General features: G+C 40.0%; 10 protein-coding genes and 1 long non-coding RNA gene across 22 annotated transcripts; 5 read left to right on the plus strand and 6 right to left on the minus strand.

Moving 5' to 3' along the window:
- Window positions 1-12,207: 12,207 nt before the first annotated feature.
- On the minus strand, window positions 12,208-26,127 carry ap1m1 (adaptor related protein complex 1 subunit mu 1). Of its 2 annotated transcripts, XM_058644251.1 has the most exons (12): window positions 25,932-26,127; window positions 24,777-24,933; window positions 24,589-24,656; window positions 24,375-24,505; window positions 22,858-23,005; window positions 22,243-22,369; window positions 21,942-22,084; window positions 20,467-20,538; window positions 19,997-20,155; window positions 18,634-18,759; window positions 13,363-13,438; window positions 12,208-12,975 (listed from the first exon to the last, which is right to left on the minus strand). In XM_058644251.1, the coding sequence occupies exons 1-12, from the start codon at window positions 25,971-25,973 to the stop codon at window positions 12,953-12,955; spliced, it is 1,272 nt and encodes a 423-aa protein (XP_058500234.1). In that variant the 5' UTR covers window positions 25,974-26,127; the 3' UTR covers window positions 12,208-12,952. The 2 variants fall into 2 exon arrangements, with proteins under 2 accessions (XP_058500234.1, XP_058500243.1); XM_058644260.1 differs by lacking the exons at window positions 24,777-24,933; window positions 25,932-26,127 and having other exon boundaries at window positions 24,375-24,504; window positions 24,587-24,656.
- A 4,888-nt stretch (window positions 26,128-31,015) lies between these two features.
- Window positions 31,016-42,585, plus strand: LOC131466497 (tropomyosin alpha-1 chain-like). Of its 4 annotated transcripts, none has more exons than XM_058639769.1 (9): window positions 31,016-31,349; window positions 34,399-34,524; window positions 38,724-38,857; window positions 39,877-39,994; window positions 40,085-40,155; window positions 40,259-40,334; window positions 41,452-41,514; window positions 41,588-41,657; window positions 41,818-42,020. In XM_058639769.1, the coding sequence occupies exons 1-9, from the start codon at window positions 31,236-31,238 to the stop codon at window positions 41,898-41,900; spliced, it is 855 nt and encodes a 284-aa protein (XP_058495752.1). In that variant the 5' UTR covers window positions 31,016-31,235; the 3' UTR covers window positions 41,901-42,020. The 4 variants fall into 4 exon arrangements, with proteins under 4 accessions (XP_058495752.1, XP_058495744.1, XP_058495771.1 ...); XM_058639761.1 differs by lacking the exon at window positions 41,818-42,020 and adding an exon at window positions 42,264-42,585 and having other exon boundaries at window positions 31,018-31,349; XM_058639788.1 differs by lacking the exons at window positions 31,016-31,349; window positions 34,399-34,524 and adding an exon at window positions 37,543-37,899.
- Window positions 42,586-45,337: 2,752 nt separating this feature from the next.
- LOC131475401 (uncharacterized) lies at window positions 45,338-50,571 on the minus strand. Its single transcript, XR_009242503.1, has 3 exons — window positions 46,756-50,571; window positions 46,344-46,675; window positions 45,338-46,252 (listed from the first exon to the last, which is right to left on the minus strand). It is a non-coding gene; the product is annotated as an uncharacterized LOC131475401 (long non-coding RNA).
- Window positions 50,572-53,571: 3,000 nt separating this feature from the next.
- LOC131461895 (ras-related protein Rab-8A-like) lies at window positions 53,572-59,031 on the plus strand. Its single transcript, XM_058632936.1, has 8 exons — window positions 53,572-53,749; window positions 54,299-54,359; window positions 54,690-54,750; window positions 55,219-55,296; window positions 55,398-55,487; window positions 55,610-55,675; window positions 56,070-56,120; window positions 56,234-59,031. Exons 1-8 carry the CDS (start codon window positions 53,626-53,628, stop codon window positions 56,321-56,323), a joined length of 621 nt encoding a protein of 206 aa, XP_058488919.1. The 5' UTR covers window positions 53,572-53,625; the 3' UTR covers window positions 56,324-59,031.
- Window positions 59,032-59,519: 488 nt separating this feature from the next.
- On the minus strand, window positions 59,520-62,444 carry cib3 (calcium and integrin binding family member 3). 2 transcript variants are annotated; one of them, XM_058632937.1, is made up of 6 exons: window positions 62,394-62,444; window positions 61,585-61,619; window positions 61,179-61,290; window positions 59,981-60,128; window positions 59,698-59,893; window positions 59,520-59,541 (listed from the first exon to the last, which is right to left on the minus strand). In XM_058632937.1, the coding sequence occupies exons 1-6, from the start codon at window positions 62,442-62,444 to the stop codon at window positions 59,520-59,522; spliced, it is 564 nt and encodes a 187-aa protein (XP_058488920.1). The 2 variants fall into 2 exon arrangements, with proteins under 2 accessions (XP_058488920.1, XP_058488921.1); XM_058632938.1 differs by lacking the exons at window positions 61,179-61,290; window positions 61,585-61,619.
- Window positions 62,445-64,556: 2,112 nt separating this feature from the next.
- LOC131461879 (excitatory amino acid transporter 1-like) lies at window positions 64,557-71,165 on the plus strand. The gene is made up of 10 exons (XM_058632935.1): window positions 64,557-64,833; window positions 65,204-65,341; window positions 65,994-66,201; window positions 66,290-66,332; window positions 66,407-66,464; window positions 66,552-66,738; window positions 68,212-68,445; window positions 68,523-68,717; window positions 69,615-69,749; window positions 70,110-71,165. The coding sequence occupies exons 1-10, from the start codon at window positions 64,653-64,655 to the stop codon at window positions 70,243-70,245; spliced, it is 1,515 nt and encodes a 504-aa protein (XP_058488918.1). The 5' UTR covers window positions 64,557-64,652; the 3' UTR covers window positions 70,246-71,165.
- Window positions 71,166-71,507: 342 nt separating this feature from the next.
- admp (anti-dorsalizing morphogenic protein) lies at window positions 71,508-74,583 on the minus strand. The gene is made up of 5 exons (XM_058639152.1): window positions 73,694-74,583; window positions 73,441-73,577; window positions 73,217-73,339; window positions 72,945-73,134; window positions 71,508-72,158 (listed from the first exon to the last, which is right to left on the minus strand). The coding sequence occupies exons 1-5, from the start codon at window positions 73,983-73,985 to the stop codon at window positions 71,734-71,736; spliced, it is 1,167 nt and encodes a 388-aa protein (XP_058495135.1). The 5' UTR covers window positions 73,986-74,583; the 3' UTR covers window positions 71,508-71,733.
- Window positions 74,584-75,528: 945 nt separating this feature from the next.
- On the minus strand, window positions 75,529-80,490 carry pnhd (pinhead). 4 transcript variants are annotated; one of them, XM_058638632.1, is made up of 7 exons: window positions 80,157-80,490; window positions 79,490-79,585; window positions 79,219-79,358; window positions 78,353-78,629; window positions 77,487-77,674; window positions 76,571-76,629; window positions 75,529-75,837 (listed from the first exon to the last, which is right to left on the minus strand). In XM_058638632.1, exons 1-7 carry the CDS (start codon window positions 80,206-80,208, stop codon window positions 75,687-75,689), a joined length of 963 nt encoding a protein of 320 aa, XP_058494615.1. In that variant the 5' UTR covers window positions 80,209-80,490; the 3' UTR covers window positions 75,529-75,686. The 4 variants fall into 4 exon arrangements, with proteins under 4 accessions (XP_058494615.1, XP_058494621.1, XP_058494638.1 ...); XM_058638638.1 differs by having other exon boundaries at window positions 77,493-77,674; window positions 80,157-80,489; XM_058638655.1 differs by having other exon boundaries at window positions 75,749-75,837; window positions 76,567-76,629; window positions 77,493-77,674.
- Window positions 80,491-83,853: 3,363 nt separating this feature from the next.
- LOC131465987 (serine/threonine-protein kinase NIM1) lies at window positions 83,854-87,389 on the plus strand. Its single transcript, XM_058639014.1, has 4 exons — window positions 83,854-84,355; window positions 84,437-84,676; window positions 85,213-85,481; window positions 86,104-87,389. The coding sequence occupies exons 1-4, from the start codon at window positions 84,292-84,294 to the stop codon at window positions 86,857-86,859; spliced, it is 1,329 nt and encodes a 442-aa protein (XP_058494997.1). The 5' UTR covers window positions 83,854-84,291; the 3' UTR covers window positions 86,860-87,389.
- Window positions 87,390-92,710: 5,321 nt separating this feature from the next.
- ccl25a (chemokine (C-C motif) ligand 25a) lies at window positions 92,711-95,707 on the minus strand. The gene is made up of 5 exons (XM_058637568.1): window positions 95,620-95,707; window positions 94,609-94,694; window positions 93,812-93,929; window positions 93,534-93,639; window positions 92,711-93,301 (listed from the first exon to the last, which is right to left on the minus strand). The coding sequence occupies exons 2-5, from the start codon at window positions 94,670-94,672 to the stop codon at window positions 93,281-93,283; spliced, it is 309 nt and encodes a 102-aa protein (XP_058493551.1). The 5' UTR covers window positions 94,673-94,694; window positions 95,620-95,707; the 3' UTR covers window positions 92,711-93,280.
- A 9,842-nt stretch (window positions 95,708-105,549) lies between these two features.
- ranbp3b (RAN binding protein 3b) lies at window positions 105,550-120,300 on the plus strand. Of its 4 annotated transcripts, none has more exons than XM_058636220.1 (17): window positions 105,550-105,677; window positions 107,516-107,571; window positions 108,246-108,282; window positions 108,363-108,440; window positions 108,547-108,618; window positions 109,842-109,907; window positions 110,059-110,151; window positions 110,351-110,460; window positions 110,767-110,883; window positions 111,017-111,108; window positions 111,208-111,283; window positions 111,365-111,461; window positions 112,219-112,343; window positions 112,443-112,563; window positions 112,960-113,102; window positions 118,169-118,358; window positions 119,050-120,300. In XM_058636220.1, the coding sequence occupies exons 1-17, from the start codon at window positions 105,656-105,658 to the stop codon at window positions 119,091-119,093; spliced, it is 1,539 nt and encodes a 512-aa protein (XP_058492203.1). In that variant the 5' UTR covers window positions 105,550-105,655; the 3' UTR covers window positions 119,094-120,300. The 4 variants fall into 4 exon arrangements, with proteins under 4 accessions (XP_058492203.1, XP_058492213.1, XP_058492221.1 ...); XM_058636238.1 differs by lacking the exon at window positions 105,550-105,677 and adding an exon at window positions 105,752-105,967; XM_058636230.1 differs by lacking the exon at window positions 110,059-110,151.
- Window positions 120,301-124,623: the final 4,323 nt, after the last annotated feature.

The following is a 124,623-nucleotide window of genomic DNA, read 5'->3' on the forward strand; positions in this document are numbered from 1 at the left end:
TGCATGTGTTCCTTGACCCTGACCATAATGGACAATTTTTACCCGCCGGAAGAAAATTACAGCCCCTCAGGAATGTTTCTGTTATTATTTTTCCTTCCTCCTATAAAATAGAAGAGGACATTTCAACTTGTAAGCCATTATAAAAGCGTCGCACCAAACAATCCGCTGTGGGAAATGGTCTTTTTGTTGCCGTCCATGTGGGAGGATAACAGATGATTAAGCGAGAGTGGGGATGAGCTTATGTGGATGTTCCTCTAAATTAAACACGAACAATCAACACATTTGACTGATTTCCTCGTCTGTCAGCCTCCCACTACTCACGACAGAGCACGTATTCACTGCCAGGGTTGAAGTGTATTTGTCACTCAGCTGCTGTCAGCTGCAGAGGGAGTGGACAGTGCACATTGTGAGTCAAGAATGCATAAACTGTTTTCATTCTTGAGCAACACATGTATGAAAACGTTCCCACACGAGCTTCTAACAATATAACATAAAAAGTCTCCTGTGAGAGCAGAGCAATTTAAATCATCCTCAAAATATATCTCCTGGAGGATTCCTCCAAACCAACCTGTGCACGCTGGTAAAAAGAAACAACTCAAAGTGACTCACGAAAGTCTACTCCATATAAACTGAAATTGCTTGATATATTTGGCTCAAGTCATTTGGGTAAATTTAATGGGGTCTGTAAGAAGTTAAATAGAATTACCACATGGGTCAACACTAAAAGTGATGCTGGTTTGGCTGCAGCGGCTCCAGCATCTGTTTAAAAGCTATGAGCCTGACACAAATGGAGAACTCTGGCTCGGCCTCAGACTCCTCTGGAAAGCACAGTCCACTCCACACTGCACTCAAACAGGTGGCTGAGCTGAGCTGCTTCATCCCCAGTGCAGTGAAACTCCTCATTAGGATTTAGGTCAAGATATTCTGTTGAAGTGTGAGACACAAACAGGATTGTGTTTTTTTTTTGTTTTGAAGTTTGGAGATAAAGATCACTGAGATTAACACAGCTTGAATTCAGGGAGTGGTAGTGTCAAGGTAGCGAGGTAACGTCAGTGATCATATCTGCTGTGGAGGATCAAAGCTGAAGAGCTCCGGGCCTAGAGGGACCTCGCTTCTCACCTCGCTTCACCTGTTCTGTCAGGTGTTTAGAAGGTAAAGGCATATTTAAGCTGAAGAGGGAAAGCAAGAAGGCGACAGACAAACACTCCCCTTCGACCTTTCATACATTTGAAACAGTGTTATGGTAATGAACGGTGTCATGCACGCAGATCCAGATCCACCACCTCTGTTCAGTGAATTGCTCTTTAAAAACAACCCTCGTTGCCTGTGTGGTATCTCTGCACATGCCATGAATTTTAAAACCATTTATAGATCCTGATTCCCCACTTCCACTTTCAAACACACACCTGAAAGGACGTACCTGTGGTTTAGGTTACGACCACTAAACACAAACCTACACTTTAGTCAAAGCTCTTTTGCAAAGGACAACATTTTAGCGTGGTTTCTCACCGTATACAGTCACGTTATTGTCTAAGATACATGAGCTGCAAGCAACTGAGAACAGATCTGCACACTCCTACTACTGTATATGATTATATGATTATAGACTATCAAATAACATATGAGTCAAGAGAGTTGCTCTGCATTTCCACTTGTGCGTTCAACTGTAGTTCCATTCATATAGGAGGGTTTGCATCTATGTATCCTATATGTACAAGAGTGATGGGTCGTACCACGGTTATTTTCTTCTTCATTGTCTCTTCCTCGATCTAGGCAGGAGCAACTCGACTAGAAAGATCTCTACGACATGCAGCGTGTGCGTCTGCATACACGTGAACATGAACAGATGAAGGAATTGATTTCACCAACAAAGTGTTGAAACGCAACCCTGGCCACTTTGTTTGGCACTGCCGAAAGCCGGCGATCGTGAGCCTAATCACAACCGTTTCTGTGAACAAATCGAACTGATTCAGTTTCACCGAAAACAACTGCTTTGCCGTTTGTGTGTTTGTGTCGCAAATAAAACAACGTCCGTGCTATGATGACCCCGCCCACGTTGAGGAGGTACTTTGAAGTAATGGAAAACAGCGAGCCTGATACCAAACAGAGAAAAGTCGAGAACTAGAACTGTATCAAGGAAAAGAGCCGTAAGTCACCTTGGGGAAAAATAAACTTCATTTACATGGAAGTCTATATGAAGATAATCCTACAAGTAGGTCCAGGGACGCGAGCATTTCCTCCCACTGTCCAAAAACATGCAGAGGTTAATTGAACATAAGTGTGAAGGTGAGAGTGAATGGTTGTTTGTCTCTGTGTAGGTTTCCAGTTGTAAAAGTCAGTCTAGCACTAGTCATAGTGCAGATCTCTTCAAAGCAGGACTCCGGGAATGTTTAATGGAAAAGCCATAACTGCTTCATCCACCCTTCCACCAACTGAGGACAAACAAAAGTGTCTAAAATCCCATCAGTGTTTAAGTCCGGCAGAGAGTTAGGACCACTCAGGAAACTATTCTAGAGACGACACACACACACACACACATCTGTGGCCGCTGTCCGTGGGGCTTTCCAAGCAAGAACACATTTCAGGCGTCCATGTTCACAGATATGACAATGATGGATCTTTTGAAAACCAGACACGGGTGATAATGTCCGCTGTGATTAATGACCAGCCCCAGTTTTTAGATTTCTGACTTGATATTTATACAATTTTGAGATAAGCAGACCACATTATTTACAAGTGAGAAATTCAATCTCAAATAACCGAAGATAACCGGATAATAAAGTCAAATGGACAAACTCCCCTTTGCTCTATTAATGATCGCTCACGTTAAAGTCATTTTGAAAGTGACGTAGTATTTCCCGTGTTGATGACAGGAGACTTTGGTGTGCTTAATAACACCAGACAATCGCCAGGTTTAAAATGCACACACAATTATTTCCTCTCTCTTTATTAGACAATATAAAGCTGGTCAGGCTGCCAGATCCCTGGTGTATTCTTAGTCAAACAGTCATTTGAAATGAATGTTACAAAGGAAGCACTTCCTATTATGACACATTAAACTAGAATAGTTGTGAAAAAATCTGCTGTAATGGCAGCAAGGGAAACATTATGTTGCAAGTGTTTCCGGTTCACACACGCGGAGCCACAGCCTTTGATTTAGACTTGTCATTTACACCTCGAGCGCCTGATGATCTCCTGTGGGCATGAGAGTAAATTGCCCCGCTGTAGATGAGGAGATAGTGATCACAGCATAGCAGCTTTAATGTGCTAACAGATGTCAGCCAAAGGTTGTCACAGAGAGCGCTAAGTGTTCAAAAGTCAAATTACCTGAGTCCAAAAGGTCAATTAAAGAGGTTCTGTGAGGTAACTCAGCTTCAGACATTGATAAACAAATAACCTGTCTTATATAAAGTACCTAAAAGTATCTTTACCTAGTTAGTGTTTGTTCTTTGTTATGTATATACATATATATGTATATATATATATATATATACATGTACATATAATGAATACATTATACAGTTAAGCACTCTCTTTCTTCCACACCTCACATTTCTAAATTCTACATTAAAGCATAAAAAAAAGAAGGCGTGTGATAGAAGTGGGAAGTGTTTGACACACTTTAAATTTAACGTCAACTCATCGTTACTTTGTTAAATACTCTACCAGTAACATTTCTGTGATGTTTTGCATTTCCATGGCGTTATTAAACACATACCACTTGCACCATTTACTGTTCAAAGTCTTGCCCACTCCTGTTTTGTCTTTCACACAAAATGTGCCTGTCATGCTGATGCATGAGGAAACACCAACAGAGTAACCACCGTCTGGATATCATGCACACTCATACCAAGCTTTATGGCAAAAAGAAGATTGAGGTTTAACGTTCTAACTTACAAATACCTATTGAAAGTCATTTCTTAATATTAAGTTCATTTAAAAGTTGTATTTCTTCCTGTAGCTCACTCGTATGAGTAAGAACATTTTTTTCTCTGCATTAAAACATTCAAACTAATTGACGTTCTATGTACAAATTGTTGTTGTTTTTTCTCTCCATTGTGAAATGCTGTCACAACCTGTGGAAGGCCATTCATCAGCGGCAGTGATGAGACGCTAATCTCAGTAATTGCTCTGAGGTGGGTGAAGGGTTGCATCCGTGTCTGCAACCTCACACGACATTTACAGGTTCATCGGCTGTGGAGGCCGCAGGTTAAGGCCACGCCTCCGAATATACAGGAGTTACCACATTACACTGAGCTATGAGGACATGCTGTGTTTGCTCAAACACTGAGGAAAGAGCATCAGGGTAATCCTATTATTTATGGCTCAGATTAACAATAAGTGCCACTGTCGGTGTGTACGTTTATTTTGGGCGAGCAGATGGTTGTAATTTACATCTGAAGATTGTTAGTTTTTCAATCTCAAAGCTGCAGCGTGTTTGAATTCTTCAACTTTCTGTGTCTTGTGCAGAAGCACGTCGTATGCTGACCACGTGTGCAACCACCCGACCCCAGATCATAAATGGGGGGGGAGTTTAAAAGCTCTCCGGAGAGACCCCATCATTGTGCCACTGAAATATATACCCATCAAAAAACCTATTTCTGCTCTGAGCCTCTTGATGTGGTCGACTTTCTATTTTTGCCTCACCCTTGAATTTCAACTGAAATAATATTGTATATCCCGACCCTACTCCAGTTGCAAATTATATGAGGGGAATCATCTGCTGATAGGATGAATCAGAGCAGGGTAACCAGCACAAAGTCAAGCACAAGTCACAGTGATGTGTCCTCAAACCCCTGTCCCAACGATGCATCCCAAAGGTTTATTTTTACTCCGTTGTGAATGGTTATGGCAGCAAACCGCCATATGGCTGTAAGATTGAGTGGTCTTGGTGGAAAATGGGGACGGAAATTACAGAGTGAGAGAGCTGGTGTCACACAGGCCTTTCATTCCTCTTCTTCTCCATGAGCTGATTGAGTAAATACACAAGGTCTCTCTGGGACTGGGAAACAGTGACTGGTTCGGGTTTGTGAGGATACTGGTCGCACCTGGAGACGGAGGCAGCGTCCTGTCCTCGTGTTATACTCACTTTAGTGTCACATTGTTTCATTAAAGGAACACAGCGGAGGAAGACACACCCGTGGACCCCAAACCTGAAGTGACATAGTGCCAATACACACGACGCAGACCTGCTCTGACAGAGGCGACATTCACACCGCTGTAATCTCATGTACCATGAAAATAATCTGGGAGACGGGGTTGGAAGGTTGAAATCCAACACATTAACGGTGTCAGACCTGCTTATAAACGTATGTACTATAACAACAGAGTTTTGGCGTCTGGGACGCTCCGTGAAACCCCGACGAGGAGTTTCTAGCATGTTAGAATTTTTTTCTTCTTTCCTGTCTAGTCTGACATCTACGACGTGCTCCTGGAAGAGAGATGCTGCTGCTGCTGCTGCTGCTGCTGCTGCTGCTGCTGCTGCTGCTGCTGCTGCTGCTGCTGCTCACTTCCCTCTGAAGGGCAGACAGTCCATACTGTCCTCTTTGTGACACCAACGAACAGGTCCACAATTTTTCTTTCTCTATTTTCTACTTTTCTGTGTCTGAGCATCACCAACAGCTGTTCTGTAGCCATCAGTAATGTGAAGGTGTCACTGGCAGGAGCACAAATGTCCCTCCATGTAAAGTCTGGTTTGGAGAAGGACTTTTGGAGCGGAATCGTATTAAAAACTTGAAAAGTAAAACTCTACTTGAAGTGGTGATAGATTTGAAGGCAAATCCTCTTTAACTCCACTGTCTTTTCATGTCTCCTCCGTGAAATCCTCTTGGTTTGGAAAAAGCAGCGCTGACTTTTCCGACACGGGCTGAATGCTAACGTCTCCTTTTGAAAACGTGACCTAATATTATTTATGCGCTAAAACACGTATTAGCCGTTACGTTTCCACACCTGTGAGCGACTGAGCTTTTTTTCCAGTGGATCACACACAGCACAGCTGGAGAAATGTGCCAGTGTTTGGATAAGCAGCAGTCGGAGCTGCTTGTGCCCGAACTGTCAGTGAGCATCAGGTTTCTGGGCCTTTGGGTGATTTAAAGTTTGATGTTGACCATGTTGTACACGGCCTGATAGTCTTGAAGAGTTTGTGGCGGCGCGGGGCACGCTGTACATCATAAATGTGTTTACTTTGCTGCTGTCTATCCACAGAGCTTTTCAAAGAGCGAGTATAAACAGCAGCCCAGGCAAATTTAAAATGAGACGCGACGTTGAATCCAAAACCATGTAACCTCAGCGAGCAGCCCTGTCCACAAACGTGAGCTCATTGATTTGACTGTAATTACTGGGACTCTTTGCATTCAGCCATTGTCAACTGTTAATCTGAGCGGAGTTGCCGTAAGAAGGACAATGAAGCCCCGCTGCTAAACATCCAGTGAGTGACACTGATGTCAAACACATGTTTCCCCCCACAGCCCAACAGAAATAGACAAGCCTATTTAGAGGACTGGTTTGCATGCAGGCTCCAAGGACTGATGTTTGCAATCTGGGAGCCACAGCGGGTTTTTACATGATCAGTAATTCAAAAAGTGGTCGGCTAAAGAATTCCTCCTGTGCCTCTTTGTTTTGCTGTTGCCATGCACTTGTGCTAAAATATCGTTTTGATGCAACTGGCCGACATTAAGACAGCAGAAACTATGTCGGACGCCGTCCAAGGCCTCTCCGATGTCCAGAGGAGAGGAAAACACAAATGTTTTCAGTAGCGAGGAGTGAAAGCGAAAGGCGTTCTGGTCCACAATCAAAGTGAATTAGTGGGTTCTGATGAATGTGTCCATGTTTATTACAGCGGGTCCCGTCCAGATAACATCCAGATGGAACTTCTGTGGACTTGTAGCTGGTGAAAATAGTCATTTGACGGTTGGTGAACGGAGCTTTGTCCACTTTGGCACCGCTAAAGGTCTGTAATTGTCATTACCCAGAGTGCAAGGTGTCTTTGTGCTGCCAGTGCACTTGCCTTTCTTTCTCCCAAAATAAAGCAAGGACATACGGTGACTGAAAGCTTCTACAGGCCTTTGAACTTACATCTAACAGCCAGGTGTCCTGTGCTCTCTCAAAGAGGACAGACAAGGATTTTACCTTCTATTGTGCTGCAAGAAAAGACTTCTCAATTTCCAGTCGGCCTCGAGCAACATTTATTTTGAGGGTTTTGTTGAAAGAGAGAAAAGAGACTCGGGTCTTTAAAAGGCCGACGCGACATGAGCACATGAGCGGTTTCTTCCCGTGTTTTATGTGCGTGATAAAGGAGGACATCGTCTTTAACAGGACGACTTCCGTCTCATACAAACCAGTCACACGTGGAGTATGTTTGTTTTACTGGGGTTTTGCTTTCCAAGAATAGCAGCGTCACTGACCTCTGTGAAAGGAAATCATTGTTCATTCTGCTCTGAAGGCTTTGGAGATTTGTCATCGCACATACTGCACCTCCACGTTTCCACATTGTCCTGGAGCAGCGCAGGGCATGTTGTCTCAGTGTTACTCCACAGCCTGGATGAAAAAACAAATGTGTAAATATTGAGATTTCAAGAACCTCTGGGTGCATATTTAGAAAGCCATAACTCTTGTCTTTGCTTTCAGAGTTTAGAGGACGACAAACCTGCAAACGGACGGAACAAACACAGCCCTGCTGAATGCAGTCAATGCCTTTTTTTGTTTCAGATGCCATGAAAGTATTCAGGGCAGTTCTCCAGCAGCAGACGGTGTTATATACGGACTTCCTGTCATTGTCAGGGAACAATTCCTGAATAACACGTAAGGACGGTTGTCTGACTGACTGACACTGAACTGTTCACTGTGTCTGGAAAACAGTCAAATCAAATGTTCTGTATATAGCACACCACTCCCAAAGTCATGGGCAATGACGGTACTGCAGGTACAAGGCCATTCATTCATTCATTCATTCATCGTCTACCACTCACATAACATGAGGGTTACCAATCCAAGCTGCCATGGGGCGTTTTAAATGTCCGATGGATTTGAATAAATACGTATAAGACATAAAATAAAAGCGATTGTGTGTTATTTTTCTTTTATCTGAGCAGGTGTTGTAGCCGCTCTGTCGCTCCAGAACAGAGAATCATGTTTTCTTTCCCTATAGTTCAGAAATAAAGTGAAGATTAGGAATCTGAATTTTTCTATCCACACGTTCACATGAAAAAAATAATACACACACACGGCGTATTGGAATTATTAATCCTAGTCTCAGAGTCGTAATTCACATTATCTCAAGGCAACTTTGCAGAGTAAGGCAGAGACTTTACATTTTTATAGAGACAAATCCAACAGTTCACACAACGAGCAAGCACTTGGCATCAGAGGAGAGGACCAGACTCAGAGGAGGAGACAGGACATATAACTCAAAGACAACTAATTGATAATCAACTAAGAATGTTCCATACTCATAATCCATCCCTGTCAGAAGTACATCATCAAATAATAAGATGCTGACACAATCTACAGAGAAGTAGTTAAATGATGGTTAATAACACTCGTCACTATTGTATAGAGTTAATGTTACAACCTGTCGAGCTCGACATTTACTCTACTGGCAGTTAGTTACTTACATGTCGCTTATCAGTCGTAAACTGATAATCTGGTCATCAAAATAAACTCTAAATGAGCGACATTTGATGTGCTACCTAATCAAACGATGCTCCTCATTATAGGTCTTTAACAATAAGCTGAAGTTAAAGTGTAAATGTTGTTTTTTTGCAGAGGTAAAAGCGTTTTAGTGGCTAAAAACCTTGAACACGTGAAAGTGAATGTGCTGGAATGACGGCACACAGTGGTGCTCGTGTGCTCGTGTGCTCGTGTGCCTGCACAGGGAAACAGAACCAGCAAATATACGGAGAGGAAACAATAAAGTATTTTCTCTCTTGGTTTTAAAGCCCTGAAGTATCTGTGGACCTCCCTCTCTAGGCTGCTGTCAGATATATCAGGGGAAAGTGGGGCCACCCACTCTGCTGTGGAGGTCGTACCCACAGGTCATTACAGTGAAATAACATGGTGTGTGTGCGTTATGAGGGGTTGCAGTATGCGTGCACTACTGTCCACGCCGACCTCTCGCACTTTGATCAGCGCTGCTGACGACGAGCAGAAAACACTTGAACGACTTGTTTAGCCTGACGTGCACTTTGACCAACTGATACAAGGAAAGTGACGTAACGCGAGGCCTGCGATGAGGCAGTGCGACCTACTGTCACGTACTGCACTGCCGTGTCCTCACCGCGCTATCACAGTTGGATGTGTGGGCTGGAGACACTCCCAGAGAGATTACAACAGCGTCTCAAGGCCAGCACGTTGTTCAACACTCAGCTATATGCACTTTAAACTAATATTGTTCTAAAGTCTACACAGGAGGATGGAAATTAGCCTCCACTTGAGGAATACCCTGCTGTAAAGCCAGGCCCGGGACCACACACTGAGCTCCTGGTGTTTTTACTATTTCAGTTCTGTCTGTGGGAGGAAGTCCTTCTCGTTCTGTGGCTTCACCTACAGTCGAGCACCTTTTCTCCACAGAACTGCCTCAAAAGTGACTCATGTGCTATTTGTATTTCACAAGCGAGGGTGACAGGCTTCACACGGACGCTGACGGGGCACTGTGCATGCCTTAGAGGGGAACGACCTGTCTTGACGTCACGCTCTGATCAGAGTCCTAATGTGACGCCTGAGGATTTCCCTCGGTTGCTAGGCGCCGGGGTTCCGTTTGTAGATCAACACGGGATTCCTCAGGGTGCACCTGTGTTTGAAGTCGACGCTGCCACGCTGTCATACCGCCTTACCTGTTGCTTCATGACTGCTGTTAAAGTAACCATAGTTATTTTCCATTGCCAATAACAACCACCATATCTGCTGTAAAATCAGTGACAAACACTTCAGGGTTGGCATGGCAACCAAACAATCACTCGAGGGGAAAGGTGAAGTTTGTCTACTTTTCACCTGTAGGCATGAGAAGGTACATTTTCTTTGATCAAAGTTGTGTAACCATGTCGTTAAAGCACAGATCAGTGGCTTGCATTAATTTCCCTGATGTTTCTGCGATGCTTTGACTGATAAAACAGTCATTATAATCATAATTCATGACATTATGCAGTGTTTGTATTTTACTAACATGTCATTTTCAAAGCCACAAAGTATTCTTATCTGATGATGCTTTACTGACACTTTAGGTACGTTTGGCAGATAATATACAGTATAGTTTGATTATAGTTCTGATTCTCATAATATCATTGCAACAGCTGCTGACTTTGGTTGGTTTGGGCTTTTGTTTTTCACACAAAAGACACAAACACGGGCTTTACATTCCCCTTTTTTATGCCCCACTGCCACTTGCGTGTGTTCTAACCAGAGCTGTGCTGTGGGAATTTTATGATTTGGAACTGGAGAGGCTTAAATTATTAGGTTAGTAACAGTCATAATACTGTACATATGAATAGACAAGCCTATAAAAATGTCCTCCATCCAAAACCAGAGCCTCAAGTGAACCCACACAGTTAAACCGGCAGATGTGGATGAGATAAAGTGTAATCTGGTCTGAGCCATTACTAGTCTCATACCTATCATTCAGATCACTGCTGGATACGACGTGTCTTCACATGCTAAATAAGGATGTTGAAGAATAAGCGACGTTACACAGAAAATACAACTGCTCTGCATTACTTTTTTTTTTATTTTTTTTTGCAGCTTGCAGATTTCAGTGTACAATCACCTGATTGAGCGAATTTCAGCTTTTCATTATCCCGGAATGAGCCTTTATATTCGGATCAGGAGGCGTGGCCTTGACCCGATTTGACATGTGCAAAGTGCAACTACTTCCTGTCAAAACATGAAAACATGAAAAATGAATGTCAGGATTAGGGATTTTAAATAAAATAGTAGTTAGTAGTTAATTCTTATAAAAGAAATGCACATTTTCACGTTCATAGTAATTCTTACAAAATAAAATGCATGTATTTATATTTCATTTTGTTTTAGTAGTTATTCTTAGAAAATAATAAATATATACAGTATAAAACATTTTTTTTTATATATCTTTCGTTTTATAAACTGTTATAATACATTAGCGATAACAGGAAGTCGTCACACAGAGGTGTGGAGGTCATTTTTTTTTTAACTGCCTTGTTATTACAACAGTGGACAAATGTAACATTGGTTCTTCATCACTCTTGGAAACAAAGGATGTTTTTTGTTCCATGACTTCTGATTGTAGAAGAGTTGGAATGTTGTATTTCTATCCTGGTTTTATGTTCCTTTCAAAAGTGATGATTTAATGAGTCGTCCGCTTTTATTTGGCTGATTGTTTTTATGAGCCGTCCTTTGATCGGTTTTTGTTGCAGAGCACACACCTGATTTGTCGAGGCTTGATTGGATACTGCAGAGAAAACGGCAGTTGGGAACTTGGCAGGTGACGTGATTTCTGGAACATGACAGGAATGAAAACAAGCCCTGCTCTGCTCTTCTTTAAAAGAGGAAACATTGACACTAAGCTCCTGAATATCGCCATCTGCATTCATACACTTGAAAACATGCGCGCGGCTGCCATGAGGAGTTCCTCTCTCACAGGACACTCACTGAGCCACAGAAGAGTTTGAAGCCCAGTGAAGTGAATTCTCTCGTTTGTGACGTTGAACACAACTCACACCTGCTGTGTAACAATCACAAGGAAAACGTGCGTTTACCTGAATAATGTGTACAAGTAGAAATGTTGCTCTAGCACCTGCTTCGACTGACAGACTGAAGGGATGACCTCACGCAGGACCACTGCACTCTGCCTTGGCGCGAACAATGACCCGTCTGTGTTCGTCCACCCTACATTTCTCTGTGACCGCTGACCACAGCTTGAGTCACATCCTTCCCAGCTCTCCTGCATGTTTACAGAGTGCTGGCTTTCAGCTGCCCATGATATCACAGGCCCGCTGGTATTAAGAGTCGCACTGTGTGAAAATACCTCCAGGATGGGATGGAAAGAACCATCCAGGGTACGTTACGACCAAAAGCCTGATACAGGAAACCCCCCCTCACCCCCAGTGTGTGTGTGTCTCTGTGGAGCTTTCCACAGTGTTCAGCGTTCCCTCACTGGTCTGCTCAGGCAGGTGCCTGTGGATGACACTGTTACTGCAGTGACATCATAAAAGAAAATGCACAAGCAGACTACGGAACAGTTTTCTCTAAATAGACATTTTAATGATTTCAAACAGTGTGGTTACAGACGGGGAAAAGGGGAAACAGGTGTTGGGCTTGGAAAAGGGGGCCATTATGTTTGCTGTGCAATTTGACGTCACAGCATTTACTTTTCTTTTCTTTTTTTTTAGCACAGCTTAATGTCAACAGAGTCAAACTGATGAAGAAAAGCACAACGAGCCGAGCCTGAAGGCGTCGCTCTGACATGTTCCAATGGCGCGGAGGTGACGATACAAAACACAGGAACTTTACTCCTGAACTAATAACACTGAATCAAAGTTCATTAATATGTAACAAATATATACAGATAATCAACAGAAATGTGGCAGAACAAAGGCTTGTAAAAACATACTGACTCAGTGTGTGGCGCTGATAACCGTAACTTTGAGAACTGTAACATTTGCTTACAAGCCATTTGACCTACTGTGATAGATTGTGTACAACTCTGCACTGTATTGGTTGGATGTAAACATTACTCCTTGCTCACATGAGGAGCCACACAGTAGTAAAACATCAGTACTTTCTCTGTAACGCTGCCTTTCCAAAGGCTCCACCTCATATTTGCATTGATCAGAAATAAAACAAATGGAACAAAAAAAAATAATAACAACTAGATAGTGACCGTTCTCTGGTCTCATGAGTGACACCTGCCATTGATATCGCATTAGCAGTTCAGACTCCGCCCCTCTGATTTCCACCTGCCTGTTGCCGGCTGAAGCGCAGCCTACTGGGTCCGGAGCTGGTAATCTGAGGAGGAAATGGACAAGCCTTAATCAAATGGACAAAGTAAAGAGGGAATCAGAGAGAAATCGAGTGCGATCGAGGCAGCTGACGCTTTCCAAGCAGAATGAATGGAACACAAAGGAAATGAGATGAGGATGTTTAGCAATTAGTGGCAACATTAGTGAAAAGAACAACATGCGCAACCTTGGTAATCACAACATGAAGCGCAGCCAAAGTAAGTTCACTTTCTCACATTTTGCAGGACGTTGCCACATGGCTTCATGTACTAGTGTGTCCGCTTTACATAGTACAGAGTTAGTTCCCACCGCATTGCACCACATTGCCTAACTGTTGCCTAATACATGCACATATGGGCAATCAGCACAAGAAATCAGTGAACTCTTCACCTACCTCCATTTTGGGTGATGTAACGCACCCACGGCAAGGCCTGATACCCACTCTTTTCAATGATCTTCAGGTATCGAACCTGTCAACAGGAAACAAAGCCAAACAAATCAACTGTTGCGAACATTATGGACAGATGGTGTGTGGATAGTGTGTAATAAAGCAGCACTTCTTCAGGTCGGTATAAAGGGAAGCCAAAGAAAAACGATTTCCACATCCATTGCGATGTTTTACTGAGCAAACAACACCATGCCAATCAAGTTACTTCTCATGGACTTTAAAGGATAGTAAAGTAGTAGTAGTATTAGTACACACAGTGTCTTAGTGTCTTTTGTGCATTTGAATTGTGAAACTGCAGTTATAATTTACATTTGATGTTTCACACATTACATTAGGGCCATAACAATTTATCAATTACTAATCCATTACTAATTAATCACCATTTTAAATGAATTTAAACGTGCTCTCTGATTGTTCAGCCTCTAGAAAGTGAATATTTTCCAGTTTCTTTGCTTCACATAACACAGAAGTCATTCAAACTAAATCCTTTTGGTTTGTGGACAAAACAAAACATTTGAGAACGTCGTCAACACCACTGTGTTTCTCAAACCTGGAAATGATGAGATTCTAAATGTCTAATTTTGTCTGCAAAGTAAAAGTTTGAATTTCTAAAGATTTCTTTTTCAAATGGAGCAAAGAAACCAGAAAACATTCACATTTAAGAAGTTAAAAAAACACTCTACGTAGTTATATATAGAGAACATAATAGTTGATGATTCATTTAGTGATCGATTAATAATCGATCAATCAAATAATGGTTGCAGCCCTGCTCTGAAAACCTTTGAGGTCTATGGGGTCACCACTGGAATGAAGTGTAATCAAAGGGAAGAGGAACAGGTGACAAACCCCCAGATGTCAAGTACTTCATCACCAAACAATTTTACATTGAATTGTCCTTAACTTTTCAGTTGTAGTAAGAGTAGTAGTGTTTATGAGGAAGCAGTAGTATCAGTCACATCGAGAAGGAGGAAGCAGTGGCAGATTCGAGATACACACCGAGTTCATTTACATAACAGTATGTTTCGAGGCCTTCGAAGCAAAAAAAAAAATGCACATCAGCATAAATCAAGACAACTTTCACAAGCCATTAACTGATATTTCACCAGAGCTGTTACCACAGAGCTGAATGTCGAGAAGAGATGATAAAAATACCCCTCCGTCCTGACCAGCACTGAACACGATTGCACATGGTTCTTCCCCACGCAAGCGAGCAACACGAAGAACAAAATGTCCATGAGGAGGAAGAGATTAGAAGGATATGGTTTACAGTGAAGGATTTCTAGCTTAACTTGACCAAAAAACCTTAAGACCATGTTCAGACCTGGTATTGAGAGCCATAGTGACTGATATGAACAAATGAGGACAGTTCAGGTGTGGACACAGCCAACACGTCCCGACTGCATCCTTACATCCTGTCACAATAAAACACATTGGGAGGTGGTTTGAAAACACGTGTGGTCACGTTCTTGACCAAGGCCCATCCTCAGGGACATCCTCTGCCCGTCCCGCAGCACAGGGACCATACATTGATTTTTTTCGATATTTCATCTTTATTGTGACACGAGACAACATATGGTCTTAGAGAGTACGTCAGTCACGTTTTTTCTTGTTGGTAAATAAATGAAAAAGCGTGGACTCGACAGAGTGAGCAGTGTCATGTTTGCCGTTTTATGGACATGGATAATGACGGAACTTTTGAATCTGACATTAACTGTTTATTTTACATGCGTTAAAAACAACCAGTAAGTAACCACAGTGACAAAGGTAATAGCATCTGTGTGGTCATCCGGGACACAGACAGTCTGGATCTGTACGGGGCCTGAGACCTTTCTTGTCTCTATGATGTCACTGCAATCTTGATCAGTGTGTATCTGAAGCACTTTGACACACAGTCTTATCTGTCTTAATGACATGACCCCCCCCCCCCCAGTCTAGCGGTGTTGCCATGCAACGTCTCCATCCTGCTGCTTCCCAGCTGAAAGCAGGGACAGACAGGGCAGGAATGTGTGGGTCGAATGGCTGCGGGCCCTTGGTAAGGCCTCGGCACCGGCCGCCTTGTTATTACCTTCCACTACACAGTGAGGTCAGTGGCCACCAGACACATGACGACAAATACATAGACGTGGGATCACCGAGTCTGCCGGCGCAGCATTTCTCCCTGAAGCCAGGAGCCAAACATGCAGTCGGCCTGACCGTGGGTACACAGTCAGCAAAAAGGCATCAAAAGCCGTCCTCTGCAAAATATCATTATGGCTTGTAAGACGAGAAGAGGAGAGGAGAATGTTTGTTGTATCTTGTTTTGAAAGTATAGACTACATGTGTGGTCTAGATTTATCAGGCTTTTGGTAGAAGCTATGACCTAAAAGCATCTACCAGCTTGTTTGGGTTCCTTCGACATCACCTAAAGAGAGGAGGCTTGGAAATGTAACTATAGCTCTGCTCTTACTGCCACTTGGACCAAAGTGCTGGGTTCCTCCATTTCTAGTTAAATTTACAAGGTGCAGTTACGTGCATCATGCACACTTCACATGTGCGCTCCCCTACACTTAGTGGTGGAGTTAAGAGGGACTTTCTCATGCTTTGATATTTACATGCATCTAATTAAACTTCACAGTCTCTTCTCACACATAGAGAGTAGTGTTACTAGCATTAGGGTCTGAAACCAAGTCTGCTGTTAGTCTGTAATAAGGCTTGACACAAGAGTTTGATGGGAATATGGTTCTTAATAGGTTGTGTTTGTGATGGTGGGACTGCACCACAGTGTGACTGCTGAGAAAAGGTTTTTTTTTGGGGGGGGGAGCAATCTTTCACTTTTTGACTGACAGTCTTGGGAACGTGTGCGATTAAAACATCATGTGTACAGCAAGACATGTAGCATGTGAAAAACAGGGTTATTATGAGTTCTATGACTTTTGAAGTTACTGTCACTGAAATTTGCTGCCACTCAAAAGAGCTTGTGTGATCATTTAAATGAACTGATACTGGTAATAGATTCATCTTTAAGAATCTCACAATTGGCTTAAATTCCGATTCCTTGGGTCACATTAAAAATGAACTCAAAATACAAGATCTTTTTTTTTGATTCAGAATAGATGTAGTACACAGAGCTGTTTGTTTGAGGGTCTACTCTGCTGTCGTGTGCCAGCAAAAGTTCTGTCGTCATGAAATCAGAGTCAGGTGTTTGCAGGATTTGGGAGCTTTGCTATTTGGAAAAAGGCAACGTAAACACAAGCAAATCCAAAAAAATAAATTACAATTATTTAAGCTAAACTAGAACATGTATCCTGGGTATAACTTGAAAAAGGTATCGTTCAAAAGGAAACAGGCTATGCAAATCAAACTAAGATTTGAATCGTTTTAGTCTCTTACTGCTAATGATTCAAAAGATTAGGGTGGTAGACGACTCACTGCTCTCGCTGTGAATATGTTGTGCAAAAAGTCTGTCATCAAGTGTGATTGTGTTTGTGTGCACAAATCAGCAAATGTAAACCAAAACAAGCAAGTCTAATCTGGAACCACACACAAACTATGGGATTTTATTTAGTTTTAAACATGGATCAATTACATCTATTAAATGTCACCACATATTTTGAGAAATTCTACTCAGAAAAGAAGTGGAGGAACATTCAAATACCAGGTGTAAACCGACATATAGAGCTGTCCATTTGTGATCACCTGAGGTAGATGTTAAGATCAGGGCTCAACATGGCCCATCAATTGTTGCACCGTGCTTATAATTAATCAATTCATGACAAAAAAAAAAAAAATCTAAAAGGAAGGAACAAAAATGACAATTTCCTCCAGCTGCCAAATTATCGAAGAAAATGACAACTGTTCCATGGACACGATCACGCTAATGACAACATTTCAATTAAATTGACTTGTTTCCCTCTCTGAGTGGGTTGCAAAATGTCCACACAACTTAATAATGTGTTACTGACTATCACAGGAAATGTGGAAAAGCTGGAAACTATGATCTCTTCGCTCTTGTAATGAGAGTCAGACAGAAACCAGGCCTTAACGTTCATTGTTAGCAAGAATGTCAGGTTTGTGTCAGTTGTAAATGAATCATCTTAAATGTTGATCTCAGATGTCTATATACATACTCAACACTCGTATAACTTCAAATAGCGCTCCCTTTTTTCCAATTCGTTTTAATGGTGTGTTGCAGTATAAAGAAATGTGAGCCTTCATTTTCATGTCTTTTAAAGAAACTGTCCTCTTGTCGTTTACATGGAGCAGTGGCACCCATGGTGCAAAACAGTTCAAGCTCAATATTTTACTCGTCATTTTAAAAGCACCTGATCTCTGAAAGTAAAGCAACTGATATAAAATGAGGTCTGGTTGAAAAAACGATCTTTTCTTTTGATGTTAAATAAGGTCGAGTTGATAGAAAACAGGCGAAAAAATTGTTGAAAAACACTTTCTTTAAACCAATATTGTGACATATTGAAATGTTGTTCGTCAAGCTGACTTGGGAAAAAAAATGTTGTGTGTAGTGCTACACATATGACCGCAGAACAACTGTGATTATACAGTATTGTGCTGCACATTTGTGGTCAGCCAAAAGTTTTCATCCAAACATGAAGGAAAAACATCAGCTTCTCTTTCAGCTTCATGGGAATCACAATCAAAATCCAGAGAATCTACTTATCTGTGACCAAGAATGACATTTTCTATCACTGTCATTAACGCAAAGGGAAAACGGATGATGACTAGTTGCTTTTTGGTTTGTTCAACAGCAGAGAAAAAAACCAAAAACAATTGACTCTCAGTCCAAGAGAAAGAGTGTAAGAGAGCTTTACTGCCCTCTCTGGCCAACTGAGGAGACGAGTATGAATTGTTTGAATTCCTGCTCTGGGGAGAGTGGACGTATGCGAGACTTAGCCACATGCCATAAACTCTAAATCCATGATGACAAGGAAACAACTGAGAACCACAACAAACTCAAACTATGTGAACGATAAGCAAACAACAGGTGTAAAGAAGCTGTGAAACATGGATTCCTGATGGCTTAATCGACAGGAATGATAAACCAGGTTTGTCCTGCGTTAAAAAGATTTGTCAATGATAAAACACATTTTCTTGTATCTCTGTACTTGGAATTCTATTTCAAACTATTTCAGTTCTACGTATGCTGGGGAAACCAGTTCTAACATCTTACTCTGAATTATTTTCTCACCATTGTCTGACAAAGGTCATGTATGCTGGACGTACCTGGATGCCCGAGGTGGTGAAGTACGGGATTTCAAACTTGACACTGATTGGTGGCTTCCCCTCCTTGTCTTCAGCTTCTACACTTGGCAGACCAAAGTGGGCTCGCATCAAATACTCTTTCCCACCCTGTGAAGAGTCATAAGAGGAACACCTTAATATGAAACCCGACTTCAAAATATTAAATTCTTTAAGCTGATAAGTCATGTCTTTCTCACTGTTGTCTTCTTCCTGTGTACTGGTGTTCTGGGTCAAGTCTGACTGAATGTATCCATGGCATGCAGTAATACTTTGACTCCCAAACACATTATCTAGGTGTGATAGTTGGAAATTTCACTTTGAGAAATTTAATTTAGCGCAATTTCAGTACGGTGAGAATGAACGGATGTTCATCTCTATGTGTTGGCCCAGCAATGGACTGGTGACCTGTCCATGGTGTACCCTGCCTTGTGCAATATGTCAACTGGGACTGGCTTCAGCAGCCCCCACGACCCTCATGTGGAGAATAAAGCAGTAGACAATGAATCGATCAATAAATCAATCAATCAATTTCAGTTTGACGAAAATGTTTGCATGTAAGTCGGACTTGCACAATATCCAGAAGTCAATTAATAAGTCGTAAATGGACCTCTTCATTCAAGAGGCTTATTGGCCCCTTTACACCTGGCATTAAAATGCATTTTCTGTGATCAGACAGCAATCTGACAGCACTTCACCACGTATAATTACACCTGGTATTAACATGCGTCTCCAGTGTCCACATCAAGATCCAATTGCTATCCGATCACAGTCAATCCCCCCCCTTACGTCGCCTCCCCCTCTGAGCACTGCCATATCGACAACAACAACAACGTACCAACGTTGCGCTATTGTATGGACTCCTCTTTGCAGGGGGGAAGAAGTCGTCCCTGACAAGTGGAAAACTGACAAAAGCAGATGAGTCACCTCTTCTTACAAGTGTTCACGTGCAATCCGATTGCAAGCCAATCACAGAAAACCCATTTTATACCCAGGTGTAAAGGGGGCCATTCAATTCTGAATATTTGTGGTGAAACCCAGAATCTAACCTCTGTAAAATGTGGGGAGTGTTTACACAATTCATTCTTTTTTTTCCAGACGTCATGTAAACATTCATTGAAAAGAGCTATTTATAATGTTTTTCCTAACACCTGTGCCTTTTCTACTAACACGCCACAATGAACACTCAAAAAGGCCCATACGTTTTCTTGCAGCTGTGCATGTTTTTGTGGTTTCGGCAAGTTTTTTTATCAATAAATAACAACCACAGAATTTCTGAGTCAAGTGAAGAAACTTTAACCCAGAAACCAAGTGTATACGATGCTCATGAGTCATGCTTTCTGCTCACAGGGAAGGACTTGATGGACCAGACGATCTCGCTGTTCTCGGGGACCCATTTGACGCTGCCCACTGTGGTCTTGAATTTGGGTGAGTCAGCATCCGTTGGCACAGGAATGTGGATCTCCACGTTGTTGGCTGTGGAACGCCTTTTAAACTGACTCTTGGCCTGCCAATGAGAAACAAGAAGGGCAAGTTTTTACACCCTGTCCCGCCTCAAAAGCGTTTCTAACAATGTCATAATTACTATTTGAAATAAGTATTATTTAATCCAGGGTTAGACACATGCAACAATAAAACATACAATACCATTACGGTACACTGTACGGTGACAGTGAACACACCCACCTGTCTCACAGCCCAGTCACATGGAGCTCGACTTTTATTATTGTGACTTTTCAGATAAAACAAAACCTCATCTGACGCTGCAACAAATGACAAATCAACCAGTTAAAAAAAAAAAAGATTACAGTCACCAACCTTGATCATGTACTCGATCCGACTGTGGGAGTGCTTCTCAATGACCGATTCAATCCAGATCAAGGGCTTCACCTAACACATAAACAACATGCTTATATTACTAATAAATGCACTTCAAACTGCTTCTCTTACCAAATGTGGCATTTAAAATAGCATGTGACTCAGTCGCCACCATGTGGATGATTTGTGTTACTACACCAATAACCACTGAGAAGTTAAAGGATAAGACATCAGTTTTGACAACTGCCAACAAAAACAATAGTATGTCCAGTAATCAGAGTTTCATTATGTGCTCATTAAGTGTTGTTGAGAAAAACTAGGAAAAATCCCAGATTGTGACACATTGAGTAATTGTGCAACATTTTTCAGACATATACAGTGTGTGATGTGACCAACAAATGGCCAATAATGACAATGATGTCTGGGAGTTTAGCCACAAACTGAGATATTTTGTTTGACGTCAATAACAGCTTCATCTTCTGTTACACTACTTCTTTCTTCTCCTCCTACCTCATAGCCCTACTGGAAAAACCCTATTGTGAAACATTTACCAAAAATGCTCGCCTATAGACCGTCACATTACTGATCATATATGATTTTCATTTCCTTTCATGAATATGTTTATGGTATATGAAATGTTTGGGGATTAGCTGATGAGGAATCTAAGTATCTTTCAGAAATAGATTCCATCAATACAATTTTTTTCTAGGCTAGGACTTTTGTAAATCAATATTTAACCTGGTGTTCCTTAAAACATGTTGTAAACATTGTCCAGAAGAAAACACATATATCCAGAAATTACAGTTTGTAGTAAACATCAGCTCGAATCCAGTAGGAGTCCGGCTGTCAGGAATATCTGTTTCCTGACAGTGTTTCTGACGGGCTGCTTTAGAAATGATTTACAACACAACATGGCTATGAGCTGCAATTAAGGACCATGTACTACAGTATATGGTCTAGATTCACCTTCTTTTACCAGAGCTATTTGAAACACTGTCCAACAGAGGACTATTGCTGATGAATAATAAATTCAGAAAAGTAATTTTGGCAAGGTGGTCAGGGTGTGGGCAGTGCCTGATAACGTCAGTGAGATACGTAGAATGACGTTGTACCAGTGCGATGGTAACTAACACGACACAACCGACAACAATGGCTGGCTGCTGTTTGCTGGCATCTTCTTTTTCTTCTTTGTGGTAGAGTTCTATTTAAAATTGCCACGACCATTGGATATTTACACCGGTCTCAAGGGAGTTACTTTTTTCTGTTGCCTAATCAGCTGACTGTTGTGAGAGGAACCGTTCTAGCTCCAGCCTGACCATATCATATCATTGGTACCATTGCTAATGGAAACGCAAAAAAATACATACTGTCCCAAACGGAACTTTTCCATTCAATGGAAACGCGGCTTTATGTTATGCAGATACATCTTATTCATTTAGCCTGAGGAGAATGAGGTGGTCCTGTCACTGACTTACATGAGTGTTGAGGCGGTACGACATGAGCTCAAACTCGCCATCGGGAGGAATGAAGGAGATGGTGCGGTCGTTCTCAAAGCGAGACAGGCGGACACACTGGTGAAACTTGACATCCTCCAGCTCGACTGATTTACTCTTTCCTCCTTCGTGAAAACATTAAACAATTTTAAAAAAAGAGAAAAATACAGAAGGAATGTACAAGCAACAAATGACTGGGGATAAATAGGGTCTGGAGTAAATTGCACAAGTGAATTGGCCAGCCTAAATCATCAACAAAACTACATCAAATGTGGGAACTCACGTCCTGTGTTTTCAAACAGAACCTTGTCATTAAGGCCCAGGCGCAACTCGGGCATTCCAGACAGGAAGACGCGCATCTTAATTGATCCAACGATCTCGCTGCGTAAAACATTACCATTGGCACTGACCTGAAAAACAGCAATTGACATAGTCAGTTAGTGACTGAGGAATTATTAACCTTCCATTAACATACATTTTAAGTTATTCATCCACATGTGAACTTCTCTTAATACATTACAGTTCACACATCTCCACATGAGTCTCCAGGGATCAAACAACACACAAAATATAAATTCAATGCATGTGGGTAAAAGATGATGTTGAATCCATAAAACTGAAGCCAGTCAGAGGTCTGATGCGTAAGCAATCCTTCACTCTGGCTCAGGACAAATTTGTGTTAACCCCAAAAAATAATATCAAAATATGTGTCCTGGACCACTTCTGTTTTTTTGTCAGAAGTGTCCTAAGACTAAAGGCCAATAAGAAGAACCAATTCAATTAATCAGGACAAAAAAAAATCACTAATATTGTGACACACCCACATAAAGGAAGTACACAAATACCATGACTGACATTCCTTAAGCAACACAGTGCTTCTAAAACAAGGAGTTCCTACCAGGAGGTTGACTGACTCAATGACGTCCAGGAAAACCTCATTCTTCCTGTACTTGATGCCCTCTGACCTCCAGGAGACAGCATTGGTCACGGTTGCAGGGGGTCGTGGGGCACCGGTGTCTAGCTTGTGCCCCTCCTGGGTTATATATCTGCGACAAAAATGTAAACACTGAGGCAAAACTGGAAAAAAAGGGAAATCAACTGTCTGTGGTGGTTCCCAGAAAGCATCGAAAGAAGAACAGAGACTGTCATAGTTATCGTACTCCTGTAGTCACAGGACAGTGATGGGAAATCCAGAGTTTGCTTGCCATGTCAACCACAGTCCTTAAAGTTACATTTACAGTTCAGTGAGGACAGTAAGCTTCTCATGACTTGAATGTATGGAAATAACAGTGACACAAAGCAAGAACAAACTGAATATAAGGCTGCAAAAATAAACTGATAATTCCAGTGATAGACTTAAATAATCACCAAGTACTTTAATAATCCAGTTTTTCAAATATATGTTCGATGAATTCAACCTAAAATAAAATGTGTATATTTGGGTATTCCCATGTATAATTATTGTTAATTAAGTCTTCGTTTGACTGTGCGTGACTGGGGCTGTGCAACTATAATTATACATGGGAATATAAGTGAACAACCATATAAAAAACAATACATTTAAGGATTTTTGACTTTAACTTGGCAGTTTTTTTATTACAATGGAACAAAATACTAATCCTAATCCAAAGTTTACTTAATAATCGCAGCAATCAGTGGGAAAAGCTGCTTCCAGAGTCGCTGTATACCAGAGAGTTGCAGCGGTTTGTAATGATGACTCCATCCTCTTTTCAGTGAATTTCAGCATCTTCCATCTAGTTGGAGATTTAAATTCCCGAGGTCTAATGGTGCTTTTCCACTATACAGTTCCAGCACGACTCAGCTCGGCACGGCTCAACTCCACTCGGTTTGGTATCCTTTTCCATTACTATAGTACCTCCACAATACTCACAAGTGACTAGTAAAGCAGTTATTTTCGGTGTGCTGAATCATTAGAATCAGTTAATTAAAAAGATTAGTTCACTACTTCCTGCATGACCAGAGGACAGACTCCATCTGACACAGTCACTGAACTGAAATACGGTGGAAGGGGTTGTGATGCGGTTTGCAGTCGCTGGCTTTCGGCAGTGCGGTAACTAAATACACCAGACTCTTCTGTTAAATATTGAATAATTTAGAAATCTCCTTGCTTAATGTTGGAGCTTGACGCATGTTTTCAGGATTTTTAAGTCATTTTAACTGGTCTAGTTTTCGCTTTGATTCTTGTGTCGTACTGTATGTATGGAAAAGCAAATAAATGCGAGTGACGCCGTGTCGTGTGAGTCGTGGTGGAACTGTGTAGTGGAAAAGCACCATAAGACTTGCACTTTCTTTATTACCTTACTAACTTATCTCATCTTATCTATTGGATAACCCTAACCTGCCTAGGTAATTTACAGGTAATTGTAGTGAGGCTGTGGCTGAGAGGGAACTCACTCTTGCAGAATCTTGCTGTCCGTGGTCTGTGGATAACCAAAGTCCATCAGCTCGTCCATCAGCTCATAAATGATGACAAAGTTATCTCTAATGCTCTCCTCCTCCAACTCTTTGAAATATTCTGAAAAAACCTGAGCACAAATGATGATGTATAAGCTCATATGTCAGTCTCTGTCAATGTACAGACCAGACCCAGTAAAGCATTAAATCTTACCTGAACAATTTTGTACAAGAAGGAAAAGACCAGCGAGACACTCGCATTTTTCTTGGATGTTGCAACCACTGATGTTTAGTGTGTTAAGAATTTACACAATATGAGTTTAAAGTCACAAAAACCTGTACAAATAAATAAATATATACACCAGGTGTTAAGAGGTTGCCTGCAGTTACAAGAAAGGATACAGTAGAGGTTATTGTGTTTGATCCACATGAAACGGACTCCCCCATGGGCCAGGATTGGGGAGAGTGTCCCCTCCTCCTCTTTGTCCATCAAAAGGGTCATGAAGTGTTCAATCTCTGACATATCCACATCTCCTCTGTAATTTCGGCACACCAGCACCTAAGAAGGAAGAAAAAGTATATATGAAGCTTACATTCTCAAAGTTACTCCATGTTAGCAACAGCTGTAGCGCTTTTGGAAGGACTGAAAGCCAGGCCCTGCACCAGAATACAGATTTAACCTGAAACTCAACTCGGAGTTGACTAGTTCTGAAATGAGAAAACCAACTCAACTCTTAGTAAATTCTAAGTATGCTCACTCTTGAGATAAGGACATCTGAACTAACTGAATACAAGCCATTATCAGTAATCAGACTAAGAATCAGAAATACTTTATTTATCTCCACGGGAAAATTACTTTCGTTACAGCTACTCAAACCAAGAACAGAAAATAACAGAAATTCACAGCAGCTTATACTAATATATTAATTAAGATAAAATTAACTTAAAACATATGGACCATGTATTGCATATAAGGATTTTAAGCTACATTAATTTATTTTTTTTGCCTTTTCATTCACTGTAGTGATGAGCACTCAGAAGGACACAATCTCTAAAGCAATAACTACATGTATGACCCAACAGTGTCCATGTGATCCATGTGAATTGATTATTGATAGACAGGTGTCTGATAAGTCCAAAGCATCACAAACATGTTTTGTTGTGTAATAACAGTTATAATGCATCATACATGTTCATCTTCATGTCCTGCGTGCAGCTATGTCTCCCACATTTACATTATAAGTGAAAAAATAAGTGAAAAGTGGAGAATTTAATCGAGGGTTTTGGTATTATCTCTACATTTCCTGGTGCTAGCTGCTGACATCGCCTGTCCCTCAGCGGCCTTATGTTTTTTTCCACGTCAACCTATTATACGAAACGTTTCCTTTAGTTTGGATTAGATGTACATGTTTAATCTTAAATCCACATTTTCAATCACAGCGCATCAAACCGCACTGATACGTTAGCTGCGCTGCCACATCATAATCTGTCAATGAGGAATGTGTTCGCTAGGCTAGCGTTAGCTTAGCAACGTAGTAGCCTGTCCCGTTATCTTACCTTTCCTTTTAAGTCCAAAACATAAACAGCACTCGCAGACATCTTGAACTAATTTCTACGAGCTTAGTTCAGCTCGTGTTTAATACTGCACAGTTTTATGATACGTAATGAATTCTGAAAACAGATTTTAATTCATAATACTGAATGGAGCAAAGCGACTCTTCCCGTTTTGCTGCACCGACCCGTCCTCAGACGAGCGCCCTCTAGGACGAGGAGGAATAAGTGCAGGAGAAATGCACACAATTATTCAGGAAATGCTTTTTTTCATGTGTTGCATTTTGGTGCAGACCAGAAGCAGCAAAATGGTATTACTGCCATCCTAAGGTCATTTGTAGACCTCCGTTTTAGTGTTGAATCAATTTAAATTAAAAAGAAATTACAGTCCAGTGCAATGAAGAATGAATAAATGACTGTTTTTTTGATGTGCTGAGTGGACTGTAACTTCAGATTCTGATCGCTCTGCTTTCATGAGGTTTCTTTCTGTGTGATAATTATTACTATTATTAATTCATCTAAACAATTATCACAGTTTCACAGTATCACTCTACACACATTCACCCACCAGCCAGAATTGAATTCTGGCACTAGTTTCAGCTGTAGCACACACATTTCCCTATATCCTGTACAAAGGCTTTCTATTCTATTATATTCTAAGTATGAGGGCTCTTTACAGGTTACTTAATATCTTCCACACCAAAGACAAAAACAAACACAATTTAAAATATAACTGTATCCTGTTGCTCTAAAACAGTGGTCTCAAAGTTGCGGCCCGGGGACCACATGTGGCCCTCCAATCGATTTCATGTGGCAATATCAAGTTGTAACGAGTCATTTCTATATGTTTTTAATTTTAAATTAATAGATTCATTTTGCATCATAAATATGTTCCTTTTTATTGTTGCATATTAAAACAAGCACTTATATTTTGAAATTATCCAATCCAATCCAACTTTATTTGTAAAGCACTTTAAAACAAACCCAGTGCTGTACAGAATGATGGTAAGACAGAAGAAATAAAAGACAGAAAAGCTCACACGAGGCAATAGAGTACATATAAAAAAGTAATTAATATGGCATATTGATATGTAATTTTGAGCTCATAACGTCAACCACAACTGTTGCTTTTCCCAAAAAAGTTGGGCTTTCTTTTTACTTGACTGGCCCCCGACTGACCAGACGAGACAGTCAGTGGCCCACAGGTCATTTGAGTTTGAGACCCCTGCTCTAAAATGTCTCAAGGCTTCGAGGAATCAAGAGAAACATCGCCCACTACACTAAATGCACACAGACTATGCACCAAGAACTATGTGGATGTGGTGCTGGCAGAGTTTTAACCACTTAGTGTTTGCTAAAAAAACAACTCCTCACATCCTCACTTATCTGCCTAGAACCAGCAACACATCATACATTTCTTTTGTGTTGTTCAACAATGGAAATTGATATAATGTCTCTCTTATGAATGCTGACATGGCCCTAAATGCAGTCACTCAATTTTTGTTCTATAATTGTGACACTGTTCTAGTTCCAAGTCTTGAAATTAAATGAGACGTAACGTAACCTGTAATGCAGCTGATCTGTTTATAACTGCTGATGTACAAATGTTAGCCAAACACAGAATCAACTCCAGAAAAGTAAGTAGATGTAATGCTGATTCATATATCTAAAAATATACCCTACTCAAGAGTCAGCGTATTATGTTAAATCTGCTGGAGAGTCATTATTGACTTGTTAGTCAGTAACATTTCACCTGCTGGGTCGAGTAACCCCATTAAGACACAGTGATGGGGATGTGAAGTGATGAAGGATATGATACGGTGGTTCATTTTGATCAAAATCAAATGTATTTTACAGTGGCGGCCATCTTTGTGCTCTATCTTCATAAACGCTTCCCCCGTTTGGTGTGAACTGCCTTTCAGCGCCGTACTCATGTGAGACAACTGTCTGCTCCAAGTAACAGATCTCCGATCCCTTGGCTCGTAAGATGGAGCGTAGACATTGTTCCAAGTGGACAGAGTTAAATATAACAGACTGCCATACACTTCAGTTCACTCTGCTCAGCATTTGTGTGTCGCTGGGGATCACTGGGTGTTGTCACATGGCTCATGGACGTGTTGTTACAAAAGTCGGAAGAGGGCCGTCGTGTTTATTTTGGATGAGGGTTTTGGGGTTTGTGTCAGTAAGCAGTGACGCACTGTAAACATGCAGGTGTTACATATTTGATGAATCAGATGTGTATCCGTGTTGCAAAGGTATTTTGTATTTGTTTATTTATTTCCAACATGACGATATCTATTTCTTTAATAAGTTTAAATCTTTTTTAAAAAACTCAACAATAATAGTGTCATCCCTGATATATTTACTCCCTTTCATCATGCAAATACAGTATAACCTCTATCTTCTTAAAGTGTATACTTGTATATTAACATTGGCAGTACATTATTATGTCATTGATTATTGCACTGCATGGATGATTTAGTAAAACCGAAAGTGTCCACATATCTCTTGCATGACATCGAGCACTTATTGTGAGTTTGCTAAAACTGTTGTAATTTGTAGTGTTGGCGGTAGCATTCATATACACTCTAATCTGCTGCTCCACTATTCCCATGGTTTTGTGATTTATACTTAGCAGGACTTTGACTCTGCTCCCAAGGCGATCCTGTGGCTTTCGGGGGAGTTTTTACCATACAAGGAGACGAAGAGTTTAGCTCAGTTTCCTGTGGGAGGGTTCTGATTTCTCTCCCTTACCTCCTCTCCCTTTCACTCTGTTCTTCCTCTCTGGCGCTGCTCCAAACATCCCTCCTGCTCCCTGCACAGCTCACTGTGACTTGCCATCCAACCTGAGCAAGTCATCACTTAGAGCAACAGTCCAAATTAATTGATTACCTTAAATTAGAAAAGTACTCTTATCTAAGCAGCAGCAGTATAATCAGCCATCACCATGGCAGACCAAATATGACAGGCAGGCAGTCGCTGCTCTTATCACTGCAGGCCATTATATAGTATAAGCTTGTGTTACCCTCAGGTTTGTAAAACTATGAAACTGCCAACACTTTCATCAAGTTGTGCCAAAAAGCTCCGGTTTCAATCTTTTATTGAAAAGAACATACAGTACATTGTACAAATGAGGGATAAATAAAAAACTTTCTTTTTTGTTTTTTTTCACATAATACTATTATTCTTACCTCACAGTGAATCCTTTAGTTGTGTTTATCTGGAGCAAATACTATTTATTTTCAAAATTTGGAGATGCATGAAAGTCAAATTTGCTGCAATATCTGCAAAATTCTGATTGCCCTCTGTGCCAAGAAAGTACAGCTAAGGCAATGTCTGTATAAGAGATGACAACAACTATAACTATAACTATAACTATAACTATAACCCTAGTCACAATGCGCAATCACTCATTTTCTAGTGCTCTATCTTTCACGTGAGTCATAGGGGAGCTGACGCCAGTCCCTGTAGATATTGGGCGAAGTCGCCAGTCCATCGCAGGGCAAATGTACAGAGAAGAACAACCTGGTTCTATCTACTGTATACGTTTTTTTAAAGGTCACTGCAAGTGTCATCGTTCCTTGACTTTTCCCCATAGTCTTTATTTTTAACTGGAGCAGCTGGCACAGCAGAGCTGAAAGAAAAAAGACAGGTCCATCAGTGTTGATTCCCCCCCACACACACACACATGCTTTCTGTAAATGCCATAAGGTTTCTTGAATTACATTATGTGTCTGCTTTTGTAATTATAAGGAAGACAGCTCGTAATAATATAAAAATATTTACAGATTTTTACTACTATTGGAGCACACACGCTCCTCACACACACAAATATCTGAGTAAAACTCATTGAGATTAAAAGTCGAGCTGAAATGAAGATTTTTTCATGATTAAAACAAGATTTCCGATTGTTTAAGCTTCTTAAATGTGAGTATTTTCTTCATTTCTTTGCTCTGGATAACAAAGAAATCATTAAAAGTGAATCATTTTGGTTTGTGGACAAAACAAGACATTTGAGAACGTCGTCATTTCTGGGTTTGACAAACACCGATCAACATTTTTTAAGGTTTTCTGATATTTTATGGACCAAGCAATTAATGGATTAATCGAGAAAATAATCATCAAATTAAATGATTATGAAAATAATCATTTAAAAGTCTCTTTTGTTGGATCTGTGCCCTGACTTCTATGTACTGCTGCCTGTCTTGGCCAGGAAACTCTTGCAAAAGAGATTTTTAATCATTCTCGGTAAAATTCATCATTTTAAAATAAAGAGCTCTGTGCACATGTGCTTCACATTCTCAATCATTTCAATGTGTCATCAGTATTAGTGTAAGCAGCCTGTTAATACCACCAATGAGGCACATTCCAAATATCTCATGGGTGCATGTTTATACTCCACCACAGCAGGTTGGATAATCTTACTCAACAAAGTGTTTTTTTCTCACAAGTTACAGAAAACAGGTCTAAATAAAGGTCTGTCAGACCAATAGCAATTAAGAGGATCTTAATTGCAGTAGATCCATAGTTTATGTCTGTGCAGCTCAGCTGTAAAGCTCTGGCTGTCTGGTGTAGATCACATGCAGACGGCTCTTTCCCCCCAAATTTTCTTTGGCTGGATATTTTTCCATACAGCCTCTTTTCATTCCGTGGTAGAATGAAAACTATGTGCTTTCTAACCAACTCTGGTATTAACATCAATTTGAACATTCCTAAGTAAGTACATAGGCATATAGTTAAGCAGACCACAGGGTAGAAAAAATAATCTAAAGTTAAGTGGTATTACTAATGTGAACAATGTCCTTTGATGTCTGGGCTCCAGATTCTTCTCCTGCTTCTTATCTGATATTCACCGTCTGTTCTGTTCAAAACAGAAAGGCCATGATCCAAATAAGGACACAGTCTGGATATTGCCAAAATATAAACATCTCCCTCATGCTGTTCCTCCAAGAGCTTTTGAGGGGTGAATTTCAGGGAGGGGGGGGGGCACAAAAAGTAGCCGTGGTGGGGAGTGGCAGAACGGGTGGGAAAGGGCTGTCACTGGGGATTGGGGCTGTCTCCAAACCACCAGTCAAGTTTAAATCACAAGTTCTACTGACTCTCAGTTTGCATCCTCCTGTGCTCACTCTCTCTGAGCTCCCCCTCTGTCTCCCTCCTCCTCTCCTCATCTGCCCATTGCTCTCCCTGTCAACCTTGCGAGGTCTCTTGTGAGGACTTTGCCTCAGACTGTCTGTAACGGCTTCACACCTGAAGAGATAAAAACTTTTTGGTTCCCGCTGAAGACACTGAGACCCAACCGTCACTGTCACCATGGAGGCCATCAAGAAGAAGATGCAGATGCTGAAGTTGGACAAGGAGAATGCCATCGACAGGGCAGAACAGGCGGAGTCTGACAAAAAGACAGCGGAGGATAAATGCAAGCAGGTGAGATGCGTGGAGGACTGAAAAAGCAAATATTGTCCTCTCGTATAGCTTTAAAACAAAAAAATCTACCAATATTACTGCATATTTACTTTCACACATAAATATATTGTATTGATAACATACTTATTTAACACCAAAGCAACACTGAAGCAGTGGCAGAATTAGAATAAATGCATATACTGGAGATACATACTCTGCTATATTGACTATACAAAATCAATCAAAAATCAAGCAGTTCCATAAATTGATCTTTGACTATAAATAACAAGAAACACTTGCATTGTGCATTTATAGCATGATAATACTTTTGTAAGAGGTGCAATTTGTAATGTTGTGGTAATTATAGTAATTTTCCACCGTTTTATTAATATTAATAATAATAATAATAATAATAATAATAATAATAATAATAATGATGTTTGGTAATAATGAGATAATCTTACAATAATACCATGGCATTAATATATTGCTTTTATTTAAAAAAGGTGTGTTAATCAAAATTGATTCTGAAGTTGAAAGTCATTCTCCATTGTGTCTCACATACATTGTTACTACCATAAGTTTACTTGTTGATTACTACTGAAATAACGTGGTATTACTATCTGACTTTTAATAAAAGCACATATACTATAAATTAACCTTTTGTGTCATACCATGACACAGCAGCAATGGTTTCAGTGTGACACCAAAGGACTCTATATTTTGTGGTTATTAGTTTAAAGGTTGTAATTTTCTAATATAAATAGATTAATGGCTGGCATAAGAATGAAAAATAGAATGACAAACACTTCTACTGAACTGTGGAGCGCAGAAAACAATGTTAAGCATTTCCTGAGGCATCAGATGCTGAATTACAGAGAGCAGCTGAGACTAAACCCAGGGGTCTTGTCTTGAAGTGAGCTGCAGGAGAAACACAAATATAAAGTGACGACTGCTGGACACTAAAAGATGTCAAACTTTGCTGCTGCAGGAATCAGAATGTATGCAGAACAGCGGCTGCTCTGTGCTTATTTGAATCAAAGTCTGCACAATATTAAAAGAAAACTCACAAATTCCAAATATCTGCAGAACCACTTTTGGCTCAACGTTGCTGGAGCCTCAAATTACTTCATTTTGGGGGGCTGACTTAATGATAGTGCACATGTATCACTTGCTACAAGCAAAGTCGAATCTGGAAAAGTAATAGGCTATTTGAGGTTGGTAAAAAGAGAGGCAATTATTGGACTGTGAATGGTATTGTGTCGTCATCACGGCAGTGTGAGAGGAATGCTAGACAGCAGGGAGTTGGAGAGGCTTGGACACAGTCAAGATCTACATTAAAGTAAGTGGAAAGACTCCTTTCTTGGCTGGGAAATGCAATAATCATCTCCGCAGAGAGCACATGAATGACAGTTGTCACTGACACCGCACATCAGCCCACAGCTTGTCTTCCATGTCAAGGGACGGACAGCCTGAAATCCAAGAAGATTATGTAGAGCACTTTGTTTAGATAGAAGCAGAGCTGAGAGACGCTTTCTTTGCTATTCTTGGTGCAACGAGATGAGGCTGACGAAAGGCCCTGAAAATACACAAAACTGAACTCTCAACATCGGGCCACATGGCGGAATAGTGGCTAGAACACTGTTGTGTCATAGCAAGAAGGTCACCGGTTCAAATCTTGGTTCGACTGAGGGCCTGTCTGTATGGAGTATGGAGCCCTGCGTTGGACCCCGCCTTATGCCCCTCCCACATGGCCTGGTAGACAATGAGTCTTCACCTGAACAAAATGTCCTTCCAGCAACACATGGCTTTTTGCTGACTCTTAAAGGTCCAGCGTGTAGGAATTAGTGACATCTAATGGTGACACAGCAGAGTGCAACAAATGAAGGACTCCTCCACTCACCCCTCCCTTTCCCAAATGCATCAGGGATCTACGGTGGCCTTCACATACCAAATATAAACGCTCTTTCACAGTGCTCTCCACTCATATAGGGGTGGAGCCACACTTCCTTGTTTGCATAGTAATCTTCCAATTCAAAATGCAAAACACACATCCACTTGTGCTCCTGCAGAACAGTTTTTTTCATACACCTTCCAATTTATGACTAGAACATTTAATATCTACCAATAAACACTGGAACTTAAACCACCTTTACAATTCATGGCTTACGTTGAATCTAGTTTCTGCTGAACAAATTGCCCAAATTCATTCTTACAGTATATTACTAAAAATAAGAGCAACTTTGAGCCAAGCTAGCCACTGACCCACTTTTACCTACTAGATAGACACATTATCTGTCCTCTACGTTCATTGCATCAACATTTTAAATAGTTCAATCTCTTTAATTTTGACCAATAAGGTAATAAGTGAGGTAAGAATTAGGTCATGGTGATTAATGTAAACATTTTACCTCGGAGCAAAGATTCATCATTGATTAGTAAAAGCAAAATTAATCAAAACAAACCTGTTAAATTGCTCCAATGAATACCCAAAATAGATGATTATGCATATTATATTATATTATTAACTATAGGGGTTATTAATTCTACTGTGGAACGCTATGGTGTTGGCGGGCTCTCATCTGTACCACTTTATACCCCAGTCACATATTTTTCTTCTTTATCCACTTTTTGTTTCCTGTTTATGCCTTTTTCTTTTTGCACCATTTGCCCCTCCTCCATATCTGTACATAGTCTGATTTTGAAGCAACCACATTTGTGTTTTATGTAAATACATTAATAGGTGGGTGTGCTCCTTGTCTGTATGGTATGTGTATAAATGAAATGAAAAAAAAAATATATAATTACCTGCTAACCATGAACATTTTAGTGGTGACACTGTTGGTTCATATTAGCATTTAGCTCAAAGCACCATTGTGGGTAAACATTGAGTCAAAGATCCTTGACCATGGCTGTTAGCTCCTGTTTAAATAGAAATCATTTCCAGTCACCTATAATGTTAACTGATGAGCATCTGTCTGGAAACGATCAAGAATAAGAGCCAAAACCTGATAATATATCTTATTAATTCAATACATGATTTAATTCAGTCTCTGTTACTGTGTTACAGTTGGAGGATGATCTGGTGGCTCTGCAGAAGAAACTGAAGGGAACAGAGGATGAGCTGGACAAGTTCTCAGAGGCCCTGAAGGAAGCTCAGGAGAGCCTGGAGCTGTCGGAGAAGAAGGCCGGAGATGTGAGTTTAACAGGAGGACACCATCTGAAATACATTATGCACATTACAGTGGAACACCACATTCTCATAAAGTATCTATGTCCACTTTTTTTTGACTGAAGTAAATATTGTTCCATGACTGAGAACAGGATTCAGGTCTTCCTTATCAACATTGAAGAATGAGTGAATTCAGTACTTAGTAAGAGTGTTGTTCTCACTGCTCACTCCTGCAGAAAAGGCATGTCTGGACTCACCTTAATAGTTTAGCAGCCCTCAGAGGGATGACACACTGCAGCAAAGTGATTAAACTACTCACATTCAGACGTTCATTTTAAGATTTTTCTTTTAATCAAAGAAACTTGTCACTTGTCAGAAAGAGTAAAGCCTTTAGGCATTTTCCTACTTTCACACTGGGGCACGGTGTACTGTAGAATCACCTGCTGGAAGCAAACCAACCTTAAAACAGTCATAAAATAACTAGTCTCCTAACTATCTCCTTACCCAGGTACTGTTGCGACTCACTATATGTGAGTTATTGGTGACTATCTCAAATCAGCAACCCAACTACTTCTCAAGCACAGACAAAACTTGGCCAGCCTGTGGCCGAGCAGGAATGCCAGGAATGCCGCTTAAGCAAACAGAGAACCTTATACTGCAGTGTCTAATGAAATCAATGCTCTGCCCTCCACCCACCTTTTTTTTGAAGGTGGGGGGATGTATTACAACCTCCTCTGTCTGGACTCAATGGTTACAAACGTTCACCTTTAAAGATGAACTCATTCATCTATTGTTTTTTTTGTCGCTTTTCGCTTTTCTCTTCAACAGAACACAAATGGTTCAGGGGAGAGAGGGAGAAAGAGATAGAGAGAGAGAGAGAGAAAGGAGACAGGCAGTCTGGACTAGTCATTTCACCCTCAAGTCACCCATGTCAGTTATGACTAATATTAATGTTATGACACTAGAAATCATTTAAATCTTAAAACAGTTTTTCCAGCTGTGGTTGCCCTTTCATTTCTTTTTTATGTTTTGTGTAATTTTAAGGAAGATGCATTAGGCTAACAAACCCATGTTTGAGCATTTAACTATTATCATGATGATTATGGGTTGTTTTGCTGATTATCTTTATTGATTTATTGTTTTGTCTATTCATGTTGGGAATGGTGACAAACGATTACACTTACAGCCCTGGTCCCACATCTTCAGATATTCACTTTTCTAGCACAGGACAGAGAAAGCTAAAGGAATGGAACCAGTACATATTTGGCATTTTGCTTTGAACAATAATTAAAAAGATAATGTCACAATTATATTTTTTTTAGCATTTTTGAATAAGTTCATGAACTCATAGCGCTCATGTTTTAGTTAAATATCTAAAATCACAATAAATAAGTGCATCCACACAGTGAAGGTTGGGTGATTAAAGGCCAGGTAAACAAAATTAGACAATGTAATGTTTCTATGTGATGCTGATACATAGAAATGAAAGATAAGGGCATGCAGAGAAACCTTGGCGAGAAGGAGTAGGTGGAGAGGTTTAAGGGAGCGACACTGCTCTCCAAAGGCTGCAGGCCATTTCTGCCATTTCTGCAAAACAAGTCAATTTACATCCCCAAGCAACTGCACATCAACAACCCCAGCTGAACTATCACAGTGCCCACCTTTACTGCTACTTGGACCTTTTGTTATCTGCGTCTACTTCATAACTGACCTCATAATCTTTCACTCACAATCAATCAATCAATCACACTCTTTTCCTTTTTCTTCTCTTTTCATGTTCACGTCACACATTCATAACCGTGATTCAGGGGCATCTGAACCTGGCAGATGATTCAAGCACAGCACGTTTCCCTTCTTCTGCAATCAGAGCACAAAAATGCAGCCTGCGTGGGCAACACCTTACATTTGCCATATAAGGACGTGCTTAGTTGTCCTCAGAGTGTTAGCATGTTCTCACAATGAGGGGCTTGGAGCAAAAATGTGTTCTCAAAACCTGCTAAACACACAAACACAGGTCTGTACAGAAATGATGTTTAGGACACTGCACTTACAATGGACTCCCATTTACTTGGGTATGTTATCACTTAACTTAAAAACCTTTACCTGACCATAAAGTCAGGGAAGGCCTTAAAGAGGTAACGAATATGAGACTTCAGACTGACTGGCATTAATTTCCTGGAGATTTACTCTAATCTTACCCATATCTACGATTGGCCTAACCCGAACCTTAACCTGACCATCAAACATGTCTTGACCTTAAAATGGAATTATTTCTATTATGGGGACTTGCTTTCTGCCCCCATAAGGAATACACCACCCCATAATGTGAGGTTTAGGTCCCCACAACATGAGTAATACCTGGAACACACACTTTCACTTCCTTCATTGCAAGGAGACTCATCACATTATACATTCAAACCCTTACCCTGATTCTAACCTTAACCCTAAAACCAGGTCTTATTTTGGATAGCATATTTTACAGCTATCTTAGTGAGGACACTCATATAATCTTTAAACACCTTCCCCTTAATACATCATTCCAACACTAAACCTAAAACCAGGTATTAACCGAACAGAACACGACCAACCAAAATGTCCTCACTTTCCCAAAATGTCCTCACTTCCTGTGTTAAAATATATTTGTGGTCCACACAAATGTACACAGTATGAACACACACACACACGTTTGCACAGGTATTCATCTTAGGACATTGCACTGACTTTTGATTCATTATGGCAGCCTAAACACAAGATTATCCATAACCACAACTAGTTAGTGCCTCCATCACAACATACATCTTAATCCTGACTTTGAGGTTCTGCCTCATTTGGACCAGGTTTTGTTATCCATGACGATTACTGGTCTTGACAAGCCACATTGTTTTCGCCGGAAAAAAGTCCTGAGGAGGTAATAAAAACGAATACACACACATCTATTGTGGAGGAACAGAGCAGTCCCTTCCCCTCCTAAATCCTGTGTGATGTCATCTGGGACAGACTTCTTCTCATGATTGGAGGATCTCACCATAAATTTCCTGAAAACTTCATCCCCCTCTCACTCCCCAGCTCTGCACGTCCCTGATTTCCTGCCCGAGAGAAAGAGAGAGAAAGGGAGGGAGAGAGAGAGAGAGAAGAAAAAAGGAAGCACTTTTCCTCCCTCAACTTTGCAACTTTGACGCCAAACAGTCTTTTTAAAGGATAACAGCATATCGGCGCGGGCTGCGTCCCCTTCTTTGGCCTCCTTGCTTTTGCTTCAGAGGGGAAACAACAGAAGTAACCGAGATCATGGATGGAGTGAGGAAGAAAATACAGTCGCTCCACGACCAAGTGAATAAGGCGGAGGAGCGCGCGGCGACTTTACAAAATGATCTGGACGTTGAACGACAGCAGCGCGAAAACGTGAGATGACTCATTTATTTATTCAGCCCGAGCTGCTTGTTTGCCTTGTTACTTTGTGACAGGCTCTAATGTAAAGTAGTAATATTGACTCAGTCCCTGTCACTGTTTCACGGCAGGTATGTACGCGAGAGAAAACCTCGCACAACTTCATCAACAGAACCAATTGAAACGTTCCACATTCCTCCGCGTGTCCTAAATGGAATAAGGCTCATTTTTATCTGATATTGTGTCGTTTGTGTGGTTTTAAAGGCTCGTGTACAGTGTGGCAACATAGTGAGGACACTTCCTTCTCAGGTTATTGTTCGGCTGTGTTATTTCACTTCAACACGCCCTACATCGACTACAGCACCTGGGGAAAAAAGAAGAACAAGCTGCGAGCGCGCTCATTATCTGTGTATGCATGGTTATGGATTTGTCCCAGTCTTCTTAGCAGACACAGGAAATGGGTTTTGCAATATACACTTATCTATCTATCTATGCAATACAAAGGTTAAGTATGCAAAGTCACTTTGATATATAACATGTAAGTGCTAGTATAAGTTTGTGAAATATTTGTTGTTTTCTATCCTAGGAAATCCTATTGACACTGACTGATTTGAAACTTTTTGGGGCACATTTTCATTATGAAAATATGTCAGTGACCTACATTAGCAGGTTGCACTGAAAACCAACCCAAATGAATGCTTTTACATTATGTGTGCAGCTCCCTCACCTCTGACAGCCTCCCCTGGTGTATGCATGGCTCTTAGCTAACCTTTGACCTGTAACCTGTCCCTCTCTCTGTGTCTCCCCCTCTTCTCCTGTCCTCTGGTGTGTTGCTGCAGGCTGAGGGCGAGGTGGCAGCTTTGAACCGCAGGATCCAGCTGGTGGAGGAGGAGCTGGACCGCGCCCAGGAGAGACTGGCCACGGCCCTGCAGAAACTAGAGGAGGCCGAGAAGTCTGCTGATGAGAGCGAAAGGTGACAGTCCACACAGGACCAGTCATTATGTCTGCAACAGGACATCAAGTTCAATGTTTTGACCACTTTTGAAAACTATTTTAATAACAGTTGGCCTGTGACTATTATACCAAAATTCCATCTGTTTTAATGTGATAAAAACAGTGGAATAATCTCATTGAGTGTGTTTATACATATACATATATATATATATATATATATATATATATACATATACATATACATATATATGTATATATACATATATATATCCATATATATGTATATATACATATATGTATATATGTGTGTGTGTGTGTATATATATATATATATATATATATATATATATATATATATATATATATACACACACATATACATATATACATATATATGTATATGTGTGTGTATATATATCACATTGAAAATCATCATTACTGTTTTTTTTATTTTTTATTTTTTTTATGTCTTTACCCAATTAAATAGATTCAAGCTGTAGACAGAAGGTCATTTAGATATAACGGACTGTGGGAGTACTATCGATTAATCATTTTGATCCGCTATGAAACTCTCAGCAGGAACTCGTGTAGGCTGTTGTTAACCACAGCTGTGGGCACGGAGACTAAAGTCAACACATTTTGACATAAATGATTCATCGTAGTGTAATTGCAACATGGGAAGTCATTGGGTGCTACAGTCAGAAACGTGTTATCATCAACATCTATATATATATATATATATATATATATATAGATATAGGCATATAAAATAGACCTAGTGGTTATGAACATTTGAAATGTATAGCTTATGTCAAAAAGCAACCTAAGACAACGCAAACCTTCACAAAGCAATTAAACACATGCTGTTTATTTGACTGTGGAGGGCAGCGTTGCACCTCTCGGTGTGCAGAAGCTGTTTCTTTAGGACTGAAACAAGATGATTTACCACAGAACGTGTTTGTTTTTAAATAGTGTCTGAGGTGCCGTATTGATCCAGTTATACAATGTTGTGTTCCTGTGTGTCTCCCTCGTGTTTAGAGGCATGAAGGTGATCGAAAACAGAGCCATGAAAGACGAGGAGAGGATGGAGATTCAGGAGCTGCAACTCAAAGAAGCCAAAAACATTGCTGAGGAAGCCGACCGCAAATTCGAGGAGGTTCGGGCTCAGCCGTCGCACCTCAGCAGACGTTCAAATTGTCCTGGAGCGATTAAATCCAAGTGTAACTTCATGTCCTTTGAATCTTAGGTTGCCCGTAAACTGGTGGTCCTGGAGGGCGAGCTGGAGAAAGCAGAAGAGAGGGCAGAAATCTCAGAACTGTAAGCACAGATACATCAATCACTCATCAAGCATAATTCAGTTCTTATCAAGATGCCACCTCAGCTTCACAGACACTGACAACAATGTTTCTGCTTCGTGCAGCAAATGTAACGACCTGGAAGAAGAGCTCAAGAATGTCACCAACAACCTGAAGTCACTGGAGGCTCAGTCCGATAAGGTAAGTGTTGTTACCGCTGTAACGTGTGTGTTGGGTGGTGTTTGACTGCACTTAGCATCCAAAGTAAAGTCATTTACAGCCTAAATGTGGAGCATAGCAACACAAAACAATCATTGAATACATCAAATATTTGTTATTTTGTCAAATAATGACAGTGTACAAAAAATAAGATAAAACCAGGCCTCCAAAATGAATGGGAAAAAAGTGCAGTTAAGGTCATAAGTGTATTAAGATCTTGTGACCAACAAAAATATGACGTATGATCTCGGGGCCACTGAACTTCAAGTTTGCTCAACCGGACAAGTGGAAATGTCAAGGCTCTTATAAGTTTTTGAAAACCACCCTAAATAGACACGGATCATTAAAAGTGCTTGAATTTTCTGCAGGAAAGAAATGAAGTTGATATTTAGGTAAATGTCTCCCCTGTTTGTTACGACGCCACTTTGCCATGTTACTGTTTCGTTGCGTGGTGCACATAGACGAGGCCTGCGCGCAGCAAACGCTGAGTCATAATTACTAGCTGTGTTGTGGACACTGTCCACGATCGAGTAACGTTAAGCAAGGGAGAGCAAATTACATGATGCCAGGGATCTCTGTCTCACAGAAGAAAATTACAAAGACTGACTTTGACCAAGATCCCAAGGACGACCACTTGTCCTGCAGAGCGTGCTGCAGATCAATAAAAGTGGACGCTGTGGGAAATCCCATGCTTCACTTTGCACAAACTGTAAAAATGTAAAAAAAAGAATCAGCAACAGCATTTCTGCTGAGTCATGCTATGGCCTGTGTATGTATGCTTGATGGGAGAAGAATATTTGTTACAGTTGGAGAATTGTGTCTTTGAAATGCATGAGCACAAATGTGTTGGAAGTGACATCATTGAAAAGATTCACAATATGGACTTAAATATATTATAAAACAAGTGAGGACATATGGAATAAATCTATAACATCTATAAAGCCCATCATAAAACATGGGTGGATCTATCCTCATGATAGAGGCCTTGGACTGTTACCAAGTCACACTATGTTCTGTGTTTCCTCTGTTTTTATCAGGTAAACCAATAAACCAAAAACAACAACAATGACCGTAATCTATTTATTTGATCTCTCCGCAGTATTCTGAGAAAGAAGACAAATATGAGGAGGAGATCAAAGTTCTGAGTGAAAAGCTCAAAGATGTAAGTTCATATCTGCTCAAAACTCTGCACAACACACAGTATATGGATTATTTATTGTTTGTTTGTTTTAAAGGCGGAAACCCGTGCAGAGTTTGCTGAACGATCAGTGACCAAGCTGGAAAAGGCCATAGATGACTTAGAAGGTATGCTTTCTTTTCAACTCGGCTATGAACCCCACCGTTTCTTTCTCTCACTCTTTAAAGATCTTAATTTACCTCCTTGATTTCTCCTTTTTTCCCTCTTATTTCCTAATTTCCCTCTGAACCTCCGGCACTTGCTTCCTCTCTGCGCTTGGACCTGCAGATGAACTGTACACTCAGAAGCTGAAATACAAGGCGACCAGTGAGGAGCTGGACAATGCCCTCAATGATATGAACACCTTGTAAAAAACTTGCACTTGCATCGCACTTTCCTTTCCCTTTTTATCGCTTTGCCTTATTGGAAACACCTCATCTCTCTGCTGCTTTTCTATTTTAGTAAAGCTCAATAAAGATGTTTCTATTTTACCTTCTGTCTTCTGTCTGTTCTATTAAGCTCACTATGCAGCCACACTAGAGCTCTGTCATCTCTGTTATATACACTCAGTTTGTACAGCTTTTCTCACAGAGTTTCAATAATTATGAGCCACAAGAGGAAGCGTATATTTTTAGGTTTTTACATTGTTGTACTTGTGTTATCAGCCGATCTGTCCACTAACTCAGCCTCTGTACTTTATGTCTGCTGCTGCCCTTCTTCTTTTTTAATTGCAGAGAACCTAACACATGCAAAAGAAGAAAACGCAGAAATGCACCAAGTCCTGGAACAAACACTGCAGGATCTTAACAGCTTGTAAAATGCCAAGAGGGACATCAAGCAATAAAAGATATTTTCTACATGGGTCTCTATAATTCCACTCTTATTCCCAATTGTTCAAACACGTGTACCCCCATTTTTATATATATTTATGTTTCCTTTGTCTTTTTTGTTTAAAACAAACAAACAAACATTTTGCAGTCCAGATGTTGTAGTTTCAATGCTGGATTTCCTTTAACCCAAACTCTGAGCACAAATAAAAACTGATGCTGACGGTGACAGCGGTGTCAATGATGTGTGTTTACTGTGTGTTGTTGACTCATTGTCGTGCCCACTTCTGCATGTTTGATTCTGCGTATCCTGAAGGCAGTTTCAACACACAGCCATAAAGTGCAACACGAGGAGAACTCGCCCTTCAATTATCTTGTGCTAACACGCGCTTGGCTTTTTCTTTGTGAAGACACTTGAGTTCCCCAGGCACAAAAAATGGAAACGGTGTTAAACACAACAGTATTGTGTCATTATTTATGAGCTGCATACAGAACACGGTATAATGGTAAAGAGTCATAACTCTCTTGTTATCCAAGGTGACGACAGTATTCAACTGTTTTATACTTTCTTCTTCACAGATAAACAAGTAACTAAACAAACTCATTATACAAAGTGTGTTAAAGCTTTGCAAGTTGAACATTATTTGTCCAAAAGGGAAAACAACACCTTTGATTACTCCACTCATGTGTTGGAAGTTAACGGATCAATAAATACACACCACAGGTCATGGTATTCATTTTAAAAAACATCACAACACAAAAAGTTCACTTCTTCAGAAAGAATAATGCACGGTATGTACAGTAGCACCGAGAAATGACGTGTCCGGTCTGGTCCGGTCCGGTCCAGTCCGATCAGGTCCGAGTCTGTCGTGTCTTTCAAGGTCACTTCTAAAGACATTGTTCATGAAAAAACCTTTTCTTGATTTTATTTGTTCGAGTTTTAATTCTGGATAACACACTGCATTTGATGTACCACGTTCATTATGAGTAGCACTGCGAATCATAGCCTTTATTTTTGTAGCATTTTTAAAAAAAAGTTAAGATTGTAACCATAGAATCGGGCATTTAAATACAAATAATATATAAATAATATAAAAACACAGTGAAGTAATAAGAGACAATTAAGAAAAGCCTGTAATAAAATCATGTACTTGCAAAAATAACAAGACAGTTATTTTATTGTTATTAGGGTTCGAGCACAAGGTGCGTAGAACCCTCTTTAAACTGAAGGAATTCTTCTTTTTATTCTTCCTCGAAGTAAATCGCCTTTTTGAGGCCTTTCCTATTCCCCTAAACTCATGGATTTCTGTGACCGCATCAGACCTGGTGTAAATTTACGTCCGACAGTGGTTCGGGGAATGTGCGTAAAAAAAATTGGAAGTGGGCGGGGCTTATGGAAATGAAAATCAGCTTTCATTAGGTGACTTTCTCTCGTGATTCACGTACATGAACGGAAGTTGATACACATGTTAATCATGTCAGGACGGTCATAAAAGTCGACGACGTAACTTCTACAGGAAGGCCGCCATCTTGGGGTGAATTTTGGCACCAATGGTATTTGAACGAACTTGTCCTAGAGCTTTTGTGTGATCACCTTCAAACGTGGTGAGATCACTGTGGACAAGAGATGCACAACTCTTATAACTTCGTGATGGAAGGTCCGATCTCAACCAAACTTGCGATGATAGATGATGGGCCATTGCTGAAGACATCTATGTAAAAACTGTCAAGTTTGAAAACATCGCCTCCTGGTGGTGACAGAAAATAAACAAAAAAAAGTTACTTTACGTTTTCGTAAATAACTTTTACAGGGATTTTCGTATCCAACTCAAAATTGGTGAAACAAAAAACAAACTGCTACAGCTTTACGAATAAAGGTCCTATCTGAACCAAACTTGCTCGGATTGACGATACTCCGGCCCTGAACAAGTCTATATCAAATATTTAATTTAGTTTTTTTAAAAAGTTTGTTTTTTTTAAATGTCGCATGGCATACGAGATGGGGCAACGAAGTTGGCGATAATTCAGATTTTTCACAACAGACAACAAAACTCTTATAACTTTGCGATGGAAGGTCCAATCCCAACCAAACTTCCCATTGATGATGGGTAGTTGCTGAAGATGACTATGTTGCTGAAAACAGTACATTTTGAAAACAGCGCCTCCTGGTGGAAGCAGAAAATACTAAAAAAAAAAAAAAAACTGTTACAACTTTGCAAATCCTGGTCCAATCTGAACCAAACTTGCTAGGATTGATGATAGTCCGGCCCTGATGCTGCCTGTATGAAGGTATTGAAAAAAATAATTGACTAGTGAATCGATCATGAAAAAGATCAGCCCCCTTCTCCACAAAAGCATCATCACACAACCAAAATGTCGAATTTCTTTTTCCTGTCGAATTCATATTGCACTGGATGCTGAGACTGGAAGAATCATCTCCTCACCCCTCTCTCCATCTTGGGTCACCAGTGTTTGCAGCTTGCAACAAGCCACTGACTTCTTTGTCCACCGCTCGGTTGTCCCAAGTCTGATCATTACTTTGAGAAACATCTTGTATATCTCTGCCTCACACTTTGGTGTTTTATTTAACTGCTGAATATTTTCCTGCACTAATGTGTGGAGCATTATCTGGCTGTGATTCCTCACATCACCTACCTGAGGCTGAGACTGTCAGAAATATTAACATTGCATGTGTGGCTGCTCATATTGCTGCTGGTGTTAATGGTACTGCAACACTGTTCAAATAACTATTTTAATAGCACTTTTCAAAACAACTCTACAAAGTGCTTTCTATAGTAGAAAAATAAAACCTTTAAGCGTGAAATGGTAAAGACAGAATTTAAAGATAAAATGAAAAGCCATATGAAATAAAATAGTAAAAATACATCTATAGTTAAAAGAAGGCATTTTAAAACAAAGTAGTTCTAATGTTCAGTGTCATACTTTTATGCATTAGCCATATTTAGTGTTAGTAGCTAGAAGTAAGGAAGTTGTGAGATGGGGGCAAGTAGCAGCATCACCATCCACTGTAGCATTCCCTGCTTTAGAGTCCAATTTATTATATTCCCTTTAAAACCTTGTACAAATCCATATAGGGTTGAGTTTTCTGGTTAAGATCAACCAAACACTTGGAGCAGTGTCAAAAGGTGCCAAGTCTACAGTAACAGATCAGTGCAATTCTTTTTAAAATAATTCCACATCTTTAAGTTCAAAGCACTAACTTGTCAAAATAACACTCATCATAGAAAAAATACAAGTCAACCATAAAGTTAAGAACAAAAGTTTTACTTGATATAAAGAAGGCAATAAATACAAGTTTTCAATGTCTAACATTACAGGCTGAAAGTAGCAGTGTCTCTACACCATCACCATCTACATGTGATGTGATTTACACTACAAACCTGTCCATTCCAATCCTTTGTTTCAGAGGAAGATAAAAGCATATCATGACAGGCCGAGTCACAAAATCAGATGGATCCTTGTCTGATTTTGTAAACTGCACAGTCATGGTATGCCACTCAGTCAGGATCCGTGGCCAGATTTCCTCACACACACAGAGAAGAAGGGGAAGGACGAAATGCCTTACCATGTTACGAGTCGACTCAATTTACCTTGTTCTCTGTTGTGTGAAGAAGACCCAGCTCATAAAATCTTGACTGATTTAAAAATTGAGCAATGAAATAACTCAAACATCGATGCTGTTGGGTCATGCATATTTTAGTGTGGTGATGCATCACATGTACAGTGTTTTGTCATGTGTGGTTGTGGGTCAGAGGGGACAGGGTGGGGTTAAATGTCCATTTAAAAAATAAAAAAAATCTCGGTGACCATGTCCTGTTGGGCAGAGTGACGTAGCAGCCATTGAGGCATGTGTACAGTTTGGCAAGGTCCAACATCTAACAAAAAAATAAAAGAAAATAAGAGTCAGCAAACTTTAGTATTAAGTAAATATGGATTAAACATTGAGTACCATCTGAAAGAACGTACCTGAAGACATCCCGTGGAAAAGAGGTGGAAAAGGTCGGTTCATCTCGAGCGAAGTCCTTCTCGTAGAAGGGTTGGTTCATCTTGGGCGAAGTCCTCGTGGTAGAAGGGTCGGTTCATCTAGGGCGAAGTCCTCGTCGTAGAAGGGTCGGTTCATCTCTGGCGAAGTCCTCGTCGTAGCAGGGTCGGTTCATCTCGGGCGACGTCCTCGTCGTAGAAGGGTCGGTTCATCTTGGGCTAGGTCATCACTGCAGCCATCCAGGACGGGACTTCTCCAGGGTCGTGGTGTCCAACATGGAGTCCTCTGATCCAGGAATGTGCTGCAGCATTCATCTCTTCAAAACAACGAAGAATTTGATAAGTCACAAGAAAAAAAAAAAGAAGTAAACAAATGACAAATCTTCAGGTGGCTCACCTGGTCAAGTGTGACAGGTCCTCACGTCCAGTCAGAGCTCACCGATGGATGCCCTCCCTAACCTATACCTGCCTTTCCTGTCCTACACTGACAGTTACAAGCAATCTCTGCCAGCCATTTGGGATGATGCTAACCTCAATGTCTTGGTTGGCTGCATGAAAAACTGTAAATCTCCCAGTTGCCCAGACAAACGTTCCTTCTGATTCCGTAGCCTCGCCACAAAAAGGTCTTCTGCTGAAACCCTCATTTTGCTAAGCATGAAATCAATTCCACTTTCCTGTCCTCAGATCTCATTTTCTCTCCCTGCAGCCTTTCAACAACCATTGCTGTTGTAACATCTGCAAGAGGCAGCAGTTTCACAATTCAGAGCTTCTCGTGTGTTTGGGAAGACGTGGCACCAGAGTATTGACAAAGCAGACGCCTGAAAATGCTTGACTCCAATTTAAACAAATGCTTCATCATCTACATGTGATGTGATTTACACTACAAACCTGTCCATTCCAATCCTTTGTTTCAGAGGAAGATAAAAGCAAATCATGACAGGCTGAGTCACAAAATCAGATGGATCCTTATCTGATTTTGTAGACTGCACAGTCATGGTATGCCACTCAGTCAGGATCCGTGGCCAGATTTCCTCACACAAAGAGAAGAAGGGGAAAGACAAACTGCCTTACCATGTTACGAGTCGACTCAATTTACCTTGTTCTCTGTTGTGTGAAGAAGACCCAGCTCATAAAATCTTGACTGATTTAAAAATTGAGCAATTAAATAACTCAAACATCGATGCTGTTGGGTCATGCAGAGAGCTTGCGATCTTTTGCATGGTTTCCCAAACATTTGGAGGTCAGATTACTGACCCCAACAATGTCATATTCAATGATTTTTTTGTCCTAAACTGATGAACCATTTGGGTAAATTAGATCAAGCATTTAAAGGTGTTTACATTGTTAATAGTCTAATGACACTTCTTACCCAACACATGAAGACGCAGTGAATCAGGATACGGCTACCTTTAGCAGAGGCAACAGCAGCAGTGGGTGGTGGAAATCTGCAGGGAGAAAACAATTGATATGGAGACAAGTTGGAGGAATTATTTAATGCAAAGCTCAACAAGAGTTAAAGCGGAGAGAAACTTTGGGGCAAGTCTACAAAAATCAGAGGAGGAACTTCGCCAACACATCTAAGAGATAGAAGTTTCTCATGCAACCAACCAAGACATTGGGATTAAGCATCTTCCTAAAGACTCTACAAGATGCCTAAATTGTGAAATTTGAAAGAAAGTCATGGGTAATAATGGACTACAGACACTTCACATAAATAGCTAGTGTATAGTGAGGTGTTAACCCTATGATCTATCAAAAATCCCATTTTGGGCAAGCCATAAAGTCCTATCATTTCAACCAGCTGCCTGCTTCACAAATAAGAGGCAAAAGCCCACTTGTGTTTACATGTTTACATGATCACTGTTAACCACAAAGCTCCAGACACCAAGTCAATCCAAGAAACAAATCAAATCACCAAAAATACATTAAAAAGCTGCAGCTGCACAACAGTCTTTAACATTAAGCCAAATTCTGTCTGATTTCTGTCTGAATTCAGCCCACAGAATAAAAGTTTTATTTCAAGTCATCGTATCGAAAGTTTGAACATTTGGTGCAACTTTCACTTAAATAATCCGAGTTGTCTCTCTGCCAGGTTTGTGTCCTCCTAAAGAAAAGAAACGCGCTCTAATCCTCAAACCTACAATCTCATTTAAGAAAGAAACGATGCAGGATAGCCCTGCATCCCTAAGACGAGTAACGCATAGTTTTGCAGGGGAAGATAAAAATCCCCTGCTGGGAGGCCTCCCAACATGACGCGCAAAAAGACTATGAACACAAAAAGGTTCAACTCCTTTAGAGGGAAATAAACTTGGCAGAGTGAGACAAGTCAGCATTAATATTGAGTTTGATTTCAGTTAGCGACAACAAAGGCTGATGGCAGTGCGTAAAGTTTAAGACTTAAATGATATCAAAGGTGTGCCAACAAATGCCAGATTTAAAGTATATCATAACATTATCCATGGGCTGAATAACACCTACAATCTAATGTGACTACACTTGCATATAAATCAAAAGTTAAGCTTCATAATCAAATCAGGATCCAGTTATCTTATCAAAGCAATTACCAGTGGAGAATAAAGGAAGACCTGGTCTAGCTCATCATAATCAGTTACTACATTTTTACAGACTTTGAAAGAACTTTAGAACTTTTGTCAACAGTCCAAGTTGCAACTATGATAACTCAGATTCAAGACCAAAATTACATTTTTAAATTAAAGCCATTTCAAAATAAGGTACCAGAATTCAAAATTGGACGCCTCAAGACTAATCAACTTTAAAATCATCCATTTAAGTTGAGACTAAAAAAGTGACTAAATCCGACACACAGGACAGACAGACGGAGACCAGACACACAGGACAGACAGACAGCAAGAGAGACAGACACAGAGAGAGACAGACAGACCAGCGAGAGAGAGAGCGAGAGAGCGAGAGAGAGAGAGAGAGAGAGAGAGAGAGAGAGAGAGAGAGAGAGAGAGAGAGAGAGAGAGAGAGAGAGAGAGAGAGAGAGAGAGAGACACACATGCCATGACAGCAGTCTTGGCATGTGTCAGTGTGTAAATAAAGGCCTTTGCACTCAGTGAAAAAAAAAATGAGATTATTGTAATGCCATTGTGTCAGGCATTGTAAATGTTTAGATGCAAATTAACTTTATAAATTGAGTGGACGTGATTTACCCACAAAGATCATGTGGCAAAGGCCTTTAATACTTACCTGAAAGGTAAAACCTTTACCTGTTTTTGAAAGAATTTGAATTTGCTTGTCGTCTAATTGGTGTGCATCTTGTCAGTATTGCAGCATAAATGTTGTTCACCTTTCTGGTGCAGTAAAGTCAACTCCAGTTTTAGTCTTGGTCCAAAGGTCAGATAAACGTCAGTCCAGGTCAGTCATCACGCACACACACACACACGCACACACACTAGGAAAAACAGATCAGAAAGATAGAAGAATGAAGACTCAGGTCAGAGCAGGTATAGTAATATAGATAGATATAGTAATGGCACGGCGGCCAAGCAAGAAAGAAAAACTACTTAACATTTGAGATTTTATTGTAACTAAAACGCAATCTAATTAAGATGGACATGCAGGGATGTCGGTGCTCCTCTTGACTGATGCTAGAAGAAAAGTACAGGTTAGTTTACTTACTGTGCATGGACGCGGAAGGCACCCATGTTTGTCTATGTAACATGACTATACGCGCAAGGCCACACGTACAAGAACACAAGTAGCTCACGAAGGCGCGGGCACAGTTAGCGATCATGGCCTACTTGCATTAAAGGACGTATGGCCATACTAAGGCTATGGCACTGGCACAGCTGCCATCCAAAGCCAGGTACTATATTTGTAGATCACCAGGATCTACTTTAACGTTCTAGGGCTAACGGTAGATTAATGGCCACGATAGAAAAGAGAAAAGAATCAGTCGCCTCATTCTTTCAAATCACTCGCTCAGCAGTTCCACAAAAATATAACCAACAAGGACCAGATTTACAGACCACCCAACAAAGTGGACCGGAACATACAAAACCAACCTGTGGCAAATGCTCCATGTACAACCTTCAGCTATTTGACTGATGTAAAGCAGGAGAATAGAAAGAACGTGGCCATGTTGGACAATGCAGAGAGATGTAGGCACAGCGGCCAAGAAAGAGTGGGGACACAGCGGCCACCCAGAATTAAACCATCACACCTACTATTTGACAGTCTTCATGAAGATCAATCTGTGGGAAAACAACAGACAAACAAAAACATGTTCAGTCTCCAGCCTTGACCATGTTCAAGTTCATACTGTTACAGGTGTAAAATAACTAGAATGTGTTTGTATGAGGTACAGACATGGTTCACCCAGCCTGAGATATAAACACTCACTTTCAGTGAAAACATTAGAGCTTAAACAATTCGATTACTAATCAATTACTAAATTATGGACCAAACGATTAATCAAGAAAATAATCGATAGATTACTCGATTATGAAAATAATCGTTAGTTGCAGCTCTAGAAAACATTGCTGCCAATGTAACAGAGTTAAGAAGTCGTGTGATTCCACTTGCCATAAAAAGAGAAAACTCATCTCACAACACGGACACTTGTTTGTCAAGTTTGTTGTGTGTGTGTGTGTGTGAGGAACCGTGGACTGGCTGTATTATTTATCCCTCCGTCAGGTACGCTCTGTGCACATATTGTCCGAAATAAACGGCAAGACTGCCAACCTGAAGGTCTACGTCGTCTGTTAAACTACACACACTTGTAGAGTACAACGCCGCTACACCAGCACAAACTCTATTCTAACATAGAAACAAAGAAATTAACATAATCACAAGTGATGTAGAATAAAGTTGATTAAGATTTAAGGAGAGCCTTTTAAGTTCAAGTATAGAAATGTCAGTACCTCATACAGCCACACTCTTTAAAAACACAAACAACTTATATTATACATGTGTGATTAAATTAATATGATATATTGCCATCAGTTAAATACATTATGAAAATTAGCCATAACATTTTCAATAATGTAGTAAATTATCTCTAAAGGTGTCACTCGCCTTTTCTTGACAGCCTCAGGCTTTTGTATATGGCGCGTCAGACCTGGTCTCTGTGAGCAGGAAGCAGGTTGTTCCTTTAAAAAAAAAAAAAAAGAGTTTGTATTTTAATGACTACAATAAAGGTTTAGAATTATAAAAGACATGTATAACCCTGAATCTGTTTTTAAACATTTAACATAAAAAACAAATAAGTCTTTCCAGTGAAAAACTCAATAGTAATGACTATGAGTGGAACAGTGAGTTAAAACAGCACAGCAGCCATTTTCACTTGTTTTTAGTCTTGTTTTGACTGTTTTGATAATGGATCGGTTTAAGTGTTTGCGTTTCAGATTCTTTTTATTTTGTTGAATGTGAATATTTCCTCATTTATTTGCTCTATTTAAGCAATCATTGAAACCAAATAATTTAAGAATATAACTGAATTTAGAAACAGTGAAACAAAATGTAACATTTTATAGACCAAACATGAAAATAAATCACAGGTTAATGAAAATAGAAATGAGTTGCAGCCCCATTTAAACAAATGATTTAACTGCTGTAACCAGAGAAAACGGCTGCCAATTCAGATAACTGGCTGACAATGTGTCAGAGATTAAGCCAAAATTGAGCTATATAATTATCATTATTATTATTATTATTATAATATTATATAAATTAAGCTTAAAATGAAGCACAGCTCAAGCAAAAGCTGAAATTGAGCAAATAAACTAAAGGCAGAATTAAAAATTAAGAACAACAACATTTAACCCTTTATATAATTTAGATTTATTCTAAATGATGATAATCTGGGATCTTTTACAGTATGGGCAAGTATGAAAGAACAAAACACTTAAAATGACCACACAGTCTTCTCTAAACTGTAATTGCCGACATGGGATTGAAACAGTGGTTGTTGTGGCTTCAGTTGTCCACCAGATGTCACTGTCACTGAAGCGTTGAATCTTTTTCGACACAATTGTTAAGATGGAAACAATTCAGAGCTTCATAAGGCTTCACTTACCCACCACTACCATTAAGATAACTTGACAAAAGTTACTCACCATTCTGAACGGGCCACCAATCTGGACCAGGTCGAACACGCCATCCTGGAGCGCCTTGTTGCGTCTTTATACTGGAGCTGATGCACGCGATTTTCGGCGTCTGACGTCACGCCGCGGTAGTTTTCTTCTTTTTCCTCTTCTATTTTTAAACTTCCTCGTTGTCTTTTGAGGTTTTATGGCGGTTGTTGGTGCATTACCGCCACAAGTTCCCTCCTCCCGGAACAGTTTCACTAGTTAAGCAGCGACACTTTTTTCGCGTCTTTTTTTTTTTCCTTCCACGGCTCGTGCAGCTTCTCTTCAAAGTGACATCACGGAACTTTTGGTTGGAGTAAGATTAAATAAGAAGAGGAAGAGGAGGAGGAAAAACACCTGTGTGAAGACGAGCAGGTGTGTGGTGTCACCGATCAATCAGATCCAATCAATCAGTCTCCTTTATATGCGTCTTCTTCTTCTTCTTCTCTGAGGTTTTGTGGCGGTTGGCAAATTTGGTGCATTACCGCCACCATCTGGTATGGAGTGTGGATGTCGAAATGTTGATCTAACTGAACTATTACTTAAAAGTAAAAATAATAAAATAAATAATAATTGTATCTGTATATACGGTGTTGCCATGGCAACGATGTAAAGTCAGATTTCTGCACAAAAAAACCAACCCAGAAGACGTTTGTATGAAAATATTCAATTTTGAAAACATTATCTGTTTTGGAAGTAATGAAAAAGTACTTGAATAAAAGACGTATAACTCTATGACATTGTAGTGACTTAAAGTAAATATATGTAGGATTTAAAATTGTAAAAGTTGAAATGTACAAGACTAAAACAGCATAAAATCATGATAAAATGAAAAGATTTTACTTTGTACTATCCTTGTGCTAACTAGTACAAGGTCACGCCCCTTTACTAACTGCACACACATACATCCAGATTGGATGTACGTGTTCATATTTTATACTGTAATATGATGTTTTATTCCCGTTCTTGTTATGGCTTTGGAGTGTATTTTTAAATGTGTGTATGTAAAATCTTAATTTATATTATATATTCTATCTATCTGTCTGTCTGTCTGTCTGTCTAGTTAGTTAGTTAGTTAGTGATAAACGAAGTTGGATTCCGCGCCAGCAGAGGGCGTCATTTCTACTGATCACATCAGTGCTTCGCCGGGCGGGATTTCCGCAATAATACCAAGTATGGCGAAGACGTACGATTATTTGTTTAAATTACTGTTAATCGGTGATTCTGGTGTCGGGAAAACCTGTGTCTTGTTCAGGTTTTCAGAAGACGCCTTCAATTCCACGTTTATCTCAACTATCGGTGAGATTCTGCTCAATTTAAACTGTGTCTCTGTGTCTCTGTGTCTGTTTACACTCGTCTACCCCAAAGGCTCCGTCTACTTGCTGGAATGAAAGTAGTTTCTCTTTGTCGTTAGGTTCTCAAAGAAAGCGTTATTATCTTAACATTCTGTGTTATAAATGTAACAGTCCAGTTAACGCGGTGGGTATATTAGTAAACACTGGTGTCGGTGTGTTTTTATTGTGTTAACGTCTGCTGAGTTTAGATATTTGTGTTCATGCCGGTTGGCTCTCAGCAAGCTAGCACTAGCTCTGACGTCAACTACTAGGCCCCGTTTACATCCTGGCGCACACCGGAAAGGCTGCTATATGTCGCGACATATCTGTTTTTTAAAGCTTTATAAAACCGTCATTATATTTGTATGCACATATTATTACAATGACAAGAAGCCGAGTACCCGGTTCAGCTTATTCGTGTTACTTATGTGTTATTATTGCGTCAACTAGCGTTGACATACGCTAGTGAGCGAGCTTTACGTATGACTTGCACGATTCTCCTTCTTCCCTGCAGGCATCGATTTCAAGATTCGGACAATAGAGCTTGACGGCAAGAAGATAAAGTTGCAGATATGGTGAGTTTAAATCTTAGCACTGCCTGTGACAAGATGGCAGTGCTGTGTAAGTGTTACTGTAGACATTGAATCCACCCAAGGCTCATTTCCTGAGGAGTTTATTTAGCTTGAAAGTCATAATTTACGGTTGTAGTGTAGTATCACACGTATATGGCTCACATTCCTCTAACTAGTTCAACATTTCATGTGTCAATAGTTAATCATATTGTTGCAGAGGACTTGTATTAGTTGTTTTGTCATATGTGTCCAGAGATCCCCCGCCAGTATGTGTCCAGATATTGACCTTTAAGCTATTCTTTGTTGCTGACATCCGTTATTTTGGTTTTCCAGGGATACAGCTGGACAGGAGCGTTTCCGAACAATTACAACAGCTTACTACAGAGGAGCAATGGTGGGTGTCTTCATGGACTGATATTATTATTATCCCACTGGTCAAAAAAACCTGTATTAACTTGGGGTTTAACGTGTCTTTGACCAGGACAAATGTTTTTAATGTCACCATAAAGGAATACAATTATCTCTTCTTTTGTCATTACCCCACAGGAAAATGTGTTACTAACCACCTTGCCAAATTTGAATGATTAAAAAAAGTTGCGTTTAAAACTAAGGTTTCAGATCATGCAATATTCTGCATTTTCTCAGTGTTTGTACAGAATATTAACATAAATGCAGGGTTATCAAACTTATTGTTCAACAAATGTGTAGTGAAGTGCATTAACATCTGAACCTGAAATATGCTGAATCATTATTCTTACTTACTTTTGCCCAGTGCTACATGACATGAATTCACTTTCCACAGGAACCCATGGTTGTTAAGCTTTATCAACCTCAATTACTTTTGATGTACTCTCTTTAACAGGGCATAATGCTTGTCTATGACATCACCAATGAGAAGTCATTTGAAAATATCAAGAACTGGATAAGAAACATAGAGGAGGTAATTAACAAATATAATGTCATCGACGTACTTGGTACATTTATCATATTAGCTCCATGTAATTTGGTGTTTGGTAATTATATTTTTTTTATTTTATCAAGCATGCCTCATCTGACGTGGAGAAGATGGTCCTTGGCAACAAGTGTGACATCAACGACAAGCGGCAGGTTTCCAAAGACAGAGGGGAGAAGGTGAGTTTGTTGAAGTTAAGAAGGATGTTTTTTGAGGGTAATATTGAGTCATAGATGCTGGTATAACGTAAAAAAAAAAAAAATACAATAAAATCAGTTTTGTAAGTCCCTTTTTCTTTCAGCTTGCCTTAGAGTATGGAATCAAGTTCATGGAGACGAGTGCAAAGGCCAACATCAATGTTGAAAATGTAAGTAATGATTATGCACTCATTTCTAATGCTGTGTTTCCACCATGGCACAGTTGAGTTTGGTACGGTACAGTATAGTTTGGAATGGTAAAGCCCTGGGTCAGGCTTGCATGTCAACTCAGACCAGTTCCTTTACTTGATAGGCAGGACAATGGATGACGACACTGAACACAACAAACAACAGTGGAGGACATACAGCAGCCGGTTTAGCTCTACCGTGACTGTACCTTAGCATTTTACTTTGGTACCCCAAGGGAAGGGTGCAAAAGAATATTATTTCGGTACTATTCCGAATGGAAATGCAAAAACACGAACCAAACTGTTCCACTCGGTGGAAACACAGCTTAAGATGCTAAATAGATGCCTCACAAATGTGAATCTTTTTTTTTCACAGGCATTTTTGACCCTCGCCAGAGACATCAAATCAAAAATGGACACAAAGTTGGTAAGATGAAGTTTGACAATGTGGGAAAAAATACATGTTTCTTGAATTCCAGCCACTGAATGACTGTTGTACAAGACAAAGCAGTGAAATGTCTGTTTGTTGTTTTGCTGCAGGAGGGAAATGCGCCACAGGGGAGCAGTCATGGAGTCAAGATCTCTGAGCCTCAGAAAAAGACCAGCTTCTTTCGCTGCAGCGTACTCTGAGCACCAAGGCCTTCCACACTGGCTGCCAGCTGGCTGGACATAAATGGACTGTGCTTGCTTTCAGCACTTCCTCCCCCTTCCCAAACCTTTCTACCCAGACCATGGCCTGTCCTACCAGTCAGTCCAGACAAACCATTCTACTCCCAGTGAGTGAAGGACTTCCTCTCTTCCTCTTCTGAAAGCTTCCTCTGGTGCATCTCTTCCATTTTGTTCTCTTCATGAGTTGGGCCACTTGAATGGTGGGCGACTTGACCTTGGAGCATTGTCCAGATGTTCCATATCACACAGAGACACGTTCTTACTTTTCATGTTAGTCTCTTTCATACAACCCGTAGCACAACCAAGATTGAGAAATCATATAATTTTTGCCAAGTTTAGGGATTATAAGTACAAATGTAATATTAATATCTATTTTTATTAGTGGCTTTTCCCCTTTTTATGCGACAAATCTCCTTCAGAGACTGATTGGTTTGAAACAAAGCTGCACAATATTTCTTAGAATTTCGCCACAAAAGAACCACTTATGCAGTCATCACTGAGGAAAGTGTTTATGTGATGGGCTTTCTGTTTAACATCTACTCTTTTTTTTAATTGCCTGCACTCGTTTTTGGTCAGTTGATGCCACCAAAAAAGGAAAAGCCTCTCTGCAGAAGCTGTAAAAAAACAGCACAGACACACCCACGTGTTAATTTCCATCTTCTTCTCCTTCAGGGAGTGAGCTTCGTAATCTGGTCGTAACTTCCTGAAGTTTACTCCTTAAGTACTGACATTTTATATCGAATAGCATCACATCTCTCAATATTAAGGGATACAGCTGAAGTTTGATAATCAGTCAATACCATAAAAGCTCAATACCCAGTTCAAAGTTTGGCCAGTACCACAAAAGTATTGATGTTCAATACCCAAACCTGTTGACTGTGTAGATTAAACTGCATGCACTTTTCTGAGAACATGCATCTAGGAAAAAAGGTTTGCTGTATAATTTGTCTAATCTGTCACCGTTAAGCACAAGTCCCACTTAAATGATTAGGGTTGAAACAATACATTATTTTACTGTTGCAGAAGGCAAAGAAAAGCAGTGCATTATTGTTACATTTGAGAAAGTGGAGCTTTCTTTTTCCGCTGTTGATTCTTTGGAGAAAAAAAAAGACAGTTTGCCTTATATTATTTGATTTGCATAAAGGTTGTGTTGCAGCTCTGTTGGCCTCGAGCTTAATGACGTCTCTGGTTATTTGATCAGCGATTATAATCAGCCCTTCCCTTTTGCTTTCTAAGCAGCTCTCCTTGCACTTTAACAGGTAATTTGTGTTTTGTGTGTAGTCTGTGGCGAGTGATCGTTTGCAATACAGCAATACACTTAGTTATACTAAGTTACACTTAGTATAAAAAAATAAAAAAGAAAGTTCAGATTGCAGGAGTCTTGGTAATATCATGGGAATAATTCAGAAACTTTATTGCACCTAAAAAATAGTGCGATCCACTGTCCTGGTATTAAGTTCACTGAAAAACATCCCCCTAAACTACCTTAACAGCTAGATTAATATAATAATCTTCTTTTTCAATGCCACTGTTAAACCAAGCTATAGTTTGGCTTACATAAAAACCGGCTTGACCCAAGGTGAAAGTCCTGTTCGTCCTGTGGTATTAACATTATTGTACATTTTTATTGTGTGTCTGTTTGGCTGTGGTCTTGTATTTGAACAGCTAGGTGGCACCAGAGGCACAGTTTGCATCAGAGATAAACTCCAGTATGAACCAGTATTTCATTGAGACCAGCAGCCACAGTGAACGAGTGATACGGAACATATCCCCTCGTCTCGTATTTAATGTCACCATTAAATCGATCTGTTTCAACTGTTCCTCAGTTTTGTTGTTAGTCTGAAAAATCAAGCTCTTATATGCACATTATCAAGCAACGGGGAGGGGAGGGGGGGTCTGTCTTTTGCTTGCCTGCACCTTTTTAAATATCAAATCATCTTGAGACCTCGTGACGACCATGACCATTTGTCTTAACTTAGTTGTGTCATAGGTGAGCTATGCATCGTGAATCTTGGACCTGTGCATATTTGTGTCATGTACGTTTCAGACATACTTGTTGACTTGTACAGTTGAATGTGTGTGTGCTTTTTTAAAAACAATTTTCTTTCTTCCAATTCACTGAGCCAAAAAAGAAAAAGAAAAGCAGGATATGCCGTGTTTGTGGGACCTTGTTAACGTGAATGCGAGTGAAATTCCGCAGGATGGGAGATGGAAAGTAGGAACAATGTGCAAGTTCAAAATGTAGTGTCTCGTGAGTGATACTGTAGCTTTAAGTCATGAACACAACCAGGGAGCCAGACTGTCACGACACTCTGTAGCTGTATCATCGTCAGCCCTAAATCAAGCTTCCTTGTCTTTAAATCATATCCTTCTCTTAATTATCCTGTCACATGTCCAAATACACGGAACACCCCCTTTTTTTTTTTACAGACGTATTTTCATTCCATACATTGTGAAGTAAAAGTACACAGGGAGAATAATACAATACATTTTAGAAAAAAAAAGAGAAAAAGAAAAAACATTTGTTGGAAAAAGAACATTGTAAATATCACAGTGAAAAAAAAAGAGGTCTACTTAAATTGTACTGTACTTTCTAAATGCATATGAGAATGTATCTACAGTTTTGTAGATATGTGTACTTTTGATTTAATAAAAGAAGATGATAAAGATCTGTGAGTTTATTGACTGGCTGCCACTACATTGACTCCCAGAGTGGAGGGACAGCTGATTTCATGACAAATGGCTGCCTTTTATCGTCCTGCAGTGACCCATGGGAATATTCTGGCATATGTTGTTTGTTGTGGTGTAACTGAAGCCCTCAGCATATCAAGCAAATCTGTTGATCACAACTAATGAGCCTTATCTTGATGGACCGCCTGACGACAGCTGTGCTGTCACACCTCGACTGGTGTTTCTGCAGCTTCACAATTAAAAGCTAAGAACTGTTGTTTTGCAGTGATACTAAATGTTAACGATAAGATGAGTCATGGTTTTTGTATTTGTTGCTCTGGGTGAACTGTAAAAGCTTCTTTCAGGTCACTTTTTTTTCTTTCTTTTTTTTAAGAAAATAAGAGCAAATGAGATGTAAAAAGCATCAGCATCATGAGTCCATGTGGATTGAGAATACAAAATGTACAGTGCGTGGTAATTTTTCCCCCTATATCCTTATGTGAAAGGTGCTGTGAACAGAAAAAGACGTTCCAATTTTATTTTCCCACTTTAAAAGTCCAAAATAAAACATGAAAAAGACATTAGATGACACTCATTTATACTTAAAGCTGCAGTGCGTACATTTTTGTTGTTATTGGTATTATTTTACTCCATGGTTAACTTACCTCAGGAAGTCTGGGGCTCGGACAATCATGTGCTGGAAGTCCTCCAGGGACAGACGTCCGTCATTGTCCAGGTCTGCCTCATCGATCACCTTCTCACACACCATCCTCGTCTCGTCCTCCGTCAGCTCGTTTCGAGTCAGCTTGTTCAGCGTCTTCTCCAGGTCTGACTTGCAAATGAAGTCGTCATTGTTGAAATCTTTAAGAGGAGGAGGATGTAAATGGTAATTCCTTGATATTTGACTGAATGAAATAATGTGACATGTCTTCAGATGTTTGATTTCACCGTAGATTTTGAAAGCGTAGTAGGCCTTGAGGTCACGCGGGGCCATCTCACTCAGGACCGAGAACATGTCCAAGAAGTCGTCCAGTGTCATGTTTCCTTCTCCGTCCTCAGAGAAAACCTCGGCGATCCTCTGGCGAAACGGGTTATCCTAGCGAGAGGGGGGGACACAGAGGACAGGTAGCACGTGACTTCCTGTCCCTCCAGTTTTTTCATCTCACAGCATAACTAGTGATGACCCCATACCACTTTCTCATGTCTGATACCAATCAGACATCACCGTCTTGAGTATCTACCAATATGGATACTGGTTTGATAGTCTTTTTATTAAGTGACACTCATCTCCTTACTATTTCTTCTTATATTAGTATTTATATCTTATATTAGGGAATAATACACAAATCCTAACTTATATGGACATTCTGGGGGGGGGGGGGGGGGGGTGTTTATGGGTCACATATTCACGCTTTAAAAAATGCGCTTTTTACGTCTTATTATGTGTTGTTGAGTCAAAGTTAGCATTAATTTTACATCACATTTTTCGTAGTGATATAAAGTATCAATAATTAAAAAAAATGTGTTCATAAAAACAAGCCAAGTGAATGTTGAACTGTGACATATTTCCAAATTTCACAAATTCAATCGGATTTTAAACATTTTGAGTACTTTTTGTTCATATAGTTGGTTTATTTTTTTTTATCAGATTGTCTAGGTTAAAGGATATAAGACATTGTACTTTCTTATGGCCTCTGCATACGTTTAAACATAGTAATGGCTTAATGTCTTACTTTAACTGATATCCAGAGATTTTGATATCTAGTATCTGAGTGATACTGATACTGAACATCATTTTGTTCTGTTTTTTTCAGTTTGTTTTTCTCCTTGTGATAAACTGCCAAAAACCCCTCATAGAATGAGAGTGAATGACAGAGCCACTCTCCCTTTCTCGGGACATGTCAGTGACCTGTGTGTTAAACACACCTGCTTCACCTCTATGTCACTGTGTAAAGAGCCCCTTCATTGACCCTTCTCCAAAAAGAGTGTCCTCAGGGACCCGCCTGCATTCTTCCAGTTTAAAGGAGTCAAGTAACATACAGTATAACCTCTCAAAGAATTCTGTCGATTAGTTGGCTATTAATTATGGATTGGGAGCACAGGGGGAGCGCGGGTCTGCAGGGTGTGCGTGGACCAGTGGCTCTACCTTCAGCTCCGGCATGCTGCCAATCAGCTCGTATGGTAACTTCACATCTGGGTGGCTGGTGTAGTCAAGAGGAACAAGCTGCGGTGCCAAATCCCGATAGCGGTAGAAGAGTCTGGGAAAGGTTTCAGAAATTGACCTTCAATATTCAATTACCAGATATCATAAAGTTATAGTTAGTAGTGAAGTCCCCTCCCCCCTCAGCACTGTTGAGTTTGGACAAATCAATCAATCAGATAAAGTTCTGAAAGAGTTCCCATGAGTTCTCAATAGGCCGCCCCACAGCAAGACAGGTCTGCTGATACAGTAGTTTAGAGTTACAGAGTAGTATTGTGCCGTACAGAACTAAATTCAGCTGTGTCGGGTGTGTTACACCCGCAATGAATATGATTTAGCACAGTATGCTCACCTGAGAATTTCCTTTCTGGTGAAGTAAGTACAGTCCTGCAAATGCAAAGAGATCAGTGCAGCAAGGTGCAGAGGACACGAGGACATACATTCTCCTCAGTGTTTAATAATACACGAGTCTGCAACTTTTTACAGGCCAAGGATCCCAAACTGATGGAGCACAGACCCCCTACTATATATATATATATATATATATATATATATATATGATATTCATGCACACAAGCTATTCAATTTGCTGTTTTTATTTTCAACATAAAAAAAGGGGGAAAATTGTTTTAAAAATATAAATAATTGTCTAATCTATCTCTAAATGAACCCCCTACAGTACCATCGCTGACTCCTCAGGGGTCGTGGACCCTCTATTGAAGACCTCTGCTCTAATGTAAGCTATAGACTGCATGTTCACTTTTCAGAAATGAAGTGAAAGCAAAACTTACAGTTGAATGCAATATGTAGAGTCAAAGGACATTACTCATAGCCAAGGCAGAGTTAATCTGGGTGGATCATCAGATATTTAAAATCTTGAAAACTGTGAAATGAATATACGTCTACTTTTAGAACAGGCTCCTAAGTTACCTTCCACAAAGGGCTTGATATGCAGTCCAAATAACATTGGCAACATTTTAAACAACTGTAATGCACGTAAAGACAAGCTTTAACAAAGAAGATACAAAATCAACAAACTAAACTAAACTAAACAAACTAAATGTGACCTACAAGGCCGGACAGGTTTCCTTGCTCTTTGCAGCTGGAGAAAAAGAACCTTGTTTTCAGAGTCTTGAGCAAAGGAAACAAACAAACACAAACCTGATAGGCCTCCAGCTGCTGTGTCGTGAAGATGGTCTGCTTATTCCCCATGTCTGAGCATGCCAACGTCAAGCTTCAGGTCCATGGCTGCTGCTTCAACACGGGGGTGTGTGGATGTCAGATATGAAATACTGGGACAAAGGGAGACCAGAGCCAAAGAGGAGATCAGGTGTCGGGCTGCCACTGGGCCATTTGGTCCCCATTATAATGGCAACATTTTCTCGTTTTCTCCATTGTGAATAGCAGCCCCTTTGACAATGAGCACGGGCTGTCCTTCAGCATCATGCCAAGTGGTATCAACCCCCTTTAGTGCCACTCCAAGGCCAACGCCTCGGTCAGTGCTCAGGTTACACTCTTTAGAGTCATGGCTTCCGAGCAAGTAAACGGAGTTATCGTTGGGAGAAAAGTTGAGTTTTTATAGCAGAGAACTTAGTCATTGCAATAATGAAGTATACTTTTTCATCTAGTTCTAGGTCAGGCACTACATACGCTCACTGCCGTATAACAAGTGCATTATTGCCTTCACATGCCTGTCTTTCACCTTTAGCTCAGTCTGTTTAGTTAAGGATAAATGTTAGGGAAGACCGAGCACAGCACAGTCAGTGACTTCAGTGTTTTTAAAGGGTTGCTGCAACTCAAGGTGCATTTGTATAGAAACAGTTAGATAATAATACAAGAACAATGTGTCAAATCTAGTGCCATTTACTGGTCAAGTTGCATGTTGCAGCTGAATATCCCTCAACTCACTCTTCCTGTAATTCCAAGTGAGTTGGAGAAGCTCAGTATCTTTCTCCAGGCTCCTGATATAAATATTAAATACTTATTCTGGTCTGATGATAAGCAACAGTTAGTCATATAATCAGCAATCGACACTTGTAACAACATCAGAATTATTGAATTATTTACTTCCATTTCTGCCAAATGAAATTCATTTCACTTAAACACACCAGTCCTTTAAGAGTTTATTTGCCCTTATCTTTTCCCCCTTTTTCTCTTATCAAAGAACCATTTGAAGGACATTCATACAATGTGCAGTTTTTATTACCTGTATTATTAATACTTTTATAAACACTTTTCACTACACTACAGTAACAATATGATAATAGTATCATAACGGAAAATTAATATTCTGGTAAAACCATCTCATTTCGATAATAACCACAAAGTAACAGCTTGTTAATTCATATGACAATATTACACTGGTGATCATTACTATTGTCTGGATATTACTTTGTAAATAACATGGTTTTACTGTAATATTATAGCCTTATTACCACTGTTATTACCAAGCTGGAAATGACAGTAGAAATAACATGGTATACCATAATATTACCTCCCTATAAACAATATTATGACCATATTGTTACTGCACCCGCTCCCTTCCTTCTAACATATTTCCACTCAACAGACTGAACTGAATTTTCTGTCCACTGTCTTCAGTTGCCTTCTAATTGTAGGAGCTTTTGGGGTTTTATTTATAGAATAAATTGTATTTAATCAGATATATCACAGTTGCATTAAGTTATAGGTTTAGTCAGGACAGTTCTGAATCACATATTTCGTTTTTTACGTCCTCCTATGAGTTGTTGAGTCAATGTTGTGACTAATTTCATATCAAGTAGTGATATAAAGTAGCAATAATTGTGCAGAAGTCACAAAATGGACCGTTTTTTCTTCATTTTTGTTCATAAAAACAAGCCAAGCGAACTTTGAACCGTGACATATAAAGATTTTGAGTACTTAAACATTTTGAGAACTTTTTGCTCAGGTAAGTTTATATAGTTGGTCAAAATCATTCTTTTTATCAGATTGTCTAGGTTGAAAAAAGGATATAAGACACTTTATATTTATATTTATTTTCTTATGGCCTCTCTTTAGCAGCCGCAATGCTCAGTGCTCTTAGGGTTAAGCAAGAGAGAGAGAGAGAGCAAATAACATGTCTGGAAAATGCAAATTCCAAGATCTCTGGCTCAACAAAGAAAATTATCAAGACTGAGACTTGAACTTATTTGATGAAGTAAATCAAACAGCCAGTGGGTGTGTGTGTGTGTGGGGGGGGGGGGGGGAATAACTTTTTGGTCCAGTGGAAGAACTGGAACAAAAATTAAGTTAAACAAAGAATTCTGGTTTGGAATTCAGGTTTTTTAAAGACATAGAAATACACAGAAGTACCCAGGTCTTCATTACTATTTGGAACATTTCTTGTATTTCCTCCTTGTCCTTTCTTGTGCTGCTAATATAGGAGAGACGGACAGAGAGATGCCGCTGTGCCTTAAGATGAGTAAAGATAAGTCTGGTGTGGAGGATTTTCAGACATGCCTCGATCCGTCAGAGGAGAAACACTCGCGTTTGACTTGTTTATCGTGGAGCAAAAGTGATGTCAAAGGCTTTTTGTGGAGAAATGCTTTTTTTCTTCTCACAGTGGCTGGAATTGTCCTGGGTAAGCGTCCACTTTTCAACTCATGTCAGTTTTCTTTTAAGCTCAGTGTTTATTTTTGATCTTGATACTTTTACAAAGAGTACACAGATAGAAATATTACTTAAAAACCTATTCTGTCAATCACAGAGGGCTCATGATAAAGTCATTGAGGACAATTATTTGTGGACAATACTGTATAAGTCAACTTTGGAGTGTGTCAACTGTTTTATTTTCTTTTAAAATGAAATATTTTGTGAGCAGCTGTCCAGAGATATGACTTAATTTAAACATAAAATACATGTACTTCATAAGGTCAGTCTTTATGAGCCTTGTCTTCATACTGTACTTGATGTACTTGTCATTTTCTTACCAATGTTTGTATTTCCTCTAGGTCTCATCCTGGGTTTTGCTCTGCACGCCGTTCACATGACAGCCACTCAGATACAATACTTCAACTTTCCTGGAGAGCTGCTACTGAGGATGTTAACCATGATGATACTTCCTCTCATCACCTCCAGTCTGGTCGCAGGTCAGATCCCAACAAGGCAAAAGCAAAATAAGCACCTGATCACCAGGGGCCTCAGTCGTGTGTGGGAAAAAAATGATTCAATATTTAAATAATTTTAAATGATTCTACATATCTAAATATTGTTGATCTTGTTGAATTAATCTGGTTGACTCGTAATTCAAGTTCAGTTCATATGAATATGAATATGAAAAGTGCAAATGAATACTCAGAAACTTGTGTGATGTTACTGCCCTCTAAGGTTAAAAAAAACAAAAACAAGAGTGACATTGGTTTGATGTAAATAATTAATGCAATTTATAGTGTTACATTTGTATCAATAATAATCAAGCACCAGCTACTCTGATGTGGTGAAATTCAAAGGCTTGGGCTGGCGCCGCAACTTTCTACGTATGACCCCAGATTTTCAGTGATGTTATTTAATTTTATTTCGTTTAATCTTAACATTCACTCAGGTTCTCTTTTTCAAGAGAGACCTGAGCACAAAGAGCAATTATAAAACACAAATACATTCTTTATTTCTTAAAGGTCCAGAGTAGAATCCTGATTAATGCCTACAACAATCAAAGAGGGATTTATTGCAGGATTGTGTGGTAATACATGCACTGACGTTGATAGTGATATGTTACTTTATACATCACACTATTCGTTTCAGGCATAGCATCTGTGGACAAGGAGACGTACGGAAAAATGGGTCTATATTCTATGTGCTATTATGTGACATCCATGCTTCTGGCTCTGGCAACTGCCGTCCTCCTGGTTCTTAGTATCAGGCCAGGGAAATCACCTGCGAGCACGACAGAGGCCTCTGGTGGTGAATCGAGGGGGACGCAGACTTTGGATGTCCTTCTTGATCTCGTCAGGTGTGTATGAGGAAAAAACATTCCCTAATGTCACTGTTGTTTAAATATAAATCCATGATTTATGATGTGATCTCTTTCATCGTTGCAGAAATATGTTTCCTCCAAATCTGGTGGAATCCTGTTTCAAAATGGTGAGCTACGGTCATGATGTGTTTGTTTTTAAATTACTGGTCAGCATTCAACATTTTCTCTGTCTTTTACTTAGTATAAAACGGTTTATTCTGAAAATCACACCTCAGGTGTCATCAACACAACTGAAAGAAGTGAGTTCAATCAGACTGTTTGTCTTTTTCATTTGAAATGAACGATTGCTGTTTTGACTTGTAACAACATCACTTGAACCCCTTCAGATGACTCAATATCAATGCCAACCCCAAAGGAAGGCAGCACAGATGGGATGAATATTATGGGTGTAGTGTTCTTCTCCATTGCATTTGGCATCACCCTGAGTCTAATGGGTGATGAGGGGAAACCTCTAAAGGACTTTTTCAACTGCCTCAATAAAGCCATCATAAATCTTGTCAACGCAATCATTTGGTAAGCTTTTTTTTTTGTTTTTAAATAATTTGGTCATTTTTAAAGTTTGACATTTACTGTACATAGGACCAATATGACAGGATTGAAGAAAACAAATATAGACTCTAACACACTCGCTCTGATTTGCAATTATACATTTATTTGTGACGGGATGAGCTGATGCGATACCAGTCCAATGTTGGTCAAAATCACTGGATCAGATATTGGAAAATGAAAACGGAGAAAACCATAAACTCTAAACATCGCAAAAATGCATCACTAAGCACAGGTTCACTCATTTTGTCTTTGGAATCAGAATAATTGAGCGTCACATTTAAAATGGCAGTTATAGCGATGGGTGACAAGCTCAAACAGCTCATTCCTAAAAACGTCATAAATCTGACTGATATTGGTATTAAGATTCTTAAGATTGTGATATCTTAGACCACACATGTATTTTGGTCTTTCTGAAAGATTACAGGATACTGGGATAAGACATACTAACATAACATACTACACACTAGTATCTTCTCACAATACTACTAACGGCAAGCAAAGGGCAATTACGAGATTATGGTATAGAACAGAACGTCTGACTGAAGGGCAGTGGCTGTGTATTGTGGATGAGATATTTGTAATAGAAAAACTGACATACAGTACATTGAGATTACAAGAGATGCTATTTAATGAAAAACAGGAAAAGTGGACTGATTATAGAAGCCAAGAAGACGACATCACCAAAACCACTGGACAATAAGAACTCTGAGAAAATTATTCCTTTTTTATGTTGCCCTTGACACTGTAATTATTCAAAGAAAATCCTAATAAAAAACATGTAAGATTGTGATATCTATATCCAAAACAACGAAGTGATATCAGTCCATCCTTACTCTGGACTGACCCTCTTCTTCACCATCATCATCCATAGAGATTTCTTTTCTTTGGTAAAATAATTGGTAAATGACAAAAATCAATGTTGTCTAAAATAAAAAAGATAAATAACAATACGTAGTATAGTGTCTTGCAGAATTAACTGCTTAAATCCAATTTTTGGTCACGATGACACGCTTTGAGAATTGATGCAATAGTCCACATAATGACCAAAAGTTAGGAGCAATGGAGGTTAGGTACCTTGCTCAGGAGCACCCCAGCCACCTGTCCCGGGATTTGAACTGGGGACCCTTCAGTTACAAACACAATTCCCTTTCATTCAGCCATAGGCTGCCAAGTAAGACCTATAACAACAACTCAGCCAGCATGTCCATGTGGGCCCCATATAGTTTCAGTAACATGGGCCCCACGTGGGAAGCCTGTGTGGGCAAACATGGATGGGACCCCATCAGTTTGGCTCTGTCAGCCCCAAATATAACCCTTATGGGGCCCACATAGAGATGCTGGCTGGGAACCCTTAAAAATAATAAATGCAGAAAAATACATGTTGAGTTATTGAAATCTTATCTTATCGTAGGTTGTCTGTGAACTATTCTCCTGCAGGTACTCCCCAGTAGGGATCATCTTCTTGATCGGGGGACAGATTTTAAAGTTGAGAGACTTAGGTGATATGGGACGCCAACTTGGCCTGTTTGTTGTCACTGTCATCACAGGCCTGGTAATCCAATCATTGGTCCTCATGCCTCTCATCTATTTCATCGTCACACGTAAGAATCCCTTCAAGTTCATAGCAGGTCTCCTCGACGCTATCACCACTGCCTTCGGGACATCATCCAGGTGAGCGACTACTGAGTTTGGATGCTGACTTGATTGATATTGAGTGTATATTAAACTGTATATTTGTTCTTTCACAGTTCTGCTACTCTTCCCATTACTTTGCACTGTCTGGAGAATAAACTTAAATTGGACAAAAGGGTAACACGCTTCATGGTGCCATTAGGTGCAGTTCTGACCATGGATGGAACTGCACTCTATGAGACCATCGCTGCCATTTTCATAGCACAGGTTCATAATATTGAACTCAGCTCTGGCCAAATCGTCATCATTGCGTATGTTTGAGTTTTATCTTTGACTTTAGACTTTCATATTTGAGGAATTGAACTTTGAATTAAGTTCACCAGTCAGAGCCGCTCTGTGTTATATGCTTTACCACCATTTACCATAAACATGATCATTGTAAATGAATAAACATTCATTTAGCTAATGGTGTATCATAAAAGTGCACTTTAGAATGAGCCTTTTATTAAGTTAAGTACTTTTCATCAGGGGCCTCACGGTGGTGTAGTGGTTAGCACTCTCGCCTTGCAGCGAGAAGACCCGGGTTCGAGCCCCGGTTGGAACAAGGGCCTTTCTGCATGGAGTTTGCATGTTCTCCCCGTGTGTGCGTGGGTTCTCTCCGGGTTCTCCGGCTTCCTCCCACAGTCCAAAAACATGCAATGTGGGGATAGGTAAATTGGACACTCCAAATTGACCATAGGAGTGAGTGTGAGAGTGAATGGTTGTTTGTCTCTATCTGTGTGTGGCCCTGCGATGGACTGGCGAACTGTCCAGGGTGTACCCCGCCTATCGCCCGATGTAGCTGAGATTGGCACAGCACCCCCCGCGACCCTCTGGTGGAGGATAAAGCGGTAGATGATGACTGACTGACTGACTGACTTTTCATCAGCTGCTATCATGTGGTGCCATGTTTCTACGGCAGCCTGAAAGGTCAAACAAACCAGAATGTGTGTGTGTGTGTGTGTGCATTATGAGATAGAAGTCTAGTACATAAACAAAAGAAAGAAAAACATACTTCCCTGACATGCTTGAGAAAGGGAGGGGCTAATTGACAACAATTAGACGTCACTAATTACTACACACTGGACCTTGATATTCCATGATATTGTGATATTTTGGCTTTATATGGAGATTATGATTATTGTCTCTTTTTAATGATGTAATTGCAGAATAACTGCCGCAGTTGCAGCTATGGGGGTGACAGGTATTCCACAGGGAGCCCTCATAGCCATGGCGATGGTGCTGTCATCAGCTGGACTGCCACTGGAAGGCATTTCATTAATCATCACAGTAGACTGGATCCTGTAAGTGTGTGTGCTTACGTCAGCATATTGGTGAACTACTGTACAGATTTTGTTAGTTTGGGATCCACAAATGGCACTTTTCCATTATACAGTTCTAGCACTACTCCACTCGACTCGACTCGACTCCATTCTACTTGTTTGTTTGTTTTTTGCTTTACCAATCGGGATAGTACGTGGTACCTGCTGCTATCAGATCAGTTTAAAATGCTTAAAAATCCCGAAATGTGCATTAGTCTGGTGTATTTGGTGACAGCCCTGCGGAAAGCCGGCGATTCGTGAGTCAAGTCGAGTAGAGCATGTATAATGGAAAACCCACGTTGACGATTGTGTGACCTCTAACCCTCCTGTGACTGTGGACAGGGATCGTCTGAGGACAATCACCAACGTGATGAGTGACGGCATCGGTGTGGGCGTCGTGCAACATCTCTCCAGACATGAGCTGCAGAGTTCTTCCACGGAGGAACTGATGCTTGATGACAACACCAACAACTTTTGACTGGGTCACAGTACAAACATGTGACCACACTCTGTCGAGTAGAATGCATGGTTCCAATAGTAGAAACATTAGAACTATATACCACTGTACAAATTCTACACCAATATTTAGTCATTTATACGCCAAAGAATGTGCATATGCTTAACCCTGACACAAAGATTCAAGTTAAAGAAGTTGAATTGAGGGCACTAGTGGTTAGCACTGTTGCCTCACAGCAAGAAGGTTGCCGATTTGAATCCTGGTTCGACTGAGGGCCTTTCTATGTGGAGTTTGCATGTTCTCCCCGTGGGTTCTCCTGTTTCCTCCCACGGGTGTGACCCTGCCTTTCACCCTGTGTCTGCTGGGTCCCCCAACAACCCTCATGCGCAGGATAAAGCAGTGGATAGTGAATGAATGAATGAATGAAAAGAGCAAAGTTAGTAATAGCCTTAAAAACTCAGTACCATCTGACCTAATATGTTAGAAATTTCAAAAGATACTCAGTGCAGGATTAGCATTAGTTTTCTTTGCACAACAATTAGTGATAGTGGATTTGACCTCTGCATTTAACCGACCATCCTTATCACACACACAACCCTACTTCTAAAAAAAGAAAACTTTGCCATTTCAAACTAAATCAATCATAAAACTAAAGAAAGGAAAAGAGCAATGTTCCTCACAGTTAACTCAACAGGGTACAAATCCCAGGATGGGTCTGAATGACTGCGGTAACCCTGAGAAACACCCAGTCCACCATTGCTCCCTGGGTGCAGAGGCAGTGGTCAGTGATTATCTTTTTTAAGTAGTATAGGTGCAATTTAACTGTTGAAAATGTTTCTTCCAATATGACATTTTTTGACATTATAATTGGTGTTTGGTACCTGGTGTGTTTCTCTTTCCAGTCTCCTGTAAAGTGTGACTCATCTTAACAGTGCTGTGTTGATGTTAATTTCCCCGAGGGAACCTCCCAAAGGGATCAATAAAGTCGTCTGTCTGTCTGTCTAATTGCGGTTAATTTTGTTTTACCACTCATCTTGGACAGACACCTGTCCATCACAGGACATATAGAGACGAACTATTCACTCTCACAGTCACAGTGAGTGTCCAGTTAACCAAACCTGCATGTTTTTGGACAGTGGGGTGAAGAACCTGGAGAAAACCCACATGCACAGAGAATGCAAGGTCACTGATGTGAGGCAACAGTGCTCGCCACTTATCCGCTGTGTGAACCCACCTTCTGGCATTAATTAATTAAATAAATTCCCATTATATATACATATATATATTGTTTTGTTTAAATCATTTATTCTGACTGTATAATCGTTCACAACAGGAAACTTAAAATATACACATTTACATCTTTCGCAGGCTGTCACTTCCATCGCTGCCATATATTATAATTTTGGGTATTTACATATATTACATTTCACATGTGGCACACGGCACGACTGTCTGTGTCCCCGTAGTGGATTTAAACGGTGCCACACACCGCCAGTGACGACTGAAACTTCAGTGGCAGCCACAGCTTCCAGCCACCATGTCGCTGTACTGTTTGAGCACCACGTTCTCATCGTCGTCAAAGTAGAGCAAATTGATGGAGAAGAGCTTGTCCGGCACACAGCACGGCGTCTCGATGCCTTTGATCAGCTTCAGTGCGTTGATGATGGACTGGACGGTGGCGTGGTTGGTCGGCCTCATGTTCTGACCCAGGGGGAAGGAGCAGGAGCCTTTGCAGTGGTAAGCATTGTAGCCGCGCGGAGACACGATCCAGCCAGACCAGCCAATCTCCTCAAAGTCCACATAGAGAGGCAGGCGTTGGCAGGGCATGGACATGCCGTCCTCGTCGCTGTAGTCCAGGGAGCGAGCGCTGCGGGAGGGTGGACCCGACATGGGGGCGTGTGGCAGGCTGGAAGTGGCTGCGAAATCATTTGGGTCTGGAGGAAAGGAGAGCTTTATGTTAGACACAGTTGTGTTTGGTTCCCTCGATACAGAGTTTATAAAAGCAAGGAACGTCTGTCTGTCTGTCTGTCTGTCTGTGTCTTTGCTTTGAATAACTGTCCAATGGTTCACTTGGGAGGCTTCAAACACGGCAGGTGACTTACTAACACTTAGTATGGTGTTTTGATGAGAAAGTGGCAGGTGATTCACACAACATGGCACCAAATGATGTGGGTTATTTGTTGTTGCTATTATTTGTATCATTACATCATTATTTCAGTATCTGCATTTATATTTGACGTAAACAAAAATGTAAACATCTGTGCAATAGTAAAAGTGACCATTCAAAAAATGCACACAAAAAACATAAACTTAATTATGTTTGTAGCATCAACAGCACATTTCAACTACCTGAGGTTCATATCTTCAACTCCACTAAAGTTGATCAATTTCACACTTTTAAATATATATCTATTTCTGGAATAAAGGCTACAGTAATTGCCTGACACACTTAGGAAACACCTCTGTTTGTTGCACTCTGCAGTCTCACCATTAGATGTCACTAAACTCATAAAGACATTTAATGTAACATGTTTTTTTCAACATGAATAAAACAGGAATTGCTTGCTTGAGCTGTTGATTTGGATAAAGAAGCTGCTGTAACTCAGTAAACAAGAGGAGATGAGAGGGTTGGGAAGCCAGAGGTCACTCAAGGCATCCTGACTCTCCACTAAACCACTGCTTATCAGCAACAACACCACAAAACCACATCAAACCCTCACCTGTAATCTCAGGAGCAGAAGAGCGGCGTCCATCGTCAGTGAAGAGAACCAACATTGGCTGTTTGCTCTGGTGGTGGTTGCGTCCCGAGGCAAAGCGGATCAGTTTCAAGTCCATCTTGCTCCCACCCAGGGTTTGAACCACTACATGGAGGCCCAAGTTGTTGCCTTCATCCACCATCCAGGAGCGAACCTGCAGGAAGTAGTTTGTCAATTAAGACTCCACATTTGCTTTATGCTGTTAATGCAGGACCTTCAGTGAAGAGGATACTTACAGCCTGAGTGATGGTGAACACCTCCCAACCAGTGGAGTGGACTGGGATGAGTCGAGAAGACAGCAGCTTCTTCCCTAGCGTGTTGTTGCTTTTGCTGGTGTCGAGCACTTGATAAACACTGACCTGGATCAAACAGAGCGAATGCAGCCACTTTTAGAAACAGGCCATGCAGAGAGATATTAGTGTGTCTCACTTTCTTCATGGTTCGGGTTCCGTTTACATACTTGGCAGAAGTGATGTCTGTTGAATGTTGAGGTGGCCTGTGGTCGCAGCTTGAACAGATGAAGCTCTGCAGTCAGGATCTTCTCTGTTCTTGCAACTGTGGACAAGTTGAACCTGAACTCCACCTGTTCACTTCGCACTGCAGAGGAAATGACATCATTAGAGACCAAAAGTACTCCAGAGTTGTTGTTTTTTTACCTTATATATATGTGTGTGTGTGTGTGTATAAAAAAAACGCAGCCATGCGGATCTTACATCTGTCGAAGAAACTGCGCACAGTATTCCCCTCCAGAAGATACGGGTCCTTGGTAACACCATCCACATCAGCGACCGTGTTGTACAGATCGAGCATGTACTGTGGAGGCTGCTTGTGTCCGTGGATCGCAGGAGGGTCCTCCATCCCAAAAACCTCCAGAAGCCTCTTGATGGCGGCAGAGCGGACTTCTTCTGACTCATTCTCGGCGGTGTGACTCTCCAGGTAGTTGAGTGAAGGCCGCGCAGCGACCGCGCACACAAGTGCGGCAAAGCTGAGCGCGAGCGTCAACATCTCCGTAGATTGGTGGTGCGTTAGTGTCCAGAGAAGCGCACAAGCAGCCAGTGACCTGGAGACGCAGTGACTGCGGGATCCTGGAGGCTCCACTTTTTATATCAAATGCCCCCGTTCACTCTCCAGTTCCCCCAAAGCCTCAGTAAACAGCAGTAAAGATGCTATTTGGTCGCAAATGTAAATCACCAATCAGCGAATGTAAAGGGAGACTAATGGCGGTGTTAACAAGGTGTGAACCCGATTGGAGATTTCATTCAAACCCCATTGTCCCCACGTCTGGCAATAAAGGCTCAAATAAACTAAATCCAGCCTTTGAAACAGCCCAGGACTGTCTGAGCAGAGCGTGTAATGTTGAGAAACATGCACATGTCTGTGATATGAGTTTAGAGGTGAAGACTGTGAAGGATCGAAGCAGAGTAAGCTTGGAGCTGATCTCTTGGGGAAGTGCACGCACCACAGGAGGTCAGCTGCGCCTAAATGAATCCATTAATTAAGAATAATGGGCACAGTGTTGTAGTTTGAAACCAATTACTTCGACAAAGACACAGGTGTCGCTGGCTACACGTCGTCAGATTTACATAACTGCGTATCCAGCTGCAGCTGAATACTCACTACCTTTTCTGTTTTATTTGTATCCTCCAAAGTGCACCGAGCACAAGCTGACGTGCTGCGTAAAACCTTTCTCTGACGTCATCCAGTGATCCCTCTGATGTTCCACAAGAAAAAAAGAAGAGAATTCATAATATAAAACCTGATTTTAGTCTTTTTTTGATACAGTGTCATCCCGTGAATATTTAACTACACGTTTCGTTTGTAAAACGGGTTCTCTTGCTTTTTTTCATCCTCAGTTTGGTGTAAAGAAAAATCATCAAACCTGAACAAAAACATTTAAAAAGAACTCAATGTTTTTAGCCCTTTCTTGCAACATGGTTATTAGATTTGTTTGATCATTCCCCATGAGGAAGACAGACATTGCGCACTGTGCCATTTGGTGCCTTTGATCTTTACGCACAATTACGCACGAGTTAAAGACAAATTTAGACCAAAAGAAAGTTTTCCCCCGCTGTAAAAACATTTAGGAGATCAAAGTTTTTTTTACAAAATGGCACCTTACCAACAAGCCATAAAACCTATTGTCTTTAAATGGCACTGAAAAGTGACACAGACGTGTTGTTTCACACTTTGATATCAGAATAAGGACTGAACTACTGCACGTGTTTTTTAAGAGACATCTTTCGTCTTTTAAGTCGTTTTCAGATAATTATTTTGTATTTGTATTTGTGGTAAAGTCTACAAATGTATCTCCCAGGTCTGCCATTGAACTCTTCTACTCAATTTAACATGTTTTCTGCTCATGAGTCATAGGTTTTTATTTAAGTTCTATACGTTGTAATCCATTTATTCTAATTATACACAGTGCATGTGTTCAATCACTACACTGCTGTTTGTTGGCTGTAACCTGTGATAACGTTGTGACACTTTTCATGTGCAGTTTGGGTTAAATATGTTTTCATTTTATTTTGGTCATTGATAAATCACAATATATATGTTGGTATTAAATTTATTTACAAAATTATCATTTTTTACATATATTACATATCATACAATAATACTTTAGAGTAGAAAAGTCCTCAGTGAATGACACAGTATTGGTTTCAGTGGGCTGCAGATCATGTTGTTTTCCACTAGGAGGCGCAGTGTTCAGTTTTGGCAAAGGCAGGAAGTGATGGAGAGGACTGTGCGTGACTGTCCGTGCTGGTTGATGAAGCTGTGGCTCTCGTGGCCTTGAGGAACACAGGAGCTGGACTGCTTCTCCGCCCATAAGTGGCACGTTTGTGGATCAGATGGACTCCTGTGGCAAAGAAGTTGAAAATCACAATTAGTTTAAAATTAAAGTCACATAAAAATTACATTTTGTGTTGTGTGCATGTCCAAGTCATTTTTCATGTGCATGTTCAAGTTTTTAATGTCAACGACACTATTTAACTACAGCTTCTTTCTCTCTAGCTCATTGCCATCAATGTTACTGTGTATCAATGCGTCAGAACTGTGAGTGACATCATCATGTTTAGGCCATTGCAAGCAAGACCAGTTGATAACAAGGTCTCTACGTGGTATTTTGTGCACACATACAGTGAAGCAACGCCTTCTGTTAAAAATGAAACACAACTAATAAAGTCGTCTGTCTGTCAACTGATTTACTGTGAGACAAATACGAGAGAAGCAGGACATTTGTGATGGTCTTTATGTCGCGTTAAATGACTTTCTGTGCTGAAATTGTGGGAGATTTTATTGTTAGTTTGACTAATGTGAGGTGCAAAGGCTTTACAATTCTTGTTGGACTATAATCAAAAATGGGTCTTTTATTTGAAATGTATATTAACACTGTTGGAAAGTGACTTTAACACAAAGTAAAAAAGGTAGAAAGTTTAGAGACGCTGGATGTAGGGAAAGCCAACATGCTGGGATCAGGAGGCGTCAGAGCTCACAGGCAATTGTTTTGAGAGTGGCGGTGTGTGTGTGTGTGCGTGTGTGTGTGTGTGTGTGTGTGCGCGCTTGCATGTAGCAGCTGTGTTCATACCTACCTGAGAAGGCAACGGTTCCCTGTAGTGCAGCCCCCCAAACATCTGCCCACATCTATTTCCTGTGGAAAATTAGCAACACAGAGAGAGGGCAATGAGCTCACAGCTGGTCACAAATATTGACCCAGTTGAGCTGGAGACCAGCTGCCATTGAGCATGTTAACTGCTTTGATTCGACACCTGCACGAGCCATTTGTGTTTGCACTCTGCTCTGCTCTCACCTCTGACGCTAAAACACAGCAGATGACCCACAAACTGGGCTTTAGGATTTACACCACAGTAATACACATGTAAGACTTCAAGACATTCTTGCCACCAAGCCATTTCTTTATTGGGAAAATAGTGCATAGTTTCTGTTCCAGCAGTTGTTTTGAGACTTCCTAAGTTAAATTCTGAGTTTGTTGAATAGTAAAAACTATTGAGGGGAAAACAAAAGTGTCAAACTCTTCATTAATAGACAAGTATGGTTTAGAAAGTAGTTAGATGAGGGAGTTAGAACTGTTTTACTGCACCAAATGTAACATTTATACTTCAAAATGAAGTTTTTTTTGCAGCCCACCCCCTCCCCTGTGCAGAGATTCATTCTCTGTTCATATTCAAATAAAAAGCTGCCAGTCTTTCATGTGTATTGCTGCAGGTTGTGCATGAATAGGCATACAACACACCCTGGAGTCCTTCACACCAGGATGCGCGGTGCCAGCCACTGGCCAGTTGATTAGCCTAATTAAGTGTCGTCTTCCACATGAGTCTGATGCATAAAGATACTTCATTACTGTCTGGCACCACACCACCTCACTATTTCCTCTTGAATAAGAGAGAGTTTGAAAGTGGTATCACAAATGAATCACTGCCCTGGTGTAAAGTATGCCACACTAATCAAAGGTTTGAATTTGCTCCATATATGTTTTACTGAGCTTACACTCACTTTAAGCCTCTCTTCCTTGATCCCGTCTGCGTGGTGGACTATTTCATAGTAATACTCCACATGTGAGACCCTGTAGCAGCTTTCCTTCAGCTCACATGCCACCACGGTCTGGATGAGATCCACTTTGTTGGGGGTTTCCACCAAAGCGGAGTCAAACTTGGTTGGGACACAGGAGAATCCCTCTGTGAATAATGAAGAAAGGAAACAATGGATTTACACGGAGGAAGAAACGCTCAGATCTGAACACAGATTTAACTCTTTAGTTGTTATGTTTCACAACACTCATCAATAACTCCCATATACCAGATATTAACACTGTTCTACTCTTTTCTACTCTTTCTAAACATTTACAGTTATAATGATATGCATTAAAGGCTCAAGATTTCATTTTGACAAAACTACATTTTATCTATGTACACATGTTCTTCTATAGACGTGAAATAAAAAGCTGAAGAATCTTCTTGGATGAGAGGTGAAATGTCAAAACTCAAGCTTCACTTCATTCATCGTAACAACAGAATGAAAATAGTGAAAACAATAACTATGTTTTTCTGAAATCTTGTATCTTGAGTTTTAGAAATACCGGGGGCGGGGTTGTTATTCTAGTTTCATCTCAACTTTAACTTTATTTCTATAGCTCATCCAAAATCATTTAAATTTAAAAAATTTGACCAAAAGTTCATACAAACAATAAAAATAGGAACATAAACAAATCAATAAGCACTAAACCAGTTCCTCAGAAATGTGATTTTGGCTCATTAGGACAAGGTTTTGGATATCCATGAGAACTACTGGTCCTGACAAGGTCAGTGTTTATGGCAGGGAAGGTCACACACACACACACACACACACACACACACCTGGGGAGCCTTTGGACCGGGAGCATCCTCCCACGTCGATCACGGTCTCATACGGAGTCTCGGAGTAATATGTCCTCAGTGCGGGGACACGGATGCACTGGGTCAGCTTGACCTCACAGTGACACTCCTCGACGACCTCCACCTGCTGGTGTCCCTCCTGCAGCAGCACCCGGTCCACCCGCATCCCCGTGGGCTCACACACGTGGTTGAGCCCACAGGAGGGCAGCTGGTCCTGAGGCTCGGGGCTCTCTGCAGCTGCAGGTCCACGACTCCTCATCTTTTTATAAGGCGATGGTGGGAGATAGTTTGGGTTAGACATGTCAGAACGCGCTGCTGTAATGCTCTGTGATGTTGATAACACAGAATGATCTGCAGCCAGGGTTCTCAAACAGTGGTACATGAGCTTCAGAAACACTGTTCTGCTGTATGTACCAGGGTGTGTGATCAGAGTGGAGCTGAGGAATTTTGAGTGTGTAGAAATGAAACAAATCTTCATCTAATGTCACGTATATGTGAGGAAGAGGAGGATGATAAGAGACCAAATGATCTTATTGGGGATAAATCTGCCCCCTGTGAAAAGACCGTAGCTGGCCTATTTTAACGTTGGTGATAATGGTGTAACTTTGAGAGCTCAATATTTGGTACCAGGTGGTACTTGGTATGAAAAGTTTGAGAACCTCTGTCCTAGTATCACGTATTAATCACGCAAACTCCTATTTGTTATACATATTACATAAGTTCAGTACGTTCAGTCGCACTGACATGGTGCTAAAAAAAAATCACTGCACTTCTTCTGTGTCAGACCATCCAGCCGACCAAGAAGCTACAGCGCATCCCTGTGGCTGTACTGGGGAACTTCCGCTCACCTTTTTGCTTCTGAGAAAATCCAGCATGGAGGAATATTTTGAATATTCCTGCTGTCCTGCTTCAAGGGACGCTCTGGACACTCCCCCACAGTGTGACCGGCACATCCCCACATCCACACTGACAGGACTGCCCGAGATGTCTGAGCAGAGAGCAAACATATAATATATATATTAGAATATAGATAGATAGATAGATAGATAGACAGACAGACAGACAGACAGACAGATGCCTTGGGTTAGGGGTTAGGGTTAGGGTTTACAGACAGATTACCTTGTCCGATGTACACAAAGTGGCTCTGTCTCTTGCAGCACACTCTCTGTGTGAACAGGTTTCTGTGATCGACGTGTTTGCCCAAAACTCCAGTCACTGGAAAAACACAGAACACATTATATTTTTTATTTTATTTGACATTGATTTTTCCTCATAAATAAGTTTTTATCGGGAACGATCATTCCACATCAACATAAACACCCACATTTTAAAAGTATGTGAAATATACTCACAAATATTGTTATTGAGACATCATGATGGAATATCTTGATATTATTTGATGGTTCCGATTCCCCCCCCCCCCTCCCTGACATGCTGAGGCTGAGTCATTTAAACTTTGAGACTCCTCATAATCGGGACTTAAATGATTGTAAATACAGGCAAATTTTCAGGCTCATTTATACATAAACATTTATTTTAACAAAGGATTAGCATAATTCATATTTATAACAGTAGCTGCTATGGAAATACAAAATATGAAAATAATTATTTTGAAGAGAAAACATAGTGACTTGATGTCATTGTTGCAGTTGTAGGAATTCACGCAAATCTCAAATCTTCTACTTTTGCTCATATTTATTCATAAAACAAGGAATTTGCTGTCAATCCCATGAGTTCATATAGTGTCACAGTAGCAGTAGAGTAGAGCAAAGCAAACAGTACTTACAGGTCAGGTGGAGGACACACAGGAGGACAAGGAAAGACTGGGCTACATCCATGGCTTTAATCCAAAACTGCTCCTCAGCTGCCAGATCCTGAATGTCCCTCAGCCCGGTGATACCTCTGATATTTATATGAGGTCAAGCTTCAGCCTCAAATGTCGCCCAAAAACAAGCTCTCCGAGTGGTGTGGAGTGAAAATAGCTAATCAAATTCCCACGCTGAATGCTTTAAGGATGGTGTTCCTACAAGCAGGGGCCACTTCAAAGGAAAGCGCCTCAGCTCCTGTGTTTCTGCAGTGAGGGCACCGAGTGGCTCAAGTGTGTCAATCGAGCCTGAACTCGCCCTAATGAAGTGCTTAAGTAGCCTTGAGCCATTAAAGTGTCACTCATTCAAAGGCATTAATCATCTTTTATCTCAGGGGGAAGGTGTTTAGCACCTCTGACTTAAAACGAAACCTGGCCCAAACACATAAACAGGATCAGCGTGGGGCCCCCGAGCCGCCCCTTCACAAAAGCCCAGCACCTTTGTGTTTATTCAACATGACACCAAATGGCCAGACTTCAGAGTGCTGCAGCTTCTCCTTCTCTTTACAGAAAGTAGGAAGTCTGTGAGCAAGAATGAGATATATATATAAATATACGTATGTATATATATATATATATATATATATTAAAATCTATCTGTAGGCAGCTGCACTATTTCAACACATAAAAATACAAACATGGCAAAACAAAAATCCCAAAACACACCATATGTCTGTTTTTTGATCACGCATGCATCTAGATGCAACCTTCCTTCATTGCGTCACGCTCTGCTTTAATCACACGTAACATGTTCACAGTGTTGGGATGTCACTGATTCACCATTCATGCTTTAATAAGGTGTTAGTCCGTCTTTGAAGTGCTGATGTGATCCCCTCATTTTCAGCGGGATCAACGGATCATCGTTCAGAGAGCCGTCAGCACTCAGACACCTTGATTAAGGCGATGCCCGCAGCAGTTTCAGTTGTTAATTCCTTTCATTAACTCACAACTAATCTTACTGAAACTCTATCATAATCCCAGTATAAACCCAGATTCAGACATAGTAATTACTTGATTCAATTATGTAGATTCTATGACATGTTGGCACATGGTTTGGGCCCTGACAGCATGAAGGGAGAATAATAATTTCTGTCCATACAGCATTTCAGAGGTGATCAGTGGTCGCAGATAAAGATGCTCACAAACATTAAATTAGTGTTCGAAGACTCAAATGAAAAAGACTATTTCAAGGCTGCTGAGTTTCCCACAGGCTCAATACACTTGATCTGTATCCACTGAAATCTAATATTATATTGTTTCCTTGGGCCAACTGACACCTCCTTAAACTGTCTTCTAAATGTACCTTTATTTTTGGAGATGTTTGCTTTCAAACATAGTCAAAAATGACAAAAAAAACCTCCCCTTCTGCAATAATCTAACCATAAGGTCCATCATCAATAGTTTGTTTGAGTCAGATGATTCTTATTCTGCAGATATAGTTCTAAAGAATGTAGATGCTAGTAAATATCGTAGTAATGGCTGTGAGTCTCAGTTACTCTGTCTTCTTGGATGGAGTAGCTATAAGGAAAGCAATTATTAAGTATCCGTGTTCCTGATTCTGATTTGGAAAAAGAAATTTCCCTAATCAGTGTTTTTCTTTGTCATGACTCTAAACGCTGCAGTACATATGCCAGACCTGTATGTGGTGCTGTAATGCTGCAACAGAAATGCACACTAAACAATGAAGAAGACATTGATCCTGGACATGAAGCATGTGTCTTGTGTGCAAACTTTTTTTTTAAAGCTTGAGAAAAATGGGAGAAACCTCAGGAAGAGCCACAGAGGATGGACGAGGACGGACAGACGGACGTGCAGTCGCTGTCACGTGGACAGAAAGAAAGTATGGGAGCAGCTACTTTTGTTAAAGTCTAAGTTTAAATGCTTTTTACAAGGTAGATAAGAAACTTTCAGTCTCAGCAATGCTGTGATTTTTCTCACTTTTTAATACTTTTTATTTTATGAATCGTCTTAATCAACATCCAGGCCACTGGAATACTTTTGTTTTCCTCATAGGACGTTTCAGATGCATTGAACGCAGTATAATGATTGTTTATGTGGATGTTAAACCTCAGTCTGTGCATTTGCCTGTAAATGTCTAAGTGGTTCTGAAACTTACCACCTATAGATCCTAGAGCTAAACTACAGAAAAGAGCCATTAGAATAATAAATAAAGTTGGATATCTGGATCCATTAACTAGTTTTTTTATAGGATCTTTTATGTTAACATTTGTACACATTACATATTCCAAAACACTACAGATGATTGTTTGTGTTTTGCATTAGAACATTCTTTAAATGAAGAGAAGAAAATTGTCATTTATGAGGATTATTTATGTTTGAATAAAACATAAAGTTATGGAACAAACACTAAATTGTGTAACTCTTTGAAATGACATTGACATTTGAAATGTAAAATAATTATAGCTTACAATGCAAAGTGAAGTCTAGTACTGTAATTGCAAGTGTAATGTTTTATGTTTTTTTTCCTAGTGTTGTATAGGAGAGTCAAAAATAAGCTTTTCTGTTATGAGCATAATTGTGTTAAATTTTTATATGAATGTAACCGAAACAGATTCCTCAGCTCCACTCTGATCACATGGTAAAAACACTAGAGCAGTATTTCTGCCACCAGAGGAAGCTCACGCACCACATTTTGAGAACCACGGTTTGAAGGATTTTAACATAAATGCAGCACATGCCAGATATAGAATATATAGAGGACTGTAATCCAGCATAGCACATGCTGAGATTACGACTCAGGTTGTGATTGGATTACATCGTGACTCATTCCCAACATGAACATGCAGCTTATGCATGATGAGACAGTCTGGCCAGCAGAGGTTGACGGGCGTGACAGCGTAACAGGAAGTTCAGCCACTGAGCGAGTGTCTGTACTGAGTGTCTGTCTGCTGTCATTGTCTTTGTCTGGGTCACTGTGTCACTGCACAGACACACAATGACACACTCGTTATGTGTTCTTTTATGCTTTTCAGTTAGTATTTATGGTCTCTTTAAGGACACGAAATACAAAATAAACATAAGAAAATCAGAATTCCCATCTTTATACTTTCCCTTTTCCAATGATCTACCATTTGCCATCAACTCAATTCAACTTTCTTGTGTTTCCTGGGACGTGTCCTCATTTCTATCAAATTTGGATCTTCATCGTTTATACTCGGACCTTCTCCAACGTGATCTGTTGAGCACTTAAATGCAGAAGCTCTGAGGTTTTAATTGACTTCATGAGGGTGAGTGAGATCACATTCAAAGATGGGGGAAAAACAGATTTTCAGAATCAGAAAGACTGACACAATAAAGACAGAATATTTCAATCCAAGATCCAACATAGAAAAATAAGAACGAAATATGCTATAAAAGGAAGTAGAATGATGCATGGAATATTTAACAGAGCACAGAAATGTGTGATGTTAGTGATGGGGATTGAGGGATTGAGGTTTTTACAGAATTTAGTGGATACTGACAATAATTTAAATGACTGTTTCTACTCAGGTATCCCTCCATTACCACAGTGCGTCTGCAGATGAAGAATAATTCAATTAAACGTTGAAGCATAAAGGTAAGGGAACATAGTTTTGACCGTATTTCTAACATTCAGATGACCTTCAACTACAGTAGTGGTCATACACACTGGCTAATCCCATTAATGTCCTGCTCACGCACCTGTAACAGACTCTATGTTCATGTCTGGGGGTTAAAGAAGATGCCGTAAAGCCTGTCTGTTGTCTGTCTGTTTGTGTGGGTGGAGTCGAGTACTCTGGGATTACAGGACGGTAGTTCTGGATTATACATCATGAGATAATACTGCAGCACAGTGAGAGAGCTGCAGTGGGACCACAGTGTATCAGCATCTGGACGAGCACCATCGCCATCCTCCTGGAGCACTTTTCCTGATGCGTGCATCTGCTTCTGAACATTTCTTTCTCCAGTTGTTCGATTGTGGAAATTCATTTTTCCTGGATTTGACCAACTCCTTGTTTTCAATAATCTTCCAAACTTATACGACATAAAGAAAATCACAAACTCTGAATTAGGAGTCATGTATAACAGAAACAACACCATCAACATAGAGAGGAGCAAGAAGAACAAACGAGGCAAAACATGTGAGTAGAGACGGCTGTAGAATCTTTTGACGTATAATGAGATCCAACACGACGCAGTAACGATCACTCTCTCCACCTCAGGGGCTCACTTGAAGATCATGCCACACCAGGATAAGATGGAGATGAAGGAGAACATGACAGAGGAGCACACATCCATGCAGCTCACCACTTTTGGGAAGGCCCTCTATGACCTGACCCATTCTGAGAAGGTGATGAATGACCTGACGTTCGGACGGCGGGTGGGGTTTTACGAACTAAGAGGGCAGATCGGCTGTGGCAACTTCTCCCAAGTTCGACTGGGGATACATGACCTGACCAAAGGTGACACAATGGATGTTGGCTTTTTTTTTCTCTCCCATATTTTCAGGGAATTTCAGGGAATCAGTGAGCAGGCTGTGATACTACACAAACACATGTTAACTATAGCAGTGAGGCTCATTTATATGTTTTAAATAGTTTTTTTTATTTGTTTTACTGTAGCACACAGGAATCGTTTTGGCTACATACATTTATTTGGTTAATTTGGTGATTCTTTTCATTATTGTTTGACAATTTTGGATAATTTGTTAACCAAAAATAATGTATACACACATTCAATTCCTAAAAATAATTTGTATATATATATATATATATATATATATATATATATATATACATACACATACATATAGCTATACTATATCGTTAGTATAGCTGTTTATACTAACGATAATGGAGCTCATTTACAGTGAAAGGCAGAATGATAATTGAGGAAGGAATGTAAATCATTAAAAATCAAATGACAAAGTATTCAAAACAGTAGATTAAAATATGTTTATGATTCACCACTCACCACTTGTGTGTGTTGTCATCGACAGAGAGAGTGGCAGTGAAAATCCTGGATAAAGTGCGTCTGGACAAACGCTCGCAGACACTTTTTGTCTCTGAAATCTCCTGCATGGAGAAGTTGTCTCACCCCAACATAGTGCAGCTGTATGAGGTGGTGGAGACTTTCAAGAGGCTCTACCTGGTGATGGAGTATGCCGGCGGAGGAGAGCTGTTCTCTCGTATCAGGACCAGGGGGCGCCTGTCAGACTTGGAGAGCAAGCTTGTGTTCTCACAGGTCCTGTCTGCAGTCAAATACATGGTGAGGCAACAGCAGGTGGACACTGTTAGCACTAGTCATTGGTGTGCACAGGCATTTCGGAGGGGCAGGGGCTCAAGTGAAAAAAGGCCACCCCATCATAATTAGAACGTGGAAAAAAAACCACTACAGTTGCATATGTTGTAAATACTGTACATATTTTTATTGTTTCAAATGAAGGCAGAAATTAAGTTAAATGCAAATGTTGGACATTGTTACACTTTTAATAGATTTTAATAGATTAAATTAGAATGAAATTTGATATATAAATAAATAAAAATGTTAAATAAATCAATCAATTGGAAAGTCCTATATTGACCATAAATGAGAGAGAGAGAGAGCGTGAGAGTGAATGGTTGTTTGTCTCTGTATGTTCGCCCTTGTGATGAATTGGTGACCTGTCCATGGTAGAAGATGAATGAATGACTGTCTCTCAAAAGGGGGCCCTTACCTGTAAAAAGGGGAGGTGCTTAAACTCCACCTGAGGTCTATCTGTGCACATGTGGAATAAAAGATGTTTGATGCTGGAGTTGTTGAAATAACTCTAATATGTAGCATATTGTATGTATTATACTTGAGCTGTGCAGGAGAGCTAATTCTTTGTCTGTTTTTTCCCTTTTTGCAGCATGATAACAACATTGTCCACAGGGACCTGAAGGCGGAGAATGTTTTTTACACCAGCACTTACTGCATTAAAGTGGGTGACTTTGGCTTCAGCACAATCTGCTGCCCCAGCGATGTCCTGCACACGTTCTGTGGCTCTCCACCTTACGCTGCCCCTGAGTTGTTCAAAGAGAAAGGTTACATTGGTCAATATGCAGACATGTGGGCGCTGGGTATCTTACTTTACTTCATGATGACTGCCACCATGCCATTCAAAGCTACCAACACAGGCAGGCTCAGATGCTGCATCCTGCAGGGCTCTTACGCCATCCCCTCCTATGTAACCCAATCATGTCAGGGCATCATTAGGGGCCTTCTGAGGCCAGTGCCTGTCGATCGCCTCACAATTGCACAGACCATTTCCAGCAAATGGATGAGAGGCATTGAATACCCTGAGGCGTATCCCTCTTACAACCCTACACCTTCCCATCTGGTTGAGTCTGCCTACGTCCTCAGCTCAGATGAATTAAATGTGAAGGCGGCGCTTGAGGATCTTGGTATCACCAGGGTCCATCTCCTCAACAACAGCCTTGACCTGAGAGGCCCTGTCACCGGGACTTACCGGATTCTGCTGCACCGCATTCAAAAGCGGAGGTCTGTTGAGGCTGTGGGTTACAGCCAGTTACGCACCATGGAGTCACAGAACAACTTGCGATGGAGAGCAGGGTCAGACGGCCAATTAAACAAGGACCACTCTGTCGTCTGTACCATTATGTAGCTCAGGGGTGTCAAAAACAGGGTTCTCACACCTTGGTTGACATCAAATTCAAGGACTGTTGAAGGACTTTCCAGGATCATTTCCCTCAAATTCAAGGACCAAATGTGCTGACACAGCTTAAGATGAGAGGGCAACTTGTAAGAGCCGCTTCACCAATGGTGTCCACTTTTATTGATCTGCATCACGCTCCGCATCTGGACAAGTGATTGTCCTTGGGGTCTTGGTCAAAGTCAAGTCAATTCAATTCATTTTTATTTGTATAACGCCAAATCGTAACATAGATTATCTCAAGGCACTGTGCATAGACAACATCATGGAGAGCAGAGAAACCCAACGGTTCACACGGTGAACAAACACTCGGCGTATGTACGAAAGATTATAGATTAAACAAAAAATCTAAGCAGAGATCAAATTTGAAATTAAAGATGTGTCATGTTAATCTATATTAGTGAATACAATGGATACTTTTTTTCACATAATAAAATGTGTTTAATGGTTAACATCAGAAAGGCTAAATATCAACGTTGGACAAGTTGAAGGGCTGAGACTGAGAGACTGTTGTTCTGGCTCTATGTTTTCAAAGTCCACATTTAATTTGTTTATTTCTTTCACGGGTGACGTAACATGATGTGTGGAACTAATATGTACCTGTCATTAATTAAAACAGTGCAATGGCGAGACAGAAACAATACCATGTGATCCTGATTTCTTTGTCTTGTCTCCTTTTCACGGTTACCCTCTTTATATACATACCTGAATTGGGTTTCCACAGTAAAACATTCATAAAGAACTACGTTATTCTATATTCAAAAACAATACAAACAATTGTGTTAACCTCATATCTATACACGGAGGTAATTATAATGACAAGACCAACTCTGACCAATTAAAACGCCCACAATAACAACACAAAATCTGTTTTTTAAGTGGGAAAGTTATGTGTCGTATCACTTTATATATCAGTGTTCACGGTAGGGTATGAAACCATGAAATAATAATATAATAACATGAAATAAAGTAATAAAAAACTGAAAAGAATGTACTTGCCGGCAGCCAGACTCTGCTCATAATGGAGGAGAAAAATGATAATTTTCCCAGAGTTCTATGACACAAGTTGCACAAGTTATCTCTTGTGGAAACATCTACAGAGAAGAACCCGCCAAGTATGTGAACTTGACGAGTTGGTATGAGAACAGATGCCAGCGATACTTTCGTATGACGAGCAGCTACTTTGACAACTTGCTATCTCCTATCAAGGCCAGGATTTCTCAGAGTTTTACCAACTACAGTGTTACAGTGTTTCATCCCCAGCTGCGGAGCATCTGCTCGTGATGTGAAAGAATCGCTGGACGTGGTTTTCATACTGTACATACGAGTTCCAGATGTAAACAGTAAAACTCATCAAGTTGTGGCCAAATTACGACGACTTCCGGAATTGAGGCGAACCTCATTCCAGAAAGAAGTCGGAAAACATAGACGCAAACCTCGCTATTGTCAGCAATACCAGTCAATAACCTCCACATGGTATTTTGCACACAAACAGCGTAGCAACATGTCCACGGATACAAATGATGTGTAGGGCTGATTCACTATGAGACAAATATGACAGAAGTGCTATTAACTGTTAAAAAAAAGAAAAAGAAGCAGTGTTTGTGTGGTGGCAGCCATCTCGGTATCCTGAACTTGATGTATGTGAGGTTGCTCTGAGTTTCGGAATTCTGAATTTCAAATACTGACTGCAAATGGAACACAGCATCAACAGTAGATGTCACTAAATCTTACACTATGTACCTTTAAACTTTGGAGAAAACTTAACGCTAGGCTAGGTCCATGCCTTGCTCCATTTTCGTATTGAACACAGATACACACACTGATTTATCTAACTCTTACTCTAGAGGAGAGTCTCAATCTCATGGCCCAATTGATTTAATCCGGCCAGCCACTTAAATGTGTTTTTGGTGTTTATAGATTCACTTTGCGTCATGAATGACTTTTCTATTGTGAACTATACATCATTCCATGTCAAAATTAACACTTTTATTTTGAAATGATGTGAAATATTGTCAAAAAGTATAATAATATAATAATATTGGGATATTGATTTGAGTTCATATCACACAACTACAGCCCCTGTAGGAACAAGGGCCTTTCTGCATGGAGTTTGCATGTTTTCCCCGTGTGTGCGTGGGTTTTCTCCGGGTTCTCCAGCTCCCTCCCACAGTACAAAAACATGCAATATGGGGATTATGTAAATTGGACACTCTAAATTGATCCTCATGTGGAGGATAAAGTGGTAGAAAATGGATGGATGTGTCACCCAACCCTCCGACTGAGGGTTTTCCCCTCTCAGTTTTCCTTCACGTGACCCAACTTGAAGCTCATGTGGCCCCAGGTCATGTCAGTTTGAGACCCCTGCTCTAGAGAAATGGATGAATAATCATCAAGTGTTAAAACAAACGTAGACATTGTGAACAGAGGTGAATCTGTCTGTGTACACATGCAGATGCTCACGTGCTAATGCCCGTCACTGTGTGCAGACAAGCGGCACAGTCTGTGACCAGACTTGGCAGGCGTGCGCACTCCAAGATAACATCCAACATTTTTATACTCTGTGTGTTGTACTAAAACCAACTGAGCATGAAAGGAAACTCACAAAGGTTTGACAACCACCCCCAGCCTCATCTTTCACTGAAGCGACAGGGAACTGCCTGATAAAACCACATTTATATGATAAATGAGTGAAATGTCAGTCAGGTTATAGTAAATGTTACACAATACATCATGCAATTTAAATACTGTGTATTTATTTTCCAGTTTCCATTCATCTTCTGGCCAACACCTGGATATTATTAAACTTTGTATTGGGTTTCAATATATGCTTAATGGCTCCCATCTGTAGAAAATAGAAGTAAACAAACTTAAATTAGCTTAGCTTTAAATATTGAGTAGAAAAATGCAAAATTTTACGTTTATACTACTGCAAATCTACATACATTGTCATAATTAGGCTGAGATGTGATTGAAACTACAGCTAGCGGAGCACACACCCTCATAGAAAATGAATTGACAAGTAAAAATGTGTTAATTTATAGTGCTCTAAAAACATATGACAGTTAGGCGTAACAATTTATGATCCAGTGAATGAAGTTCAAAGTTTGTAGTCAAACAAAAAAGCTGCTATTCAATGACTGAACAAAAGGGTGATAAAGTTATAGTCTTTTTCAAGTCTCTTTGTGATGTACAGTGTTTTATGGCTGCTCGTATTATTTTATTGCCCTTGATATCGTCATAGAAGTGAAGATGTCCTGTCAGTTTTTGGCACCACATTTCCTGATACAGATTTATGTTAAAATAAACTTTGTTTTTCATGTTATGAAGGGCAGAAATACAGCAAATGTGTCTGTGCTGTGACGTCTGCTGCTTTTATTCCTGCTTTCAAAGCTCGTTGTGACATGTCACAACCTCTTTTTCTTTGCTTCTGGTTTATACGTGTTCAAACATTCCATTTCCTGTAATTCATCAGGTTGGTTTCACTCAAAAGTGATTGTTTTTCCATATATTGTATTCATGTCTCACACTCTCCTTTCATGGTGTTTTTCCCTTTCATAAAAGAAGTCTAAAATTTCTCCCTGTGATGCCAACTGGCCATTTTTCTCGGTCCCGTCATACGAAGCATTGGAGCCCATTCATCAGTGCTGTTTTGATATAAACAAGAAGAAACGCCAAGATCTTTTCCGAGCTGTAACTCGATTGTTTGACCACTGAAGGTCGTGCACCAATACACAAACTCAATGGAATTCTGGATGTCCATCAGTAATGGATACACCATCAACGTCTTGGTAATTAGTTTGTCAGGTGATCTGTCATAAGTTGGCAATCAATTCCGAAATGTTTAATAAAATACAGGATTTTTTTACTTCCAAACTTATCTTTGAACATAATCATCACCTTCTACTCATGTGTGAACTGGCTATAACACACAATGATACACATGTGCAGGCTTGGAGTCTTTGATATTGCTGATTAAAGGGCACATATTTAGTTTGCAGCTTGCAAGATGAAGCATCTGCAAGGTACCAATTTGTGCGAGGCATCCATGTCCACAGAGAGCATTACTCACAGGGAGATTTTATCAGCTGCGTGTCCCTGCAGTTCTCGTGAACACCCTTGGAGGTGAGAAAAACACACGTAGGTTGGCTGTAAATCAGCATTCACTGATACACACTTTAAAGTTTTGATGTGTGACTGCTTCTCTTTGCAGATACTATATGATATGTGATGTACATTAAAGGAAAAAGGGGGAAAACATGGAAAATAAATACACCAATAATTCTCCTGTTGCACCAGACAAGATGCAGGAAAACAAAAAAGATAAAGTGTTAAATATATGACAACGAGAGAGAGAGCAGTTCAAAAATAAATGCCCAGAGAGTTCAGAATTGTGCTGTGTTGCAGTGTGTTCAAAAACTGTGTTATGTTTTAAATGTCATTATGGGATGACACAGTCAGAAGAGTGTTTATTAATAATAACAGTATCCAGTGATTAAGGGTAATTTAAAGTAGCCATCTTGAGAGTATGTGCAGACATTATAGTGTTACTAAGTTACAGCAATATCTGCATGTTCTACTTATTAAAAATGTATTTCAATTTCCTCCAAACTCAAGAAACTGTATTAGGATGAAGACAAAATAAGCAGCACCATTCCCCTTCACCATTCTGCAGACAACACGCACATTTACATACAACCACAGCCCAATACAAGCGCTAAGTGACTGCACTGAGGAAGTCAATGAGAGGATGTGGCAGAATCGTCTTCACCTAAACAAAGACAAAACAGAATGAATTGTCTTTGGAGCGAAGCAGCAAAGAGTGAATGTTGAGGCTCAATCGCGTTAAAACACAAAAATAAAGTGACTAAAGTTCACTGACTTTTAAAAGCCACAAAGACCACGTGCTATCCACCATCCACTACACAGCACCATACACAGACAGAGGAGCAGCTTCAGTGACAGACTGCTGTCAATGTCCTGCTCCACAGAAAGACTGAGGAGATCATTCCTCCCCCATGCCATCAGACTCTTCAACCTGCATCATACATGACACATTCATTCTACAACGCCTTTATATTTTTTATATATTTTTTCTTTTTTCCTTTTTATACATATGTTTCAGTTTATATTTAGACTGTACATAGACCTGCATGCCTCTTATGTTTCTATCGTGTAACATATTCTGGAGCTGCTGAACTGTGAATTTCTCTGTGAGATGAATAAAGTATCTATCTATCTATCTATCTATCGTCTAAAGAATACATCAAAACTTAAAGGACTTTTATCAATCAGAAAGTTGCTGCTCGTGTTCTCACTTAAACCAAAAAAGTGCAACACATAACTCCAGCGCTGAGGTCCTTACGCTGACTTCCCGACTGCCAAAGAATTGATTTTAAAATGTTCCTGTTTGTCTATAAAGCATTGAATGGTTTAGGCCCAAAATATATTTGTGACCTGCTGGCTCACTATGAACCATCCAGACCACTTAGGTCATCTGGGTTTGCTCTGTGTCCCCAGAACCAGGACTAAATACAAACAGAAAATTAAAATGATCATCACTGCTGCACCTCAGCAACTTTTCATTTCTTTTAACTTTGTTTTCCCCCTCTTTAAAAAAGCATCATAAAACATTTAAACAGAGAGGTAAACTCTCTATTTAAATGTTTGATTATTCGTCTGCCGCCGCTGTGTTCCTCCTTCTTTTTATTGTAAACCACTTTGAAAATGCCTTGTTGTTGAAATGTGCTATATAAATGTCCTTTCCCTGCCTAATGTGTATACACTACATTACAACACCACGTTTATTGTAATAAGGCTTTATTCAAACACATGCTGTCAACAGCAATAACAACTAAATACAACAAATATGAGAAGACAGACGTGTATAAAAAAAGAAAGAAAAGAAAAAAGAAATTTAAACATGAGCTTCTCCTCTCCTATGACACACTCAGCAGGAAACAATTCACATTTTACAGTGTGAGCGTTGGCAAATACACAAGCATTTAAATGATATATATATATATATATATTAAATGCGAGTTACCATCATTATTTTTCTTAATCAACCATTTGCACTCCATCACCATTGATACAGCATAATTAAACAGCTTGTTGAATATCTTAAAGGGCAGAAAACATTCACAGATATTCTAAGTATACTGTATATCTGTATATGTATCATGTGGTGACCACTCGGCCGTGTCAGGGAACGAGCTTGTGACCCTTGACGTTGTCCATAGAGTGAAAGTGAAAGTAATGCTACAAGATACAGCCAAACTGCTTTCCAGTCAGATGCTATAAATCACACGCTATTTATTGCTCGGTGATAACATTTTGTCGGTGGGTGGAAGAACAGTCACGGCAGCAGGTTTTAGCCCCGAGCCCGATTGATCTGTAAAGGAAAAAAAGATGTCAGATCAAACCTTAAACTAAATCAACACTATTTTCAAAAGTATTTTCAAAAATCAGGCGTCATCACTGGTCTTGATTTCAGTCCTGCGTTGTTATTCTAATGTAAGAACACATTTTTGGAACATGAGGTTCAAAGATTTATTGTGGTCATTATGAGAGTTATTATGCGACATCAGGTCTAAAGTACAAAAAATATAAAAACTATTTCTCACCCTGTTGGGGCCTTTGTTGCTCCTCTTGTCGAGCTTCTTCCTCAGTTCTATGACCCAGCTCTCTCTGGGGTCTGTGCAGAACACACGGCCCCTCCTCATGGTGAAGCTGCAACAACAGACAAGTAGAGGAAACTTTAAGAATGTCTGACAGGGCTGATGTGGATATCGTGTTTGTTGTGTTGTGTTTTGTTGTGTTGTGTTGTGTTGTGTTGTGTTGTGTTGTGTTGTGTTGTGTTGTGTTGTGTTGTGTTGTGTTGTGTTGTGTTGTGTGTGCTCACATGACAGCTCGGATGTTGCAGCCTCCGTCCGTCTCCTGCACTCTGTACTTCACTGCGTGTTTCTGGATGTTGTGGCTCATTTTCTTCACGTACTTGAGACAACAGTCGTCATAGGAAACTGAGGGATCAGAGATCACATGCAATAGAGTCAGGAGTTACCCAGCCAGCAAGTCCATGTGGGCGACATAAGGGTTATATTTGGGCTGACAAAATGGGTCCTAAAGGGGTTTGTCCGTGGTTTCTGTGGTGACCCCAACCGTGTTTGCCCACATGGACTTCCCACGTTACTGGAACCATATGGGACCTGCATAATTTGCCTACTTCAAGACTGTACAACAAGCACTGCTCTCAGTAGACCACTCATAACCAGGCTTCCAAGTGCAATATACTGTATTGTAGTACCTGGTACCTGGTACCAGGTACTATGCTAGTGGAAACGCTACTTAAACCGTGCGGTGGTGTGGCGAGGCATGTAGAGCCGGTGGAAATGCGCCATTAGTGAGCATGGGCTTGAAGTGGGCAAACATGGGTGGGGACGCCATGGACAAACCAGCTTGAGACTCATATTGTCAGCCCAAATAAGCCCACATGCCTCAGTGTATACAGTTTAAAACATATATTTAGTGCAATCAATCAAGTCAATGATCGATTCAGAAAAGCAATAAAGACACAGCAAAGGCACATCCGCTAAAGCACTCTAGCAATAAAACCAGCATGACTCGCTTTTTATTGTTTGTTCACAGCACTCTATTGTACGCTGCATATGTGACACTAGGTGCCCGTGTACGGCCCCTCACCTTGTGCCAGTGCCAGACAGAGCCAAGACAGACCCAGCAGGAGGAACAGAGTGTTGAACCGCATGGTGCCGTGTGTCGTTCCAGTTCTGAAACAAATGAAGTGAGCAGTTGGATCACAAAAGATTACAATGTTGACCTGAAATCAGCCTTATCACGCCATCAGCCTTATCAAGCCATTCAAACCACTCCTTCCTTTGAAAATCATGAACCTTGAACCTCTGCTGCTTTTTTAAGCAGCGCATTTAAAAACACAATTTTACACAGTGATTTGACAAAGGAAAAGAAATGGATCAAAACACTATTAAATCTAATACTTTATTAGTCCCCTTAGGGAAATGACTTCTCTGCATTTGACCCATACTAGAATTAGGAGCAGTGGGCTGCCACACTGAGTGTATGAGCAACAGTGGTGGGGTACCTTGCTCAAGGGTACACCAGCCCTTTTGACCTGGTGGGGACTTGAACCGGCAACAAGCCAAGTTCCCTTTCCACTTAGCCACAGGCTGCCTTATATGACAATGACAACATCAGAACACTGCGTGTCAAAAATAGATAAAAAAGAAAAGAGAAAAGAAATAGAAATAAGAAGACGTCACACAGTTCAGGCAAGACTAAATAAAATAGTTTAAAAAGTAACAATCACAAAAACCTGTCAACATCACATAAAGGCGAGTCTGTATAAACGGGTTTGTGAAGTGATAATGTATCAAATGCAATCTCTGTTTAATCTTTTGATAGAAAGATCAATAAATGCATGTTTATCACGATGAAATCAACGAGTCTATGCTGTGACTGGTAGAAAAACAAAAAATAATCTATAATGTAAAAACTTTAAATACATTAGTAAAAAAAAAGAACTTGAAACCCAATGGAATACAAAATAATCTGAATAAATTAGCAAACACAGTTTTTTATCTTGAAGAGACAAGTAAGTTGTTAAAGCAGATCTTTTTTTATCATCATCATTATTATTTTTAAAAAGACTGTGGTTTTAGGATCACGTTGACTCACCTCTAGTGCTCCAGGTGGAGGTGTAGCTCTCTTCTGTCTGTCAAACTCCACAGACGAGGCGCTCTTATAAAGCTCTCAGGAACACTTTGCCCGGGATCATATTTCCATAAACTCACCTTTGCACCTCGTCTCATTTTTCTTTTTTTCAAGCTTTTCCTTCCAAGAGTTCATAACAGACATATGATATAGAGTATGGCATGTGTTCTTTGCTTTTAATTAAACAAGCACAATTAACACATTCTCAAGAAACAGATGTGTATGTAGATAGAGGTTGCTGCTCTCCCACATGAATTAGACATTTCTTATCACGGAATTAACTCTCATGTCGCCCGAGGGTGTTGAAATTGGATTCTGAGGTCCTATCACGCTGACAGGTACATGTTGAGAAATATTGAATATGGTTATTGAATAAACACGTTAGTTAGTTTGTTCCCTTCACTCATCCTTGCATGACTTTCTTCTCAAATCCTTTTCAAGACTTTTTGTTCGTGAAACCTTCGCACGTGAAAACAGCTTGGAACGAGCTTTTGTACAAAATGCACATTTTCAAATTTCCATTCAGACTGCAAACCTAAATCAAGATCCATTCCATACATAACCATTTAACACATTATCACAGGGCTTTTTATCTGTAAAGCCCTTTTGATAAATACAGTATGCCATGTATGCATATTCTGTGCAATTACCACGTGATGCTCACGCTATGATATTCAATTTTCCAATTATTTCAAAAACAGGTGAAGATTACTAAGTTCCAGCATGTAAAATGTAGATGGAACAAATTTCCCTTTTGCAGACATTGAAGATGAAACAATGATCCTTTATTGTATTTTAGATAATAAGATTATTTACATCAGTGTGCAATTACTTTTACAGATTTTTGTTTTTCATGACCACAGAATGAGACTTTTATATTTATATAAAGAGCCAGGACAGCTGTTTTTACAGCCATGGACAAACATCACTTTGAGTTTCAAAGCTAACTGAAGGTCACGTAGGTTCTCCAACACACTTGGAAGTGCTGAGTGAAGTGAAGGATATTCAGCTGTTGCTAAATGTGACCACACTGCAGCTTTAACCTATGGTTTAAGCCTAAAACATTTAGATTTCATGTAAAAACAGACTTTTGATTTGAGTGAATCCTCATGTTGTACATACTGCACTGTTCCTGCACTAATGTGTTAGTAATCTGCACTAATAGAGTGAGGACTTACTTATTACTGTTGTTACAATCACATCTGACAGACGCTCCATTTCACTGATGCATCATTTCTGCTTCATTTGACAATATGAAGCAGAACTGTGATGCACATCAAACTGAAATCCTGCCTCTGCTTCATATGACACCCTGACACCCAGACCCAGTACTAGACTGTATTGCATAACCTTTCAATTACATTTTGAAGACTCACCAACCCAGACTTGGGATCCCAAGGTGGCTGGCTCCATAGAAAAAGCTCTATTTTTACCGTCAATAGCACTTCTGTCGTATTTGTTTCACAGTAAATCAGTCGTACACATCGTACTGTTTAATATTTAACTATAGGCATGTTGCTGTAGAGCATTGTTAGCGACTGGTATTTCTAACAATGTCTAGGTCTAGGTTAAATGTCTTGTTGCAGGGAGATCGGGGGCTGTCTCCACTCCCCCTACTGTCTGTTAGCGGAAAACCAGGCTTGCAAGATCAGAGTCCTCAGAATCAGGAGGTCCCCCTGTTAATTGAGTAAATTGGAAGATACTGAAAGGATTGTTGATTGTTGAAAGAGAACAGTATGGACATAGAGTCGACCTCTCTGAAAGCTCTGCAGCTTCATCTGACGTGTGGATACGTTTGGGGGCGGGGTTAGCAACCATAGCAGTGTTTTGGCGACAAAAGTTACACATCAAAAAATGTCCTAGCAATTCAATCATATTTACAGATAATAAAAAAAAGAAATGGCGGAGACCATACAGGAAATATAAAGTTGGAAAGTCAGCGGTTGCTTATTTATCTCTGAATGTGGGTGGAAGTCCCCGCAGTTTTATCAGACCATAAAAAGGCTGTTCTATCAGGATTTCACAAAGCCGACAGGAAACCAGCAAGTTACCAGCAAACTTAATAAACGCTGCATAGTTTGATGGCGGTAAATGGCATGTTTATTAATACTGACGTTTCTTTGTCACTTTGAGGTCATTTTTTAACATTTACTGACATTTAATGGACCAAACAACTAATTGATAAATCGATAAAACAAATGACAGATTAATTGATGATGAAAACAGTCATTAGTTGCAGCCCTAATGAGGTTCATGTCATTGTAAAACCACTGGCTTGAGTTGCCATGAGCTACTGTGGTGGTATTGGGAACGAGAGGCTTCTTGCCGACCTCTCGTATGCTTGTCTGAACTCTCATCAGAGCCTGACATACGAGACATGTCTCGCACAGGATTCACATGAAAAACAGCCTCCCGTCTGTCACCCTGGCGTCTGACAGTTGAGAAACTTGTCAGTGCCAAAGCTTTTACTTTTAATACTTAAATAAACTGCTGTGCTCTGTTCCCTGGGCTTTTGTTGAATGCTATGTGACACATATTAATGAGCCCTGAGTGTGTGAGTGGTCATCTGATAGCACGGGTGAAGCCCAGAGAGGCATTTCATGAACAAGTCTTTTTCTCTCTCTTTGCCTGCAGGATGCTCATGCTCACTTCACTTGTTTACTCCAGAGCCACCACAGGTGTGCATCACGATCATGAGGCATGGAAGGGATCTATAAATTTCCTGTTTCTTACCACCCAGGTTTTCATTCATTCATATTTACTTTACAATGTTTTATTAAGGAACTGACTCAGTCATTCTGTGCCTTGTAGGTCCAATTATGGTGCAACATGAAAGAGAACTAAATATTTTTTTGGCAAACTGCACGAGGGGGAGGAAATTCACAGAGTTGGCGCTGTTATCTCTTTTCCTGGCTGCTATTGTGTTATTTGAAAAATCTTGATGGATTAATGGCACTGAGTGTGTGTGAGGAGATGATGGTCCACTGCCACGGGCACTTGGACTGAGGGCGTGCAAAGATGCAGAGTGTTGCCTTCAGCATTCCATTCAGACAATATAACGTCTTGTTTTATCCCTTTTGTCTTTGCTGTCATTTTTTATTTTTTTTTGAGAAGCCATTTCTCAGTGACAGGGAAACAAGTCTTGATTTTTAGCACCGTGAATAAACTTACAGTAGAGATGAGGGCCCAGCTGCCATACATGACTGAATGATAAGCTACTGATCGCACATCTGCTTCTCTTACAACCATCACTTTGTAAACTGCACGTAACCTGTGAGCAAACGTCAAAGTAAAGCTTTTATTTGTTTTCATTTATAAAAAACAACTGCATGGAGGTTAAAATGAAAAGACCTTTGTCAAGAATGTTTTTAAAACTATTGTTAACATCAGGGAGTTATGACAAAATAATGTCTGTATTGTTTCAGAGGTCGCCAGTTCAAATCCCAGTTTGACCGAGGGCCATTCTGTGTGGTATTTGCACGTTTTTCTCCGGATACTCAGATACGGTTTCTTCCCACATTCCCAAAACATAGAGAGACAGACATTCATCTCATTGACCATAGGTGTGAATGTGAGAATGAATGTCTCTGTGTGTTGGACTGGCAACATGTCCAGGATGTACACTGACTTTACCCCAATGTCAGCTGGGATTGGCTCCCGCCCTGTGACCCTCATGTGGAGGATTAAGCAGTTGACAATGAATGAGTGAGTGCATTGTATGGTTCTAAATTACTGTGCAGTTTGGTTGAAATCTGGATCATGATCCATACTGACACCGTGGAAAGGTTTATGTTCTCTGGATGATTTCTCTTGTTACTTTTTAACATATATTGAAGCATTCAGAGAAATCCATGGGTCTGAAGTGTGATAATGGCACAAACAGAAATGCAGTTTTCCTCCTGTTCCTCTTCTCCTCCTCGAAGCATAAATGTGCAAGATTAGTCTGGAGATAAGTACATTTTTTAACTTTGTTGTGGACATAAGTAAAAAAACTGCTATTACTCTTCAAGATGAAAAATCAACTTCAAAACAAAGAAATTATGTATTAACGCAACTTCTCATAATTGCCGGCAGGCTGCACAGAGAGGTGCGATACTGTTTCTTCTAAAGGTGGACGTTTTCTCTTTTTTACAGAATGTTAAGATCAGAGAGTTTGACCTTGGGGTCAAATGGAAACTTTTTTTTGTCTAAGACTTGGACTCTTATATAATTGGACACCCATTATGCAGCACGGGGTCACACTACACTTAAGAAGCGCTGTTCAAAATGATTTGTATCATGTACAATGTGTCCTTTAGGTTTTTGGTCCTTTAGTGTATTTGTGTGTATTCTTTCCTGTTAGTAATCTTAGAAATGAATATTCATTTATGTTCAGTATGAATGCATAATGTTTTTATGCTGCAGGTGAATGCTAAAAGGTTTGACCACTCAAAGCTGCTTTACACTATTCATTCACCCATTCACTCATTCACCCACACTTTCATACAACTTTCATACTCATTCACACGCCGCAGGTACAGTCGTCAGGAGCAACGTGGGGTTGTCCAAGGACACATGGGCAAGTAGACTAGTGGATGGAAAGTTGGCTGATAGAGGTGTGTCACATCTGACCTTTGCTCCTTTTACAGTCTCAGACTAGTTTGATATCGAGACGTCATTGTTAAATGCTGGCACTGTGTCATTTGGGGATTTTTCTACTTTCATCCAGGTTTACCATGCTTCAATCCTTTTGTATCATAGTATCACAGGTAAGTTGACAGTTTAGCAATGTATCATTAGCAATGAGACTATAATAATGTGCATGTGCAAGGTTTTACAATTCTGGGTCATAATGTGGCTAAATTACGTGCTTCTTTCCAGGCTGGTGTTTACATTTAACTCTGATATTTTCATCACTCAGCTGTACTCAGCACTACACTGAAGATGTTCTGTAGATGACACTGCTCAGACGAATATCAAAACCAAACACATCACACTCCACAAATAATGAAAGAATGCTTGTGTCATGACTCTGTACTTCTTCCAGTCAAATTCCCCTACGTTTCGTTTCCAGGATTTTGTTACAGTCATCTGAAGAAAAAAATAAATATTTGATGTAAAAGAGTGTGTTTGAAGTCATTCTCCGATATCACACTCATCAGGAGGACAGAGAGGCTCCCTGGGTGTAAAATTAGATCATTTAACAACGTCACAGATCCTGTTTGGAAAATATGCAACGCTGGGTGTCTGACAACACAACACAAAACAACACAACACAACACAACAATGTCGCAGCATTAGCTATAAGGATTCAGTCATTTGGCCGGCAGTGAAAAAACAGGAACCTGCTCATAGACATTGGACTTTGAACCTTAAATAAAGTAATGGTAACAGAAATGAAACTAAACTGTTAAGGCTCAGAGTACAAGCCAAGCTCCTCTGACAGATGAGGTCCTTCAATGGCAAACAGCACCTGCAGAGGCTTGTTTGCGCTTAGCCTAAAGACACATTTGAGGTATTACTCATTCTCAATGCAAAAAGTACAATGTTGAGCAATAGAAACATGCTCTGGTCTGTGTTCCGTGCTCGCTTAACTGTTAGTGAACCAACACCATGTTTATGTTTACATGTGCATTTGTTCACTGAATGTCGTCGGTTATCTAAACATTATAGTACAAGTGGATGGGAAAGGTTTTACAAAACATGTGAAATTAAGAAATGTGAGCATGTTTTCACATAATATTGTCAAGGTTGATGGAAAAAGTACAGGGAAAAAAAACAGTGCATCTTTGTTTTTCAAGTGTTCTTTGTTTGCACTGAAGTGACTGAACAAAAATAACACACAGGAGTGATTAATGTCTCTGTATGGAGGAGGTTTACTCCAGCTTTGAATGCTAGTTTGCCCTCTGGTGGCAAGTGCATTGACCTGCACTGCCTTTGCAGTAGCACAGTATGAGTGGCAGAGAAAGTTGTTCTCCAAGTGGAAGGTCAAGGGTTTGATTCCCGACTCTGCTAGTCAACATGATGTGTGATAGAAACGATGTACACTGTACACAGATTCACTGAAACAATCCCAAACAAAGTCATTCTGTCACGTAAAAATGTTTTACCTCACATCTTTCTTTAGTTGATTAAGCTGAATTTAAAACATTTATACATAAGATTTATAATATTTGCATACACACCAATCTATGATAGTGTATTTCACACGTTTGTATTTCATGCGAACCACTGTTTTAGTTTGTTACTGGCAATTAGTAAACTGTATTATTTTTATTAAAACCTGATTATTTTGCTAGTGCAAAACTTGCTTGACAAGATAATCATTTCTCCAAATGAAAGGCTTATTTTTACTTACATACTTCCCGAAAATATTTGGATATGTGAATGGCAAAACTGTGGCGTAAAAGCAGCTTTAGTGGTCATCAAGACTACAATAAGGGTTATATAAATACAGACCGTTTAAAGCAGGGGACCAATCCATGAGACACATTTTTTTGAAAACATTTTAGACATTTTTAAATGCGTTCAACATGTTTCTGGACACAGACAAAGCGTCTCAGAGGAAACGCTGACTGTAAATGAGCAGACCTCTTCAACTGAGACCAATAATTGAAGATAATTATAGTGTTTCTCAAACACCCCCTACCAATCTCACCCCCCATTCCTTTCATTAATCATGTCTGTTTGTATCACTGCCATGATCTTTTTTGACTGTGGTAAAGAGAGGCCTCTAGTGTCAAACATTCAAACATGAGTCCTCGCATATGTTTGAATGTGACTGTGAGGCAGAACTCTGCCACCATGTGTATAAATCTAAACACTGCGATTACAGGAAGGGAACAATCTGAATTCACTCATTCACTCTCACTCACTCCTCTACAGCTTTATCCTCCACATGAGGGTCGCGCGGGGGGCACTGGTGTCAAATCCCAGCTGACACAGGGCGAAAGGCGGGAGAGGTCACATATGGAGAAGGTAAAGAAAACAAAAAAACATTCACAATCTTAATTCATGAAATGTGAAATATACTTCTTTTTTTTACTTACTATTTCACAGTACCACCACCTGTACAGTGACATCTCTGCAGCGAGAGGCTGCAGCTTAAAGTGGCGTCGTAAAGAACACTAACGGTGTGTAAATACATGTTGTCAAAAAGGATAAATTCACCGCCAGATGACTCTTTCTTATAACGACTCAAGTGACTATATTGATTTCTTTTTAACTTTACATATCATCAGAATCACAATCAGAATACTTTCATTATCCCAGAGGATAACTGTTTAGTTACAGTTGCTCCATGTCAGAACCAATAAATTAAGAAAGAAAGAAAGAAAGCAACCAAACCTCTAAAGTAAAGTTAAGAGCACCAAAAAGAGTGCCATTGTAATGTTTATGTTTGAAATGTTCTGCATTTTCCCCGTAATTAATCTTCCAAAAATAACTTCCGGCTGCTCTCCACAATCAAAGGCAGGCAATCCAGATCCCACACAGATCAAAAGTAGCCCCACTCACATTGAACAATGGCAGCGATGTAGTGCAGATCAAAGCAAAAATAAAAAGGACATGTGCAAAGGATGGAAGAAAAAAACAAACAAAGCTATTATTATTATTATTATTATGAATACCTTGCCAGGAACTAAAGAGGAAAAGTGCTGTTATGGATATGTTACCAGAGTTTAACAGCAACCATGCCAAAGATGTCCAAGACTACAAAACTCCTGAGGCAGCGGAGGCGAGCGTCTGTGTGCACAGCAACACATGATGAGACAGCAAATGCTGGTCCTCAGTGCAGTCATGTAATCAGTGAGTGTGTAGCATCTTCGTCTTCTGCTCATGAACATCAAGATCTGGACCACCGAGTGAAAGCAGTTCAATTTTCTGCGTTTTAAAACTAACCTGTTCTTTAAAAACAATGCTGACAGTGATACATCTAGGTGGATATCTCCTCCTATATTCTCAACTAATTTAAATCATTCAAATATCAAAATGTTGGGCTTGTCGGGACTATGAAGATTTTTTTTTAGGATGTTTGAAATGGTAAGTTTTTTTCTTTTTCCCCCCCATAGGAAATGGACTGAAAGGGCAGATCAAAGGTAAGCAAGGTTGTGCTGATGATCTTTTTACTCTTTTTCTCCTTCAGCTCCTACATCTTTCTCCACAAGCAGAGCCGACCCAGCTAACTATTAAGCACCAGTTTAGGGCCCTCGTGACAACCTTTAGCACATTATCCATAGTTTTCAGACAAAATATCTTAACATTTCTGGAACCATTTTCGTTATCTTGTTACAGTTCCATTAATTCAGTCTTTGTTTATTTTATTAAATACTGTATGTTGTGCATTTGCACTTAGTTGTGAATTAACACAGTGCTGTTTTATAAGTTATTTGTAAGTTATTTGACTTTCGTTGTAGTGTAGTTTGTCATTGTCACGGTTACAATAAAAGCACTGTTTCATTTTGTTACTTTGTAGCAGACTAACACCATATTCAGTACACCTCTTTGTGACATTTTTAATATGAAGTCAAATCAGCATGACTATTCTTGTCAGGTTGTTACCATTTAACATTAAAGCCATTATAAGTGTAAGAACATACCTGATATTGTGAGGATGCAAGTTTGTAATGATGCAAGCGACACCTGTGCAGAATTACCCCACATGCATCATGTCATTTACTGCTTTATTATTGGTGTTGGTAAAGGGCCCCAAATTTGGCTTGAAGGCCCAAATTTGGCTTGGGCCCTGGCCAGAAGAACACAATTTGTAGCTCACTATGTGGCAAAATGTGTCCTCTTACACACAGTGTGTTTTGTGACTGTGCCACCTCAAGAGCACTGATGTCGGTGCTCACTGTAACAAAAGGCCATCATCAAATTCCGTCCTATCTAGTGGATTTGTTTGAATGCAAATTTTTTTGAAAGACGCTTTTCTGCCTTTTCAGTGCATGTAATTGGTGAAATATCATTATCCGTAATTGTTTTTTCATTAACCTTCATAAACAGATCAAAGGCAGGCAAGGAAAAGCAAGAGCATGAATGGTATTTACTGAATGTAACATACACCGACAGAGACACACGGGAGATTACCCAAAAGTCCAAGTGTGCAAATTAGTGACATCTAGTGTTTAGACTGCACATTGTAACAAACAGATGCTGTCCATATATTGCTGTTGACATTAACTGGGCGTTCCAGTTGTAGTCAGAAGTCCACTTTGTGAGTTGAAGGGGCGTTCGTTCAGCTGGAATGCCACTCAAGTCGAATTTCCAACTAGTAAACTCAGAGCAACCTCACAAATCGGATTACCCACTGACCCAGATTCCAAGATGCTGCCACTCCTATCAATCAACAAACACCCTGCTACATGGCAGAGCAAGAGGGCAAGAGGGTAGCCTTCATAAACTAAGACCCTTTCCTCAAGTGCATACAGGGGGCTAATTCTAAGGATAAAAAAACCAAACAACTTTTATTTTAATAGTAATTATATCAGATAACTTTCTGCCAATAAACCCTCCTAAATGTTAGACACTGGACCTTAATGGCTGATAATGATGATGACAACTCCATGAACTAAGATTAGGAAGATTTGTGCATTAAAGATCAGAAAAAGACTTGTATAAGAAGTTTGTTTTGTTAAACTATTTAGTGCAATGGTCAGTAGTAACCCTTCGGTCTGTGGTACCCAGTGTTGAGCTAATTGCAACTAGATTGTAGCGCTTTTTTAAAATGATGTGATATCGAATCACATTAGGACTATCACATTTCTAGAAGGGCCTGTTGGTTCACTGCAGTTAAGGCAAACTTGAAGCTAATAGAAACATTTCTGTTTTAAAAACACACTAATTGTTATAGATACGGACAAATAACGTTTTTGTGGCACAAGTTTAGGCAAAGTGGAGGCCGGGGTCGCTTTGGGGGTTCACTAAACAGTTGCAGTGAGCTTTCTGCCACTAGAAAAAAAAATTGTGTCTCCACTAGTGTTATCTGCGCGGTGGGTTGTGGGTGTGTGAGCGTCGAAGTAAAATGGCGGACTTGGCAAACGAAGGTGAGTAAGTGGCTGTATGAGAAAAACAATACAGCTTCTGTGGATTATAAACTGAGCGATGTGTTGTCTGGATATTTAATAACCCAAGTGGGGCTACGTGGCTGCGCGTTAGCGGCGAGTTCCGGCGATTTGTATGCTTTGCGGCGTTTGCGATGCTACAGCGTTAGCACGCAGGCTAACAGTGTTAACGACCGGGATGTGTGTAATACCTGGAACGCATCGGAACGCCCTCGAAGCTGCCTGCCGCTAGCTGGCTTTACCCCTGAACGCTAACACCCGGCTATTTACAGGTAGTGTGGTATAATGTTTGCCTTCCCTGGCTTTTTTTTAATCAAATCTCGATGGGCCGTAGACCACTGTGCTATTGATAAATCTAAATTTAACATGCAGTATATGTTTGTTTGCCCCATTTAATGGGTTATTGTTGAAAGTACGACACCCCTTGTTTCAGTGTAGTCGGTGCTTAGTTACAGGCTTGACTGGCGTTTATTTAGGCGCGTAGAAAGAGAAACGTCAAAAAAGATGCAATGTTTTCATTATTGCGGCTTTCTGTAGATCTGTCTTGTATTGCATCCGCGTTTGCAATGTTACTTTGTCCACCCGTTTGCTGGGGGGTAATTCGACAAGAATATTGGCGTCCTTGTTTGTGGGGTAAGATGACTCACGCGGGATAGAGCGCATTAGCAGGCTAACTATAGCCATGCAGAGCAAGCTAATAGGTCTGCCTGCCTCTGCGAGCAACCGGCGGCGCTGGGTATTTGCTGGAGTGGGTCAGCTAGTGTAAAAGCTAGCAGGATAACAGAAGCCGGGAGCATCTCGGGCTATTTGAATTTCTGAGGGGAAATATCAGTGTTGCATGGTGGATTTCTCGTATTCGTTATTCTAAGATGGCTTGCTGCAAGATGGAGAGTGATACGAAGCTTTAGTTAAATGGGTCATGCAGGATTTGTATGCTTTTATTCGTGAATCACAAACAATCCGTGATAGCCATGACATATTTTGAAAGAGACGCCGGAGTGTTGGTTGCATTAACATACCTGGATGTGTGCTGTTGTCATGTTTATGGTTGTTAAAACGTGGATTTAAAGTGTGTCAAGGCTCACGATGACAAAGATGCTAGACCTGCTCAGTGTAATAGGCCAAAGGCAGACAGAGGGAAACCTTTGTCCGCTTACGTTATAGGATTATACATCTAAGACAGGTTACAGTGTGGAGGTAGATTAATGAAATGACCTGCTGTGAATTCAGATTATATCTGCCCTGGTGACTCCTGTCCTCCTTAACTATGACAACAGTGTCTAGCAGCAACATATTATTTGTGGGTGAATGGAATGAAATCCTCTTATTGATTACAAAGGTGTTATCTAAATAGAGAGGAGTAAGAATCAGTGGAAGAGGTAGCTGATTCTTGATACAAGTCCAGTTGCATTCATTTCTTTTCATTTGCCATTTTGTTTTAAGATTGCACAGTAGCCTATTGTCTCACTGCAGTGAAATAAGATGTTAGCCAGCATCAGAGAAATGTAATTTTCCAGGCCAACTTGGTGAAAAGTGTTACCATTATACACTCTGTGTAATACAGAATTGTATGGCATTATATTTCTCTACCTGTGAGCTGTGGTGCAGCTATGTATAGTTTAGTGGTAATTATGTGATGGAATGCTAATTAGTATTGATTCACACACGTCACATTATACTCTTATATATATTCTGTCACTGCTTGTAAGGGGTACCTCAAGGTCATATAATAAGCACCCCCTTGTCTTATTATATAGTAATATAATAGCCTTTCACCTAATTTGGTGCTTGGATGACTTGCCTTCATCTTCTCTTAACAGACAAGCCTGCCATAGCGCCTCCTGTCTTTGTTTTCCAAAAAGATAAAGCACAGAAGGTAAGTTTGATTATGATTTTATTCAAGTGGTTATTAATCAAGGGTGAAAACAAAGAGATGTGATTTTGTAAAACACTTGCATTCAGTATGCACTGTATTCCTGAAGTACACTGATGAACAGTAGGTAAAATTCTCTATTAGCTGAGCTTTAACAGGCTGCAATGAATAGTCAAAACACAAGAGTGGTTCTTCTTGGAGGAAGTTGTGCAAATGAAAGACAAAAAGACGTCAGTGATGCAACATTACAGATGCCAACAACAAAGAAGACATGTTTATTAAACTGTAAAATATATTTTGGCTGATGTAGTTTTGATTTCTTCTTTGCTTTGTACAGAGAGGGGTGTGTGTTTTTCATTGATCACATAATAGAAATACCTGGATGTTAAATTCAACAGCCCCACAAACTACAACCATCAAAACTGCGTTACATACTTGACTCATTGCCTTTACAAAACAACACATTTCAACAAAAACACTATACCTATGGCTAAGATAGAATTTATAGAATCTTCCAATTCAGTGTGTGTAACTTAAATAATACTACATTTTACTTGTTTTATAATCTGTGCTACTGATGCAAATCTGTGTTTATTTTCTCTTTGTATTCATTTCAATGATGAGCACCTTCTTTTTTGGGGGGCAAGACAAACTAAAATACTTTTGTTTTCTTACAGCGATCTGCGGAGGGCTCAAGTGCAGAGGATGGAGAAGGTAAATCGAATGTCTTTTTTTAATGTTTTGCACCACTGTATAAAAAATAAATGGTGCTAATATTTTATTATCACTTTTAGATTCAGATAAAGATGAGGCAAGCTATTGCCCCCCAGTGAAAAGGGAAAGGACCTCGTCATTCCCACCCCCACATTCTGGTAAGGGCGTGTGGTTGACTAAGTGAAGCATTTGTTTAGTCTTGATTACTTGTGGTGTACACAATGATTTGTATGCTGAGTGCGATGCTTGTCTGCCACTTTGCAGTTCCCAAGAACAATGTATTCATGCCCTCAAGTTTCTGCCAGTCTCCAACTGGGAACTCTGACTCTGAGCCAGGTGAGACCTCTAGACCATTTTTAGCTTCTTTCACAAACTAAAGGCTGTGTGTCTAGGGATTACATGCCAGAAATCATTTTTGAAGATGTTTTTTTTAATACGTCAATCACAGATGACTTGTCATCAGTGAGTTACAAATAGACCATGTACCCAGTCATACTAAAATGAGAAATGCAACTGAATTCATTAATTTCTAGTAAATCACATAAGACTTGGAAACACTATGACCTTGTATGATCTCTGACAATGTGGTTCACATTGAAATGCGATTCAGCTGGGAAACAAGCTCTGAAAATTTCGGCCACATTTATGATGCCACTATTGTAAGAAGGCCACCACAAATTGGTCGGTTTTCATTTCTGTGTTGTGTGCTGGTAGTTGACTGTAGATTTGTTGCAATGCTTGTCATTGGAATTGCTTATTAGTGATTATAGGGCAGTTTGGGCCCTCAAGTGTATTTGCTTTTTCCAGATGAGTTAGTATGAAATTTTATGGGGCAATCTTTTGACAGTCCCTATGTGAGAGTGAATGCTTGGCATTTTGTTGAGAATGTTTTACAATGTTATACAACATTGGGTCAGCTAGTCATGATCAGTTCAACTTTGAATGTTGATACAGAATATGTTTGAATCTCATCTTCAGGTCAACACACACTGAATCAGTCACATACAGCATTTTATTTGTGCTTTAGATTTGATTGGTAGATTGAGACCAACTTATTTTTGTCTCTGCCTAAATATTTCACCAGCTCATTTTAGAAATGTGGGGGTGTATGTCAACATCATTAAGGACTAAGACTGGATGGTAATTTGAACAGACAGGGTAAAACCTCTTTACAAAGAAGACAATTACTGCAGCCTTTTATGCCATTTCCTACCTAGGATTGCTATGTAGTTGTATGTATTAGTGTATTTAGTTTTAAAAAGTGGTTTAGATTTTATTCTTCAGCAACATTCGGGCCAGGATACTACTGCCAGACCAACAAAGCCCCTGAGACTGAGATATGGTGATAGAAATAGATCAGAGGCCCTTGGAGCCGTTCATGGTATGGCACCAGAGCTGGACCACCACACAACTCTTGTGGCTCTACAAGGGTTGCTTTGGTAACTGGTAGTGTGGTTTAAAAGTTGCAAAGAAAGGAGGAATTTACCCTTTTAAGTTGCTGTGTGACTATTGGATCTTTTTTTTTAATGTCTGTCTTCTCGTGTGTTCAATCTCTCCAGAGGAGAAGCCTGTGGGATTCCGTTTAAAGCCACCAACTCTCATACATGGTCAGGCACCAAGTTCAGGTTGGTGTTTGTTGTTAGCAGTTACCCCAGACCTGCACTCATTAACAGGAACCCTCTCAAAACATGTAAATCGTACATCTAGACTTGAACGTGTAGACCCAAAACATCTTAATGCATTTAAAAAGTATGAGACAGGACTCGTCTTTTGCAGGTGTCCCAAGTCAGAAACCCAAGGAGCAGCAACGCAGTGTCCTCCGCCCTGCAGTTCTCCAGGCACCACCCTCTAAATCACATTTAGAGTCTAGTGAGTTTGATTGGAGCCACCTGCCCTCATTAGCTGATAAAACATTATTAATTATAATTAAAGCTTTTTTTAATTTTATTAAATTCATTAAATCGGAATACTGATAACCTGAATAGTGTGATTTCTAGATGTGTCTTGCAGGGTAAATTTCCTTTGGGATAGTCAATATAATGCTCTTCTATTTGTCTGTGCTCTAAAGATTCCAGTTGTGGAACCAATGGTGTGAAAAAGTCATCAGATGGGCCACTCATGGCCACGTCACTCTTCCTGAACAACACAGAGCACTCGGCCACCCTCGTCAAGTCACTGGTGAGGCTTGGCTACATCTCTTTTAAGACTGACTTGATTTTGCAGCAAAAGCAGGAAACATGTAAATTATTTTTATGCCTTCCTTTATATGACAGGGAAAGTCTTATCTCCATTCTTCACTGTAATGAGGAAGTGTGTTTTCACAAGTATTCATAGCAATTTTAGTAAATGTTGAACATCAAATGAATCACTGTAGGTTTCATTTTGCACAGGGTTGCACAGTAATTGTAAAACTGACACTTGGAAAGACACAGCTGGCAGAAAAAATGGATTCAGTGTGTGTTTCTTTTTCTCCTCTATTTGCAGAAACATGAAAATAAGGAAGATGAAGCAAGTGGCAACAAAGATGATAGTGGGAGAGAGAAGGAAGCGGATGTAGCAATATCTTTTGTGTTCGGTCAAAATATTAAAGACAGAGCAAAGGTATGTTGTTTGAATTTGTTTTCCATGTTTATTTGTGTCTGATGATGTAAAATCTGCAAATGCAATGTTAGTCAGGATTTTGTCAATTTTGAAATTGTCAGAAGTTAACACTGAATGAATTTTTTTGTTTTAGTTGGATGAGAACAGTACAGAAGACAAGTCAAAGGACAGTGACTCCCAATCAGAGGCCACTAATTATTTCTTACAGTACAATTCTACCCCAAGGTACTGAAAGTGTGTCCTCCTTTTGAGTATTTTTAGAAAGTCGTCTTCATTTGTGATTAACTTGCATCAACTCTTAAATTTTTTCCTCTCCCATTTCAGTTCAAAAAATGCCGCAAATAGTACAGACAGTGGGGCAAAGTTTGTTTTTGGGCAGAACATGTCTGAAAGAGTCCTGGTGAGTTGTACAGCATGTTACATGGATGGTCCTATTGATTGAGCTTTGTTCAAGTCCTAATGGGATCTTTTGTGTTTTCAGAGCCCACCTAAGGGCGAGGCTTCAAATGAGGAAAATAAAGAGGCTCCGGCTACACCTGTTTCAGAGCCTTCATCACAGGAACCCACCCCAGAGAAGGGTAAGAACTCAGCTCCACCGATTACTCAAATAATGTCTGGTGTCAAGTGTATGGGTTGACTATTAATAGAAACTTTGCTTAATTTAAGTGACAAATATAAGCCTGAAGACACCACTGAACAGTGTCTTCCATTAATTACTAGATATTTAGTGTTTTGTTCAGTTTAGACATCGGCATCAAATTGAGTTTGGAATTGGCACCAGGTTAGCTCTGTCTAAGGAGAAGTTGAATACTCAATCTGAGATGCAAATGGTTACTGGATGGTTGTGTTTGATAGATACTGTATAGAACATTTGATGCTATAATCCTAGTGATTTTATTTATTTTTTTCATTCCGAGTCATATTTAACCAGCAATTAACACTTGCATTAAAACCAATGTCATTATGCCAGCTCAAGTGGTTGTAGTCGGATATTTTGTGTGTTAATTTTTGACTGTGGCAGTCATTTTAAACCAGTGACGATGAAAAGATAAGCATTTTGCGAGTGCTCTATACTCAGGCTTTGATAATGTGGTTACAAACAAGTGTTTCTGTTCTGCAAATGGTCAGCAGCAGCCTTTACAACACTGGTTTAAATAAGAATTATTCTCCAAGTCCCTCAATCACCCTACAGCTCTATCCAGGCTGTTTTTGTGGAGAGTGATCTTTTTGGGTCACAAGGAAAAAAAATAATCAATGGTGAAATGGCAGCCTTAACATTTTGTATACAAATCTTTGAGACCTTTTCTCACTGTTGTCTTTTTTTTATCTCCCCAGTGAACAGTGTGTCAGAGTCTTTGGAAGAGTCTGCAGCAGCATACACCAAAGCCACAGCCAAGAAGTGCATCTTAGAGAAAGTTGATGTCAAAACCGGAGAGGAATCGGAAAGCAATGTTTTACAGGTATATTACATTGTAGGCTCTCTTGATTTAAGATGCACTAAATGAATGTGATGGACACTCTTAAAAACTCTAACTTGCTTGTTCACACTTTTCCTTCAGATGCAGTGCAAGTTATATGTTTTTGAAAAAAATGCTCAGTCGTGGATAGAAAGAGGTCGAGGTTTGCTGAGGCTGAACGACATGGCATCAACAGACGACGGCTCGCTACAGTCACGTCTAGGTAAACATATCTGTGGAAACTTGTTTTTGGGTGGGAAATGAGCTTGCTGTCTTGTTTTCATTGTGTGGTGCATGTATTTTTGGAATGGTTGTTTTTAGTTTTGTAAAATTGATCTTGTACTAAATGGACTGATCTTTGGTGTCATAAATTCAATACCTGACATTGAACACAAGGGGGAGTACTTAAGTAGTCCAGACACTGCATTCAACTCTCCGTGTTTGGTGTAATGTGAAATGTTTACAGATCAAGTTTGAAAAAAGCTACTACTAATGACATATAATTCATGTTTTACAACATTTTTAGACAATTTAAGATCAATTTTAGGTTGAGAAGATGGTCAAGGGCTTGGGTCTGTAGTTCATTGTTGCTGTTTGTATTTGTGGTGAAATGTTTCAGTGATGAGGACCCAGGGCAGCCTCCGGTTGATCCTCAACACTAAACTTTGGCCCCAGATGCAGGTGGACAAGGCCAGTGAGAAGAGTGTACGAATCACTGCCATGGACACAGAGGACCAGGGAGTCAAGGTCTTCCTAATATCGGTATGTATTTAAAATTCAAAGGTATGGCTGTGCTTTTTTTTTTTTTAACAGAAATGATTTGCCATGTTGCTTGTTCAGTTGCATTAAGTTGTTTATTCTTCTTTCTATAATCATCTTTTTGGTTAAACTCAAACCCAAAAAATCTCATTCGAGTTCAAAATGTACAGCCATGAAAAATAAGAAAGTTCAGTGGAATGAACAATTGTTAGAAGCTGCTGGTGACACAAAGGAGAACGAATATGCTAAAACTCAATCTGAAGACAAAATATTGACTGCTCCGAAGGCAAGAGCTTGTTGATGAAACAGAACACACTGTCGAAGCTTCACAAACACAGGCCACTTCAGGATACGGCTGTCAATTTTCCTCTATGATCCTATTCAAATTCCATTCCTTATTATTTTTAATAATCAAATTATATTAGAATTGTTAATTAAAATTTCAATACATTTTAACTTAATATGTGGTTGTTTACGTTCTGTCCACTCGGCCATGCAGGGACACTGGCAAACTCACGTTCTACTCTCCCGAGTTTGTCACCGACGCATCTGGAAGCGTTTTCGGCGGCGCTTCGGTCGTTTTGAGAATTATCTCTTTCAGCTCCCATTCGTCTATGAAATGTGCAGTGACTGTCACGTAGGCCTCCGTGGCAACTCTGTCACTCATGGTCGTGCGGCTAAGAACACTGTATCTTGGCTCAAGTTCTTGAATGAAATCTTTGCACCCGTTGTTGTGATTCAGAAAACTTTATTGTTTGCGAGCAAAGCATTTTGTTTTACTCACGGAAAGAGGCAGAGGAAAAAGGACCGGGCTTCCGTCGCTGCATTTTAACAACACGGGTATTAAAAAAAAAAAAAAATACACACTCGAATAGTAATTACAGCATTCGATTATCATTGATTTATTTTAATATTCCAATTATATTTGACTCCTGAAATTCTTTCCAACAGCTCTACTTCAGGAGCTTGGCTACTCAAGATTAAGACTGCTACAGCAGCCTACAAAAAAAATTGTGAATGTAATATTTGTCAGAAACGACACAGAAGGCTGCAGTTGAAGGACCACTAACGTCTCAGTACAATGAGACTGGCTGTAAATCTACATGCGTTTGAACCAGGTGTTTGAGATTTAATGAGAGTTCAACAATAATGAGGTGATAGATGTGGCTGAAAACTTCCGCAAGGAATTGAAAACAGCTGCATACAGCCCAGGCAGCAGAGGACTTTTAGGCCACGTCCAGACAGAAACGGCATGAAATGTAAACAATCTTTTTCTTTGCCGTTTTCCAAAAATTCCCCATGGCATTGTTCAGGAAGTATATCCATCCACATTGACCCCCCCCCGAAACGCTGTAGTGCATAAACTAGAACTGTAAGTTGTGCTGTAACGGTACGCCGAAAACAAAGAAGACGTACACATTACAGATATAATAACAGAAACGGAGATGGAATGAACCGAGGGGAAAGAAAGGGAAATAATGTCGTGCCGTTTCAAAAACCGTCATAAACCTAAATACCTAACAAGAAGTGCACAATTCTGTGAGCGCACACACAAAGGCTATAATAGTGTTGGATTTTTCATTCGTTTTTGACTTTTTGTTTTAAAATTAGTTCGTTTTTAGAGCGGGTTTGCTAGTTTTTTTTAGTAGTTTTTATCTTTTGTAAATGCATAGTTTTCGTGTTAGTTTTTTGTAACATGGAGTATTTGCCAGGTGCAAGATGCAAAAAGGTCATAAGTATTGTGTCATAAAAACCCAACAAAAGATGCCATTTTCAAAATGTATGAGGACAGATGAACAACCATCCCTGGATCAAAGATAACCATCTACAAGAAATTAGCCTTAAGTGCAAAATGTGCATCAACGTGCTGAGGTTGGATGCACTTAGTGTGAAAGGTAAAAATCTAATGGCCAACAGACTAAAGACAGACATGAACATAACAAATAATAGTAACCCTCATAACACACATCTACTAACAATATAACAAATGTTATGTTTAACTCACATAGCCCTTTGTCCCACATTGTAAACAAAAACAGAACGAGAGAGAGATGACGATACAGAGACTAAAAGTGCACAACAGAAAATCACCCTAAAAGCAGGACAGAGAGATGAGGATAAAGGTGTGTTGTGCACAGCTGAGGATCTGCTGGTAGATACAGGCGTTGCAGATGTTAGATGTACTCCACCGATCCATCTGAGGATGTGTTGATTACAAAAGATGTTTCATTCGACTTCGCAAAAACATGAGGAGACAAAGAACTGTATTTGAGGTCAGAAATGAGGGACAGAAGTACATCTCAACGAGATGGGTGTGCACCCTAAAAGAAACAGTCACTGGGTCTGTACCAAAAGCATGGCTTGTGGCTTGAGGGTTTGAGTAGTTAGAAGTGACAGACCAGTTGTGAAAAGGATTTTTATGTCTATGGACATAACATCTGCTTTTCTGCAAGGAATGTAACTTTAAGTGACATTGACATCACAACACCTTCTGAGACTTGGAAGGATGGGATATTACAGGAGCTCAAAAAGTGTGTGTGTGTGTATGGTCTGGCAGATGCCTCATGCTATACTGGTACAGCAGAGTGAAGGAGATAGTGCTGGCAACAGGAGGCGAAATGTCACATTTTGACCCAGCTGTTTTCTGTTATCAGGGCTGCAGTAAGTGGAGTTCTCGCCTGCCATGTGGATGATTTCATGTGGTGATTCACACAAAGTTTCTCAACAACAGTTAATACCTCAGCTCAGATCTGCATTCCAAGTTACAGAACATTTCTGTTATGTGGGAATAGTTGTTTGTTAGTGTGGATGGAAAAGTGCAAATACATCAGGAAAATGACATCCGACACATTCAGCCCGAGGATACTCGAGGATAAACTCGGGTCCAATGTTGGTCAAAGTCTATGGGTTGTCAGCCAAAACAGACCTGATGTCTTCATTGATATCAGCAACTTGGCATCAAGCATCTCATATTAAGACTGTAGTTATTGTTGAGTAGCGTAAAGACAGAAGCAGACTATTAATGTTACTTATGGCTTTATTTGTTTATTTGCTTTGTTTACAAGACCATAAGTTTGATAAGTTACTTTTGAAAAATCACAATGAAAGTATATCCTATTAATGTGACAATATGACCACCAATATAAGGGGGGGCACATTCATTGTTGCGGGACAGGATGCGATGTCATTGTCGGGGCTGTTGTCAGTGAACAATGTGCAACCCGGTTGCTTGCATAAATGTATGATGTGAATTTCCTCCAGTGAAAAATTGTTCTCAACAACAGTTTAGTCATGTTTTAAACAGAAATACTACTAATACTATCTCACTTCATTCACCCAGCAAAGCCAAGGTTTTCTCCAGGTTTCTATTTGTTAAAAGGAAGCTTGTCCTTGCCACCGTCACCAAGTGCTTACTCATGGTTCTTGGGAAACGACACAGATTACAGTCTAGACTTGCACTGTGTGAAAAATGCTTTGTGATAATTCCTGGTACGATATAAATTCAATTGACCTGACTTGTAGCTCCTGTTGTTGGTACAAGTCTGTTAATGAGATTCAAAATGTCTTACAAGAATACTTTAATACCTTTCCAGAAGCACAGACATGATTATGGAGTTTGTCTTTTCACTGTTCTGTCCATTTTATTGTTTGTTGAAGGATTACAAAAAGAACTTGAGAACCCTTTGCATACTTGGTGGATGGGCCAGTACAGAACAGAAGATATTACATGTTGGTGCCGATCCAGTAAAAGAAGCAAATGCCAGAACTTTTATTCACTGGACATTGCAAAATGGGGCTTTTTTTTTTTTTTTAAAGTTTCTTCATTTTCCTGAAAAAAATAATCTCAACATAATGTAGCAGGAGCGTTAATCTGCTACTAAAATGATGTGAATGTGAATGTGAGTGTAACTGAAATCCCACTTCCCTGTATGTTACCTGTGTAACCTAATCAATGAAGACACTCACAAAAGCCAGTATCTGAGGTCGTCGAGACAAAATGCAGAAAACATTTATTATTGTGCCCAGTAATATTATTCAATATAATAAGTATATAAAAACAATTCAGTTTTAAATGAGCTATTGACTAATATTAAATATAATAAATAGATAACAACAATCCAGTTAACCTACTCTAAATATTTGCTTAGATAACTATTACAGCAGTATAATATTGGTGGCCTAATGCCCAATCACTCTCTCACTCACGCTTACTATAAACAATAGCAATACAACCATACAATCACATTCTGTTTTACAGTAATTGGTTTCTTTCCAGGAGAGATGTGAGTGGGTTCAAAGGTCAAAGTTCCGAACATGTATGATGACGTTATTGTTCCGTAGAAGTTCGATACTGCGCAATTTCAATCTACAGTCCGGAAGGAGCTCCTTATTTATGTGTGCATGTGTCAAGATGGCAATGCATTAAAACTGGAACCCAGTACCTGGATAAACCGGAGAGATGGGTCACCGAGATGTCCGTGGATGGCAGGGCGGAGAACGTCAGTCTGCAGGTAGAGTGAATCTGTCTGTTGCCAGGGAAACTGCAAGTTGGAGCTTCTCGCTAAGTCGATGTGGTTTCACGAAGAGATATTTACTTTGAATGAACGTCCACGTCCACATTAAGGCTATCGTCGGAACTTTGTTGGTATTACTCTATAGCCACAGCTTCGGTCAGGTGGAGTTGGTGTCTGTCTTAACTCAGCGACAGTGACACACAGTTTAACTTAGCAGCGATAGCTCACCGTTGCTAACGTACGCCACTGGAACTGTCCGCTGATTTAATGAGTTTGACGGAGGAACGATAAACAACAAACGACCGTGGAAGACTCCTACTCTTCAGTTCACTGACGCTCTCCACTCCCTCGCGCACCACCGTTGCCCCTAGTTACCATACGTTCTGTCCACTAGGCCAGGAAGCGTACCCCTGTTACAATATAACTCACTTTAATGAACTAGACTTATGTGTACATCTCTCTTTTGGTCAGGTGTGCACTTTTACTGAGTGTCATTGTAGATGTCTCTGCTTCCCCAGTGTGCCTGACTCTTCTGTACCCGTCTCTTTTTCTCAGGGTAGCTCTAAGGACGTCGGTCAGTTGGCTGCAGCGCTACATCACCGCATCTTGGCCCTGAAGAGCAGAGTGGAGCAGGAGCCTGAGACACCACCAACAACCATCCCTGAGGCCAAGATACCACAGTCCAACGAAGACGACAGCGACGAGGAAGGCAACGCTTCTGCTTCTGCCTCAACTCCTGCTACAAGTCAGTGATTTTTATCTCTTTGTTCAAAGTGGTTTTATTTTTAAATCGCACAAATGTTATGATTGATTGGTTGTTACATTAGTGCTGCCCTAGGTGATCACTCTCTCGGAACTGGGTATTTTTCTTACAGAATTAATGAATGCTGATAAGTGCACTAGAGCTGCAACTAACGATTATTTTCATAATGGATTAATCTGTCGATTAATTGTTTCGTCCATAAAATATCAGGAAACTTTAGAAAATCCGTCAGCGATCAGGAAGTGCTGAACAATTCAGAGAACAGATCTTTTTAATTAACTCATTCTAATGATTCAATTATACCGAGAACAACTGCTTTGTCCGTCACTGGTGTGTTTGTTTGCATGTAGACATTACTGTGAAGTCATGAAAACTGACGTGTCTGATACCAAACCGAGTCGAGTCCAGTCGAGTGGAGTCTCATTAGTTACACCTTTCCCATGCACATCAGGGAAATACAGTGGCTTTGCATACGAGAAAGAATGTTGTTGTTTCTCTTTGCATAAAAAGCTTCTGCTTAAAAATGCCAAACATGTGGTCTGACTCAGGCTTCTGTCGAAAGATGGCTGCCTCTTTAAAGCAAGACCCTTGCCTAAGGTGCATATACAGTAAATGGCTCGTTCTGAAGCTACAAAAAACTGTGAGTCAACACGCTGTCACTTTGTTCCGGCAGGTAACTCAGAGGGAGGAGAGAGCCAGGCAGCAGGAAGCACATAGCGTCACAAATGGACAGCCTGCTAAAATGCTGCAGTTAAGGCTTTTTGCTGTGGGCATCTCCATGGACACCCCTTGACCAACATGGGTCCTCCAGACCAGTACTTTTGGATATTAGAAGTCTAGCTCCAGGAAATAACCCCCTGTGCCGGAGTGTCTCACCCAACTTGTGCAGTTCATCTTCTCTGCATTCAGCGTAATATCTGGAGTCGTTCTTTTTTTCTCCCTCCCTCTCCTGTTTTGTGTTTTTATTTTTGTTTTTTGAGTATTTTTTCCCCTCTTCCCCATAGCAAAGATGAAGACTTCAAAGCTTTGGTTTGGGACTTTTCTGTTCATCATATTGATGAGCATAAGGGTGTTTTCCTCTACATTTTAAAGTATGGCACATGTTAAGACTGCAGTTTGTACTTTGGGACCTTTTTACTCACTCTACAGCCGTAAATCTGGACACCACACATCCAGAGGAGCTTCATACAGCGTATTTGACTAGTCATCAGTCAGTTGTTCCTAAATCAAGTCTCCTCCCCTTCCAACCCTCTCCCTCATTCCAACATTTCAACCAGTCTGTGCGTTAGGTTTTGGAAAATGTAATTTATTTTGGGCTGTCATTTTCATCAGGCATCAACAAGTGGGCTGTTTGTAATCACCAGCCATGACCTCTCAAGTTGTCATTAATAGCATTTTCTTATATTTCCTATTGACCTATATTATAGTGATTAAAAGCCTGGAACCATGCCGTTTCTGCTAATGTGTGTGAACAAGGAAGACAAAAGGGCAGAAGGAATCACCTCAATTTTATTTTCTTTAAATTAATAAAAAGGAGTTAGTCGTTCACCATCAGGGCTTTTGTTTTTATATATATTTTGTTTTCAATCAAATTAACTCATCAGTCTACATTCTGCATGTAACTGTTTTTTTTTTTTTCTGTTTTCTTTTCAGCGTCCCAAGAGTTAATTGTGTTGATACATTTTTTTTATTATTTTGAAAATATACAATAACGTTGAATGAAGATACACTTGGAAATTCTGTTGGAATGAAGACTTGACTTCATGTGTGGAAACATTGAGTGAAACTGTAATACCCTTTTTGAATGTCATGTACATTTGAATATATCATCATTTAGTAGCGCGCCATGTTTTCTCATCTCCTCCAGCTGCCCCCCCAACCCCCCCCCCCCCCCCTTTACAAAATAAACCATTTTGGACTGACATCTGTGATTTTAATTTGTCATGTAGTTTGATTATATGTCTTTAAGTTCCTGACTTACACAAACCAATTAGTGGCCTATGTTAACACAGACAGTCTCATGTGGCTGTGTTGAGTTACACTCGAGCTTGAAAAGTCCACACAGAAATACCAGATGTCAACCTTGAACATGGAGTGAGTGATTCATCGGTGATGTTTGTGTCAGATCTGACCCCCACACGTTTGACATGTGTTGTGTTCTGCACTGAGCAGGAAGCATAAACAAACCTTTGCTTATATACACTGTCCACGGGGCTATTGATATTTAATGCACATATCTATGGCAACGGTGCAACCCCGCTCTACATCCGAAATAACAACAGAACTGCTGTAGCTACACAAATCCCTTATCTATCTCTCTGTGGTGACTCGGGAGGAAAAAATGTCTCTCTATAGCGTCTCTTGTAAATGCATGTGAAAACCTGAATTACGGCCTTGTAGTTGTAATCGTCTGCCAACTATTTTACTGACTGTCATCGTTAACACGAGTCCCCCTGCAGCGTTTCTGAGAAATGTTCTTTTTGCACTGTGAGATTGAACTTCATCTTTGACCACCGACGTCTAAAATGTTCACATTTCTGCACATTTCTGGACACAGTTGTGACAAACGTGCAGAATCCCTTCAGAGCATAGAAGCAAAGCTGATTCTGAGGTTTTGACCATCAAAATTAAATAATTTCATCCTCCTTGTACCAAATGAGTCAGATAGACACCATTGTGTGAATGTTCTCTATTCACACAAAATGGGAGGTTTTTTTTATGTATTAAAATAATAACCATGTACTTAAACTGTTGCTTCTTGAAATGTAGGGTTTAATAATCCAAGGACATCCTCTATAGTCAACTTGATGGGGGTAAAAAAAATATTTAAAAGTACTACAGTAGTACTGCATTTGCAGTAGGTAGATGTGTTTTATTGAGTTAAAGTGTAAAAAACTAAAGATAATATTGAAATGATTGTGACAGGAGCGGTATTTTAATATTTCTCCTCAAATGGCACATTTACATGTGTAAAATATCATTATTGATATCACTGAGACTCTGGAAGATGATGTCTTTTGGTTGCAGTGTTTCCCTAATGTTTTTCAAATTAAAATGTTTCTGTCTCCGTGGGGTGAAGTCGCCCGTGGAGAAAAGTAAAAAAAAAAAACTTACTCATCCCTCTTCTCTTGTAGTCTCTGTTGATTTATGAAGATTAGAGACATTCTCTCCTTGGAAAGTTGTTACGCAAGGACCTCAGCAACATAATAAACAAACACTGGCCCACTGGAAGTTGAGCGTGCAAACTACGCTTCCCTCTGCAGCCTCATTAGGCTCGCCAGTGGGGGGCGCTGCTGTGCTGACTGTGTGTGTGTGTGTGTGTGTCTCTGTGCCTCATTGCTGCTGGTTGCTTCAGGCAGGAAATGAGTGAGGATTGAAGCATGTAAGTAATGTTACTTATAATGAGTTGAGCATGACATTCTTCTTTAATAATGCTCTTTTTTTTTATAACATGATGTGTTATGTATGATAATACTTGTTCCCTTTGATGACTCATTAACATAGCATGCTGGCTAAAATGTGCCAGTGGAATACATTAGTGATCATTATCATTATGTTTAAGCGTTCCTGGTTATTTGTTTGCGTTTTCTTTTTCAAAGGCCACATCTGTCTGTTTCCTACTGCATTAAAACCCGATGTGTGCTTTCATGTCCCACGGTCGGCAACAACTCCAGGGCCTCACGCCCAGTTTAATGACTAAATTTGTAATATGGAGTTCATAGAAAATTCAGAGCTGGCCCTACCTGTTCAGCGAAAGCCGTGTTGCATGGTAACATAACTGTTTTTCTGAATCATGCCTGTAGCTTTTATTATTATTATATGCTTCTGGCAGCATGCAGGGCCATACAAGGATAATGATCATAGTAACAGCATAATTATCATGTGTTGTTGTCACAGGGATTGAAGGATAAGCAGCGCTCGGAATCCTCATGGTCACAGGTTATGACTGCACTGCGTGAGTGAGTGAGTGAGTGAGTGAGTGATTTTATTCTTTGGCAGATTGAATTTCAAATCTTTGGTGTGGCTCATGCATGGATGGATAATCATGACCACAGGACCCGAGCACAGACTGCTCTCACACAACCATACCGGACAAAGACGCAGCACACATTCATTCATTCATTCATTCATTCATTCACACACAATGTGATTTATTAAGAAATGTCAGGGTCCACTTGTTGCATATGATATGATAGAGTTTATAAATCAACCTACAGCTCACTATGACCACACAGCAGAAACCACAGGTCACAAGAGTGACGGAAAATATCCTAATTAAATCAGTGGGTTTGTTCCCCATGAGGTTCACATTTGTGTCAGCAGCTGTATTAAATTGTCTGCCATAAAAATCCTCATTATAAAAAAAATAACAAAGTCTCCGCGCTCTTAACACCAGCGCTCATCCTGAAATAACCACAAATTCAATCATACAAATAAACAAAATAAACAAAATCACCAAAGTCAGGAGTTATACTCCCTAACCCTTAAATCACAGATAGTTATTGTTGAAGAAGACTTTGAGTGTGTTTAGGGACGACTGTCGCTCAGTGGTGACAGAGTGAGTCGTCTTTCAACTTTAAGGTTATGGGTTCCATTCCCGGCACTGCTTGTCTACCAGCCGATGTGTCCTTGGGCAAAGATACCTAAGCTCACGTTGCTCATAGATGTGTGAATGGGTGAATGGCAGTGGTCATTAAGACTAGAAAAGCTCTACATAAATTATTATTATTATTATTATTATTATTATTATTATTATTCAGATAAACATCCATGTCTGTTCCGCTGAATGTCATCGTATGTGCTGATGAAGTGATGAAGGTTAGTGAGGTGAATATCAGCCGACAGTCGCCTGGAGACGCTTCTACTGCTGCAGAGAGGTCAAAACTTTATGCAACAGTGATGCACTGACTGAAAGATGTTCGGCTGATAGTTGAAACAGATTATTTTGGTTGGTTGTTCTATTTTTATTTTTATTTTCTTGTGGCAGAGGCGCAAAGAAATGTTTAATATGAACACAAAGAACCCCTGACACTATCACTCATCTTTGGATATCCACAATCATGATACTACTCAACAATAACAAGAATAATAATAATAATAATAATAATAATAATAGTAATACTAATAATAATAATAGTAATAATAATAATAATAACAGTAATAATAATAATAATATAACAATAACAACAATAATAATAATAATATAACAATTACAAGAATAATAATAATAAACAATAACAATAATAATAATACTAATAATAATAGTAATAATAATAATAATAACAATAATAATAACAATAATAATAATAAGAAGAAGAAGGTTAAAAGTACATCTACGACAAAAACAAACAATTATTTGTGGTGCCAGATATTTAGAGCTGGAGCAGGGCATTTGTCAGCTATATATATGTGTATATATATATATATACACATATATACATATATATATATATATATATATATATATATATATATACATATATATATATATGTTCATTCCCCATGGGGAAATTGGGTCATTGTAGCACCATCGTAGTTCAGGGGCCCGAACAGCATATCCGACTCCCGACTTTTTGAACCTTTAGTAACGCCACTGCTGGAGGATCTTAGGCAGTGATCAGGCTCATTATGAGACTACACTTCCCTGGGTTACTGGGTCTTAGGGTTACTACCTACTTCTGACTGCTGGTGTATATCCTGGGCAGGTCAAGGGCTGATGTAGGTTTGTGTGTTGATGGGTTAAATGCGGAGGTCGACTAATTTGTGTGTGTGTGCAAATAAAACTAGTTCTGATAGTAATGTAGCAGCCGTTGAAAGCCGGGCTGCGGCGTTTTGCCCCAGCTGTAGTTGCTGGAGTAAAGTGCAGAGCAGTGATCGCGTCTGGAAGTAATAAAGGCAAGAAAAATACAAGAAAAGTTAGAAATCCCCACGCAGACAATGAACAGAGATTCAAATTCCAGGGCGAGTGACATTTTTGTGGCTGATTTTCTTTCTTTTTTTTCTCCTTTTTTGATAAAACTGTTTTATAAAAAAAAATAAGCTGGGGTTCACATGGACATTCATAGACAGAGACATGGAAACAACCATGTCTCTGTCTATGAATGTCATTTTATTTGCTTATCGACAGTCGACGTGCTGGTAACATTTGACATGGTCTGTGTTTGTGCTTTTCTAGACTCGATGGCTGCTTCGCCGGTCTAATGTTGTGCCATTCACCCATTCACCCATTCACCCATTCATTGGTTTC

The sequence above is a fragment of the Solea solea genome, chromosome 1 (genome assembly GCF_958295425.1).
Source record: "Solea solea chromosome 1, fSolSol10.1, whole genome shotgun sequence".
NCBI classification, from domain to species: Eukaryota; Metazoa; Chordata; class Actinopteri; order Pleuronectiformes; family Soleidae; genus Solea; species Solea solea.

Excerpts from the sequence above, each read along its gene's own strand:
- ap1m1 (XM_058644251.1), bottom strand. The coding sequence starts at position 25,973 with ATGTCTGCGAGTGCTGTTTATGTTTTGGACTTAAAAGGAAAG. Across the intron at positions 22,085-22,242 it reads TCTGTTTGAAAACACAGGAC|GAGGAAAGAGTAAATCAGTC; the intron begins GTGAGTTCCCAC and ends GTTTTCACGAAG. Across the intron at positions 18,760-19,996 it reads GGTCCATCAAGTCCTTCCCT|GGTGGGAAAGAGTATTTGAT; the intron begins GTGAGCAGAAAG and ends GACTCTTCACAG.
- LOC131466497 (XM_058639769.1), top strand. The coding sequence starts at position 31,236 with ATGGAGGCCATCAAGAAGAAGATGCAGATGCTGAAGTTGGACAAGGAG. Across the intron at positions 34,525-38,723 it reads CGGAGAAGAAGGCCGGAGAT|GCTGAGGGCGAGGTGGCAGC; the intron begins GTGAGTTTAACA and ends GTGTTGCTGCAG. Across the intron at positions 40,156-40,258 it reads AGGGCAGAAATCTCAGAACT|CAAATGTAACGACCTGGAAG; the intron begins GTAAGCACAGAT and ends TGCTTCGTGCAG.
- LOC131461895 (XM_058632936.1), top strand. The coding sequence starts at position 53,626 with ATGGCGAAGACGTACGATTATTTGTTTAAATTACTGTTAATCGGTGAT. Across the intron at positions 53,750-54,298 it reads CACGTTTATCTCAACTATCG|GCATCGATTTCAAGATTCGG; the intron begins GTGAGATTCTGC and ends TCTTCCCTGCAG. Across the intron at positions 55,676-56,069 it reads CCAACATCAATGTTGAAAAT|GCATTTTTGACCCTCGCCAG; the intron begins GTAAGTAATGAT and ends TTTTTTTCACAG.
- cib3 (XM_058632937.1), bottom strand. The coding sequence starts at position 62,444 with ATGGGGAATAAGCAGACCATCTTCACGACACAGCAGCTGGAGGCCTAT. Across the intron at positions 61,291-61,584 it reads ACCAGAAAGGAAATTCTCAG|ACTCTTCTACCGCTATCGGG; the intron begins GTGAGCATACTG and ends AACCTTTCCCAG. Across the intron at positions 59,894-59,980 it reads CTACGCTTTCAAAATCTACG|ATTTCAACAATGACGACTTC; the intron begins GTGAAATCAAAC and ends CTCCTCTTAAAG.
- LOC131461879 (XM_058632935.1), top strand. The coding sequence starts at position 64,653 with ATGCCGCTGTGCCTTAAGATGAGTAAAGATAAGTCTGGTGTGGAGGAT. Across the intron at positions 65,342-65,993 it reads CACCTCCAGTCTGGTCGCAG|GCATAGCATCTGTGGACAAG; the intron begins GTCAGATCCCAA and ends TATTCGTTTCAG. Across the intron at positions 69,750-70,109 it reads ATCACAGTAGACTGGATCCT|GGATCGTCTGAGGACAATCA; the intron begins GTAAGTGTGTGT and ends GACTGTGGACAG.
- admp (XM_058639152.1), bottom strand. The coding sequence starts at position 73,985 with ATGTTGACGCTCGCGCTCAGCTTTGCCGCACTTGTGTGCGCGGTCGCT. Across the intron at positions 73,340-73,440 it reads ACAGACATCACTTCTGCCAA|GTCAGTGTTTATCAAGTGCT; the intron begins GTATGTAAACGG and ends TGTTTGATCCAG. Across the intron at positions 73,135-73,216 it reads TGTTCACCATCACTCAGGCT|GTTCGCTCCTGGATGGTGGA; the intron begins GTAAGTATCCTC and ends TACTTCCTGCAG.
- pnhd (XM_058638632.1), bottom strand. The coding sequence starts at position 80,208 with ATGGATGTAGCCCAGTCTTTCCTTGTCCTCCTGTGTGTCCTCCACCTG. Across the intron at positions 77,675-78,352 it reads CCGGTCCAAAGGCTCCCCAG|AGGGATTCTCCTGTGTCCCA; the intron begins GTGTGTGTGTGT and ends CATTATTCACAG. Across the intron at positions 76,630-77,486 it reads AAGAGAGGCTTAAAGTGAGT|GAAATAGATGTGGGCAGATG; the intron begins GTAAGCTCAGTA and ends AATTTTCCACAG.
- LOC131465987 (XM_058639014.1), top strand. The coding sequence starts at position 84,292 with ATGTATAACAGAAACAACACCATCAACATAGAGAGGAGCAAGAAGAAC. Across the intron at positions 84,356-84,436 it reads GAACAAACGAGGCAAAACAT|GGGCTCACTTGAAGATCATG; the intron begins GTGAGTAGAGAC and ends TCTCCACCTCAG. Across the intron at positions 85,482-86,103 it reads TGTCTGCAGTCAAATACATG|CATGATAACAACATTGTCCA; the intron begins GTGAGGCAACAG and ends CCCTTTTTGCAG.
- ccl25a (XM_058637568.1), bottom strand. The coding sequence starts at position 94,672 with ATGCGGTTCAACACTCTGTTCCTCCTGCTGGGTCTGTCTTGGCTCTGT. Across the intron at positions 93,930-94,608 it reads CTGTCTGGCACTGGCACAAG|TTTCCTATGACGACTGTTGT; the intron begins GTGAGGGGCCGT and ends CTGATCCCTCAG. Across the intron at positions 93,302-93,533 it reads GCAACAAAGGCCCCAACAGG|ATCAATCGGGCTCGGGGCTA; the intron begins GTGAGAAATAGT and ends TTTCCTTTACAG.
- ranbp3b (XM_058636213.1), top strand. The coding sequence starts at position 107,488 with ATGACTTGCCTTCATCTTCTCTTAACAGACAAGCCTGCCATAGCGCCT. Across the intron at positions 109,908-110,058 it reads TGGTCAGGCACCAAGTTCAG|GTGTCCCAAGTCAGAAACCC; the intron begins GTTGGTGTTTGT and ends CGTCTTTTGCAG. Across the intron at positions 110,884-111,016 it reads ATATTAAAGACAGAGCAAAG|TTGGATGAGAACAGTACAGA; the intron begins GTATGTTGTTTG and ends TTTTTGTTTTAG.